The following is a 142,203-nucleotide window of genomic DNA, read 5'->3' as shown; positions in this document are numbered from 1 at the left end:
GCTATCCCTACCCTAGCCCCCTACGCCCTGACAGGCCCTGGTGTGTGATGTTCCCCTCCTTGTGTCCATGTGTTCTCATTGTTCGACTCCCACTTATGAGTGAGAACATGTGGTGTTTGGTTTTCTGTTCCTGTGTTAGTTTCCTGAGAATGATGATTGCCAGCTTCATCCATGTTCCTGCAAAGGACATGAATTCATCCATTTTTATGGATGCATAGTATTCCATGCTGTATATGTGCCACATTTTCTTTATCCAGTCTATCATTGATAGCCATTTGGGTTGGTTCCAAGTCTTTACTATTGTGAACAGTGCTGTAATAAACATACATGTGCATGTGTCCTTAAAGTAGAATGATTTGTAATCGTTTGGGTATATACCCAGTAATGGGATTGCTGGGTCAAATGGTATTTCTGATTCTAAATCCTTGAGGAATCGCCACACTGTCTTCCACAATGGTTGAACTAATTTACACTCCCATCAACAGTGTAAAAGTGTTTTTATTTCTCTACATCCTCCCCAGCATCTGTTGTTTCCTGACTTTTTAATGATCCCCACTCTAACTGGTGTGAGACGATATCTCATTGTGGTTTTGATTTGCATTTCTCTAATGACCAGTGATGATGAGCTTTTTTCCATGTGTTTGTTGGGTGCATAAATGTCTTCTTTTGAAAAGCGTCTGTTCATATCCTTGCCCACTTTTTGATGGGGTTGTTTGTTTTTTTCTTGTAAATTTGTTTAAGTTCTTTGTAGCTTCTGGATATTAGCCCTTTGTCAGATGGGTAGATTGTAAACATTTTCTCCTATTCTGTAGGTTGCCTGTTCACTCTGATGATAGCTCCTTTTGCTGTGCAGAAGCTCTTTAGTTTAATTAGATCCCATTTGTCAATTTTGGCTTTTGTTGCTATTGCTTTTGGTATTTTAGTCATGAGGTCTTTGCCCATGCCTATGTCCTGAATAGTATTGCCTAGATTTTCTCCTAGGGTTTTTATGGTTTTAGGTCTTATGTTTAAATCTTTAATCCATCTTTAGTTAATTTTTGTATGAGGTGTAAGGAAGGGGTCCAGTTTCAGTTTTCTGTATATGGTGCAAGTACTCCCTTCACCACTCTGGCTGGTATCTCAGTATGTTGTGTGCCCCTCTCAGTGCTCTGGCTGTGAGCCCAGGTCAGCACCAGGACTTACCTAGGAGTTACAGTCTTTGTGGCCTAGACTGCCTCTCAACGTCACTTAAGACCCCAGAGCACTCTTGCCTATGGTGACGAGGCTTGCAGGAACTCACACTCCAACCTCTAGAATGGGCAATTTCCCCCTAGCTAGGGCTAGTCCAAATGCTCCATCCATGGGTGGATGTCAGCTGAGTACAGCCTGGCTCTGCTTTCCACTGTGATAGGGTAGCACTGAGTTCAATGCAAAGCCTCACAGTCTCTGCACTCTCCCTCTCCCAAGTGCACAGAATCTCCATGCTTGGGAGATAGGTGGTGTTGGCACTTCAAGATTGTCTTTCCTGCCGTCTCCAATGTCTCTTTCAGTGATATGAAGTTAAACTAGGTACTGTGATTGCTCACCTCATTTTTGGTTTTCACGTTGGTGCTTTGGGGTGTAGTTAGTTGTTAATATTTGGTATTCCCATGGTGGGGACAGTGTAGGCTTCCATTTTGCCATCTTGCTCCACCCTCTCCAGAACATCCAATACAGTTTAGTATGTAAATTATACACTAATAATGTTCATGTAAGTTTATTAAAATATCAAAACATATATCAGCTATAATAATATCTCACTCTATTTTACAAAGTACTTTCAATGCAATCAGATACGAGAAATATTAGCAATCCTAATGTACAGGCACTGAGGACACGGCTATAAACAAGATAAACCTTGTGTCTGCTCTTCTAGAGTTCACTTTCTAGTTGGGAAGAGAATAAACAAATAAATATTACCAGTACGTTGAACAAGTACAATTCCAAAGAGTGAGATTCCAAAAGAAAACAACTGTGCTTCATTCCCTCACACCAACTATGTGGGCAAACCAACCATGTGGATCACTTGCCAACTCATTGGGTGAAATATTGGACAGACCACTCAGACAATAAATGTACTCTGGTCACCTTTTGTCCCAATAGTCGACTTAAGTAAATAAAATGACCAAAATTTTATAAAGGTCAATATTCTGAATTTCTTCCTTCTCCTAACCAGGGCCTTCCTGTAGTGGGATTTGAGAGACGTGTCTGCCTCTATTCTACTCCTCCACTCACTAGGATTGCCTCTATCTCCTTCAGACTTGGAGGTGGAAGGGAGATGGGTATGGAGGAATAAGTTAATGGACATAAAAGGACTTACTATGATTTGGCAGCACCTATGATTTGGCCAGTTTCCACTCTCAATGGCAAATATTTAATGCTAACTCCCTCTGGGCTTAGCAAATCCCAAACTAACACTATTCCTTGGGAAGCGTACATGGGGTCTCCACATAACTCCCCACCATCCACAGTATCTCACCTCCCTTCTTGCCATGCCTTTTCTGGCTGGCCTCTAATTATCACCTCCTAAGCCCCAGGGTTGGGGCCTCTACTCCTACTTAAGATGTGCTCTCAAAGATGATAAGGCGCCAATCTTGGACAAGTGAAGGGGAAAGTATTCCAGGAAGAAGAAACAGCAATTCAAAGAGTTTACCTTGTTTAAGAAAAAGAAAGGGAGCATATGTGGCTGGTCCTTAGTAATCAAGAGGTAAAACAGCACAAAATGAGCATGACCGGGTACACAGTAGCTACAACAAGTAGAGGTTGGTAGGCTTGGCCCTGTGCCCACAGGCATGGTGTTTTACATACACTTGGTGCAGACAGCTATATGTACAGTGCAACTTTAAAATAATAATAATAATTTAATTTTTCACCTGTAAATGGGCAGATATTTTATTTAAATAAGAATATTTAGCAATAGCTGAAAAGTGGCAGAGAAACATGTACACTGTACACAGCAGAGAGAAGTGTACACAAACAAAACTCTTCTGAAAAGCTGCCATTTGCTGAGCTCCTACTGTGTGTCAGGGGTTTTGATACATCGTATCTGATCCTCACAGCAAAGAATACTTGCACTAAAGCTGGTATTCTACTCAAATTACAGATGAAGATACTAATGCTTACAGACCTCAAATGCATTGTTAAAAGCCAGGCATCATGGCCAGTATGCACACCCAGGTCTTCCTATGTGCAAAGCATACACCCTTTCTGCTTTGTTGCCAGAGAGATAGATATGCAGATAGATGACAGACAGACAGATGATTGCTAGGTAGGTAAGGAGAAAGACAGAGAGAGAGAGACTCCACTAATTCTGAGGGCATACTTAATGCAATCGATTTCCAACACTCTTTCCTATAGAAAAAGATAAGAATACAGAAAACTAATTCTGTCTCTTAAAGTGTTATTTTTATTACTTTCTAAGAAAATTAAAATAGCCTAGATATCAAAGAAAAGGCAATAGATAAGAAAATTATAATAAATTTACACAATTGACAGCACATGTATCTTGCGGATACTACAGTGCCTAGTTGTTAGCAGATGATCAATAAATGTAAATTATTTTTCTCTTTATAAGAACCTTTAATAACATAGAAATTCTGTCATTATAATGTTAGATGGCCAAAGCAAAGTGAAAACATAAATTTGCAGAAACCATAATGCACTCAGCTATGTTAAAAGTTGAAGGAAAGGGGTGCAAAAGGGAATATATTAAAAGATTGAAGATGATTAATAACAGTATTTGTTGACTGTATTATGCATAGGCTTTTTAACTTCTATGTACTTCTCTATATTTCCCAGTTTTCCATAATCAGTATATATTACTTTATTTCAGTATTATTATTATTTCATAATCAGTATATATTACTTTATTTCAGAAACTTTATTTCCCAGTTTTCCATAATCAGTATATAGTACTTTACTTCATAATCAGTAGATATTACTTTATTTCAGATTATTCCATAATCAGTATATGTTACTTTATTTCAGTATATATTACTTTATTTTAGATTTTATTACTTTATAATCAGTATATATTACTTTATTTCAGTATATGTTTCTTTGTTACTTTATTTCAGAATATTGCTTTATTACTTTATTTCCTGACAGAAAGGGTTATTTATATATTACTTTATTTTTGACTTCCAAAAGTCAGAAAATGACTTTTGAAGTAAAAATGAAGAACAATGTGTGAGAAAGGTCATGCATGCTCATGGAAACTATAAGGGGTCTGGGAAGTGACAGGGGGCTTGGGAAGGCTTCCTGGAGGAGATGGAGCTTGTGCTGAGCCTTGAGAGTGGAAGAGGGCCAAGATAGGGCAGAGAGAACAAGAAGGACATTTTACTGAAGCAAAAACAAATGAAAGTGCAAAGACGTGAGACAGAAAATCATGGGCAGTCACCCAACCTGACCAGTAGTGTCATTTACATGAAGAGAAACAGAACACCCACTAGGCCTAAAAACGTGGGGCTGGATTGTTGGAAGTCTCCATTGTCAGCTTTAACTAGAGAGGAGTACAGGAGGTAATTACATCCTTTGAGCCACTGCCCACCCCTCTTACTGAGGCAGGAGACATTTAGGTTAAATTCAAGGCAAATAAAAAAACTGAAAAGATCCTGAGGGAAAAGGAAAGGAAAGGACCATGGGAAGTCTTCTGTGAGTTATTATATTATTCAAGTTGTCTTCACTATGCCCCAAACATAGTTTAAGATGCATTGAATGCTGGCCTTTTATCATGGACACCATATCTGCCATGCACATTTTCACATCAACATCTTTGTTCGAATGAACTCTCCTGGACTTTAATGGGAGCCTATCATGGTGAGATGAAGTCCCTGCACCTCCTCTGAAAAGCCCTCCCCACTTCTCCTACTGGTAATGCATGTCCCATCTTCGATCCTCACAGCACTCACTTGCCTTTCCTTGGTTGTTTACTGACTTGTGCCCTAAGTGCATTTTAAAGTAGTATTTTCCTTTGTTTTTAAGGAATTTAACATGCATTCTCAGATGGAATTTCCTTTGTTTTTAAGGAATTTAACATGCATTCTCAGATGGAATTTCCTTTGTTTTTAAGGAATTTAACATGCATTCTCAAACTTCTATGGTCAGGCCCTTTTATTGTGTTTTCTTTAACTCCAGTCCCAAACATCATGCTTCATAAAAAGCAACTGCTCAATAAAATAATAAACACTACTACTCAGGGAGTGCTCACCATGGAGCATGAGGCACTTTGGATCCATTCTTTCAGTCATTCATTCCACAAATCCATTTGCTGTCTGCTATGTACTAGGGAATGTTCTAGGCATTAGAGATACAGCAGTAAATGAAACAGAAGAAGAAGAAGAAGAAGAAGAAAGGACCAAAATCCTTACTCTCAATTAGCTTAGACTTTAATGAGAGACAAAATCATTTTCCTGATTATTTAAATAAGAAAAACAATGGAACCATTGATATGTTAGATAATGATAAATCCTAATGAGAAAGTAATAAGCAAGGAAGGGGCTAGGAATAGTGAGGGAAGAAGTTTGTATCTCAGAATCTCAGATAGCATGGCCAGAGGGACTTTCACTAAGAAGCTGACACTTAGGTAAATTTTCCAAAGGAAATAAGTAAAGTAGTCAAGAAGCAAGTAGTCTGAGGGAAAAGCATTCCGTGTATGAAGAAGAGCAAGCAAAGGCCGTGGGGTAGGAGCAGCACTGTTGTGACTGTGGAAACAGCAAGGAGGCCAGTGTGACTGGAGTAGAGTGATTTATCAGGAAAGGCGGCAATGAGGTCAGAGGGATCTGATGAAGTCAAGCAGCAGTTCTCACCGTGGATGATTATGCCTCCCACTGGGACATTTGGCAATGTCTGGAGCTGGTTTTGATTGTCACAATTGGAGAAGAGGCACTATTGTCACCTATGGGTAGAGCCCTGGGATGGTGCTAAACATCCTACAATGCATAGGACAGCACCCCCAAAAAGGATGATCCAGTCAAAATTGTCAGTAGTACTGAGGTGGAGAGCACTGATCGTTAGGTCTTGTGACTAGGCTTTTTCTTTCTTTCTGTAAGACAGAAACTGTTGGAAGATTTTGAGACAAGAAGTGGTATGATCCGAGTTGTGTTTTAAATGGGTTACTCTGGCTTCCATGTTGAGAATATACTAAAGGTTAAGGGAAGAACCAGAGGATTATTTCAATCATCCAAGCAAGAGGTGATGATTACAAGGACAGACCAGAGTGGTGGTCCTAACAGTGATAACAACTTGTCAGATTCACCACATATTTTTGCAGGTAGAGCCAATAGAATTTGTGGATAGATTATATGTGGGTGAGATGAAGAAGAGTCAGTATCACAAGATTTTTTCTGAGAAACTAGAAGAATGAATTTTCATTATAGGAGACAAGAAAGGCTACAGAAGAAGCACATTGTGGGGGAGAGGGTGGGTAGTAAGGAGTTCAGTTTATGGCATGTTAAACCTGAGATGTGTATTAGACACCAAAATGCTGCTGATGGGTAGACAATTGGACATAGGAATCTGAAGGTTAGGAGAAAAATCCAGGTTGGAAATATAAATTTAGGAGTCATCAGCATGTAGATGGTGTACGATGTCATAAGACTGGATGAGGGAAGTGCATACAAAAAAGGAAAGAGGACGGAACCCTGGGCACAGCAGGGAGAGGAGGAGAAACCAATAAAGGAGATTCAGAAGGAACAGCTGGAAGACTTTGGTGCTTTTGAAGCTGTCAGTCAGCTCAGACTGCCATAACAAAATACTATAAACTGGGTGGCTTGAACAACAGAAGTTTATTTTTCACAGTGCTGGAGGCTGGGAAGTTCAAGATCAAGATGTTGACTGATTTTGGTCCTGGTGATGGCTCTCCTCCTGGCTTGCAGACAACTCCCTACTTGCTGCCTCCTCACAAGGCCTTTCCCATGCTCTTACTCTCTTTCCTCCTATTTGTAAGGAAACTAATCCTATTAGGCCCTCACCTTTGTGACCTCATTTAACCTCATAATTACCTCCTAAAATGCCCATTTCAAATACCATCACATTGAGGATTAGATCTTCAACGTACGAATTTTGAGGGGGGACACAATTCAGTCCTTAGCAGAAGTGAAATGTATGTTCCAAAAAGGAAAGCTAAGTCCACTCTATTGAAAAGCTTCTAACTGGTCAAGTAACATGAGGACTGAAAACTACTATATCAATGTGGAGGTCGGTTTGTGACCTTCGATGAAAGATTTCCAGTGCAGAAGCCTTGTTGGAGCCAACCCAAAAGAGAATTCAAGGACCTGGGTGGTAGCTAGGGGGAAGAGAAGTCAAGAGAAGATTATTTTTTAATGAGTGAAATCAAAGTATGTTTATGTATGGATAGGGATGGTCCACTGGAAGGACAAATTTTACTACAGGAAAAAGGGTAAAGACTAGAGTAATATCCCTGAATAAGTGGAAAGGGATGGAATATAGTGGGCAAGTGGAGGTACTGACATCAGACAGATGCAAAATAGTATAATCCTAACAGTATCAGAAGAAAATGTAGAGTCCCATATGTGAGCACAGATGCAAGTAGGTGAACAGATGGGTTGGTAAGAACTTCTCTTTTGATTGCTTTACATTTTTTCAGTAAAAATGAAGTAAAATTTTTATCTGAGAAAGATGATATTATTTGAGAGAGAGGAGTATTGGGGATTTAAGGAGAGACCAGAAAGTATGCATGAGTTACATAGGAGAGGGGAAAGTGAGTGGACTAGGGAAATACGATTATCCATGACATTAGCCCCTTCCTCTTAAAGTAATGGTCATGAATGTAAAATGAAACCTCTCAGCGTGGCTATGGGCTTTTCTTCAGCCACAGTCAGCTGAACAAATATAGGGAGAGAGTAGGATTATAGTTGGATTTAAATAGGAAAGCAACTTAGCCATAAGAGTCTAACAAGTGAAAAGTGCAGGAACATTGAGAGTATGCAAAGGAGTAATAGTGATTGACCAGACAGTCTAAGCTTGACAGAGAAGTGAAGATACAAGGGACATGAGGGGCCATGATGAATTTGCAGACCTCTCACTGAGGAAGAAACTGAGAGGAGAGGATAGAAAGATAATCTATGAGGATACTGAATTCACCAAGAATCATCACAGTACTGGAGAGAGTGAGAGGGGATCAGGGACAAAAATCTTCAAGGACGAAGGAGGAGCACAGGGAACGAGAATGGTGACAGCCCAAGCCGGGAAGCGGGCTTTGGAGCAAAGCTGATGACACAACAGTCAAAGCTACACTCAAAACTGAAAATGACTTCAACAAATCTACAAAATTCCTGACAGAAACAGTTATTTTCCTTGTTTTACAGACGATGACACTGAGAATCACTGAAGTTAAACAATTAGTTTAAGGTCACTCCATCAGAGAACGAAATTCTAAACCAGTTCCAATTGAATAGTAGAAACGATAATGAGAGGGAATTGTGCTGCCTTTGGCCTTCATACACTGCCAGAGACACACTACCCTAAAGGGACTTTCCTTCCAGAATTTCCTCTTCCCCTCTCTTGAGGACTCCTCTCCGGACACCTTCATGCAAAGTACTAATGATGGGAGTGGGACATCGATTCCCCAGAGCTCCATCCTCTCTTCTAAATAACAGGGAACGTTGATTCCCCTGTTTCTTCTCTAGTGAGAGCACTCATCAGCATGCTTCCTCCTTCTCTCTAACTGTGTCCTTTAGATCCAGGAGGGATTTTGCTACCACCAGCAGCTAATGCTGATTTGCCACCAGCACAAGGCCCAGGTCCTTGTCTGGTCTGTACCCCATTACAAGGTTCTCCAGGAACAGACATCACCACCTCTGCCTAGATCCTGAAATTTCACAAACATAGGTTCTTTCTTACCCGTTCTTTTTATTCCTCTATTTACAAGCACGATGACACCCACCCCTTATCCTCTTCCTGAGATACCTGGCTCTGATCTCAGGCACCCATTCCAGAAATCAACATAGCCATGCAATTGTATCTTTTATTAAATCCTCCCAACTGCCATTTCAAATCCAGAGAATCCAGCCAAGGAGCAAGAGACCAACCTATCATCTGGAAGCTCAAGGTGTAAACATTAGTGCCAAAGATAAGTTATGAAGGTAAGTTGGGTATTACAGTGCCCTACAGCAAATTGTCTCGTGCCGAGAGATACATTCTGAAATACCAAGTGAAGTTTGATGACACATTATATTATATATTTCACAACAGATTTGTCTTCTAGATGTGTGAGGGAGATGATGGGTTTATGTTTACAGGTGCACACATGCCTGTGTTTTGGGGAATTTGTGCATACATGTAACAAGAATGTTATCTGTGCAATTTTATTATTGTGTGCCTGTTTTCATGGTGTGGCATATTTGAAGAGGAATGGTTTAGAGCTTGCCTGGCTAAACTGTTGAGTGTCTGTGTAATCACATTAAAGAATTTGACCTTTTGTAACTCAACATCTCTAGCCACCATAGGTCTGTAAGCCTGAATTCACCTCTCCTATTTTATTCATCTCTGATATGACCCCAAATTATAAAATTATCTCTAAATATAGGTCAGACTTTGCATGTCCTTTTATACTCCACAGTCTCTAGCACAGTGGAGCCTGGTTGATCAAACAGGGAAGGACCTTGAAGTTAGTCAAATATAAGTGGAAGACCTATTAAGCATTTACAAATGATGTGGCCTTGGGCAAGTAATTTAACTTCAATTACTCTCCTAACACACTCTATAAAATAAGGCTATTGCCTAATTTTCAAGTGAGTAAAGATTAGAGTTAATAAATGAAAACCGATGTAAATGTTCATAGCAGTTATATCATTGCCTAGCATAAGAACCCCTTAAAAACCTGTTTCTTAATTTGGGAAAAAGATAAGACAATAGTTAGCATTTATTAAAGGATGACAATAGTTAACAACTGCTATGTGCCAGGCATTGTTCTAACAGCTTTTCATATTTAGCCCCCTTAACATATTTCTATTTTCATATGAGGAAACTGAGGCAGAGAGAGGCTAAGTAACATGCCCAAGGTTGTTCAGCTAGAAAATGGCAGAGCCAGGACTCAAACCCAGGCAGTCTGGCTGCGAAGCCCTGGTTCTTAATCACAACATTAATGCTTGTTCTGCCCAGTGAGGATAAATGAGTGCAACATACAATCAAACAGGATGCTTTGGTAGGGAACAGTGTTTTTCCCCCTGAAAAATGAAAAATTAGGTTACTGTGCTTTTGTAATTAAGAGAAGTGAATATGATGTGTAAAATAAGTTATCTACACAACAATTTATGTCAGGAGTCATGCAGCAGAAAGATTTCTATCCATCACATAAACTTTCATCCATCACATAAACCATATGTTTCTGTACCATTAAGACGCTAGGTTCAACAAGACCCTTTGGAAAATGAGGTTCCTTTTGTTCCCTGGGGTTCTCTTTTTATTTTTTATTTTTTTGATCAATATTTGGTAGTAAAGTGAAGGAGTTCGGACAGGAAACTTAGATGTCATCTAGTTCAAACTCCTTGATTTACACATGAGAAAACTGAGACAAAGGGAAATGAAGATATCCCCATATCACATAACTGGCTAAAGGGAGTATGCTAGGTAAAACCAAGATGTCCTGACTTCTGGTCTACCAGAAAGTGTTCTTTTTTTCTACCCAACTGATTCCTGATTTAAAGGCTAGTATGTATGTGCTGATCTCCCCTCAGTGGGAGGGGCATGGACGTTGGGAGTGGTCTCTATTCACAACAAATTAAAAATCGGTAATCAGCAGTATAATGGGTTGTTAGAAAGTAAACTAAGGCCCAATAAAATATTTAAGAGTTTATTTGAGCAGTGATTCCTGAATTGGGCAGCTCCAAGCCAGAAGTGACTAGGGAGCTCCACTGATCTCTCTGTGGAGAAGCTTTCTAGGACATGAGGAGGAGGCTTTTTAGGAAAACAGGTAAAGCAAAGATAATATTTCATTGGTTACAGTTACACAGTTGCCTTATTTGGTCTATCCCATGAGGAAGTCCTAGTTATATAATTATGTTTTTGTTGGCTGCTTCTGATTGGTTGAGCTTAAGTTCTATGTCTCTTTAATATAGGCATTTACAAGAAATAGCACAAATAAAGTTTCAGACATGCTTGCGAATCAAGCAAGGTTAATGTTACTTAGGAGGCCCAACTGGCTCTGCCAGCTCAAGGATTATTCTGGCCTGGTCTCCATTTTATATGAACAGTTGCATAAATAAACACAGAGTACCTGAAACAACGGAGGTGATCATTCTGCCTACCGAATGTTGGCCAGGCCAAGCTTGGAGTGTTGCTCTTATTCTTAGGGGGATTATTATTAAGTAATCTCATCTGTAAACGGGATTACAATCCACAAACTAACCTTGTATATGCTTCCATTCCCTCGCCCAACCCAGCCCCACACTCCAAGGTTTTTCCTTTGCTTATAAGAGGGTAGTCACCCTTTTTTATTTCGACATTCCAAACATTCTGGGAGTTTTCCTCCTTTAGGCCAACTACAGCACAGAGGAGCGCTTCCTCCTGCTGGGTTTCTCCGACTGGCCCTCCCTGCAGCCGGTCCTCTTCGCCCTTGTCCTCCTCTGCTACCTCCTGACCTTGACCGGCAACTCGGTGCTGGTGCTGCTGACGGTGCGCGACCCGCGCCTGCACACGCCCATGTACTACTTCCTCTGCCACCTGGCCTTGGTGGACGCGGGCTTCACCACGAGCGTGGTGCCGCCCCTGCTGGCCAACCTGCGCGGACCAGCGCTCTGGCTGCCGCGCAGCCACTGCACGGCCCAGCTGTGCGCATCGCTGGCTCTGGGTTCCGCCGAGTGCGTCCTCCTGGCGGTGATGGCGCTGGACCGCGCGGCCGCAGTGTGCCGGCCGCTGCGCTACGCTGGGCTCGCCTCCCCGCGCCTATGCCGCGCGCTGGCCAGCTCCTCCTGGCTAGGCGGCCTCACCAACTCCGTTGCGCAAACAGCGCTCCTGGCTGAGCGGCCTCTGTGCGGGCCCCGCCTGCTGGACCACTTCATCTGTGAGCTGCCGGCGTTGCTCAAGCTGGCCTGCGGAGGCGACGGAGACACCACCGAGAACCAGATGTTCGCCGCCCGTGTGGTCATCCTGCTGCTGCCGTCTGGCGTCATCCTGGCCTCCTATGGTGCCGTGGCCCGAGCTGTCTGTTGCCTGCGGTCCAGCGGAGGCCGGAGAAGGGCGGTGGGCACGTGTGGGTCCCACCTGACAGCGGTCTGCCTGTTCTACGGCTCGGCCATCTACACCTACTTGCAGCCCGCGCAGCGCTACAACCAGGCACGGGGCAAGTTCGTATCGCTCTTCTACACCGTGGTCACACCCGCTCTCAACCCGCTCATCTACACCCTCAGGAATAAGGAAGTGAAGGGGGCGGCGAGGAGGCTGCTGTGGAGTCTGGGGAGAGGCCAGGCTGTACAGTGAGTAGGTTGGGGAGGGGAGAAAGTATTAAGCCAGAACCCAAGGATGGAAATACCCATTAGTGAGTCAGTTTAGACTTCAGACTCTTCATTTTTGTATGATAATCTGCAAGATTTGTCCTAAGGAGTCCAATGGGGGAAATGTTTTCCTCCCGTGTGGAAATGTTTAGTTCTTGAGGGAAAATTCCTAAATCCTCTATATACACAGGTTTAAGGAAGGAAAACCTACCCCTCACGACTCCACGTGCAGGTAAGATGATGGACGTGATGACTGCCTTTAGCTTCCTCCCTATCTGATGGAAGACCGTGGAAGACCTCTTGATCTCTGCCATCAGAAGTCTCAAGTTGACAAGAAAATCATAGTCCCTACTCTGCAGGAGAGGGTCATCCAGAAAAAGAGGCCATGGACTCTCTTCTCGGAAACCAGTCCAACCTAGTGCAGACCTTGCCAGGGGACCAGTGCCCTCCCCAGGGCATTTCACCCATAAGTGTGATGAGGAAAGCCCATAAGTGGTGGTGAATTTTGTTGAGTGGGGTTAAGATGGGAAACCCTCCTGCAGGAGTTGGTTCTTGAACAAGTTTTAAAGAAACAAGGAACTAGGACGAGTGTGGAAGAAGGTGGGCATGTCTCAGGCTGTGAAAAAAAACTCACAGGTGATCAATAGTGAGACATGAGAGAGAGAGAGAGCAAGAGTCAGAAAGAGGAGTAAATGGAGGGAGGAAGATGGAGGAAGTTCTCAAGACAGGAACAGGGATCTACTCATGAAAAAAAGCAGAGAGAAAAATGCTCAATCAGCAGAACCTGAGCAGAATATTGAGGTCAATCCAGAAGCCAGCTCCTCACCCACCCTCGCCCAGACCAGCACCCTTATCATACGGAAGACCTGCTAGACCCTATGGCAGGTAGGAGAGAGGGTGGTCCACAGTCCCCCAGCTTCAGAAAGTTTGTTCTCTCCCGGTGTCCATCTACCCCTAGGAACCCCCACTAGTTACACACAATCACTAGATCCCTGTGGAAAATACCTTTCCTTGCCCACCAACATCCCCATAAATAATAACTATTTTAGTTGGGTGTGGGACATAGAGAGTGGGAGGGGGCATGGTGCCAGACTTCATTTCATACCAAATAGCCTTAAAGGAGAAGAGGGGGAAAGGAGCTCAATTTAGTTTCTAAAATGTTTAGTAATTTGATTATGATCATGTCAGAGCAACTAATTCATTTTAAAATAAATCATTTCACTATGCTCTGTAAGTAGAAATTCATTTTGATTCAACCATTATTGAGTGATATAAATAAAGCACTGGGCTTAACAAACACAGAAATTCAGAAATCAGTAGAACATGGATCCCAACCTAAAACTCTCTTGTCAAAAAGGAAAGGAGATAGGAGTTTTTCCATAAATAACAAGGTATCAAGAAAGAATTAAATTGCAAGCTGGCTTTGAATGCTCTATTTTGCCTTAAAATTTTATTTACTAGTCTCAGTAATACATTATTAAAAATCCTGCCACTTAATTAATTGTGTTAGAATCAAAGAAACAGAGTTGGACAATATTCTTCATCCTACCCATCCCACCCAAATCTTACTCTACTCATCTCATTCTCACGTTGATTAAGAGATTAAAAGAAATAAGCTTTTTGGCCCTTGCCAACACCCCATCCCCAGGGTGGTCACCCTGCAATACAATAAGATGTCAGGAAGAGTAAGTTGCCCTTTCTGATTCCATAATCTGCCATCATCTTCCCATCTTCCAGTCTCTTTCCATTGCAATTCACAATCTGGGTCTCAGGGGTTACACCCGTCTTGGTCTCGATCATTGCTTTCACTTGTGCCACTGAGCTGGACCTTCGCACCTGGAGGAGGTGCCTCTGCCCCTCATCACGTGACTCCACAAGATACAAGGGCAGCTCCTCATCACTGGGCTTCACCACTTTCAGGGTAAGGTGGATGGTCTTCTCCTTGTCAATGCCATAAGATGAGAGCCTTCTCCGTGGCTTTAGGATCTTGGAGCCCAGCAAAAGAACCTGGTCCTGCACAGGAACCTTGGTCTTAGACCGGACGTGTTCATTGATTTTTTTCACGCTGTCCTCTGGGTTGGCATCAAAGGTCATTAAATCCCATTCCTCAGAAAGAACATGCACCTGGGAAGTGAAAGCCACAAGACAGTTGCCTAGGATGCCTGCCTCACTTTACATTTCTGCTCCCCACCACAATGGCTCCCACCCTTCCGCTATCTATCTGGTCTCCTAGCTCCTGTTCAGTAGCCAGTGTCCCTCTCTTTCTTGGAACTTCTCCTTTGGAATTACCAAGTTGCAACACAAATAAGAAAATTTGTCCCATTCCTTTATAATCACACCTTTTTTTCAATCTTGAGAATGAAAAATAAAATCCTGAGCCCCCAACCAATTGAACGGACCCTCTCTTGCTCAGAGGGACCCTAGAGAAATTTTAAGAACTTAGTCATTGGGCCAAGGGCAGTGGCTTATACCTGTAATCCAAGAACTTTGGGAAGCTGAGGCAAGCTGATCACTTGAGGCTGGGAGTTCGAGACCAGCCTGGCCAACTTGGTGAAACCTCATCTCTACTAAAAATACAAAAATTAACCAGGCGTGGTGGTGAGTCCCTGTAATCCCAGCTACTCGGGAGGCTGAGGCATGAGAATCATTTGAACCCAGAAGGCAGAGGTTGCAGTAAGTGGAGATGGCACCACTGCACTCCAGCTGGGGCAACAGAGTGAGACTCTGTCTCAAAAAGATAAATAAATAAAATACCTCAGTCATGATGAAACAGGAGGCTGGACATGCCTCATTATATCTTCTCCCTTTTGCAGTTTAGACACAACTGACTAGCAACGTTAGAGATTATAAGACTGAAAGAATGGATTATTGGTGGCAATAAGATTTTTGTAGCAAATTTTAAACAAGACCTAAGGCTATAATAGGCAAGAGTTAAGTCATGCATCCCTACACTTAAAGAATAAACTATGTTCTAACTGCCACAAAGTATTTTTCTTTTTTCTGTAGCAGCTAAACAAGCACTGGCCTCGAGAGGAACAATATTAAAACAATTACAGTTCATCCATAGGCTAACTGACCCCCTGTTCCTCAAGCCATAACTACAGTTTTAATTGGACAAATGACTGATTTCAGTAATTTTCTCCTGATAAGAGACCACTGACCATGGACTGGTTCTGGCTAGTCTACAGAAGCTGCACATTTGAATGCCTTTGTGTCCCTGCTTCGCCTTTTCATGTATAAGGCCTAACTGTAATGCAATTAAATGTTAAGTCTCCACCTCAGAGTGACCATGGGTGGTATATAACATGCAAGCTTATTCAACATGCATGCATTAGGACTCCCTTCATGAATATTCATTGCCTCTGCCATAACCTATTGGATATGTATACTTAGCAAACCCCTTCAGCATAAATTCCTGTGTCACTTTCCTCCTACAAAGCTTGCTTTTGGTTTTCAACCAGAAGCCGAGCTTCTCAGCTTGTTAGAATGGCTACCTTGCAGACTATAACCCTTCATAAGAAATGAAGTCTCCTTTCTAAATTTATAAATTGTGTGATTTTTTTTAGTTGACAATTTTTTATTTCGCTTTTCTGTGCATTTCAATAGATGTAAAAAACATACCTTTATTCATCTCGAGATGTAATTAAAGGTTTTCCACCTTATTTACCTGCCTCTCCTATCCAGATAAAGTTTGTCAAATGTCAAAAAAGTAAATACAGAGCTTCAAAAGATGTACACCAGACTCTAAAAACAACTGTCAAAGAGAATTTCTAAAATATGACAGCCTCATAAGATACAGCAATAGGATACCCTCTGTCAATACTTCAGAAGGAAATCCTGGGTAGGGCACATAATCACTGAACTGTTATTTTTTTTTCTAATCTCCCACTGCTTTACAATAATAACTTACATATTACAGTGACACTACGTTCAATGTTTCTTGTTAATTTATATTTCTTGTATTTTTATATCTATCTAATATAGAATACGATCTCCTTTGATTAGACCAAGGCCTCACTCACAGAAGGTAGGGACTATGTCTAAGTCTTACTTCAATAGCTGGAAAACCCTAAAAGACTGGAAAACTCACTCCTAATGGCCACTTGAAAGCCTGAGAAGACCTCCCTCATACTCCATTCAGAAATATTTTCCCAATCTAGATATTGCAGACATTTCTTCACTGGAGGATCTGTGTTAAGCATTGCCTTAATTCCAGGTTCTCTCCATAGTGCATACTTTCTTATATAATGTAATGTGTTAGATCATTAACAACTTCAGATAAATGAGTTTTGTGAAGCTCTCCTTTGAGAGGAAAGAGAAGATTAAGTTTAAGAACCCTAAAAAATGTTTCCATAATTTCAAATCTCACCAGCCCTGTGGAACACAAAGCTCACCCCCACTTTTTTTTTCTACCATTTATCCCTAAGAGTAGCTAGTCCAATGTTTGATTAAAAAAAGAACACAGAAGCCAGATAACCAGCTTCTCTTCAGACAATCCCTCTTCCCATTCTGCAAATGTCAATGCCAGCCTCTTCCCCTTAAGGATGCCTGCCCAGCCACCCAGAGCCCTGAGTACTGTCCATCCCCCGTTTCTAAGATCTCTCCCCAACTCTTGAAAGTGCTTTTCCTTTCCCCATCCCCTTTATCAAATCCCAACTTACAGAGAGGCAGGAAGCATTGGGAGCCATCTTTGCAGTCAAGGGGCCAGAAACCAGAGACAGAAAAAGGATTTTAACTCCAGCTTATATACCAGCGTTGAATTGGAAATCCCCTCCTGGATTGCTGTGTTTGTCCAGCTTTGCTGTGCCCTTTGTTCTTGCATGCTCCCATGAATTTTCTTTCACTTTTGCTGGGCAGGAGTTAATAAACAAAGAATGCTTTCTGATTACGTACTTCTCCCCTCAGGCAATCTATTTGCAATCCTCATTCCAAAAGGGATGGTCTTTCTGTGTTGAAAACTTTTCCCTGATTAAAAATCCACTCCTCCTCTCCCAGTTCTGACTTATTACTGTCCGTCCTGTGGCCTGGGCCCTCACTGGCGTGAAGACCTGTAATGCTTGCTGAACCTCTCATGCTGCCTTTAAGAGCACCCCATTACTCAGGGGCCGTCCTAAGAACGAGAGCACCCAGGCAGGATACGGCAGTCAGCATTGTGTGGAGTGCTGTGACTGTGAGCCTGACATGACTAGTCTGGCAGAAGGTGTAAAACATGCCTTAAGAAGACATAGGAGAAATAACCTCAGACTGAGAGGAGATACGAGTTAGAGTCCCAGGAGGGCCACTTGCTACATTACCTTGGGCAAATCCATTCATCTCCTTAGATGTTGGTTTCCCAGTCTATAAAATGAGATGACTGGAAAAGATTCCTAAGTGTCTTCCAGGCTCAGAAAACTTTGCTTGTAAAATTCCCTTTGCAAAATAACATTGGATTTCTGGGTCTTGAGCTCTCCAACATACGTCCTACCCTGTCCCAGAACCTGCAAACCAAATCCACTACTTGAGAACAATCCTAAGCCAACAATTAAATGCTGACTCCTCACTTCAACACACAAAGCAATCAACATCCACTCTCACACTGCGGGGCCTCTATTTCTCTACCTTTACTCCTGGATGCACCTCACCACTGTGATCTCAGACAAACCTAAAGGTGCCGCTCTCTCTCCCTCACCCTTGAGACTTAGATGGAGACAAGAAAGGTGTGCCTGTCCCGGGGAAGTTTACTCCATCACTCTGATCCTCCTCGTATCCCAAATTAACTACTGCCCCCTCCCAAACTCTCAGGGCATTGCTATGGAACCAGTTTTTAAAAGCTTTTTTTTTTTTTGAAATGGAGTCTCACTTTGTTGCCCAGGCTGGAGTGCAATGGTGCGATCTCAGCTCACTGCAAGCTCCGCCTCCAGACTTCAAGTGATTCTCCTGCCTCAGCTTCCCGAGTAGCTGGGATAATAGGCACCTGCTAATTTTTGTATTTTTAGTAGAGACATGGTTTCACCATGCTGTCCAAGCTGGTCTCGAACTCCTGATCTCAGGCAACCTGCCCGCCTTGGCCTCCCAAAGTGCTGGGATTACAGATGTGGGACAACGTGTCCAGCCTAAAAGTATGTTTTCAAGTGCTTCAAATCTTTTCAAAGTAGGAAGCTCTTTAAAATGCCAAGTTATCTTCTCTGTTTGCAGAGGCATTTACTGTACCTTCACTCACTGACAGATCGCAAATGACCCCATCTTATTCTAGGAGGTTCTGTCCTGGAGAATCGAATTTACAGAAGTACTGGATTGATGTAGAGTAATAAAATGCAACAGCTCATTTCTCTACTTCAAAAGCTTACTATAAATCATGTTCTTCTATATGAAGCTTTTATTAGATAGCTAATAAAATTGAAAACATTAATTATTATTTAAATGTATTTTGTGGAGTAGACATAATTTTTAATACACAGGCAGGATAATTAAAAAGCAGAAGAGTGCCTAATGGAATACATTAGGAACCACTGGCCTCTGCTATTCTCCTTTCAGATCTTTCTCCAGGTCCCTGTGACCCCTTTGTGTCTAGAAACTAATGTTCTGACCTTTGGCTGCTACACAGCAGATAAGGGCTGCCCCTCATCCGTTGTCCAGTGGGATTTGGAGATTCTGAAACATTACCAGTGGCCAATGTCAGATCAGGTTCAGGGTGATCAGGAAACAGAAAGCCCTGCGGGATGGCAGGGGTGGGGGAAGTACCTGGAAAAAGAGAAAGGAAAAGCTGTACAAACCCAGACTTCAGTAAACTGCTCTCGCTTTTCAAACTTTGTTTGCACTCACCACTTTCTTAGATCTTCATGTTATTTCCAGGGAGACAAGAGGAAGAGAAGATGGTTAAAAGCTGCTTAAAATTAGGTCACTCTCTTCTCATACCCTTTCCCGCTTTCCTTCTACCTCAGTACCTACACTATCTTGGTCCCAATGTCTGCACCAAGTATCAGGAGCAACAAGGAACCTTGGCCAGAGGCTGGCTCCAGGAGGAGAAGCCAGGATGACATTTCTCAGGAAAGATCTTTGTCTGTTGAAGCCACCCAGATCTATACCCACAGTCCCAACCTAAGCGCAGATCTATATGTCTAGCTGTGTCTGTGTCTATGGGGATTCTCGTTCCTTGAATTTCCTGCATATCCTTGAACACCCCAATCTCTCTGCCATCTCCATGCCACTGAGCATGCCTTTTCCTCCAACTCTATCCCCACCGCCATGAATGTATAAGAACACACGGTGTAAACAGCATCTTCGTCAAAAAGCCTTCCCTAACTCTCTTCTTCCCCATCCTGGGTTATGTGCCCATCTTCTGTCCTCTACGCTTCCTTCAAATGCCTCCCAGAGCGTGTTTCTTCAACAACAGCATCGTCTGCTTGTCTATAATTTTTTTTTTTTTTTTTTTTTTGAGATGGAGTCTCGCTCTGTCGCCCAGGCTGGAGTGCAGTGGCCGGATCTCAGCTCACTGCAAGCTCCGCCTCCCGGGTTCACGCCATTCACCAGCCTCAGCCTCCCGAGTAGCTGGGACTACAGGCGCCCGCCACCTCGCCCGGCTAGTTTTTTTTTTTTTTTTTTGGTATTTCTTAGTAGAGACGGGGTTTCTCTGTGTTAGCCAGGATAGTCTCAATCTCCTGACCTGGTGATCCACCCGTCTCGGCCTCCCAAAGTGCTGGGATTACAGGCTTGAGCCACCGTGCCCGGCCCTATTGTCTGTAATCTTTAGAAAACAGTAGGAATCTTGAGGGTCGTGATTGTGTCTTAATTAACTTGTATCTTTAGCACTGCTCCAGCATGCTGTCTGGCACAGGAAATAATTTATAAATGTTTACTAAATGAACAAATGAATTAATAAATGAATGAAAAGTACATAAATAACAAAAAAGGAAAAGTAATATTTAGTGAGTACTTAAATTTCAAGAACTGAACAATTTATTATTAAATATTACCTTATTTACTGTTTCAGCATTTTAATGAAGTAAGTACAGGTGCTCCTTAACTTATGATGGGGTTACATCCCAGTAAACCCATTGTACACTGAAAATATCCAAAATCAGAAATGCATTTAATACACTTAAACCACCAAACATCATAGCTTAACCTAACCTGCCTTAAACATGCTCAGAACACTTACATTAGCATACAGTTGGACAAAATTATCTAACAAAAAGCCTATTTTCTACTGAAGTGTGAAATATCTCATTTAAGTTATTAAATACTGTACTGAAAGTGAAAAGCAGACTGATTTATGGGAACTTGAAGTAGGTTTCTACTGAATATGTATTGCTTTGGCATCACTATTAAATAAAAAAATAGTAAGTGGAATCATTGTAAGTAAGGAACCACCTGTATTAGTATCCCCATCCACAATCATAGTAGTAGTAGCTGGTAAGCAAGGGTTCAAACGCTAATCTGTATTTCTATAGTCCTCGTATTCTTCCCATATTATTATATTCTTTCAGTGGGAAAAGGCGAGGAGAAAAGTGCTACTGGAGTTGGGTATTTCCAGCATGGGGTTACTGTGAGGGCAAATCTAATATACTCTCAGAAAAAACTAGTTCAGGGGATTTCCTACCCAGAGAGGACCTGGATTCCGGGAAATAGTGCCCTTTCAAGAAGACATATGAACAACAAATCTGAACTCTGACCTCTCTCTCTCTACTCTTCCCTTCCTATGAGAAATTCCCTCCCTGCCCAAAGCCAGGGCCAAGACTGTCCCAGACACCCTGGTGCCCCTTTGCTGACCACAGGCAGGATTTCTTCTTGGGACCTGGCCTCCTTGCTTCTTACCCAGTGTCAATCTGACTTTTTTCTCTCTCTCTATGTTACAATAAGTTCTTTCAGAGACAGATCTCTTTTAATTTGCTGTATTAGTCTGTTTTGCATACTATAAAGGAGTACTTGAGGCTGGGTAATTTATAAGGAAAAAAAGTTTAATTGGTTCATAGTTCCACCAACTGTACAAGAAGTATGGCACCAGCATCTGCTTCTGGTGAGGCCTCAAGAAGCTTCTACTCACGGTGGAAGGTGAAAGACAGCAGGCGTGTCATGTGGCGAGAGAGGGAGGTAAGAGACAGTGGGAAAAATGCCAGGCTCTTTTAAACAACCAACTCTCATGTGAGCTAATGGAGTGAGAACTCATTCATTACAATGATGACAGCCCCAAGCCATTCATGAGGGATCTGCCACCACAAGCCAAACACCTCCCAGTAGGTCCATTTCCAACACTGGGGGTCACATTTCAACATGAGATCTGGAGAGTACAAACATCCAAACTACATCATTTACCCCTCTGACAAGTTCAGAAAACCAGCTAAAGTGTCAGAGATGTTTGAACCAGAGCAACTCCATCTTGAATAGGGGCTGGGTAAAATAAGGCTGACACCTACTAGGCTGCATTCCCAGGAAGTTAGGCATTCTAAGTCACAGGATGAGAGAGGAGATCAGCACAAAGTACAGGTTATAAAGACCTTGCAAATAAAAGGAAGCAGTAAAGAAGCCAGCCAAAACCCACCAAAACCAAGATGGCAACGAAAGTGACCTCTGGTCATTTTCACTGCTCATTATATGCTAAATAAAACATTAACATGCTAAAAAATATTCCCACCAGGACATGACAGTTTACAGATGCCATGGCAATGTTCAGAAGTTACTCTGTATGGTCTGAAAAGAGGAGGAGCCCTCAGTTCCAGGAATTGCCCACGTTTTTCCTGGAAAACTCATGAATAAGCCATCCCTTGTTTAGTGTATAATCAAGAAATAACCATAAAAATAGTCAACCAGCAGCACTCAGGGTTGCTCTGCCTATAAAGTAGCCATTCTTTTTTTCCCTTTACTTTCTTAATATGCTTGCTTTCCATTTACTCTATGGATTCACCCTGAATTCTTTCTTGTGCAAGATCCAGTAACGCTTTCTTGGGGTCTGGATCAGGATCCCTTTCCAGTAACAAAACTAAAAGATGATGGTATGGAGATCTTGCCAAGTTATAAAACAATTGTTGCAGTTATCTACGAGTGTCCCAGTGTGGCCCTGGCTGACGGGACGCTCTTGGGCCTGTCACTGCCCCCATTGAGTTCTACTTGGAACAGAGGTCTCTTTCTAGTCTCTTTAATAACGTCCATGAAAGAGTTTCTAAACTGCTTTGAGATCTGGAATATCGCTTCAAAAATGCCAACCAAACTCAGTCAAAAAGTTACTGTGAATTCTCATTTATTGGTGATTGGGAAAAAAGTCTACACTCAAGAACAGTTTGAAAATATCTATCAAAATTTAAAATGGACATACCAAATCAAGACAACCAAATGCCTATCAGTGTTGGGGAAATAGGTAACCAAATTATAGAATATCATAAGCAGCATAAATAGAAGGATTATCCCTGTGAACAACAATGTGGATGAATGTGCTAGAACGCATTGAGTGAAAAAAGTTTTAGAAACAAATGCGTATTCCGCAGTGCTGCAAAGAAATAGCACTCAGACATAAATTTAATTTTCTCAGCAAGGAATTTTTACTTCTATAGAAGGGTGAGACTCGCAAATTGAGTAATGGCAAGAGCACACCTGGACAAGGGAGGGGAAGGAGTTCTTATTCCTGAGGCAGGTAGCCCCTACTGCTGTGTCGTTCCCCTATTGGCTAGGTTTGGACCGCACAATCTAAGCTAATTCCGATTGGCTATTTTAAAGAGTGCAGGGGTATGAGCCGGAGTGGCATGGTGGGTAGTTTGGCGGGAAGGGCGGTTACAGAACAGGTAACTCAGGATGATTCACGTCAAAGCAGGTGGCCAGGGGTGACTCACGATGGAGCAGGTGACCAGGGGAACAGATGTGAACTACTGATTAGAACTGACAGGAAAGTTGTTTACTGAAACTAGAGGCAAGAGGGTGAAGAGAACCCGGAAGTTCAACTTTAAAATCGAGAATCAAAGAGTAAAGAGCACCTTGGAGTTCACTATATCTAATAAAAGCAAGATGAATAAGACTACATAAAGTATGATACTCCCCATAAATCTCAAAAGCAAGCAAAACTACATAGTGAGACGAGAAAAAGAGGAACTACTTTGAAATTCAGGATATGTCTGCTTTTTAACAAAAATGAAGTCCAATCTAAATGCTGATACGAGCTACTTGAAGGAGATTTTCAACAGGAAGTAAGAGGGCATTAGAAGCCCTGATATTATTTTATCTTGCCATATTCAGAATCTGAAATTTAACCAAGAGAACTTAATGTTTGTTAAAGAAATGTATTACTTGACAGACATATTGTATATTCACTTTATTAAAGGTAAAGTAATATTATCTAAAACAAATGTTCCAAAGAAAAATAAACATAAGCAAAACTGAATATAGTATCTAAAACTACATATGTAAGCAATACGGCTGCTATAAAAATGTAAAAACCGTAAGTGTTCATTATGCTACTATTACGCTTTATAGTGTTACATTATATTATTCTATATGCATTATATTTATTTATCTGTGGTATCAAAGATTATAATAAAATATAATTTAAAACTTTTCATGTTCATATTCTCTAGCTCAGCAATTCTGCTTCTAGGAACTTATCCTATTAGTACAATTTTTTTTTTTTAGAAGGAGTTTCACTCTTGCCTCCCAGCCTGGAGTGCAATGGCACGATCTCGCCTCTCTGCAACCTCCACCTCCTGGGTTCAAGCGATTCTCCTCCCTCAGCCTTCTGAGTAACTGGGATTGCAGGCATGTGCCACCATGCCTGACTATAATTTATTATTTATTTATTATTTTTATTTTTAGTAGAGATGGGGTTTCAGCATGTTGGTCAGGCTAGTCTCGAACTCCTGACCTCAGGTGATCTGCCTGCCTCAGCCTCCCAAAGTGCTAGCATTACAGGTATGAGCCACCATGCCTGGCCCTATTAGTACACTTATGTATGTGTGGAATAAGCCATGTACGAGAATATTCATGTGAAATAACTACTGGCAATCGAAATAAATGGGAACAACACTTATCAATAGACAAATAAATGCTGGTGTATACGGTTGAATTAAATTTAAAAGCCAAGTTGCAAAATATATGTATAATATTTTGTTATTTAGAAAGGAAGAAAATATACACATATGCTAACATGTGCATACAACATCTCTGTGAGGAGACACTGACTCTGCAAAGAGTAACTGAGTTGCCTGAGGAACAGGAATGAGAGGCGGACTATTTATTATACTTCTTATCTTATTATTGCTGTTATTTTCTAGTTTTGCAACCGTGCTTGTTTTACACATTCAGATAGGCAGATAGTATGGGAAGGGATAGTATTTTTTTTATATAGTCATCAGCTCAGAATGGAGCTGGCTATAAGCTATACACCAATGGGAACCAGTTTCAGTGCTCATCACTAGTTGACAGGCAAAGGGCCATGAAAAGTTGGTGGCTATAGTAAGTTAACTATCGTGATTCTGTGCCTTCCCTACTCCCCAGAATTTAATTTCCACTAATATTTTACATACCGCAAAACTTGGAAACATTGATAATATAGCCCATAATATATCTGAAAGCAAAGAAATTTATAATTAGCTAAAATCAGAGACCAAACCTAACGGAAAAAAAAAAGTAATTCTGAGACAATTGCTGAGTCTGGTACTTGGGTCTGATGTCAATGTGCAAAAATTGTCTGACCTGACAAAGCAACTGGAATAACTAATGCAGTCATAGGTGCAGGATGATGTGTTGACCCATATCCACTTTGTAGCAGTCACGCCAACTTGGAGTGAATCCAGGCTCTGCCTCCTACTTCCCATGCAACTTATTTGGTACTTTCTTCTGTCAGCTGGGGATTTTGGATTTCACTTAGGATTAGGCTGTGCTACCATTAACAGAGACCTGAAAATAATGTGGCTTTAACTGAAACCCCAAAAGGACCAGATTTTAGAAATCAAAATCACAACCAAGGCTTAAGGAATTCACCCTAGAACCAAGGAAAAACTGCAATGATCCATTCCAGCAAAATGTAAAGCCAGTTTTTCAGAAGTTCAAAGTGATCAGTGGGTAATATATCTGCTTATTATACAAGATTCAATATGCTTCAGAGAAAGATAATAGAATACGAAATAGATAAAGATAATAGAATACGAAATCTCTGTAACATATTACATAATCAAGTGTAAAACAGGAAATTACCAATCATGTGAAGAAACAGAAATATTAGACAAATAGTTTTAAATCCTCAATAAAAACAAACCCAAACGCCACCCAAATGTTAGAATTATCAGATGGAGACTTTAAGATCACTATAGTATTTTAAAGAATCTACAGGGAAAGATTTATACAATGGGTAACAAAATGACGAATTTTAGGAGAGAGATGTAGAAACTGCCATTTTAAAAGCCAAACGGAAACGCTGGAACTGAAAAATACAATAGAGTTGACCCTTGAACAACAAGGGTTTGAACTGCATGGGTCCATTAAATGTAGATTTTTTTTTCAGTAAATATACTGGAAAATTTTTTGTACATTTGTGACAGTTTGAAAAAACTCACAAACTTCATAGCTTAGAAATATCAAAATAATTAAGAAACATTAGGTATATCATAAATGCATAAAATACATGTAGATACTGGCATACTTTATCATTTACTATAAAATATACACAAATCTATTATAAAAAGTTAAAATTTATTAAAACACACACAAATACTTATAAACAATCATAAAATGCAGTATTAAATCAAAACTGCATAAAATTAGTCATAGTACGTATTGTCCTACTATAATAATTGTGTAGCCAGCTCCTGTTACTAAGGGTGAGCTCAAGTGTTGGGAGTATGGGATTAAAATACCATGTAATACTAATCATTCCCATGTGAGTACTTCATCTTCTCTTTAGGAAAAAGTGATGTCTCACAGTTCTTGTGGTTGTTCTGTTTTTGTTTTGTTTGTTTGTTTGTTACAGAGTTTTGCTCTATCATCTAGGCTGGAGTGCAGTGGCACGATCTCGGCTCACTGCAACCTCTGCCTCCTGGGTTCAAGTGGTTATCCTGCCTCAGCCTCCCAAGTAGCTGGGATTAGAAGCATGCACCACCACGCCTGGCTAATTTTTGTATTTTTAGTAGAGACGGGGTTTCACCATGTTGGCCAGGCTGGTCTTGAACTCCTGACCTCAAGTGATCCACTCCCGTCGGCCTCCCAAAGTGCTGGGATTACAAGTGTGAGCCACCGCACCCAGGATCTTGTGTATTTTTAATTGTGTTTAGTGCAATTCCATAAAGCTTGAATAACACCATGAGACCCATATAGTGATGCTGGAAGTTCTCCCAGGAGACAAAGTCACAACATTACAGGAAAAAGTTGAATTGCTTGATATGTGCTATAGATTGAGGTCTGCTGCTGCAGTTTCCTGCCATTTCTGACTGATGATTCATCTTCTTAAGAGATGACACAAACTTACATAATTGATACAGTATTGTACTGTCAGTGTATTTTCTCTTCCTTATAATTTTCTTAATAACATTTTATTTTCTCTCTCACATTATTGTAAGAATACAGCATGTAATACATACAACATACAAAATATGTGTTAGTCAATTGTTTATATGATCAGTAAGGCTTCTGGTCAACAGTAGGTTATTAGTAGTTAAGGTTTACGTGAGTCAAAAGTTATTCATGGATTTCCAAATGTATGAGGGGGTCAGCACCTCTAACCCACACATTGTTCAAGGGTCGACTGTATATGATTTTCTGGTAAAAAGAACCAGGAGTCCTTGGAGAGATGGTTGATCCCAGAGAGAGGAAAGAGAACATACAAGATAACCCTGGAATACTGTATAGTGCTGGAAACTAAAGAAGTGATTTAAAAAAAAATGAGGACATATCAACAAATTCACAGTAATCAAGTTAAAGGATTTCCCCATAGCCAAATCTGGGAAAATTTAAGCAGCAAAGAAAATAATGAGAATACTGGAGAAAGAATAAAATAAATATCCAGGAGTCATTACTGGATATGAATAAAGAAAATAAACAGTAAACGAATAGGAGGAGAGGAACAGCTCTTACAGAATTCAAAATAACAAACATAGGAGAAATGATGAACGTTATCACTAGGCAAACAGCCCAATAGTAATTGTTACAGTCAAAACTCATTTGTGGATGCTAAAATTAGTAGGCAAAACTATAATGTGTAAAAGATACTTGCATAATCTCAAAGTATTACCATAAATACTTATTATATTACTTTATTATATTATTATAAGATATGACTACAGTTTTAATAGGACAAATAACACAGTTTAAAAAATGAAAAATAATTTGAATAAAAGACAGGTAAGGACCAATAAAGCACATGATAAGATGTTTAACACCATTAACCATCACAGAGCAAACTGAAACAACTTGAGGGAGTACCTCGCAGCCGACAGAATGCCTAAAACCAAGAGATTGACAATTCCAAGCATTACCAAGGATGTGGAACATCTGGAACTCTCATTGCTGTAGGGAGCGTAAATGGCACAATCACTCTGGAAAGCGGTTTAGCAGTTTCTTATAAAGATAAACAGACATCAAATGACTCAGAAATTCCAATTCTAGGTATTTACCCAAAATAAAGAGCACATGTGTTCACACAAAGATCAAAGAACTATATACAACACAACTAACTGCTCACTTCTTTTTTTTTTTTTGTGTGTGTGTGTGTGTGTGTGTGTGTGTGTGTGTGACCCAGGCTATTGTGCAGTGGCATGATCATGGCTCACTGTAGCCTCGACTTCCTGGGCTCAAGTGATCCTCCCATCTCAGCCCCACAAGTAGCTGAGACTACAGAATGCACCACCATGCCCGGTCAATATTCTGTATTTTTTTGTAGAGACAGGGTTTTATCATGTTTCCCAGGCTGGTCTCGAACTCCTGGGCTCAAGTGTCCTCCTACCTTGGCCTCCCAAAGTTCTGGGATTACAGGTGTGAGCCACCACACCAACAATTGTGGCTTCTTTCATAGCAGCCCCAAACTAGAAACAACCCAAATGCCCATCAATGAATGGATAAACTGTGGTATATTTACACAGTGAAATATTATTAGCAATAAAAAAGAGCAAATTACTAATATATGAAACACTATAATGAGTTTCCATAACAAGTTGGATAACAGAAGCCAGAAATAAAGCATGAAGGCCAGGCACAGTGGCTCATGCCTGTAATTCTAGCACTTTGGGAGTCCGAGGTGGGTGAATCACTTGAGCCCAAGAGTTCAAGACCAGTCCAGGCAACATAGTAAGACCCTGTCTCTACAAAAAGTACAAAAACTTAGCCATGTGTTGTGGCCTGCACCTGTAGTCCCAGCTACATGGGGGTTGAGTTGGGAAGATAATGAGCCCAGGAGGTTGAGCCTGCAGTGAACTGTGATCATGCCACTGCACTCTAGCCTGGGTGACAGAGTAAGACCTTGTCTCAAAAAACATAAAAAATGTAAACTTCATTGAAGTAAAAATTACAGGTAACAAAATGCACACATTTTAAGTATATCGTTCAACAAGTTTTGACAAGTGCATACACCTGGATAACCAATACCCCATTCAATATATAGAGCATGCATTTTTATTATTCTAGAAAGTTCTCCTATGCCCTGTCCCAGACAACCAGTTGTCTGATTTTTGTCTTGTTAGATTTGTTTTTCCTGTTGTAGGAAAGTTATGTCAATGAAATCAGCTGGCATGAACGTATGAATGCTTTGTTTGTTTCTTTCTTTCTTTTTTTTTTTTTTTTTTTTTGAGACAGGGTCTCACTCTGTCACCCAGGCTGGAGTGCAGTAGTGCAGTGGTGCAATCACGGCTCCCTACGGTCTTGGCCTCCTAAGTATACTGAACAATATACTTAAAATATGTGCATTTTATTACATGTGAATTGTACCTTAAAGAAGTTTATTTTATGTTTTTTTGAAACAAGGTCTCACTCTGTCACCCAGGCTAGAGTGCAGTGGCATGATCACAGCTCACTGCAGCCTCAACCTCCTGGGCTTAGATTATTTTCCCAACTCAGTTCCCCAAGGAGCTGGGACTATAGGTACAGGCCACCACACACAGCTACATTTTTGTACACTTTGTAGAGACAGGGTCTCGCTATGTTGCTCAGACTGGTCTCAAACTCCTGGCCTCAAGTGATCCACTCCTCTTGGCCTCTCAAAGTGCTGGGATTACAGATGTGAGCCACCATGCCCAGACTCAAGTTGATTTTAAAAGCAGAAATCAGCTATTGATACATGAAACAACGTTAATAAATTGCAGAAGAATTACTCCTAGTGAAAGAATTCTGACTCAAAGGAGTACATATTGTATTATTCCATTTGTATGAAGTCCTAGAAGAGCCAAAACTGGTGATAGCAATCTTAATAGCAGTTGGCCTTGGGCAAAAATGGCAGGTATCAAAGAAAGAGGCAAGGGGAAGGTTTGTAGGATGATGGAAATCTTCTGTTTCTTCATTGAAGTCATCAAAATTCATCAAAGTGTATATCTCAAATCTGTGCATTTTATTGCATGTAAATTATATACAAATTTCAACAAGTAGAGAAGAAACAAGAAATAACGAAGTCTTAGATGGGTTCAAATGAGGCTTGAGAGAAAAGAATGGGACACACTCAGGAGAGGTGGCAATGAGAAAACATGACCTTGTGCTCCTCAATGACACAGAGGAGCAGAAAGTGACCCTTTTACTTACCACAGGGAGCACCAATACTGGCACGTTTCCTCTGAATCATCTCCTTTCTTAATCATCATTAGCACCAGCGGCTAATTAACTGTCTGTGGGCTGTGAGGCTCTGGAGTCTTGAGAGAATTAACAAGCCATTTCTTCCCATGGGATGGGAGTCCTGGGATCCCCCCCTCCATCACTTCACCACGTTTCCTTTTCTATCTCCACTACCACTAAAAGAGAGGTTAAGTTACTGGACTGAAGAGGAGAGGTTGTGGGCATAGACCAACCTCCTGCCTCACGGGTCCAGAAGATGGATGGTGATGGGGTATAGTTTGTGCCTGACTCTAGAGCCAGCCCACCTGGGTTCAAGTCTCAGCTCTGGCTATATAATTTTGAGCTAATTATGTAACCTGTCTATGTTTTAGTTTCTTCATCTGAAAATAAAGATAGAATATAGAAATAATATCTGGGTCATACAAAGGTTGTGAAGTGCTCTGAAAGGTGTGGCAGCAGCACTAGCAGTCAACATTACTACCTAAGCCCTAATCCACCACCTTTTCAAAGGTCCCTGACACTCCTGACTTTGTTTATAGATTTCATTGTGAGGATTAAGTAGAGGCTTACTCAGTCCAGAAGCTCCTTGTCAGGGAGAAGCTCCAGCAGCAGGCAATGGGGAGATTCTGACATGATTGAGGAAAACTTATAAGTTTATTCTTCTCCTACTGCCCATTAATGTCCACATATCATCAATGGTAGAGCTACCCCATTAGCTCTACCCCATCAATGGTAAAGACTACCCCATACATAGTCTTTATCAGCTATGTAACCTTGGGCAAGCTACTTAACCTCTCTGCGACTGTTTCTTCTTCTGTAAAAGGAAGATGACACTAACTACCTCAAAGAGTTATGAGAACCAGGTATTCAGAAAATGTTTAGCACAGTGCCTGGTGTATAGGAAGTACACAACAGATGGTAGCTGCCGAAGTATTAACATGGTTTTCACTAATGAATTGGAGAAAAGAATTGATATTTCATTCCCTTGTAGCACCTAGTACACAACTAGGTCTTTGGTGATTAATAAAGAAATACATCCGTGAATATGAAATTAATAGGTAGAGAGTAAAGTTGTACTGGACTTTTGTCGGTGTCCAAGAAAACTAAAAAAGACCAGAAGGAAGAGAGTGAGAATAAAGACATGTTGCAAAATGCAGAACAAGAGAGAACAGAGAGTCAAAGAATTATGTAAATTGAAGAGACTGAAAAATGACATAGAGTTAAGCAATGAATTACCAAGAGTATAAGAGTGTAAAAGCAGGACGCAGAAAGCATATTAGAATGATGGTTGACAGATGAATAAGGAGCAGTTGGCTATTTTTTACCAACACAAAGGATGTAATGTTATAAGACAATATAGGAATGATTTTATAAAAATAATAATGGAAATAGTCATTGCCTCTTCAGGAGTAGGTAGTGGGTATGATTAGGGAAGGGCACACAGAAGGCTTTTAAGATTTAAATAATCTTTTGTTAAAATATTTAACAGTATTTTAAAGGAAAACTTTTTCTTAGAGTAAAAAGAATATAGGAGGAAGGAAAAGAAAAAAAGAGACAAATATAAACAGATTGAACAAATAAAAAGATGAGATGGGGCTTTTAAACACACAAAAAAGAGACACTGCAATGGGGAGACACTGCCAACCTATAGCCTTTCCAGCCACCTCCCCAACGACTTGCCCAGTTCCTGCCTCTCAGCTGCCACCATCCACCCACATCTGAGTTGGCCCTGTATGCTGAAACTCTCCTTCCCTTCTCAAAAGCACAGTCCCCTCCTCCAGGAAGCATTCCCTGATTCACTCAACCACCCTACTCATTTTCTTTACAGATCTGTTTCTCATCTCTACCCCGCTACCCCAATATTTTTGCCTTATTTGCCCGCAATGTTTCAAGATTTCTGCTGATGCTGAATGTACTAGCCAGGGTTTTTCAACCCTGGGGAAGAAAGAAAGACTACTCTTTCTTCCAGGCCATAAGCTCCTCAACCTTGAATGACCACATTGTTCAATAATTTGAAGTAGACTCCTTAGTTCAGTGACTTAGGATAGGCTACTAAAGAGAACAGTCAGACCTGACATCTAAGTACAATATGTGACTCTCAACTGGATCCTATGTGAAAAAAATAAATAAATACTACAAAGAATATTATTGGGACATAGAGAAAATAGGAATATGGAATGTATGTTACTGTATCAATATTAAGTTTATTGAATTTAATTGCTGAATAGTGTTAATTAAGATCATCTTGTAGAAAATGCATACTAAGACAATAAGGAGAAAGAGGCATGATGTCCACAAGTTATTCCCAAGTGACTCAGAGTAAAAATGATGATACATAAACATATTGAGCATAATGATAGTGAAAATGAGTAAAAATACTAAAAATTGATGCATTTGATAAAGGTTATGTAGAAGTTCTTGGAACTACACTTGCAACTTTTCTCTAAGTTTCGACTTATTTCAAAATCAAACGTTTTTAATTGCATGTGAATAAAATTAACCAAGCATTGTCAAAACAAAATTTTATTTACATGTCCCAAACTCAACATGGTATGTTTTTACTACTATATTTTATCTTACATGAAAAGGAGAGGATATTGAAATCTATTTCAGCTTTCTATCGCCAAACATCAGTTCTTCAGGATTTTTTTGCATTTATAGAACCAGAAAATAATCTTTCTGACTGACATTATATTTTTTCTTATTTTTACATATTACACATAATGGAACATTTAGGTAGGACGTTTCATTTGCAGAAGAAATGTTTGTTCTTAGTTTAATAAGTCGTCATTTTTTTGCAAGACCTAAATCACCAGACTGATCTTTCCAGCGGTTGAGTCATTTCACATACAGAAGAAATCTCCACAGTCCACATTTGTATCATTGCTCAAATCTCTTGCAAAAGTGTAAAGTAGATAGAATGTGAATGATTTGAGAAAATTTATGCCAACCACTAGAAAACATGATGAATTCTCTAGTAATGTTTACAATCAGGAAACTCACTGAACACACATTTCTTTGTATTTCCTTCCACACATAACAAAGGGAAAATTCAGTAGTAGCATAGTGATTAGAACATATAGGTGCTTAATAAATTTTTTCAAAATTAATGAAAACTAACTAGTTCGCTGATCTATGGTTTACATCAGCCGTTTTGCATTCAACCAGGAAGTCAGAGGCACCAGTGTGAGGCTCCATCCGTTGTCGAGCACATTCATGGTTTCCTCACTCCCACTAGACAATGTTTGATCAGAAGGAACAGGGGATGAGAAGGAGCTGCTGGATGGTGATGAGCCTGGGAAAGGAAGGCTGGGTGAGCAGAGACGGAAGAGAAACACCCACCTACTGTGACATCACAAACACTCAGGCTGAGTTTTAATAAGACCATCAGCATGTGGATGATTTTGTCTGTGAGGTCCCAGCTCTAATTCGACTGTCCTGTGAAGACACCTCCTACAATGGGATCCAGATGGCTGTTGCCAGTGTCTTCATCTTGGCTGTGCCTCAGCCTCATCCTTGTCTCTTATGGAGCCATTGCCTGGGCAGTGCTGAGGACTAACTCTGAAAAAGGGCGGAGGAAAGCTTTTGGGACCTACTCCTCCCATCTCACTGTGGTCACCCTCTTCTACAGCTCAGTCATTGCTGTTTACCTCCAGCCCAAAACTCCCTATGCCCAAGAGAGGGGCAAGTTCTTTGGTCTCTTCTATGCAGTGGGCACTCCGTCACTGAACCCTCTCATATACACCCTGAGGAACAAGGAGGTAACCAGGGCATTCAGGAGATTGCTGGGGAAGGAAATGCGGCCCACACAAAGCTGGGGGAGAGCTGCTTAATGTGCTTTCTAAATTAAGAAGAAATTATGTATCCTTTGGTGAACAAGTTTGAACTCCCAAGTATACTACCTTTCATACACCCATCAAAGCCTTTACAATGGGTCACAGTACATTAGTGTGTGTGAGAGAGAGAAAGAGACAGAGACAGACTAAGAGTCAGGTAAGAGGAGGTAGGTATCTTTAATTAACATCTAAAACTCAAAAAGATTATCATACTTGCCCATTTTAATATTTAATTTCTATATTTTTATTTTCTTTTCGATTTTTTACCTGTCTTCTCCATTACAGGTTCTCCAGATACACCACGCCTATTTCTGGTTATGTAACCTCTCTCTAATTCTTATATTATCATCATCACTTTACCATCACTTTTGATTTTTTTGGTTTTTTTGTTTTGTTTTGCTTTGTTTTTGAGACAGAGTCTCACTCTGTCACCCAGGCTGGAGTGCAGTGGCGTGATCTCGGCTCACTGCAACCTCCGCTTCCCAGGTTTAAGCAATTCTCCTGCCTCAGCTTCCTGAGTAGCTGGGACTACAGGCGTGCGCCACCACGCCCAGCTAATTTTTATTTCAAGTAGAGACGGGGTTTCACCATGTTGGCCAGGCTGTTCTCAAACTCCTGACCTCAGGTGATCCACCCGCCTCGGCCTCCCAAAGTGCTGGGATTACAGGAGTGAACCATGGTGCCCAGCCACTTCTGATTCTTACAATCTCATTTCCTTTGTCATCAGGATGGTTCATCTCCACTTGCTTGAGGTGGACTGACAGAAAGTTGAAGCTCAGAGAATGTAGTAATTTCACCCAAGAACACACAGCAGTTTGTTAGACCTAAATTGAGATGCATATCTGTTAACTTACCAAGTGCATGCAGTTGCTTTTACACCATTATAAATATACCAACATCATTAGGATTTATACCCAAATGGGTTATCAGGCAGAAAACTCTATTTTTCCAGTCCTAGTAGGTTTCCTGATTATCCAGCTTTCCAGGGATCACAACACTAATCTCCTGCCAAACCCTGAAAATGTGTTCCCATTTCTGGAGATGATTTTCCTTTACCTCTTCTCAACCTCTGTATAACAGTGACCATGAGGAGGTGTGAGTCTGCTCTGCAGTGGCTATACAGTGGTAACAGCTGTCCTGCACCCATTTCCTAGTGCGGTTCTGAAATTCTGACCAACCTCTACTGGCCAGGCACAAAAATGAAATCCAGTTGTAAGTAATAAAGTGCTGCAGTGGAGCCTGGATGGAGCAAAGGCCTCAGAAGAAAGGGAGCAGCAGTGTAAGCCCCAACTTCTATGAAATCTTATTTCCTTTTTCAAGTTGATCTACGTTCATTACTTTCTCAAAGCCTCACATGAATGGAATGGAGAGTGTGATGGAAAATCTGTTTAGAATGGAACCATTCTCTCCTCTTTCCTCTTCTCATTGCCTTTATCCCCTCAGTAGCCTACACCATCTTGATGCTAATGCCTCCTTCAGAAGGAAAGAGCAGAGAATCTTGACCTTCAGGTCAAGGAAGAGGAGTGCAGGAATGTGTTAATCTACTGATGCTTCTAATCTTCATCTGTAACCCAGCTCTCTTGAGTTGCACACTTGTAAGTCCAGCTGTCCACCGGACACCTCCACCTGAACTTCAAATCCAGAATGTTCCACATTAAAGTCAGCATCTTTCTCTACCTGAACCTGTTTCTTCTCCTGCATTTCAGTCACTTTATCTGGTCAATTTTATCTCAACAGCCCTCACATCTATCCATTCCCTCCATTCCCACTGCTTCTACCTTACCTGCAGTCCACGTGCTGCTTTTTATTGCAATAGCTGCATTTCAGGTGTACCAGTCAGTATATACCAGGTTATGCTGTGATAACAATACCAATCCTCAGTGACTTGAAACAGCATAGGTTTATTTCTTGCTGCTGCTGCATGCCCATTGTCATCCAACCAGAGGTTCTGCCTTGTCATCCTCACCCCAAGATGTGGACTGACAGAACACCCACCATCTCAAACACTCCTAGGTGCTGGGAAAGAAGGAAATAATAAGCATGACAAATAGCAAACTAGCACTTAGTTTCCGATCAGAAGTGGCATAACACTTTGACTCATTGGTCATCTGCCAAAGCAAATCTCATGGCTACATATAACTTCAAGGTGAGGGGAAATAAACCAATCATGTGGCAGGAAAGGGAACCAGAAATATCTGGTAGATGATAGGAATGACTACTAACTGCCTCTTTGCCTGCAGTCTTGACCGATTCAAATTGATTATCCATGTTGAATCAGAGTAATCATTCTAAAACACAAATTTGACTATGTTACTCCCTTAGCCAAAAATAATATATAGCTTCCCCCTGCAATAAAATGTGGAGCCCAAACTCCTAGATCGGGTTCCTGTTTTCCAGACTTTACCATCCCCACTTCCTAAGGCTCAACCGCCTAGAATCCTGCAAGTTCACAGAACTATCTGCAAGTGCAAGTGTTTGAGCCACACCAGGCTCTTTGCCACCTTTAGCCTTTGAACGTGCTCCTCCCTCTTTTTGGAAGACTCTCCCCTCCAGCTCCTCTCTACCACCAACAAAAAGCACTTCCCATGAAGTAACAAGATCTTTTTAATTGTCTACCTCTCAAAGCACACAGTAAGGAAAGTGAGGGCCAGGGTTTTGGCTCACTTATCCTTATACTCTTAGTGCCTGGCATAGTATCTGGCACAGTAGGCATTTAATGAACATTTATTACAGTCATCCCTCAGTATCCCCAGGGCAGATACCAAAATCTGCAGATGCTGAAGTTCCAAAGTTGACCTTGCAGAACTCACAGATACAAAAAGTCGGTTCTCACATCCATGAGTTCAGCATCCTGAGAATATTGTATTTTCAATTCATGTTTGCTTGTAGATGCAGAACCTGTGGGAATGGAGGATAGACTATATTTATAGAAAGAAATCCTAGGCCCTGAGTCCTCATGAAAGCATTGGCCTCTGGTGCAGACTGACAGCAGAGCAGGGCGGAGCTGGCTCATGGTTGCAGACCTCTGTGCCAGCCTTCCCTAGACAAGGTTGCCGTGTCGAGAAGAAGAAATCGGCCCAAGCTCTGGGCCCGCGATGCCTGCTCCTGCCAAAGACCGTGGCAGATTACACCAACTGGGATCCGGCAGTCGCGAGGTCTACAGGAGTCGAGAAAGCCATCACCAATGTCTTTCAGCAGGAAGTAAAATCTCTTTGTGTCTTGGAAGCCTCCCAGGTTCCTGCAGAAGAAGCTGTTTCTGGAGCTGGTGAGCCCTATGACATCATTGACAGCTGTAACTTGAAGAAGAACAGACATGGAAGAGAAATCTGCTTTTCACTTTATATTTTTGCCTGTCTTTTAAATGTTACAGCGGTGTGTGCTTTACATATTCAAAATAGTGTGTATGTGTGTGCGTGTGTGTAAATTTTAAGCAGCTAATAGACTCAAGACAGAAGTGGCTACAAGTTTATGCCCCAGTAGGAATCAGTTCCAGTGCTCTTCATTAATTGCCAGGCAAAATAGCTATAGTAATGTAGTAACTAGAATAAAATTTAAATTAGGTTAGTTATAAACACCCGATCCATTATCTACTCCCAAAGCTGCTTCATCCATGAATATTTAATATGCCACAAAACTATCAGAGATTGCTAATATATCCCATAATATAATATGAAACCAAAAGATTTTTCAAAAAGCTAAACATGGGAGAGAATCATAGCAAAATGACATGTAATTCTGAGATCATCATTGAGTATGGTACTTGAGTCTATAGCCACATGTGAAAACCATCTGAATATAATCCAAAAAGCTATTGCAGTCATGGGCTGCAGAATAATGTGGTGGCCAAGAGGCTGTGATATTGTGATATAATAAGAAATACATATTTGGCCTTTGATCCCAGTTCCTGGCACAGAGTTCCTAACGCCCTTGTAATTCCCTGAGCAATAGGAGTGCTAGGAGAGTCTTTTGTTCTAATATTTGGTCTTTGAGCAAATATGTCAGTTCCTAACATTGAGCTCTAATCCCTTGGAATTTCCTGGGTAACAGAAGCATCTTTTGTTCTAATGAGGTGACCCCTTGGTGGGCCCCTGAATGGGGACTCTGACTGGAAGGACCAAGCCATGATTAGAAGTTTGAAACTTTCAGCTCTACCCTCATCTTCCAGAAAATCGAGAGGGGCTAGACATTGAGTTAATAATCAACTATACCTATTTGAAGAAGCCTCCACAAAAATCCCTGAACTACGGAGCTCAGAGAACTTCCAGGTTGGTGAACACACAGAAGTGCTGAGAGGGCGGCATGCCCCAGAAGCTCTGTGCCCCTTCCCACATACCTTTTCCTGTGCATCTCTTCTATTTCATTGTTCATCTGTATCCTTTGGAATATCCTTTATAATAAACTGGTAAATTGAAGTAAAGAGCTTTCATGTATTCTGTGAACTGCTCTAATAAATGATCAAACCCAAGGAGGGGATTGTGGGAACCCCCAATAGGATTCCCAGTAGGTCAGAAGTTCCAGAAGCTTGGACTTGTGATTGGCATCTGAAGTGGGAAGCAGTCTTATGGGATCCTTTAATCTGTGCGATCGCACTCTATCTCCAGGTGAATAATATCAGAGGTGAATTGAATTGAACTATAGGACACCTAATTGGTATCCACTGGAGAATATATTGGTCAGTCTGGGAGAAAAACCAATATGTTGGCCAGGCGCGGTGGCTCAGCCTTGTAATCCCAGCACGTTAGGAGGCCAAAGCAGGCGGATCACGAAGTCAGGAAATCGAGAACATCCTGGCTAACAAGGTGAAACCCCGTCTCTACTAAAAATACAAAAAATTAGCAGGGTGTGGTGGCGGGCGCCTGTAGTCCCAGCTACTCGGGAGACTGAAGCAGGAGAATGGCGTGAACCTGGGAGGCAGAGCTTGCAGTGAGCCGAGATCGCGCCACTGCACTCCAGCCTAGGCAACAGAGCAAAACTCCCATCTCAAAAAAAAATAACAATAATAAAATAAAATAAAATAAAACCCAACATGTTTTGGTGACTAGAAGTGTCGAATGTTAAGGATATAGAAGAAAATGGTCAGTTTGGGGGTTTTCTGCAAATACCCGGAGCCCTTTCCCATTGTGCAGCATCAGATGGTCTGGATTCAAATCCATTTTGGAGAAGCTGCTTAGTGTGAACTGGCCTGTAGTCACTGTTTACTTGGTTGTTTAGAGCCCCTTCTATTGTGGATGCTCTCTAGTGGGCATTAGCATGCAAAACAAAGATATTCACAATTTTCCCATTTTCATAAATAAAAAAAGATTTCCCATTTTCATAAATCCATCCAAGTGCCTCTTCCTCAAATTTCATTGTTCTTCATCTTCTAAACCTCCTCCTTCCAAGCCCTTGACCAGCCAACCAAGCCATTTGCCACTGCCCATGTATTCACAATATTCTTCCATTAGGCCATTATTCTTTCCACACAAAATAGATAATCAGGTGCACTACGCAAAGCTTTGCCCATTGGGAGGATTTACAATTTCTATTGTCTTCCAGAACTACTCTTGAGTGCGGCTATAATGCAGCAGCTGTCCATTTTCAGCTCACACCAATGTGTTGAGCAGATACATCCATGAACCAAGGTCATCTTATTTTTCCTCCATTAGCCAATTATAAAGTACCCCTCACCCCATGACAGATTAAAGATGGCTACAAACTATCGGACAATCATCCCATCAGGAGGGCTATCTATTTCCCCTCCCCTTGAATCTGTGCTAGTCTATGACTGTTTTGACAAAAACAGTGTGGCAGAAGTGACACCATGCCGGCTCTGGGGCCAGCCTGTAGGAGAACTGGCTGTTCCTCATTGCTATCTTGGAGTCCTGAGTTTCCAAGTAAAAAGTTTGACTATCATGCTGGGCAGACTATGTAGAAAGGCCCTGAGATAGCATGAAGACAGAGAAGAGTCAAGATGAGCCCAAACTTACAGTGAACCCACCAAGGTGTCAGGCATGTGAGTGAAGCTGTCTTGGACCCTCTAGAGCAGTCCATCTGCCAGCTGAATACTTCCAAGGGATCCCAGCTCATACAACATGGAATATAAGAAAACCCAGCCAATTTCTTCCCAAATTCTTGGCCCACAACATGTGAGATACAAAGAAGTTTGTGTTCATTTAAGCCCATTAAATTTGGGGAGATTTTGTTATGCAGCAATAAATAACTAGAACACTCCCATGAGCTACTGGTATGAGCAAGTTGGGAAGTACCAAGGCCACAGTGTGCGGGACATGGGAACCTGGTCCCCCACTTCAGCACCTTGCATTTGCCCTCCAGTTCTGTCCACGATTGATCCAGGATATACTACTTCTCTCTTCCAATTGATGATGTTGTAACCACCAGACCTCATCATTTGATTGATTTGACAGGACCTAGCTCATGATGGACAGTCCTAGCCTCATGGCCATTTGATGTCTCATGATCAGGAGCTCTGTCTCTATTAAGGCCCAAGAGCAGGCTAGGACTTGTTTCCTAATGGAGTTCACTTTCCTGCAACAGACAGTATAGCTTTGATCAAGAACCCCGGGGATCTATGTTGTGATTTTCCTTTTGAGGCTTGCCCAAAATGCCACACTGTATCTTTTCCCACCACTGATACCTTTAGTGCTTATTAGGTCTATTAAGTCACATGGCCAAAGCAGTACCACATGGCTGATATGACAGCCTAGAACAACTGCAGACCCCATGTCTGCTCTGGGCTTCAGTCAGTCGCTAGTAAACTGTTCCATGTGGTATTCCCACGAGCGTGGAATATGCTTCCTCTAGAAACTAAATAGGACAGCCAAGCATTCTCTACCCTGGAGAAGAGGAGGGAGAAGACCAAGATTCACTAGTGGAAGAAGAAACAGCTCATGAGGCTACAGAAGCAGGCGGAAAAGAACGTGGAGAAGAAAATTGACAAATACACACAGGTCTCCCCGAGACCTATGGATTTCTGGTCTGAGCCTAATAAAGACTGTTTATTCCAAAACACACACAAACAAAAAACACTCCTGTATTATAAATTATTCTGTGTAATGGTGTGTTACTGTGTATCTCTTTCCAGTTCTGCATTAGTAGTGTTACATGTGAAATGCAATAATGTGTTCTTACTTTAGAGGGATATCCTGGCACGAAGTTTAAAAACTTCGAAGATGTGGAGGATGCTGAATCTTCACAGGGTATATCTCCCACTCTCTGGAGTGCATTTGTCTTACCAGTGTCGCCAATATGCTTGCCCTCATGGCTCATTCTGTTCGATTAATAAGATATTGTTGATACAGTGGAACAATGTGATGTTTTGCTGAATGTCCAGAAGGTCCAAGTTCAGTGGTGTGTTGCAGCTAGTTCATACTGCCTCATAGAGCCAACAGTTAAATTTTCAGAAATTGTGTAAATCAGTTGTTAAACATGACTATTATTTTAAGAAGTTATTTTAAGACATAGGTAACAAATCCCTAAGCTCTTCATTTTCTAGGTATTTATCTTACCATATTTTCTATACTATTCTGGTTATTTATATCTGTTATGTCTGTATAATAAAAATACTAAATAATGTTGTCTGTATAATAAAAATATTCTGGATCGGTGATGAGCACCAATCACCATCTTTCGTTTGAGTTTCACGGCCATGAGACCAACCCCATGCACTGCTGCTCTGAGACCTGCCAGCCACTCCCATTCCTTGAGTGCGGTCCTCCTGGCTCAGAAGTGATTTTCCATTAGGCTGTCTTTTCATTTAAACATGAACTCCGCTCTGCCCATCACTGTCTGGGTGCAGTCACAGGTAGAGGGAGAGCCTTCAGGTGGCACCCTTAGCACTTCCCAACCCTTTCCCTCCTTCTAGGCCAGAAGGTGGTGGTCGTGCGCTGCGAGAGCATCAACCTTTCTGGCAATTTCTACAGAAACAAGTTGAAGTACCTGGCCTTTCCGCAGGCCTTTCTCCGCAAGCAGATGAACATCAACCCTTCTCGAGGCCCTGCTATTTCTCGGCCCCAGAGGCATCTTCTGGTGGATGGTGCAAGGCCAGCTGCCCCAAAAGACCCAGCGAGGCCAGGCCACCCTGAACCACCTCAAGGTGTCTGATGGCATTCCGCCGCCCTATGACAAGAAAAAGCGATAGTGGTTCCTGCTCCCCTCAGGGCTGTGTGTCTGAAGCCTACGAGAAAGTTTGTCTGCCTAGACACCCGGCTCATGAGGTTAGCTGGAAGTACCAGGCAGTGACAGCCGCCCTGGAGAAGAGGAAGGAGAAGGCCAAGATCCGCTACCAGAAGAAGACACAGCTTACGAGGCTGCAGAAATAGGTGGAAAAGAACATGAAAAAGAAAACTGACAAATACACACAGGTCTCCTCAAGACCCAGGGACTTCTAGTCTGAGCCTAATAAAGACTGTTTGTTTATTCAAAAAAAAAAAAAAACCCTCTGTATTATAAATTCTTCTGCGTAATGGTGTGTTACCATACATTTCTCTACAACTCTGCATTTTCAGTAATCTCACATTGACAGTTTAAAATTGGCCATGGTGAGAATATTTACACTATAGAAATCAAGGCTTTTTTGCCGGAGTTGCAGCACATCCATGTCCCTATTATATGGACCCTATTATAATGGGAGAGTTTTAACATGGTACTGAAGCAAAAATGTAAATGTAAATGTACACTTATATTCATACCCTGTAAATTTAAACTGCCTTTGGTCTTTCTTCCTGATAGTATTTGAAAAGAACACATTCATCCAGGAGCAGTGGCTCACGTCTGTAATCCCAGCACTTTGGGAGGCTGAGGCAGGCAGATCACAAGGTCAGGAGTTAGACCAGCCTGACAATATGGTGAAACCCTCTACTAAAAATACAAAAATTAGCCGGGCGTGGTGGCGTTCGCCTGCAGTCCCAGCTACTCAGGAGGCTGAGGCAGGAGAATTGCTTGAACTCGGGAGGCAGAGGTTGCAGAGAGCCAAGATCGCGCCGTTGCACTCCAGCCTGGACAACAAAGTGAGATTCCATCTCAAAAAGAAAAGAAAAGAACACACTATTCAACAGATTAATAGCTATAAAACATGGACCTGAAACCGTGTTAATCAGGCACAACAGCTGCAATTACAGCTATTTCCTGGTTGGGTTTGTGCTAGTCTGGTCACCTTTCAAGATGCCTCTAATTTTTGTAGTGACCAGACAGGTGAATTAAATGTGAAATATGATAGGAATGAACCCTCACATCCATTAAAGGTGGCATCAATCAGCCATTTCCCTTGAATTGTGATATTGTTCTTGATTTACTGTCTTTGTGGTAAGAGGTGTAGATTCAGGTCTTCCACTTGAATCTGTAGTTCTTACTCCACAGATTAAAGAACTATGTGGGGATTCTGCCAACTGCCAAGCATGTGCATTCCAGTTACAGATTTAAAGGCCACAGAAATGACTACTGAGTAGATCCATGGACGTAGTACATGCCATTTATTAGCTGACCCCGTAGGCTTCCTTTCTAATGGAAGAGAAGCATAACAATTCAGTTATATGAAGCCTGGCTAAATGTCCTAAGTACTCTCCACATCCAGAGCTTTATAATTCTGTTACTACAATGTGATCCATCGCAGAAGAATTAAATAGAAAAGGAGGAAGCTGAGAACTTAAAAAACTGAGGTTCTGAATGGATGAATCATAAGCTTGAGAGGACTATCAGGATGCCCGGGACTCACTGGATGTGGTGGGGAAGAGAGACACTGTCCTTTTTCTTCCTATTGACAGAAAGAAGCAGTGAGGGACCTCTTTTACCTACCACAGTGATGACTATTGTTGGCATATTTCCTATAGATATTCCCCTGCCCCCTTTACCATAATTAGTGGCTAATGAATTGTCTATGGGCTATGGACCCTAGGGTCTCAGCAGAATTAATGAGCTCTTTCCCTCTGTGGGATCCCTCTCTCTACCACCATACCATGTCAACATTTCTACCTCCAATGCCACTAAAACACGGGCATACCTCTCCTTAGACGGAGGGGAAAAATTGTTGGCAAAGAACTCGATGTCAAAGAACTCAATGGCAAAGTTCTGACCTTGGCCTCATCCTCCCCGCAGAGATTTGGTGGGCTTTGGTTGATGCACACCCTCTACAGTTAGCAGATTTGGGTTCAACCATCAGCTCTGGTGCTTACTTACTGCCTTGGGAAAGTTATTTACATTTCTTTGTTTCAACTTCTTCATATTGGAAGGAAGAGAATAATATGTAGAGTTGTGAAGGACAATCAGCAGTGTAGGCTAAATGTTTAATAAATATCTTGGTTGGTGGCAGATGGGGAGAGCCCTAATTTGTAGTGTTTGCCAATTTTCATAGTGTAAATATTCCTGCCATGGCTGTCTCAAGCCACTGATGGTTTAATAACTGTCTCACAAAATTCCTAAATTTTACTAATCAAGAGATAGTCTCAGCCAGCTCCAGCTCATCACACACATGTGTGCTTAGAAAAGTGCCAGATGGCCAACATTAGCAATCCCTATTGTGACCAGAGATGCAGTTGCCCATTCAAGGATGCCCATTCCTCTTTCTTTATTTTTTTTTTTTTTGTTTCTTCCTGATGTACAAGTGGAGGCTGGGTGCTAATTAAGAGCTCTGTTATGGGTATTGCTGGTAGCAGAAGAGATTTTTATTTGATTGAAGGTAAGTAGAACCTTTGCTCTTTGGCTCTGAGATATCAGTTTCCACCTATCCTCAACACTGGAGCACCAGATTTGGAGTTAAATGTACTCTAAAATCCTAGTCCTAGCACTTATTGGCTAGGTAACCTTACATAAGTCTCTTATCTTGTCTGTGACTGTTCACTTTTTGGTAAAATTGGAATAATTATATGTCTTTGTAGGGTCACTGTGAGAACCAGATGTTCAGGGAGCTGTTTATCACCATGCTTGGCACACAGGAAGCACCTTACTAACAGCAAGGGTAGGTCATGGTCACTAGCCTATCATAAACCCCTTTCAAGGGACCTCCCAACTCCTTCCCCAGCTCCTAACACAATGCTGGCACTTTGGAGTTTGATAAATGAATAAATGCACAGACCAATGCATGAATATATCAGAAGGAAAAGGAGTAGGAGAAAAATAATGAGAGTAGAAAAGACAGAGATCAAAGAGGGAAAGGGAAACAAAGAGTCACTAAGAAAGGTGTAATCTAAAGAGATTCAGCAATATAGCAGAGAAAGGAAAGGAGTAAAATGCCAAGATAATGACAAAGTTAGAAATGTAGAAAATTAATTAGGATGGGCCGGGCGCGGTGGCTCAAGCCTGTAATCCCAGCACTTTGGGAGGCCGTCTCTACTAAAAATACAAAAAATTAGCCGGGCGCGGTGGCGGGCGCCTGTAGTCCCAGCTACTCAGGAGGCTGAGGCAGGAGAATGGCGGGAACCCGGGAGGCGGAGCTTGCAGTGAGCCGACATCGCGCCACTGCACTCCAGCCTGGGCAACAGCGTGAGACTCCGACTCAAAAAAAAAAAAAAAAGAAAAAGAAAATTAATTAGGATGACACATAATGGATGAATAAGAAACAGTTGGCTATTGTTTAAGGTTACATGCAAAGAATTTTATATTACAAAGGAAACAAAGGAGGGGGGTGGCAGCTAATGAGCATGAGGTTTCTTTTGGGGGTGATGAAATGTTCTGGAAGTAAATTATGTTGGTTGCACAACTTGTGAATATACTTTAAACCACTAAATTACACACTTCAAAAGGGCAAATTTTATGGTATGTGAAATACACCTTAAAAAATGAAAGTGAAGGCATAATTAAAATTTTAGAGGCCAGGCACGGTGGCTCATGTCTGTAATCCCAGCACTTTGGGCAGCTGATGCGGACAGATCACCTGAGGTCAGGAGTCTGAGACCAGCCTGACCAACACGGCAAAAACCCATCTCTACTAAAAATACAAAAATTAGCTGAGCATGGTCATGAGTGCCTGTAATCCCTGCTACTTGCAAGGCTGAGGCAGGAGAATAGCTTGAGCCCTGGAGGTGGAGGTTGCAGTGAGCAGAGATCACACCATTGCACTCCAGCCTGGGCTACAGAATGTGACTCCATCTAAAAAAAAAAAACAGAATAGTGGTGACGTCTTGAGGGGTGAGGAATTGAGAGAGCAGGGAGGGGCACACAGGAGCTTCTAAAATACTTGAAACATTTGCTCAGTTCCTTAATCTGCTTGATGGGCATACCAGGGGTTGACGTTCTTCTTCTTTTTTTTTTTTTTTTTTTTAGACAGAATTTTGCTCTCGCTGCCCAGGCTAGAGTGCAGTGGCGCAATCTCGGCTCACTGCAACCTCCGCCTTCCAGTTTCAAGATTCTCTTGCCTCAGCCTCCCAAGTAGCTGGGATTACAGGCACCCTCCACCATGCCCAGCTAATTTTTTTGTATTTTCAGTAGAGACAGGGTTTCACTATGTTGGTCAGGCTGGTCTTGAACTGTTGACCTCGTGATCCACCCGCCTCGGCCTCTCAAAGTGCTGGGATTACAGGCATGAGCCACCGCGCCCGGCCCTAACATTATTATTCTTTAAACTGCAATTTGCCTTACTCATACTTATGTTTAAATATGTAACAATATTTTAAAAATTAAAAATATATTTTAAGCAAGAAAAGAATAATGGGAGAAAGAGGAAGAAGAGACAATGGCAGAGAGTCCTGGCAAAAAGGGAGATGTGATAGAACTGAATACAAGATGGAGACCCTGTAAGAGGAAGACACTCCTGCCATCCTCTGAGCTCCATGGCACATTTGTGGGTGGCCCACCATCTCCTCTGCTCCCCTCATGGCCTTCCTAAGGTCCTGTAAGACCCTGAGTCCTTGTCTCTGACCTGCCAGAGTGGCTTCAGTCTCCCACCTCCAGCTCTCAGCTGACCTTCTATGCCCCAATACATCTCTATTTTAAGGAAAAAACCCAGCCACCTCCTCTAGGAAGCTTTCCCTGACATATCCGACCAAATAGGTCAGTCATCCTACAGAACCTTTACTCTCATTCACCCAGTACATTGCTGTTACTGGCCTTTAAAATTTGGATTCTTTTTTTGGTGGTGTCTGAAAGACTACAGGATTTAAGGAGAGTGACTCTTGGAGTCTTTCGATAATGTTCCTGTGAACTCCTGGTGATTTTAACATGCTTGTGGTCACTCTCGCCTCCTACTTGTAAGCTACTCATGGCAAGGACGAAGCACGTGGACCAATTTCCACCCCTCCCTTCAGGTCAGTTGGTTCAGCAACTTAGGTTGCTAAAAAGGCCGGGGCAACCAACCTGGTCTCTCTGCAAGTGGGGACATCTTAAAACAAAACAAAATCTCTCTTAGATAAAACACTGTCTCTGATAAGCTCACTTGCAAATGAAAAAATACAAAACAAATGGAATATACAGAGTTCTATAAAATTCATTCAACCAATAGAGCAATAATTGAGCCTACAGAGATCACTTATCAGAAAATTCATTCAATATACATTACGAGATCATCCAATAAATAAGAGACAACTCTAGAACAGCATTCAGAACATAGTGGCACTCAGTAAGTTTCCCTTGAATGAATGAATTAATTAATGCATATTTTAAATCAGCCTCCTCTGCCCTCACCCAGGAAGTCAGAGGCACCAGTGTGAGTCTCCATCCGCTGTCCAGTACATTCATGGTTTCCTCATTCTCACTAGGCAATGTTTGACCAGAAAGAACAGGGAACGAGAAGGAGCTGCTGGATGGTGATGAGCCTGGGAAATGGAGGCTGGGTGAGCAGAGACAGAAGAGAAACACCCACCTGCTGTGACCTCACAAACACCCAGGCTGAGTTTTGATAAGACAAGTTGAATCACACTGGGGCGACAGCCTCATCCTTCCAGGTACAAACAAGAACAGGCCATGGTTAACCAAAGCTCCCCCATGGGCTTCCTCCTTCTGGGCTTCTCTGAACACCCAGCACTGGAAAGGGCTCTCTTTGTGGTTGTCTTCACTTCCTACCTCCTAACCCTGGTGGCCAACACACTCATCATCCTGCTGTCTGTGCTGGACCCCAGGCTCCACTCTCCAATGTACTTTTTCCTCTCCAACCTCTCCTTCTTGGACCTCTGCTTCACCATGACTTGTGTCCCCCAGATGCTGGTTAACCTCTGGGGCCCAAAGAAGACCATCAGCTTCCTGGGCTGCTCTGTCCAGCTCTTCATCTTCCTGTCCCTGGGGACCACTGAGTGCATCCTCTTGACAGTGATGGCTTTTGATCGCTACGTGGCTGTCTGCCAGCCTCTCCATTATGCCACCATCATCCACCCCCGCCTGTGCTGGCAGCTGGCATCTGTGGCCTGGGTCATTGGGCTGGTGGAGTCAGTGGTCCAGACACCATCCACCCTGCGCCTGCCCTTCTGCCCCCATCGGCAAGTGGATGATTTTGTCTGTGAGGTCCCAGCTCTAATTCGACTCTCCTGTGGGGACACCTCCTACAATGAGATCCAGATGGCTGTTGCCAGTGTCTTCATCTTGGTTGTGCCTCTCAGCCTCATCCTTGTCTCTTATGGAGCCATTACCCGGGCAGTGCTGAGGATTAACTCTGCAAAAGGGCGGAGGAAAGCTTTTGGGACCTGCTCCTCCCATCTCGCTGTGGTCACCCTCTTCTACAGCTCAGTCATTGCTGTTTACCTCCAGCCCAAAACTCCCTATGCCCAAGAGAGGGGCAAGTTCTTTGCTCTCTTCTATGCAGTGGGCACTCCTTCACTGAACCCTCTCATATACACCCTGAGGAACAAGGAGGTAACCAGGGCATTCAGGAGATTGCTGGGGAAGGAAATGGGGCTCACACAAAGCTGAGGGAGAGCTGCTTAATGTGCTTTAAAAGAGAGGAGATTCCATGTGCTTTTATCAGAAAGTTTGAGTTCCCTGCCCCTCTGCCTTCCTCACACCCATTACATTGCGAGAATGGATGAAAGCCACATGTCTGTGTGTATGCGTGCAAGAGACAGCATCTGAAATGTAGTAAAGGCAGGTATCTTTATGTGAAAAATTATAGGCATTAAGTATAATATTTTATATTTTTCTATTTTGTCTTCACCTCCATAGTCATGTTCCTACCTTTATCATTTCCATTTTTAATTCCCCTCCCTTGCCGTATGCCCACTATTCCTTCACCTCCAATTCTAATTCCTACCATATCTTCTTTGCTTCTCCCTCATGTTTTTCCACTTCGTTATATGTCTGTTTTGCATTCTCATTCTATTTTATTCCTCAAATAACAGCAAAAGAGAAGGGGAAGCTGAAACTCAGTTAAGTTCAGAAACTCACCCAGGAACACACAGCGTCCACAGCATCAGAACTAAAATCCAGGCCCCATAATTTTCAGTCAGGCAACTCTCAAATACACACTGTTGCTTTCACACCATAATCAAATATCTCAGTATTTCAGGCTTGAGTCTTACAAAGGAAATTTGTAGATTAGCTTTAATAATGTAAATTAGCTTCTTTAGTCCTATTTCTTCTCTTACAATGCCCACAAATCGCAGATAAAGGATCAGCTAGAAAGACACAAAAATATCTTAATGTTTCGGCTGGCACAATTTCGACATTGTGGACCTTGGTGTCATCTACCGGCCAAATATGGTATTGCATGTGACATCCCAGACTTCTGCTCCAGGGTCATCCGAACTGTACTTTGCTCAAAGACATAGGTATTGTTATGATACTACAAAGCATTTATGTAATCGTTATGATAACCCAAGTAACACTTAAAGAACAGATGCTCCTTGACTTATGATGATGTTACCTCCCGATAAACCTATCATATACTGAAAATATTGTAAGTTGAATATGCATTTCATACACCTAACCTATCAACATCATAGCTTAGCCTCGCCTACCTTAAACATATTCAGAACACTTACATTAGCCTGCAGTTCAGCAAAATCCTCAACACAAAGTCTATTTTATAATAAAGTTTTGAATAGCTCATGTAATTTGCTGAATACTGTACTGAAAGTGAAAAACAGAATGGTTATATTGGTACTCAAAGTACGGTTTCCACTGAATGTACTTCTTTTGCATCATCATAAAGTCAAAAAATGGTCAAAGTCAGGAACCGCCTGTAATTTACACATATTGACTCATTTAATCCTTATAACAACACTATGAAACAGATAATATTATTATTCTTTTTCAGAGGTAAAAACTAAAACACAGAATTTATGTTACCAATTGAAAATGTGCAAGCCAGGATTTGAACCCAGGAAAACTGGCTCCAGACTCCATGCTCTTAACCTTGACTTTTGGTACAAATAATGCCTCCCGAGCCCAGGTGAAAAGCTTCAACTTCTCAACAAGCTTTGAGGAAATCATTTTAATCTAAAACTATATCTAAATGATCCCCCAGCCGAAGGGGTTTTGCTTCCTTAAAATAAGAGTTTTTCAAATACTTCAAAGCATAAGAAACAATAGAACAATAAAACTTTTGGAAAAAGTTGTGTTACAGTTCATTGTGTATGTGTTTCTGGCTTAGTTCACCCACTAGATTTCAGGCTCTCAGAAGGCAAGGACCAGAATTTTGCATAAAACTGGCACCCAGTTTTATAAATGTATGAATGAATGAATGAATGAATGAATGAATGAATGAATGAATGAATCCTACTCTCCAAAGAGAATATCTAAAAGGTTCTGGGGTTCTAATCCCACAGATGCTGTCTCCCAGCTTTTCCCTGGCAAGGGCAGCAATACCAAATTCCCTTTGAGTACACACTGATAAAATAAGAAAAAGGAAAATCTTAGTTTTATTTCTAGTTCCAACATAAAATGATTTTGATTCAACATTTAGCCTGGCATTGGCACAGAACAACAATATTAATTCTTTTATAATCCTAATCTTTATCCTAGCCATCCTTGTGTTAATCTTATTGTCTCCTTGACCTCATTAGAGCATATCCTAATCTTAATGTAGAGCCCCCATTTTATATTTAATAATCCTAATCAGCCAGGCACGGTGGCTCACGCCTATAATCCTATAAACTTTGGGAGGCCAAGGCAGGCAATCATAAGGTCTGGAGTTCGGGACCAGCCTGACCAACATGGTGAAACCCCGTCTCTACTGAAAATACAAAAAACAAAAACAAAAACAAAATAACCTAGCTGGGCGTGGTGGCACACGCCTGTAATCCCAGCTACTTAGGAGGCTGAGGCAGGAGAACCTGGGAGGCGGAGGTTGCAGTGAGCCGAGATCATGCCACTGAACTCCAGCCTGGGCGACACAGCAAGACTCCGTCTCAAATAATCATATCATAATCTCAGCCCGATAGGTAAGGCTAACCTTAATTCCACTTTTCAAATCACTGTAGTAAGACCTTTTTTTATGACCCCCTCTATCTTATTTCTCTTACTGGCACCTAGAAATGTCTATACTTTTCTCCTGTTTATCAGTTCCCTACAGCCAGAGGCTATAATGTTTGTGTATAGTAAAATCATTTCTAGACAGACTCTACAGAAAGTGCAACAGAGAATTAAATAAAGCAGTCTAAAAGAATCTGCTTTGTTGAATAAATGGTTTAACATAGGCCTTAAGACTAACATCTCTTATCCCAAATTCATTCAGTTTCCATGTAATAGTCATCTATTGGATACTCTGTGAGAAAATCCAATATAAGGTTACTCAGTCACAACCCCCACAATGTCCAATGAAAACAGGGATGGTCAGACACATAGTTCCAGCATGCATGACAGTTACACAACTGAATTGGAGCAAATAAGAGTCTACAGGAATACAGAATTGAAGAAAAAAGTGTGTGAGTGCTTGGAGCGGCAGTGATCATAGACATCTTCTTAGAGGTTTGAACCACAGAAGAGTAAACAAAATTAATAAAAAATATTTGCTGACTGTGTGGAAATGAGATGCAGAGACCCCCTTTTTAGGGGCCTGTGAACCCCCCCAAGCATGGAAATAAAGCAAAATCCTGAGTTTCTTCAAGGAAAATTCCAGGCACCTAGCTAGCTCTGAGAAATAAGTAGCAACTTGATAAGCAAGAAGGTAATAGCAGCCTAAGACAATAGCCAAGGAAGTTAAGCATTCGGAATAGGTTTGATTTCCTCATAGAAACTAAAGATAACATCTTAACATATGTCTCTGAGTTGTCTCAGAAACCCGGAACCCCACCAAATGGATCTGATGGCATAGACCTCAGAGGACAGGAAAATGACGACTGAACTTTAACCGTCATTCCTTGTTCTAAGTTTCTTCCTGAGGGGCTTGGAGAAAGTAACACCTCCTAGCCAGTTAACATTTTTCTACTGGACCCCAAATTTTTAAACAAAGCTTCTCTTCCTTAACCAGCTGCAAATTTTGGGACTTTTTTTGTTTTTGCTTTTTTGAGACAGGCTTTTGCTCCGTTACCCAAGCCGGAATGCAGTTGCAATCGTAGCTCACTGCAGCTCAACCTCCCAGGCTCAAGCAGTTCTCCTGCCTCAGCCTCTAATTTAAAAAAATTTTGTATGTGTAGATACAGGGTCTTGTTATGTTTCCCAGGCTGGTCTCAAACTCTTGGTCTTAAGGGATCCTCTCTCCTTGGCCTCCCAAAGCACTGGGATTACAGGCATGACCCACCATACCTGACCGGAAAAATCTCTGAATCTATCTATAACCTGTAAGCCCGATTCAAGATATCCCACCCTTTAGATCAAAACCAATGTGGAAGCTGGGCGCGGTGGCTCACGCCTGTAATCCCAGCACTTTGGGAGGTCGATGTGGGCAGATAATGAGGTCAGGAGATCAAGACCATCCTGGCTAACACAGTGAAATCCTGTCTCTACTAAAAATACAAAAAAAAAAAAAAAAAATTAACAGGGCCTGGTGGCGGGAGCCTGTAGTCCCAGCTACTCGGGAGGCTGAGGCAGGAGAATGGCCTGATCCTGGGAGGCAGAGCTTGCAGTGAGCCAAGATCGCACCACTGCACTCCAACCTGGGTGACAGAGTGAGACTCCATCTCAAAAAAAAAAAAATGTGGAACCTCCATGCATTGATTTACAATGTTCCTTGTAGCTTCTGCTTTTCTGAAGTTTACCCCTGCCTTTTGTTTTGTTTTGTTTTCTGTTTTTTGAGACAGGGTCTTGCCATGTTGTCCAGGTTGGAGTGCAGTGGCACAATCATGGCTCAGTGCAGCCTCGACCTCCTGGGCCCAAGGGATCCTCTCACCTCAGCCTTCTGAGTGGCTGGGAGTACAGGCATGTGCCACCATGTTTGGCTAATTTTTTGATTTCTTGTAGAGTTGCAGTCTCACTTTGTTGCCCAGGCTGTTCTTGAACTCCTGGGTTCAAGTGATCTTCCTGCCTCAGCCTCTCAAAGTGCTGGGATTACAGGTGTGAGCCACTGCACACTGCCTTACCCCTGCCTTTAAAAACCTGTGCTACAGTAGTTAGTCAGACATGAGCAGGGCAGGAAAGGGCCTCCTTCCCCACCAGGAATGACAGGCAACCATCAGGTGATAGGCGGTTGTTAAGCTGTCTCTAAAATAATAATTGGTCACAGCCCGTGCCAGGAAAAAACAGCCTCCCAATAAATAGAAAAACCTGAAACTGATAAGATCTCAGGAGTTGGGCAAGTGGGCTCATGCATGGAGACTAAGAGGGGAAATGGCAGCGTCAACTGGTTTATAACCTTATAATAAGACTCCCTGGTAAGGGAAGAATGCCTCAAGGGAGCATGCCTACAACTCCAGTAAACATACCATGCATGTGGCCCCTCCCAAGCACTAGCAGGCCACTGTCCATGCAGACAGCCCACCCCAAGGGAAGAATCAGGGAGAAGGGACCCTGGAAGCATGTCAACATATAAAACCCTAAGTCAAGGTCAAGCCATGCACTTGATCTCCCAAGATGCTCACTTCGCCCCCTTCCAAGTGGGCTTTACTTCCTTTTGTTCCTGCTGTAAAGCTTTTTAATAAACTTTTACTCCTGTTCTAAAATTTGCCTCCGTCTCTTACTCTGCCTTATGCCCCTCAGTCAGATTCTTTCTTCTGAGGAGGCAAAAACTGAGGTTGCTGCAGACCCATACAGATTCCCAGCTGCTAACATACTTTTTATGCCATGTAAGTCTGATACATTCTGCCACTAACACCCGTGCCTGCAAGACATCAGGGAGGCCAGGATTTGAGCATTTAGCTGCCTGGTCCTCCCTGCGTGGTGTCCTGCAATCAATGCCTTTCTTTCTGTTGGCGCAATCCTTGGTGTAGGTATCTGGTTTTATTGCACCAGGCAAGCAGACCCCAGCTTGGTTCTATAACAGAAAAGGCTAAAGACAGAAATAAGCGTGTTGTGCATTAAGATAGGGAGATGTAGGGGAAGGAGTTACACCAGGGAGCAAAATGATTAAGGAGGAAGGCAGAGATTATTTCAGAAAGATACAGAAACTACTGAACACAACTGTGTTCTAGTTGAACACAACTAGAAAAAAAAAAAAAAAAAGATCCCTTACAGACGTTTCAAACCTACATGATTTAAGTCTCCTGAGGGCAGGCACTTAACTATTCATTCCAACATGACATGTGAGTTGGAAACCTTAAAGGAACATTATTCAAGAACCTCATGTCTACTAAAAATATGAAGTGTCTAATAAAAATTTTTAAAACCTCTACTAAAAATACAAATAATAATAATAATAGCCAGGGCTGGTGGCAGGTGCCTGTATCCCCTTACTTGGGAGGCTGAGGTAGGAGAACCACTTGAACCCAGGAGGTGGAGGTTTCAGTGAACTGAGATCATGCCACTGCATTCTAGCCTGGGAGACAGAGTGAAACTCCATCTCAAAAAAAAAAAAAAAAAAAAAAAAAAACTCAAACGTCTGAAGGGCTCACTGAATCATGAATAGATACTTACCTGTAGGGCCCAACCCTGTCTTATCCCTCTTTCTCCCAGGGAAGGGGAAACCTTCTGGCTCCTCCTATGCAGAATTAATCGCTCACCCTTGAAGGGTACCAGGATATGCCACCTCAAACTATCTTTAGCATATGGATTATTTTGAGCTAACAATTGAAAATTATCAGACTAGGGAATACTGTAAAACAGGGTACAAGTTTTCCTTTTGTAAATAAATTTACATCTGTAAAGGTACAACTCTTACTAATGGAGAAGACATCAGTTTAAATATGCATAACAAACCTTACTAAACCACTTTGTTCCATATTTTCCTGGTCACTTTCCCATAACTTGCCTCCCCATCTATCACTCACCCAGAAGCCCCAAACTCCTTTTCCTTTACCTAGCCAAGATGGTATACAGTTGCTAAGAACAACATGAGTTTGAACTCCATGGATTCACTCACACATGACTTTTTTCAGTAAGTATATTGAAAAAGTTTTTGGAGATTTGTGACAATTTGAAAAAACAGACAAACCCCATAGCCTAGACACATTGGAAAAATTAACAGGCCAGGTGCTGTGGCACACTCCTGTAATCCCAGAACTTTGGGAGGCCAAGATGGATGCATTGCTTGAGCTCAGGAGTTGGAGACCAGCCTGGGTAACATGGGAAAACCTCATCTCTACAAAAAAAAAAAAATTAACTGGACATGGTGGCACGCACCTGTAGTCCCAGCTACTAGGAAGGCTGAGGTGGGAGGCTCTCTGGAGCCCAGGTGGTTGAGGCTGCAGTAAGCCGTGATTGTGCCACCTCACTCCAGCCTCAATTTAAATAAATAAATAAATAAATAAATAAATAAATAAATAAATAATAAATAAGAGAAAAGTATGTCATGTATAAACCAAAAATAAAATTCTCAGCTCCCCATCTGACAGGAAGAGAGGTAAGACATGCCAGTGATACCCTCCTTCCTTTGGAGTTTAGGGACAACTGACCAGCATAACATTAAAATAGAGATCATAAGACTGACAAAAGATTCTCTGTGGCAATAAAATAGTCAACTCCAACCTGACTCTGGTATAGCATCACATCACAGATAGCAGGCCCTGAAGAAAATCAAAGTATTTACCCCAAAATATATTTGACATATTTTGAAATGACTCTGCAAAGCCATCTCTTGTCGTGGGGATTTGCATTTTGCAGAGAATCCCCTTCCCCTTCCAGGTATTTTTCTGATCCGGAGAGATTTTACTAATAAGAGTCTGACATCTTTTAAGGTGCGATAAGAAACATTTATCATCTATTGTTTCTGAGGCCTGGAAGCTTCAACTACATAACAAGAATCTTTGCGTCCACAAACATCTCCCCCAACGCCACCTACATGCCCCCTTATCTTAACTCAAGCATTTCTTTCTGCTGACCTCAACTCTTTAGGTAGAGCTTAACTTTCTCAACCAATTGGCAGTCAGAAAATCTGAATAACCCCTATGACCTATGAGCTCCCTTGCTTTGAGATGTCCCGCCTTTCTGAGCTGAACCAATGTATACCTTACATGTATTGATTTATGTCTCTGTCAGCAACTTATGGCTCCCTAAAATGTACGAAACCAAGCTGTAACCCAACCATCTTGGGCACCTCTTCTCAGGATCTCCTCAGGCTGTGTCACAGGCCATGGTCACTCATAAATGGCTCAGAATAAACATCTTCAAATATTTTAAATATTTGGCTTTTTTCATCAACACATAAGTGTATAAAATATATGTAGATACTACCAAAAAATATACACAAATCTACTATAAAAAACAAAAATTTGGCCAGGCACTTTGGGAGGCTGAGGTGGGCAGATTGCTTGAATACAGGATCCATGACCAATCTGAGCAACATAGTAAAACCCCATCTCTACTAAAAATACAAAAAATTTGCTGGGCATGGTGGCATGTACCTACAGTCTCAGCTACCCAGGAGGCTGAGGTAGGAGGATCACCTGAGCCTGGGAGGTTGAGGCTGAAGTGAGCCAAGATCATGCCACTGCACTCTAGCATGGGGAACAGAGTGAGACCTTGTCTCAAAAAATAAATAGAATTTATCAAAACTTATGCACACACTTACAGACCACACATGAGCCATTCGAAGTCAAGAGAAAGCTTAACAAAAGATGCAGAATTAAATCATAATGGCAAAAAATTAACTGTAATGTATACTGTTCTACTGTAATTTGATAGCCACTTCCTCTTACTATTGCAATGAGCTCAATTGTTGCAAGTATCTGCCTAAAATGCCATGTGACACTAATCATCTCTGTATGAGCAGCTCATCTATCCAGTAAATTGTGTATAGCAGTAAAGAGTGATCGCTCAAGATTCTTGCATGTATTTCATCATGTCTAGAGCAATACCATAAACCTTAAATAACACCATAGGACCCAAATGAAGTGTCAATAGTGATGCTAGAAGTTCTCCCAAGAAGCAGAGAAGAGTCATGACTCTATAAAAAGTTGAATTGCTTGATATACACCATAGATTGAGGTCCACTGAGGTCCATTAGCTGGGGTTGCTGCCATTTCAGACAGACAATTCATCCTGTAAATGATGTAAACTTAAGGTATCAATAAACACAGTATAGTGCCCTGTATGTATTTTCCTTACGATTTTCTTGATAATATTTCCTTTTCTCTAGTTTACTTTATTGTAAGAATACATATATAAGACGTATAGCATACAAAATATGTGTTGATCAACTGTTTATGTTACTGGTAAGACTTTCAGTCAACAGTAAGCTATTAGACTTTCAAGTCCTCCCAGAACTGCCAAGTGGTTAAGGGCTCATGGCTGGGCGTGGTGGCACATGCCTGTAATGCCAGCACTTTGGGAAGCCAAAGCGGGGGATCACTTGAGGTCAGGAGTTTTAGACCAGCCTGGGCAACATGGTGAAACCTCGTCTCTACTAAAAATACAAAAATTAGCCGGTTGTGGAGGCAGGAGAATTGCTTGAATCCGGGAGGCAGAGGTTGCAGTGAGCAAAGATTGCGCCGTTGTACTCCAGCCTGGGTGACAAAACGAGACTCTGACTCAAAAAACAAAAAAAAAAAAAAAAAAAGGGAATTTGGAGCTCATACAGTTGCCCCTTGAACAACTTGGGGCTTAGGGTTGCCAACCCCACACACACACGAAAATCTGCACATAACTTTTGCCTACCTTACGGTAGCTTCATGTCAAGTGATAGATTCCCTCAAGGGCAAAGTCACAGAATTACCTGCTTCAAAAGCCTGAGTGGATAAACAAAATGTTGCCTATCCAGGGTATCCTAAAGTTACCAAGGACTGTGGGAGAAGCAATTGGCAGGACCATCTTCAACACTTCCCATTTTCTGCTGGGGTGAGATCACAGCTGGCCCCAAAGCATCCAGAGGAATCTAGGGCCTAGTAAGAGGCTGCATGACAGCAAATCTACAAGGCTAGGGTGTTCAGCTCAGAGGGCAGACAAAGAACGTGGTAAGATGAAGTGAACACTGGCTTTGTAGCAGGCAGACCAGATGCAGCAGATTGCTTTTACCAAAGCCTGCAACACACATTTGTCCAATTCCACATGTTCTCTTTACAGTGTGACTTACGCTCATCCCACTAAGAGGTGAAGTGTTTCCTCTCCTGAACCTAGGCATGGCCTTGCGACTGCCTGGACCAGTGGAATATCTCAGAAGTGATGCTATGTGACTTTCAAGGCTTTGTGAGGAAAAATAAATAAATAAATACAGCTTAAACCTGGCTGGCTCTCTACAACTGCCTCCATTTGCCTTTGGAACTGTCATTAGGTCATGAGGAATACGAGGCCACATGGAAAGGCCATGTGTAGGGGTTTCAGCTGACAGCCCTCGCTGAGGTCTCTGCCAACAGCCAACACCCCCATTAGACGCTGAGTGAAGGACCCTTTGGACAACAACAGCCCCCAGATTTCTGACCTTCCAGATGCTATGGAGCAGGGTGAACCCTCCCCACCGTACCCTATCTGAATTTCTAGCCCACAAAAACCATGATAATAAATGATTATTGTTGTCTGAAGCCATTTAGGGTAACAGGTTTTGTGGCAATAGATAATATATGCAGTTTGAATGCTTGCTTTGCTCCTTAGTAGCTCTGTGACCCCAGAAAATGACACACAATTCCCTCGCTTTTAGAGTTGTCCTTCACACCAGAGTTAATGGTTGTGAGATGCCTAACACTCCTGGTTGCTCTCTTAAGTGATCTCATTTATTTATTTACATGTCAAGAAGGTACAACCCTTGAAAGCCATCTTACTCCCCATTTTGCCTCAGTGCCAAGCAAAGCACCTGCCACAGCAACTCACCATCAACACTTGTTGAAGATAACCCAACTAATGTAGCAACCAAGTGCACACAAAATGCTCTCCACTGGTAGACAACCAACAGGAGGGCAGGGAGGCAACAGGCTAAGTCAGGGAAAAGCAGGGGACATGGAAGCCTGCAGGAAGTCTACATTCCAGGACATTCCAAAGTCAGAAAGTGATCTGAACCCTACCCTAAGGCAGGGCTGGAAACGCAAAGCGTGCCTCACAGAGCCCAGGGAGCAAGTCCTCCCAGAACTGCCAAGTGGTAGCCTCTCCACCTGGCAACACATCTCCTTTGCGCCTCTTGGGGTACAATTATACATTAATTAAATATCTTTGAGTGTGTGTGTGTGTGTGTGTGTGTGTATGTGTGTGTGTGTATATATCTCATTGTAATTATATATAATTAATACCTTAATAATTAGTATTAGTGCTAATCAATAGCACCTTTCTCCCTGAAAAGACACTTTCAAAAATGGATACATGAAGTCTGATTGTAGATGAGCATTGACAGATGTACACTTGCAACTGATCTTAATCATCAGGAACATTAACTGTGAACTCAAACAAGCAGTTATCTCAAAATTGTTTTTCTTATTAGTAGGAGGCCTGTATGAAAAACAGTGCTCAGTCATGTTTTAAATTTGGCCAGTAAAAATCTTACAAGTTCTCTTCTAAGTACCTTTATAATATCCTCAATCTCACTCCTTCCCATCCCTTTGCACTGGGCACTCTGCTAGTCCCACCATCTGGCTTGAGACTCCCGCACTCCTGCTAGCAGTGTCTGGCTCACCTTTGACCCCAGTAGAACTGTTCACCCTTTGTTTATAATTTATAGCCCACCTAAGTGCAATGCAAGTTTGAGATGATAATTTGGGTCTTTTAGGTTCTACCCATGGCTATTCTATAGGTTCTGCTACTGTTTCTTTTCTTTCTTTTTTTTTTTTTTTTTTTTGAGATGGAGTTTCACTCTGTCGCCCAGGCTGGAGTACAATGGCACAAACTCACTGCAACCTCTGTCTCCTGGGTTCAAGCAATTATCTGCCTCAGCCTCCGGAGCAGCTGGGATTACAGGCGCCCACCATCATGCCCAGCTAATTCCTGTATTTTTAGTAGAGACAGGGTTTCACCATCTCGGCCAGGCTGGTCTTGAACTCCTGACCTCGTGATCCACCCATCTCAGCCTCCCAAAGTGCTGGGATTACAGGCGTGAGCCACCACGCCCAGCCTCCTGCTGCTGTTCTGATGCCAACTATTCATTTTCCACACTGCAGGCTTATCTACTCCATTGGCTTCTTCTCTTTTCCTAGAGGATATTCCACTGTGGGAAGAAGAGAGACTCAAATTAAGTCCAACTGGTCCCAGGTGGATAATCACTGTGGAACGTTTTTCAAGTACTGGTCTAAGATTCACCACCTCATGCTTTAGTGGAAGTTCAGAAATTGGCACTTAACAGGTCAATGAATGACAGGGCCCATCCAACCCTTGCAGCTCTCTTACAAAAATCTGAGAATCATTTTAAAAATCAGTGCCAAAGTAAAAGAAAAGTTGAGCTTCAAAAAAGCACTCTCCAAGACGACACAAAAAAATGTTTAAAGTCTCAGGCAAGTGTTTCAGCCCTTGTCCATTCAAAATTTTTTTCATTTTGATAGCAAATTATTTCCAAAATGCTCAGAGTTCCTAGACAAAGATGTTTAAGGTTGGAAGCACTCAGTGGCCATCTCATCCATTACCTTCCAGCAGTCATCATTCTTTTACTGTTCTTAGTTCCTGGGAAGGAGCGTCCCTAGAGGGGACGCTTAGGCACTTGCTCCAGGCTCCCAATTCATGCCCACTACTGTCAAGGTACTCATTAAACAGCAGGGACAGAGGCTAACATTCACGCAACATATACCATGGCCCAAGGGCTATCCTAAGCACCTGAATGCACAATTTATATAGTCTTTGTACCCAACATATGGAGGAATGTATTATTATTGTTATTCTCACTTTTATAGATGAGGACATGGGGAATAGAGACTAAGAAAATGTTTGCATGTGGTTGGATCTGATGCCCTGGCAGTCTGACTCCAGAGCCCACACTTTTAACCAGTAGTGTCCTCACTCACTAATCTCAGACTTAATCATGTCCTGCTTTATTCCGCTAAGCCCTCAATGGATCAATAAAACACCTCTTTTCACCCTCTGCTTCAATGCCTTTTCATGAACTTGGAGTCCTCTGAGCCTTCCTTCTTGGATTGAAGCCCATTCTGTTCACAGGAAGAGTGCAAGGTGCCGAGTCACACTGTTCACTGGTTTATTGAGATTCGGGGAGATCCTTCCCCAAGAGACACCACAGTGTGAAAGGGACGCCACCTCCTGCCCCGTAGGTCCATCTGTCTATCCCAACAGTCAAGGGTGCCTTCCTTTAGTCAGGATTCTCATCAACTATCCACTGGAAGCAGCCCTCCAAACCTGCCCCCACTGATTTTTCCTTAATTCCCCTCAAAAAAAAACACAAAACAAAAGGGAGCAGTCTTGGGAGAAGATGACTGTGAGTGTAGACTGAGGGTGGTACATGAATGCAATGGAGATGGGGGGAGTCTGAGCAGAAATGGAGATTCTGCGATGAGGAGAGGGTGTGGATGGCCCCACCAGACATGAATTGGGGAAAAGTGCATAACAATGTGCAGGGTAGGGTGCATATGGCTCTGTTAGAAGAATACCATGATTTAAGGGAAGAAGGTACACAAGGTACATGGAGGGTACACAGGGAAAGTACATGGATGTGTGCAAACAGGAAAGACACGACTCAGCATGCTAGACAAATTGCACATGCCTACCCAAACACGCTCAAGGGCAGACCCATAACCGTGAGTGGGGCACACGTAGCTGTGAATGCAGGGCGCCTGAGAGCACATGTGACTGAACATGAAGAAAGCACATGGGAAAAACGCGGTGCACACGAGCATGTTCAGTGGGCACACGCAGGAGAGGGGAGGATGCATGTGTGCTGAGCATGAGTGCACAAAGAGCAGAGGCAAGGAGCATGTGAGCCTTGGTGAAAAGAATGAGCCCCCAAAGGAAGCAAAATTCAGGGGGAGACAAATGTGAGAAAGTGTGGAAGGGCAAGTAAGATAGAAAGAGATTATGACAGTGGAGAAAAGGAGAGGCCCCTTTGGGGTGGAAAGAGCACTTGTGGGGAGACCTCTGCTGGACAGGAACAGAGCACAAAGGCAGAGGAGCTGCAGGGGTTGCCATGGTAACTAGAAGAGGGTGTTGCATGGGAAGAGAAAGATGCAGTGAGGCTGCTGAGGAGGCAGCGCGTGAGCAGTGAGCAGCTTCAAGCCAGGTACGAACTAAATTGTGAAGAGGTGATACAAAATTACATGAAGCAGTAAGAGAGAAAAAGGTCTGTTTCCCAGAGGTATGAGAGACCCAAATCAGCCCAGGACTCACAGGGGGACATGTATTTACAAGAGATGAGATTGGATAGCATGTTCTTCCCAGCTGGGGATGGGGACCCCCTGCTTCCTGAGTCCCCTGCCCTTCCCCGTCTCCCTTTCCCGCCCCCTACTGGCCTGTTCTCCCTCACCCTGCCCTCACTTATAAAGCAAATGCACTCGACTCCCATCACAGCTAAGCCGGTCGGGGGGCTCAGGGGGTCCCCTGGGCAGGCCCCCAGAGGGGTCTGGGGGTGTCGGCGGGTGGCGCCGGGAGCGGAGCTGCTGCCGAGACTGGAGTTGATGGCGCAGTTCAGAGACACGCTCCTCTTTCTGGAGGAAGAAGCACAATTGGGAGAGTAGGGGAAGAAGAGGTAATGAAGGGGTGGGGAGGAGGGAAAGAGAGGAAGGGCATAGAAAAATGTAGGGGGGAGGACATAGGGTAAGTGGACAGAAGAAATTAAAAGGAGTAATCAAAATAGAACAAGAAAAGCCAGAGAACATAATGGGGATACCAATAAAAAAATGAGATCAGGAAAATAAGAGAGAATTTAAAAACAAAAGGAAAAAGTGCAGAAGGAGAGAAAAGTCAGTGCACAGAGCTTCCAATAAATCAGGGAGATTTGTGTCAACCCAGTTGGAACATCCTTCTCTTTGGCATTGCACCAGCCCCTAATGACAGCCTAGGGCACAGTGAACGCCTGCCCAGGTCCTTTATGCTGGGGCTGCATGCGACACCCAGCTGCTGTGAGTGTTGACTACTAGAGGCTCACTGCTGCCTCTCTTCAGTTGCCACCCACAGCCAACAGCCATCCTCTTGCCTTAAGGAGGCTGAGTCAACCACATAGCTCCCACTCCAGAGCCCCTCCACCTGTCAGGCCAACACTGGATTTTGCCTGAGACAGAATCTTGCTCAGCCCTTTCCCCTCCCCTATCCTGCTCCACTCACTCCTTACAGGTTGTTCTCCTAGGACCCTCCCCTCCATGAACCAAGAACATCTGACCCTGTACCTCAGGCTTGGCTTCAGACAACCCAAGCTAAGACACAAGCCTCCTGGACCCCACCACTCCAACACCCCACCCTGACACCCACCCCCGCACCTCAGCAATGATCTTTTCCAGTTCGCGGTTCTCCTTCTCCAACAGCCGGGACTTCTCCTCCTCGTTGTTGTTGGTCGATGACCCTGTCTTCATGGTGTCCTGCGCCTCCGACTGCCATTCCCCTCGGGTGATCAGCCTGCGCATCTGGGGGCAAATGTTTGGGTGTGGGGTGGCCCAGCAGTGACTGTACTAGTGAATGGCTGATGGAAAGTTGGAGGTGGAAAGAATGCTAAGAGAGTTGGGCCCAAACAAGGGGAGGAGTGAAAGGAGGGTGAATGGAAGGGCAGAGGAACTCAGTACTGTAGGAAGGAGGGAGGGAGGGAACATGGGACTAAAGAGGGTGAGAGAAAAAATAGAACCTCACCTTGGGCACAAATAGCACAACAAGAGTAATATAAGAGGAGAAAACTATGGCAAGAGAGGCAAAGGCAAAGGCTGCATCCTGCTGGCTGGACAGAATCATGGTGACAGGAGCGGTGATGAGGCACAGGACCTAGAGGGAAAGACACATTGAGGGAGTCTCAGGTCTGCAGGCTCAGACAAGATCCAGAATTTACTTCCCATGGGAGGGAGCCTATGCAGTTTCCTGGTGAACTTTCCCTTTGAAAAGGATCCAAATTCAGGATCATCCTGAAATACAGATTGAGAAAAATCTCAAACGGTCCCAAACCAGTTTTCACTCTTGGTTGACCATTCCCCTCAAGGCAGGAACTCCCAGGATCTCTATGCACACATTCCAGGTCCTCCAGAGTCGGTCCCTGGTAGGAAATGTCAACAGAGTCCAGTCCATCAACCACAGACAAGCAATTTAACTTCTCTGTGTTTTTGTTTTCTCACCTATAAAGTAGGGATACTAATATCTACTTCATTGGGTAGCTGTAAGATTAATGATACAATGTCTACAGTGAGCTTAGTAAACTGTAAAGTGCTTTGTAAACCTGAAGAATTAACAAACTTTTTAAGACTCCTAAGCAACCGATCCCAGATCTAGCATTGATTCTTCCTAGTCCATCACATCTGGGCTGTGGTGGTCAACCCACAGGGTCAATGCCAGGGGGTCAATGCTCACGGCCACATTGTAGATAGCCATGCCTACAGCCCGGTGGTCATTGATCTTCTCAGTGGACACACTCTTGGTCTCATAAGCAAGGAAGATTCCCAGCAGCAGCAGCAGTCCCTTGTAACCATAGAAAATGCCTAGAATGGCAGGAGAGAGTCACTTGAGCAACAAGGACCACAACGCTCCTCACTCAATCCCCGTCCCCTCTCTGCCCTTCACCTACTCTGCAATGGAAAGGGGGGCCTCCTCTCCAATCCAGCCCCTCTGACCTAGCAAACCTCACCCTGTATCCCCTACCCGCTATGTCCACCCAACTTGCCCAGACCTCATCACTTTTTCCTGGGATTCACACAGGAAGGCAATGGTGGCGAGCTGCTGTCAGTCAGGCAAGAGCTTGCTGAATATCTAGAAATAGGCCAGTCTGGGCCACACATGCCTCACCCTTACCCTCCAGTGGGGAAGGTGGTTTTCCAGGCAGAGGGTAGGTTTGCCATTTGTGACCATGAATCGAACAATGTTAATAAGGTCAAGGGGGATCTAGAAGATAACGTCGGGTCTGGCGGTGGATTACCCTCACTTGTCCCTCTGCTGAACACAAGTTCTTCATCTGTGCTTTGGGCCCTAAGCTCCTCATAGCAAAAGAGCAACTCTCCCCTATTCTCAGAAAAGATTAGTGCAATAATAAAGAGTAGGGTGTTCAAACTGGGTTGAGACGCTCTCTACCTCCTCTTCCAAAGACCCCTCTCCCTCCAAGCCCTCTGCCCTTGCCTTCCCTCCTGCCTTTGTGCATCCCTGCCCTCCTTTGCCCACATCCCACACACCAAGCCATGTATTCATCTTCCTGGAGCTGCAATGCTCCAGCTGGGGCAGAATAGAGACGTCGATATCTTCCTTTGGTTCTTCCTTGGCAAATGTCTAGGGGAGAAACAAGGTCACAAGAAAGATGGCTGCCAGCCTCCCCTCCTCTCCTCAATGCTTCTCTGGCTTCCAGCTGTTCTCCTATGAGACCCTCAATGCTGATGCCAAATCTCACTCCAGGCCTGAGAATGTTTTCCTGAACCCTTGCAGGTGCTTGTTCCCCACTTGCCCTGATGCCTTGAAGTTCTACACACCCTTCCCAGATCCCCACCCCTTCCTTTCTTCAGTTATCTGGAGGAATCTTTCTTTCTTCAGAATCTGGAGGCCTATGAGGGGCTCCTTCCAGGAAGGAAAGGAAGAGCTTCCAATATGAGGAAGGCACTCTCACCAAGTAGCTTCATCCCTCAAGACCACACACAACCCCGGGCCCTGATGGCCACTGAGTCCTGCTCATTCTCCTGACCACAGCACCTCCTCTCCAGCGGTACCTCAATGGTTCGATGCAAAGGGTCCACAATCTGCCAGATGGCAAGAGTGAGGACATCCATGCCCACCAGCAGGCCCACTGTGGCATACAGCTTCCAGGGTTCCAGAGTCTGGATAAATATGTGGAGAGAACAGGCACATCAGGCAAAAATGCTCTGTGCCCCAGGAGCCAAGGATCTGGGGGCTAAGTATTGGGCAGCAACTCACCTTTCTCCACTCCTTCTTTTCTTCCTTCTTTGTGAAGACCGTGTGGACCCACCAAATCTTGGTGAACATGGAGCCATAGCCCAGACTAAAGCCCAGGCCCAGGAGCCAGAGGCGGGCCTAGAAAAGAAGAGAGGGCACAGGCAGAATAGGGTAGGCTAGTAGCAGGGACTTCAGTAAGGATGGGCAGAACCCTAAGGGAGTGTGGGCAGGGAGCACATGGTGACACAGGGAGGATGGGAAAATGTTAACAGGACAGGGAGCAGCAGGGAGAGGGCAGTCTCCCCACCTTGAACAGTTCCTCCCATCCACCCTCTACTTCCACACCACCAAGGTGATCTTGCTAAAACCTCCTGGCTTTAGTGGCCAAAAACCTCCAACCACTCCCCAGTATCTATAAGTTACAGCCTGAACACTTCTGGATGTGACACAGACCCTTCACAACATGCTCCCACCAACCTGTCCAGCTAGGCTCATCTCCCAGCCCTGCATCTACCCCACGCTCCAGCCATGCTGAACTACCCACTTTCTCTTCATCTACTCTCTTTCAAGTATTTTCTAGCCACACAATGCTCCCTATGCCCCTGAAGTAGCCTTCCCCTATTTCTCTAGCTGATAAAATCCTATTTGTCCTTCAGTATTCAAATGCACCTCCTCACGGAGGTCCACCCAATCACACCAACAGTGAGCTGCATTCCCTTCTTTGCCCCCAAAGCACTCTGTGCAGATCTCTACTCTGGAACCTCTCCTACTGCACTGCAGCTAATTGTCTGCTTCTCCAGCTGCACTCTGGCCTCACTGGGAACAGAGGATTCCTGATGAACTGCATGTGCATGTGCATGGAAATGCCATGTGCACAGATGTATGATCAGGACAGCACAGAGCAGAGGAAAAAGAGAGAGCAAGGACAGGCAGGCAGATCAGGAGAAAAGAGTGGGTGTTTCCACCAGTGCAAAAGAGAACCAATCAACTACCACTGTTGAAGCTGGCCTCTCCCCACAGCACTAGAACCTTCCATGTACCAATAGTCCCAGAGCCCCTCCTCCCTGTGTGGCAGTGGTCCCTTCCCCCCAACTCTCTCTGCTGTCTGTTTTGATCTCTGCTTCCATCCTTCCAAACCCAACAGAGGCTCCCAAGGGAGGTCCACAGTTCTGATTCTCAGCCCCCACACCACAGACAAGCAACCATTGTTCAGGAGACCTTTGAGCAAATCCCCTTCCTTTGCCTTCAATGGCTCCCTCTTCTCTGCAAGGCCTGCCATGGCAACCTTGGAACTGACAAGTGAACTACAGAATGAAAATGGCCTGCAGGCACAGAAAGAAGGGACAGAGCCAAACAGAGACCAGAGGGGTGATGCTAGAAGGAAAGAACAGGGACAAGAGTCAGGGAAAGCTGAGGAGGAAAGGCAGAGAACCATAAATCATGGAAGGCGCTCCTGAGACGGGTGGGAGAGCCACATTCTGTGAGGAATTTGCCCACCACCTCCTCACCTGGCAGACGAAAGGGAACTGGTTCCTCCCAATGTGGTAACCATCCAGCCCCAGGGGGAAGACAGCAGCTAATGCCAGTGAGCAGCCCACAGCAGTCAGGTTGTTCAGGTTGGGCTGTGAGTTCTGGATATAACTAGGGCAGAGGTGGAGAGGGTGACAGGGAGAGATAATTACCCCTCTTCTCCAGGGAGGCTGAGCTCTCCGAATACCATGCAACGGCATGACCCTAATTTCAGGGCCAGGGGCTAAAGGAAGACAGGATTGGAGAAGACAGTGGAGCCTTGAGAGGCAAAGCAATGCAGTCATGGGGCTGAAGATGGAGTTGCAGAGGGCTTCTCAAGCACAGGCTCCCACTAGAATACAGGCTATCTATGTAGAGTCCAAGACTGTGAGACCTGGCCCCAAAGGTTGTTTTTTTCTCTTCTTTTCTTTTTCCTTCCAGTTAGCTACTTTGGAGTAGGAGTGGGGGTTATATCTGGTTTCCCTGTTTTCATTCTTAACAAGTCAGAATGAAAAACTCCATGATACATGGCTATGCGAGTTACACAGGTTTCATTCTCATCCTGTCCAGGAACATGATCAGTATCTCAGAGGCAGACAAGGAAAACGTCAGAAGAGAAACTTACCGGACATGTGAGTTGTAGATGTTAAAGGACAGACAGACAACAGCTAGGACAATGCCCAGGCTGGAGAGAACCGAGACGGAGATAAAGAGTTTCTGTGACAGGAAGCGGAATGTCTTGATGACCAGGGTCTGGTCAGCTGGGGGGGACCCTCCTGCATGGCACAGGGGAGGAGGAGGGGAAGGGAAAAGAGAAGGGAAGGAGGACAAAGGAATGAAGACGGGATAGGAGAAAAGGGCAAAGAACTAGATTGCTGACAGGCTTCAGTCATTGGCTGGGGACATGAGGCCCTAACTGCACTGAACAGAGGTTACCGCAGGCAGAATGCTCAGTGCCACTGGGGCCGTTAGGAAGCAACCAGAAACGAGATGAGAAGATGGAGTGAATGGTCTATCCATAGGTTGGGAAATGCTGAGGCATGTCACCAAAGTTGTAGTCTTTGTTTTTGTTTGTTCTTTAAGTTTTTCTGTCTTTCTTACAGCAAAGGAAAATGGGAAGAGAAAGAAGGGGATAACTAAAAAATGTTATAAGGTCTCTTATAACCCAAATCAAAGTTTCGAACGACAATTATTGAATCATAAAGCTAAAAAGGCCTTGAAGTATCTAGGGTGGACACCTAATCTTAAGACAAAAAAAAAAAGAAGGAAAACTAATCTGAAATTTTAATCCTGGCAGGGTGATATTCCCAAAGATGTTTTCCAGTTATTATTACGGGTTCAAATTTGTCAGAGTCCACCAAAAAAACTAATTGCAATTTGCTTAGTTTTTTTTTTTTTTTTTTTTTTAAGAATAATTTAGGCCATGCAGCATTTATAGCAACCCAGAACACTGTCCTAAATTCAAATTGTAAAAAAAAAAAAAGGGCAAAACTCCAGCAGTGCTGGGAATGACTAGATTTCCACTGGGCAGGGCAGATGGCAGCCGTCTTCAATGGCTGGGCCTCCCCTTCATTCTCAAGGAGCCTTTCTTTTATCAGTAGGTCCCTCCTTTTGTCCCCCTTCAGTTTCTCTCCCATGTCCTATCATTAAGGCCAAGTACACAAAGAATAACTGCTTACTTGCCCTCTTTAAAAAGTATATTTTGCGGGATGAAGTACTACCTATTAGGTACAATGTACACGATTTGGGTGACAGGCGCACTAAACGCCCAGACTTCACCACTATGCAATATATTCATGTAACACAACTGCATGTGTACCTCTAAAATTATATAAAAATAGGAAAATTTTTAAAAATGCATATAAAAATAACAAGCACATTTTGGCAGATGACAATTACATGAGGTTTTCCCTCCTCCTCCATAGTTTAAGCAACCGTTAAACTAAAGAGACAGACAAAGAGACAGCTCTGGGCTTGAAGTAGCTGGTTCAAATATATCAAGACACCAGGACATCTGGGAAACCCAAATGGAGTTTCCATTTCCCGCCCTCTGCCCACCCCCTGCCTCTAATCCCCAGTTACCCCAGCAATGTACTATTAAAAATAGTATAACCACCGCCTATTCCCTCTCCAAATACACCAGTCTCCCCTACCCACGCCTTAGGGGTTGTATTCACTCTCACTTAACCCTTTCTCCTAGCCCAGCTGCCAGCCACATACCAACCTAATAGTCTCCACCATTCCATCCTCACTCAAAGGCATGACTTTTTCCCTTGATTGTCCAGAGGGGCTGAAGGAAAATACAAACAAGATCCACTCACCAATCCACTTATCTGTTTTGGACCAGGAAAGATCATCCTTCGTGCTGTCATAGTAGCCAATCTTCTTGTAGCTGCCACCTGGGCAGACGACAATAAAAGGAGTGACCACAGGGAGCCAAAGAGCTGATCCTAGGCATTTTCAACTTCCCACTTCCCTAGCTTTGCATGGCTGTATCTGATTTTATTTTCACCTGAGGCCCTAAAGGATGCTTGGAAGGACCTACGAGTCGCTTGAATCAGCAACATGACTTAAAAGCAATATAAGGTGGTTCCCAAGGCAACTCAAATAAATAAGAATATCTATGTTTAAAAGTCTTCAGTGAGGAGGCTCCACAACATGTCTGCCACCTATTCCATTCCTCACACCTCTCTCGGCGAGATGTCTCTCACTTTGATTTTGGCTTCTAAAGCTTTACACATATTTCTGCTTATTTTTCCTCTCATGATGGGCAGGCTCTATTTTCCCAGTGGCTTTCATTTTAATTTTAGAACATTCTCTTCCGTTGGCTTAGGTTTTAATTCCTTGGATAAGTTATATCTGCCTCTTAAAGCGCCATTGAGTAAAATTTGGTCACTTCTAAGATTTCTGTTCTAGAACTGTTTCCGTTACCATAACTTTTCCTTCAAAAGCCAACTCACACTCCTTTCACCATGGCTGAAGTCCACTTCCTCTTGTCCTGGATACAAAGAGGAGCTGAGAGGATGTGGAGGTGGGGAGAAAGGAAGAAAGAAACTTTTCACAGGAGGCCAAGAAATAGCTCTCTTGGCCATGCCGTAAAAGACTGAGAGCTGGGTGGAGCAGAAAAATTAACTCCTAGAAGTTCTGCAAATACCTAAGTGTGCTAAGTTTCAAGAAAATACAATCTACAAAAGCCAAGCTATACACACTGAAGATAAATTAGAAATGATAGTTTACACAGCAAGGAAATTTGGCGTATTCCCTTAAAAAAAAGTAGCAGTTCTCCTAGATTCAGCTTTCTTGAGTCTAACTGACAAGTCATCAACCTCTCAACCCAAGCCACTCAAGGGGAAATTTGTGAAATGAATGGAAGCCACTGGGAAAGAGAGTAGCTGTTTTTAATTTACATGCCTCTTTTCTTTTCTTTTTTCTTTGAGACAGAGTCTCACTCTATCACCCAGGCCGGAGTGCAGTGACATGATCTCGGCTCACTACAACCTCTGCCTCCTGGGTTCAAATGATTCTCCTGCCTCAGTCTTCCAAGTAGCTGGGACTACAGGCGCCTGCCACCACACCCAGCTAATTTTTTTTTTTTTTTTTTTTTTTTTTGTATTTTTGGTAGAGACAGGGTTTCACCATGCTGGTCAGGTTGGTCTCAAACTCCTGACCTCATGATCTGCCCGCCTTGGCCTCCCAAAAGTGCTGGGATTACAGGAGTGAGCCACCACACCCAGCCTACACACCTCTTTTCGAGAGCAAAACCAGTGCAATTCAAAGACATCAATCTACTTGTAGCTAAGCTTTTTATTATTATTATTTACAAGCTTGATGAACAGGGTTAAAAGAGAAGGGCAGAAGTGGGGAGGTGCCAGGGCAATCTTGTGATGTCTGTGATATTCTTCCCCAGGTGGCATCCCAGCCCAGCCCCAGCTGGGCCCCCATGTCCAGTCCCCTCCTGCCCCAGTACTCACCCTGCAGCTGCTCGATAAGCGTCCATGCCATCCGAGAGCCACTGGCATCAAACACCACATGGCCCTGAGGGAAGGAACATGTGGAGGAAGGCAAAGGGGATAAAAGCAGGAGTGAAAGAGAACATCAGGGACTCTTTAAATCCTTCTGTTTTTGATGTAATTGAGCCTCTGAATGAATGCTATTTATGGCATTTGCCTGCATATAGGACATACCCCAGATGCCCATACCCTAGATTTTAGAAACATTATTCTTTGGAGAAGGAGCTTCACTCATGAGATTTGAATGGGAAAAAATCCCCAGACAGAACACCAGCAGGTTTCTGGTTGTGTGGCCTAAGCAAGTCAGCAAATCTCTCTGGAAACTAATCTTTCCATTTTAAAAGGAATAACAAGATGACCTTTCAGACTGTTTTGTCTTTCAAAATCCTACAATTCTCATCTGACTCATGAATACTCGGACTAGTTTGAAAAGAAATGAGGGGAGGGGTTTAAAAAAATGGAATACATCCTTTTTTTCCCTCTAGTCTTTGATGGGTTTTTCGAATTTGAAGATCCCTACTTCTCTGGTTGGAGACTGATTATTGCAAAGAAGTAACTAAGAGAAACAGAGAATGCATGTTTGTAGAAGGTGCTTCTAGGGAGTCTCTCTTGAGATTGGGAAGACAAGGGAGTATGAAGGAAGTTGTAACTCACAGAGACACCCTCAAAGGACGAGGAGTTCATTGCCCGGTAGATTTGGTCGGTAATGGTCTGGTTGTTGTAGTTGAAGTCCTCCAGGCGCACGCCAGAACGGCCGCCTCCTCCAGATGTCTTGTTCAGGGCCAATGCCAAGGCCCAGATGGCATCATAGGCCAGCGGTGCCTCCTGGAAACCTCCTGTCTCCTCAGGGTGTCTTTTCAGTCGCTTGGTTAGTTTCTCCACAAATTCCTGGGATGTCTTAGGAGGAAAAAATCATGAGGAAAGAACTGAAATGTGTGTGGGTGTGGGGGAAGGGGTGCAATCCAATTCTGGCTCAAACACTTCTACTTGAATGGATGGTTTGTGTTACTGTTGTCAGATTGGGCATATGTACATTCAAAATCTTTAACTATACCCATGTGTCTGCCTTAGATCGGAAGCTACTAGACTAGAGCAGGGATTAGCTGTGTCCGATGGTCTTAGTGTGTATAGTTGCTAGCTCAGAACTGCAAACAGAGAAGTTTGACAAATAAACACTCTGGATAATGAGTGGCAAAGGATGGAAGGTAGAGCTAGAGTAAAGGGGGAGACATGGATATTCCAATGAAGAGTTGTGACATTGATGTTCTCTGATCCTTCTGACTTTCTTCATAGAGTTAACCGAGGATCTAACAGCTCCTACAGTTCTGAAAGATTCTAGAAAAGGTGATAGCACAGTCTTCTCACTCTGCTTGCCAACCAGGAGGAATTTTCTTCAGCGTGCTAACTTCTTGCCATTCTTGTGTGCTTTCAGTTCACTTCCTCTTAGAGGGCTTTCGGAAGACTGAAAACTACAGAAATATCCTTCACATTTTTGAAGTCCATTACTCAATCCTACCCACACCCCTCCTAACACTCAACCTTCTTTTTCCAAGAAAGCTAAAAAGAATTATAGTTCCTTTAACTCTCTCATGAACTGGGTCAAGAGACCAGACTTCATATACCTTGCAGTAACCTTGTTTGGCTAAATAACTGTAGGTAAATTATTTAACCTCTTGGAACTACATTCTACATACTGGAAAAAATCACATCATTCCTTCCTTACCAGAAACCATACAAGGAAAAGCTTAGCAACTACTTCTTGGCAAACCACAAGTAACACACAGGGGACCATACAAATAATTGTTTGGGTTTGGAATGTATTAACACATACACTAATGAAAGAATAAATAGATGAATGAAGAACAAATAAATAACTTTGTTCCTCATGACTTGCTCACTTTTTCTCCAACTTTCTAGAGAGATGGAGAAGTGAGATATGCAAAGGGCACAGGCAGTGTAGAGCAGTGGCTACTACATTGGGATTTGAAGCAGCCTGGGCTTTGAAGATGCCTGGGTTCTACCCTTGGGTAGAAGGGGCCTGGGTTCTACCCTTGAGGACAAGATCAAATCCCATCCCTTTCTTAATCATCAGCATCTAGCACTGTGCCCAACCATAATGAAGTAACAATAAATGTCCATTGGATAAGGCCAGTGAAAATACTCTGTAAAGTATTTAACGGTACATATACACATCATTATACATTTGTCCAAACCCACAGAATATATAACACCAAGGGTGAACTCTAACGTAAACTATGGACTTTGGGTGATTATGATGTATCAATGTCGATTCATCAGTTGTAACAAATGTACCACTCTAGTGGAGGATGTTGATAATGTGGAAGGCTGAGTATGTGAGGAGTATATGGGAAGTCTCTGTACCTTCATCTCAATTCTGCTGTGAAACTAAAACTGCTCTTTAAAAAAAAAAAAAAAAAAATGCCAGGCACAGTGGCTCATGCCTGTAATCCTAGCACTTTGGGAGGCTGAGGTGGGCAGACTGCCTGAGCTCAGCAGTTCAAGACCAGCTGGGCAACATGATGAAACCCCATCTCTACCAAAATACAAAAAATTAGCTGGGTATGGTGGTGTGCACTTGTAGTCCCAACTACTCAGTAGGCTGAGGGCTGAGGAGAGAGAATCACTTCAATTCGGGAGGCGGAGGTTACAGTGGGCTGAGATGATGCCACCGCACTCCAGCCCGGGCAACAGAGCAAGGCTCTGTCTTTAAAAAAAAAAAAAAAAAAAAATTTTTTTTTTTTTAAAAGGCTTTATAAAAAACAAGTCAGGCTGGGCACAGTGGCTCGGTGGCTCATGCTTGTAATCCCAGCACTTTGGGCAGCTAAGGCAGGTGGATCACCTGAGGTCAGGAATTCCAGAGAGCCTGGCCAACCTGGTGAAACCTCATCTCTACTAAAAATACAAAAATTAGCTGGGTGTGTTGGTGGGCTCCCGTAATCCCAGCTACTTGGGAGGCTGAGGTAGGAGAATCGTTTGAACCCAAAAAGCAGAGGTTGCAGTGAGCGGAGATCATGCCAATTGCACTCCAGCCTGGGCAACAGAGCGAGACTCCATCTCAAAAAAAAAAAAAAATTAGCCGGACTTGGCTAGGTGCAGTGGCTCATGCCTGTAATCCCAGCACTTCAGGAGGCCGAGGAGAGAATCACGAGGTTAGGTGTTCAAGACCAACCTGACCAACATGGTGAAACCCCATCTTTACCAAAAATACAAAAAAAATTAGCTGGGCATGGTGGTATGCGCCTATAATCGCAGCTATTCAGAAGGCTGAGGCAGGGGAATCGCTTGAACCCAGGAGGCAGAGGTTGCAGTGAGCTGAGATTGCACCACTGCACTCCAGCCTAGGCAACAGAGCAAGACTCCATCTCAAGAAAAAAAAAAATTAGCCAGACTTGGTGGCATATACCAGTGATCCCAGCTTACTTAGGAGGGGCTGAGGCGGATGGATGGCTTGAGCCCAGGAGGTCAAGACTGCAGTGATTGCACCACTGCACTCCTGCCTGGGCAACAGAGGGATACTCTATCTCAAAAAAAATAAAAATAAAAGTCTGTTGGATAGATAAAGGGATGAATTCATATTCTAATCATTTTACCTGCTATGAAATCTCAAACAAGTTATTAAACCTCACTAGTTGGTTATTCAGCTTTAAAATGAGAATAATACTATCTAAAATAGTGTGAAATGAAATTAGAACATGTATAAAAATGCTGGGTATAAAATAAGTTGCATTTTTTCAATGTGAATTTCCTTGACTCTCAACCTCATCTTTGTTACTGATACTCAGTTCTATAATTTCAGCCAAATATTTCAATATTTCAAGTCCATATTTCTTTTCTTTTTTTTCTTCTTTCTTTCTTTTTTTTTTCTTTTTTTTTTTTTTGAGATGGAGTCTTGCTCTATTGCCAGGCTGGAGTGCAGTGGTGCAATCTTGGCTCACTGCAACCTCTTAGTTTCAAGAGATTATTGTGCCTTAGCCTCCCAAGTAGCTGGGATTACAGGCACGCAACACCACACCCAGCTGATTTGTGTATTTTTAGCAGATACAGGGTTTCACCATGTTAGCCGGGCTGGTCTTGAACTCCTGACCTTGTGATCCACCTGCGTCGGCCTCCCAAAGTACTGGGATTACAGGCGTGAGCCACTGCGCCTGGCCTCAAGTCCATATTTCTTTTTTTTTTTTTTTTTTTTGAGACGGAGTCTCGCTCTGCCGCCCAGGCTGGAGTGCAGTGGCCGGATCTCAGCTCACTGCAAGCTCCGCCTCCCGGGTTCACACCATTCTCCTGCCTCAGCCTCCCGAGTAGTTGGGACTACAGGCGCCCGCCACCGCGCCCGGCTAGTTTTTTGTATTTTTTAGTAGAGACGGGGTTTCACCGTGTTAGCCAGGATGGTCTCGATCTCCTGGCCTCGTGATCCGCCCGTCTCGGCCTCCCAAAGTGCTGGGATTACAGGCTTGAGCCACCGCGCCCGGCCTTCAAGTCCATATTTCTAACTGACTCTGAGGCATTTATAAATGTATGATGAATAATCTCAAAATCAAAATATCCAAGACAAAGCCATTTTTCCTTACTCCCAAACAGTTCCCAGTAAACGAGACTGAAGCCTTGGAATCACAATAGACCCTTTCAAATCACTGAGTCCTCTTAACTCTTTTGTTGAAATGCTTCATTGATATTGAACCCTCCTTACACAGGATGATGATGGTGATGGTGATGATGATGACGATGATGATGATGATGACGATGGCTAACATTTACGGTGCTTAGTATGTATCAAGCATTTTCCTAGGGAACCTATATCACCTTATTTAATCTTCAAACAATCCAATGAGGTGTTATTATCCCCATTTTAGAGATAAGAAAACTGAGGCAGAGAAGAGTTACATAACTTGCCTGAAAAAAATTATACTCCTAGTGAGTAGCAGAGCTAATCCATACTTTTACCAGCCACACTACACAGTCTCTGTACGTGAGACTGCCTCTCTCCAAGAGCACCTGCACAAATAGTGGCTAGGCTAATACTTTGAGCAGTCCTTAGTTTCAAATTGAAAGATTGGTCTATTCAATCTTCAGTTCAATGTAAATACGGCATAAAAAAAAAATCACCCAGATGGAAAGGGATTAATCTGCTCAGCATGATGCGGTCCCCTGCCCAGGTCGTCATACTCTGTACTCACGCCAGGTCACTACCACAAACACACCTAACCACTGGGGGCACCATTGCTCCTGCCACCCCAAGAGTAGAGAAGAGTAGAATGCTTCCCCCTTGAGTCAGTAAAGATACAGTTAGAATGCTTCCCCCTTGAGTCAGTAAAGATACAGTTATAGATTGTCAAACAGAAACTCTACTCTGCAGCTTAAGCAAATCTGAACAATAAAGACCCCTCGACCCATAGCAATTAGTTAACCAGCCAAGTGCAAATCCTTGTCTGGCTCTCAAGAATGAATGCTTGACAGTGGGCTAGAATGTGTATCTTGAGGTAGCTTTTTAGTTTGTATTGGTCCTAGGTCTGATGGGATCTCTACCCCAATAGGATTTCCTCACAATCTTATCTCCAGGATGCCACCTCCCACATTCCCGTCTATCCCACAGTTACATTTCTCTAAAACCACCCTAACCTACTCTCCAATTCCACATATGGCCCCTAAAGATGTTTTCTCTAAACTAGGGTTTCTCACTCTCTGCACTATTTATTAACATTTTGAGCAAGATAATTCTTTGTTGTCAGGGGCTGTGCTTTGTAGGATGTTTAGAATCATCTTTGGCTTCAACACATTAGATATCAGGAGCATGTATCCCTCCCCATCCCCTACCCTCAACTGTAACAACCAAAAATGCCTCCAGATAGTGTAGCCTCTGGTTGAAAACCACTACCCCAACTAATAGTTCTCAAGGTGTGATCCCCAGACCAGTAGCATCAGCATCCCCAGGAACTTGCTAGAAATATCAGTTCTCAGGCCCTAGCCCAGATCTACTGAATCAGAATTTCCAGGGGAAGGGCCTGGTAACCTGTATACTACCTTTCCAGATGGTTCTGACGGACGTTAAAGTTTGAGAACTGCTGATCTAAACGTAAGGCCATCCTCAGGGAATAAAAGCAACTCTGCTTCTTTTCTAAGTCTCCATGGCTCCGGCCCCCTAAGTCCAACCCTTGCTTTGATCCACTTCTGTTGGTGCTGTTTGATTCATCTATAATCTCTCCGGCCCCTAACCTGTTGTCAAGACTGCTTCTCTCCTCTTCAGAAAATATTGGCTTCCCCACTGGCATTTTAGGCTGGTCCTACTGGAAGCCCTACGGACTCTATCTTTCTCTAGAGACAAAAAGCCAGAAAGGGACCTTCCAAGTCTTCCTGCCCTAACGCTCAGGTGTCCCTCTGTGTTCCTAACCAACTCTCTGTTCTCTCTCTTTTTGTTTAGAGCTGGGGGTCTCACTATATCGCCCAGGCTGGTCTTGAACTCCTGGGCTCCAGTGATCTTTCTGCCTTGGCTTCCCAAGGTGCTGGGATTACAGGTGTGAGCCACCAGACCCAGCCAAATCCCTGTTTTCTGTCAGCCTCCTCTAGCTCCCTGCTATAAGACAGAATCAATGATCGGCGGGTCCTGGGCTCAGGGCACCAACAAGCCTTTCTGGCTTTGGTAGCCAGTTCCAATACTTTCCCAGGTTTTAGGGATGACTCACCTCTTGGGTACTCTATGGGAAAGTGATCTTCCAAAACTTTTTCATTGTATTTTTCAACTAACATACCTTAAAACATAGAGTCCACTTAGAATGTCCCAAAACAGTGTGTATGACCAGAGTCCATGTGGCAGCAGATCTTTCATCACAACGCACCACCAGAGTCAACTTCCTAAATCTTATTTCTCCTTTGCTCAGAAACTGCCAGTAGCTAAAAAGTGTTAGCAGATAAAAGTACAAACTTTTTAGTCAGGCTTTATAGTTTTCCATGCGAAGTGATGAGGCAGAGCAGTTTGGAGTCAGATTTAACTAGGATTCAACTCCAGCTGGACTGCTGAGTAGCTGCATGACCTGAGACAAGTTATTAAACCACTCTGAGTCTCATTTTCCTGGTCTACAAAATGTAAATAATAAGTCCATATCAGAGTATTGCTGTTAGGATCCCTGAAATCATGAATCTAAGCTCCACATAAATGCCACTGTTAGTAAAACTTTTTAAATTAAGCTATTTGGGGGCTTTACAACCATTAACTCACCCCTAGCATGTTCTCCAAAGCAGGTACACACTTGGTATAATAAGTAGACACATAGGTGGACATATCGAGCTTATCCCAAATTCCTGTACTCTTCACAATGTAGTGCTGAACGACAAAGAAGCCTCTTCCCCTACGCCCACGCCCACACTCACTTCTGCCCCTCAGCTGCAGGACTGCCCCAGCCCTCCCAAATCAGAGAATGCGCCTGCTCGCTCCAAGTCTGTCATTAACCAGCTGTCTGGGGCTAAATGATTTCAAAAGCCCCTTCTCCATATAAAATTCTAAAAAAAGAATCATTAAAAAAAGCAACAGGATCCAAGCTAATTGCATATCAATCATGAGTGAATATTAAGCAACTCTAAAGTACTAACGTAAATCACCAAGAAAATAAAATGCAATCCTGCCCAGACACAGCGCTCCTGTAAAGGTGTGCTTGCGTATACAGCATCCATATTATCTTAACGCCAGTTCCTCCTCTGACTTCTCACCAACTGCTCCTCGTCTCCATGGTAACAGCCCTTCCACTCATTAGGAACCTACTGAACATACAACTCTATTGTTTTTTTTTTTTTTTTTCTTTCTCCTACCCAAGGAAGTCAGAGCAAAGGTAGGATCCACAGGAAACATAATGCAGACAAGTCCAGGGTGGGCACAGTGCCCTCTTCTCCTTTATATCCAAATTCCACACCCTCTCCCTGGCCCCCTCTCCCCTGCAAGCCTCCCTCAGTCCCCTCCACCCTCCCAGATGCCAGCCTGCAAGTCCCCACACTCTCACCATGTTGGAAATGCTGCGGGTGTTGGCAGGATTCAGCATGACAATCTCAGTGGTGATGTGGCCCTCCACGGCCTCAGTCATCTCATCTACTGTGCAGTTGATAGAAGGGTCGTAGATCTTGAACCAATTGTCAGCATACCACCCAATGAGGAACCAGACGTACTTCTTCCCAAAGAGACGCTCCTTGTACACCTGAATACAGAGGAGGATGGCTGGGTTTTTGTTTGCTCATTTGTTTGTTTTTGTCTTATCTCACTTGACACTATTTAGCCTCTTGGGAATCAGGGAAGAGCAGCAGAACTACAAAGAGAAATCTGCAAGTATTGGGGATGGTAGGAAAGGCTGACAATTCCTCCTTCTAAGTTACTCCCCAGTCCCTGTAGTTCTGAGTGGCCTTTTCCAGTCAGTCAGGACAGATGGAATTCATAGGCTTCTCGGGAAACACAAAGCAGTAGAAAAACGAGATCTGAAGAACGTATCATGTGTGTGCAGACAAGGGATGCAGTCAGAGCCAACAGACAGAGACATCCTATGAATCGTCACCTCAGATCATATGCTATCAACTCAGGCACAGATGCCGAAAGGAGGCCCCACAAGAAAACCAAGGGGAATTCCCACCCAGTGCCCCTCCCTCTTCAGATCCAACTCCACCTCACAAAAAACTTTCCGGGCTTCAGTCTCATAGAAAAGTCCCACGATGATTCGGGCATCCTGGCGCTACAGAACAGAGAGAGAAACAGCTCCTGAGGGATGTCTGGGAATGCCTGAGGGGCTAAGCCAGGCATCTTCGCAGCTTTGATTTCCCATCCCAAAGTGCTTAGTGCAGGGTAACGCTCAATGCATAGTGGATAAACGTCAATTGGAAGATGGAGCTAAACTTCCCCAGGAGATGCTATTGCCTCAGAGAATCAAAACCTGCCCCCGCCTGGCTTTCCTCTCCAACCAGCCACTGTCCCCCAGCTTGGTCCCTCTGTAAACAGAGCCCACCACTTCCGGCCATCTGACCTTCAGGTTTTTGACAGGCACAGCCGGATCTGAGAAGAAACTCTGGCGGAAAGTAATCTCAATTCCAGCCTCCTTCACTCGTTCCTCCAGGTCGTCCAGAGTCTTGGGTGGGAATGACAAACAAGTTGGAAAAACACAGGTGCATGAGGGAATAAAGACCAGAGAGGTTAACTGGGGATTTCAGAGCAATACTCAGACAGAGCAAAGAAACAGCCATTCTGAACCTTCCTTCAACAGCTTCTGTCCCTGGAGTGAGGAGTTCAGGAAGGCCTCTGGTCTTAGGATATGACTTCCAAGTGGGAAGGTGAATGATGAGCCCCTGCTGAGGCTCTGTGTGGGGGAAGCCACTCCATTCACCCACTCCTACCACTGAAGGCAAAGATGGGGGAAGGAAACATAGAGGAACCAGGAAAAGACAAGGCGAGGACTAGGACAGACAGCATGATGTCAACCTCAAGAGGCAAGTGGGCAGACAGACAAAGAATGGTCTGAATCAGAGTGAAAGTGGGGGAGGATTAAAGGGCCACTGAACACAGTGGATAGAAGACCCAAAGAATAGAATAAAAGGAAGGGAGCAGACTGCCTTCTTCAGATGTAGAGCCTGTATTTCCTCTCTACCTCCCCAAATCTCCCTCTCCCCACTCAACCTTTCCTTGTCTGTTGGCTTCTCTCTCTTAGTGCCAACTACCAGACCGATGCAGCTGTCCGTCTGCCCCTCTCTCTCCTCTCCCCCATTCTCTTCTCTCTTCTCTCTCTCTCTCTCTCTCTCTCTCCTCTCCTCTCCCTCTCTCCCCTGTAATCCACTGGCTCCATCCCCTGTTCCCATTCGCACCCACCCACCACCCCCCTTGAGAGCCTCTGGAATCTGCTGCCTTCCTGGATTCCTATCTCATCTTCCCTCCCATCTCTTGCCTCCACTTTGGATTGAACCTACTTTAACAGAACTGAGTCATTCGGGGTCTGTCTGTCGGGAACAGGGCATTAAACAGGGGAAAAAAAATCATAAAATCATAAAGACAAAGAGGATCCCAAAAACTCAACTTATTCTTTCCCCTGGCTACAGAAAGAACATGCACTTAATCCACATGAAATGCATTCTCTTTTAATGAAGAATCAAGCTCTCGCCTCTAAAAGTGAATCTTGCATCACATCTCCCTGGGTTGGAATGTGAGCTTATGTCCCTTTAGCCCTTGCCCAACCCCTCCTCACCGAAGTGAAGACCTCAGTGGTCTGCTGGATGGTAGCAATCTTCTTCCAGCCCCACTTTTCAAAGAGTTTCACGCGGGTAGGGTTGTGGAGTGTGGCTGATGGGTGCGTTCGGAAGAAAGTGGGGAAACGCTGCCGGTTTGACAGGGCTGGTGAGCTGGAGCCATAGGAAAGCTGTGGGGCAGGGACAGTGAGTGCAACAGGGTCTGTTGACTGAGGACACCAAGAGTGGCTAAGAGTTCCTTTAACCCTCTTCCTGTCTTTCAGTTTCTCTACCTTACTCTCTCCAAACCTCCCCACCTCTGGTCTGCCTAAGGAAAAGTGATTCTCAAAGGCCCACGCACCCCTCATAATCGGGATGCTCTTTCACTGATCTAATTTCAATTCCTTCTGAAGAAGGAGGTCAGCTGCAGTACTGTCAGGCCACTGTTGCTAGGAGGCTGCCTAGCTCTGGTCTGCAGAGGACTCTGAATCTTAGAAGCAGGTCCCCCACAATCTTTTCAATACAAACCCGCAATCCCTTTAGTAGAGCTCAAAAGGGAATGACCCCATCTTTTGACCCCCATAGCCCTGCTTACCACAATGAGGTTCCACATCCTAGCAGCCTCAGCCACCAGCGTGGAGACAGAGCTGCAGCCAGGCATAAGGATGATCTTGATAGGGTCGTTGTAGAGCAGCTCATACAGGTACTTGGTGGCTTGGCCTGGATCACACTGAAAGACAAGAGAAGAGATGAGGGCAAGCTCTCCTGGGGCCCCTCCCCTGTCTACAATTCCTACTCTTACCTTTCTCGAACAAATTAGTTCCTTTCTCAATTACTCACTCTCATCATTAATTACCATTTTCTTCTCCTTTCTGGCATCTCTTCCTGTCAAGAGTCTTTTTTCTCCTCTTTCATTAAACTTCCTTCTCTGTCTTCCATTTGGAGCCTTACCCATCACCTCTCCTGCACACCCCTCCTTTGGTATTAATGAATATACTACCTTACCTCCTTTCAGCTCACCCTCAGACCCTTCCCTTTGTCACCAGGCCCTTTACCCCATGTTTCTATGCTCCAAACACCAGTGGGTAGAAAAGAGTCAGTAGGAATATGGTAAACTCTTTCCATGTCCCCAGGCAGCTTGCTCAAAGCCATATTATGAAAATTCCTTCCTCACCTCTGCAAACCCCTTCTCCCCACCTTCCATTTGTTTCCTCCCTCTTCTCTTTTCAGAGCTAGGGATAAGTAAAGAGAACAGGAACAAGACCAGTAGGGGGTCCTGCTCAGTGATCCATCCCTCCTGCTGGGCCCTGACATTTGACAGGTCCATTAGAAACAAAGACACTGGGGGGTGGAAGTGGGGAAGAATGTAGGATGAGGAAAGAACAGAGAGAATGAATAGAATGGAACTCTCAAGAAACCAGACAATTTGAGAGGTGCCTTAAAGAGAGGCTTGGAGCTAGGGAAAGTAAACAAGCAGAAAGCTGGAGAAGAAAGGAAGCCTGGGAGGAGGGGAAATGGGGGAGGAAGAGCCAGCCTTGGGTCTCCCACTGCCTGTTCCCCTCCTGCTGATATATGACATTTCAGAAGCTGCTGGAACCTCAGTGCCTGTGAAGACAAAATGGCAGCCAGTGGGGAGCCAGGGCAGAGGGGACACAGACAGGGGGCTCAGGGACTGAGGAGGGTGAAATGTTGCGGGGAGGAGAGGATAAGTAGAAAGGAAATAAAGAAAGCACTCTGGAGCCTGCTTACCTCCCACTGAGGCCTGACATTTGGGACACGGTAGGAAGTTGGAGAAGGGGGAAACAGGGGAAGCTGTTGGAATCTGAAGAACCAGCACTCACTGAGAACTCTGTTGCCCACCCTACCCTCACCCTGGCCAAGGGCAGTGTTCAACAACATTAGAAGGTTTTCTCTTTATGCCTCCCACTAAGGCAACTTTGTGAATATTTACCATTCTCAGGACCCACCTTCCTGCACTCTCCCCACATCTATTACTCCAGATCCTGCTCCCAGCTTCTCCCACAGCCCCTCGGTGCCCCTCCACTTCTCCTCTAAAGACAGGGTTAATAGGAATAATGAGGACATACAAGAACATGTAAGATACATATCAACAGGGCAATGCATGCCCCCCATTTTGTTTCCTGATTTCTTATCTACCTTTTCTTGCAACCCTTTCCCTCTTCCACACACTGTTCATCACTGCAGATTCTCTCCACCACGTGATTCTCTCCCCCTCCCCAATAGACTTCCTTAGTTCTCCTCCCTCTCTTTGCTCTTGCAATGATCTGGATTTGCAGGCAGGAAACCGACTCATTCCAGTTGACACATTCCGGTTCCTCTGCCTTCCCATCCAACCCGGCTTGCTGCCTCTGGTATGTTCTCCTCCAGTTCCCTTCTCCCAGTTCCCGCGTCTGCTCCCCACCACCTCCAAGGAATCACCTGTCATGGTGGATGAGTTTGAGCTCACAGCCAGGCCTCCCCTATCTCCTGTGATCCCCTATCATAAAGCCTGCACCCATCTCTCCCAGTAATTTTCTTCACACTCCACTCCCCATAGCCAGTGATCTCTCTGACCGAGTCTGACCCTCTACCAGATCTGATCCTCTATTTCTCTTCCTGCCTCCCGTCCCCTAATACCTAATTATTTTCCTGTACCCTCCTGCTCTTCCTACAGGCATTCTGGGGTTAGCTTACAGCTCAGGAATTCACCAAGACAGGATGTCTATTGGTAAAAATACAGATAAATACTTGGGATTCATCCCTGACCAAGGAGCTAAAATTTGTATTTTTAACAAACTCCTCTGGTGATTCTTATGTACACTGAAGGTTGAGAACCATGAGAAAGTAACAGTCAAAGGGGATTTGAAGTTCTCCAAGCTCCTGACAATTCTTGTGCTCTCAAGTACCCTACTTTCAACCTCACTTCTGTCCCCTCACACACCTATCACACACACACCTATTTCTAGGTGTATAGTGACATTCTAAAGAATGAATATAAACCCTTGGACCACCCCAAGGTTGATCTTTGGTAAGATCACCAAATTCTCACCTTCTGTACTCTCTTTCACCCTACCCCAATTCCTTAAGTCTCTGGGGCCCCATGTCAGTAAAGATAAATTTGAGGTCTTAAATCTCCTTCCCTGTGTCACATCCTTTCCCGCACCCCCAATTATTCATGTAGGAGAGAGGGGTGGGAAAGGAACCTCATTATAAGCTATCCCCTAATACCCCTGGACACAAATTTGCTTACCTTCTCTCTCCCTCAACTCACCTCCCTATTCCCTAAATCCCATTTCCCTTCTCACATCGTAGAGGCCACAATGCTATAAGGGAAGATTAAGGTCAGGACCCAAGTTCCATAGGGTGCCCCAAGATCTCTCATTATCCCTACCCTACCTCCTTGCCCCTCTTCCCCACTGCCATTCTTTTCTGTTCTCTTCTCCCTATATGCTGACTCTTCTCCATCCCCATGCTACTGTGGGGGCTCCCATGTGGATCCCCAATCCAAATCATTTTCCCAGTGCTTTTGCCCACCTCTTGATCATTAGCCTTCCCCAATCTCCATATGCCATCTATCCCACAGTCTGGGAATGCTCAACAGGGTTGGAAATAGAGAGATGAGAAGGAGTCAGGTAGGGCTCACCACTACCTTGCTGTTTGTTATGATAAATAAATTAGAGCTCTCAAGTCTCTCAAAATTTTCCTCATTCTGTCTCTATTCCTTTCAGCTCCAACCTACGCCAAGATTTTACCTTGTTACCATGGTAAATGTAAACCCCCAATCCAGCTCCCCACCTCTGACATTCCCTCCACCCCCAACCCATTCCAGGGTTAGTTTACTCCCTCAGAGGATCAGTGTCTCCCAATACCTTAAATCCACCACCAGTTTCCCGAAACCCCTACACTTCTGCGAGACTCCCGCAGCGGGGCAGAAGGGTCTGCCTTGCAGCATGCTTAACCATCTTGAACCCCTAGACCCTCATCTTGGACCTCCAGCCCCTGCGACTCTCCCCGAGCTCCTGCACCTCCAGCCCATCTCCTGCCAGTCACACAAGGGAGGGGTCTGCCTCGCAATCCCAGAGGCGACTCAGACAGATGGAGGCGCGTGCAGCTGGCTGGCCCCCTGCCCCGCAAGCCCCCACCTCCCACCCACCCCCATGTCCAGGGCTACCTTGCTGTCGTGGTGGATGAGCTTGAGCTCATAGTCCGGCAGGATGTCCCTGCGGCTATTCACGTCCTCCAGCGCCATCTCCACCGCGGGCTGGCAGGCCTGGCCCCCTGGCCAGCCCCCACTCATGGGAAACAGTGCCCCGATGTACACTGCGCGCCGTTCTGAGGAGGGGTGCGGGGGGACCCGTGGGTGAGGCCGCGGAAGATGGGGGGAGTGGGAGGCCCACACCGGAGCCACCCCTGCCGCCATCACAACCAAAAGCGGCAGTGGCCACCCCACCCGCGGAAAAGGGGCCCCTGGCCCCATGGCGTGGGGGGCAGGGGTAGCTGTTGGGGAGCGGAAGGAGCTCAGGGGGGACACTTTTCCCGGGGAGGGCTGCTGAGAGGGTGCCGGGGAGGCGCCTCCATCCCTGGTTTTGTGGGGAGGAGGGGGCGAGGGCCCCGGAGAAGCAGGGAAGGTTGGCTTCCTACAGCCCCCGCGGCTCTCGCCACCGTCGCCGCCACCGCGGACTCTCCTCGCGGACTGACTGACCGACGGAGGGGAGGAGGAGGAGGAGGAGGGAGATGTGGGGCTGGGAGGGGGCTCTGACGTCACGGACGGCGCGCGGCAGCGGGGGGTGGGGGGCGGGCGGGAGCTGGGGAGGCAAGAAGGGGGCGGGGAGGGAAGCGAGCGCCTTGGTGGGAGCGACAGTCGGAGGGGCGGGGAGGGGAGGGGAGGGGAGAGGAGGGGGGATGCAACCTCGAGGAGGAAAGGAACGAAAGAAGAAGGGAGGGATCTCACTTAAGGGGACCCGAGGGGAGGAGAAATGGGGACGGGGCGTGCCAGGCGGGCGGGGTGGGCGGAGGGAGCCGCGGGAGGCTGAAGCACGGAGGAACCAGAGGTAGGAAGGGAAGGATGCGAGTGGGACGGGAGAGAAACGGGGCTGGCGCCTGAGGTCTGAAGTGGGAGTATGAGTCGATACAGTGAAGCACTGAGGGTGTGGGGGGAGAGGAAACGGTTTTGGAGGGAACGAGTTGGGTGCGGAAGGGAGACTGGTTTGAGGGAGTGGTGGGGTCGTGGAAGGGAGCCTGGGGCTGGGTAGACAGAAACCTGAGAAAGGGAGACGGGACATGGAATTGAGAAAAGACAAGGGAAGGGGTCCACAGAAGGAAAGGATGTGGGGAAGAGCGGGAGAGGCCTGGCCAGGGTTGGGATGGGTGGGACGGGCTGAGGAAGTCCATTAGGTAAAATCCTAGGAGGCAGCAGGCTGGAAAAGGTTCCAGAGAAGGTCGCAAGAAACCCCACCGGGAAGACGTGGTGGAAGCTCAGGGTCTCCCAGCACCCTGCCGCCCTCTGCTGGGCTCTGCCTGACACCGGCGAGGCAGTCTGGGAGGAGGTGGAGCCCAGGGAAGTGTAGCCAAGCAGGGACACGGAGGGACCGCAGCCCCGTGGAAAACCGGGACTGGAGGCAGGAAACAGGTAGGAAGGGAAGGGGGTGGCCGCAAACTGGGGTGGGTTGGGGAAGGTGACAACGGAGGACGCCCCGTAGCCTCAAGGGCAGAATTTCAGGGGGTGGAGGGTGCAGAGTGAAGGGGAGGGCATTGCAGTGCACGCGGTAAGGGTTTCTCATCTCACCTGAGTGTGGCGTTCGATTCACTGGCAGCAGGAAAGACGGGGATCAGAGAAGAGTTACCACTGGCGCCCAGCTTCCCTGGCCTGATCCCCAGCCCCCTCCCACACCTGTCCATGCTGAAGACCGGGGAGGGCAGAAGCCTGCGTTTCTGAGGGGAGGGTGCCTGGGGATAAGAGCAAGGTGGGTCTGGGGATCAGGACTTATTTTCTTCTTCGAGTTTTTATAGGACAACAGAATTTGAGACAGGAATGCCAATAGCTAAGTTTGGGGCAGATCTTGGTTCTGTGGTGCCTGAATATTACAAAATTGGGAATCTTTAAGAAAAAAATTACACATACAATTGGCTTTAAGCAATTGCTGTTAAAATCTTATTTCTGCAATTTTTACAAAAGCCTATTACCATATGAACACATATCCATCGAGCCCTCTATATTATTACAGCACAGGAAGAGGGCCCTGTAGGTGAGAAACCTTGAAGCCTAAGTTTCAGTAGTGTCATAAGTCCACCCCCGGATGGGACTCTCAATTTCCAGAATAAAATGGTAAACTAGAAGCAGAATAACTGAGCTATGTGAGGAAAGTAAAGCCCAAGGATCTTGAAAGAATCTACCAGGGTAGAGGAAGTATGAGGCATAGGAATGGGATGACTGCACCCCAGGAGAGAAGATGGCAGAGAGTTCGGGTGCCTAGAAAAGGGAGAGTTTGTAGAATTACATGGCAAAAAAAAAAAAAGTAGACAGACACAACACTGATTCCCTTAGGGAATAATGGAGGTTGTCTGGGAGGTAGAGAAAGGACTGTCTTCTTCCCACCCCATCCCTGAGTTGTTCTTCATCTTCTGATAGTGCTGCCTCCAATTTTAAGTCTTTTACCCTAATATGTTTTGACCCCCAGAGCTCTCCTTCTCAATTTTTCTCAGTACAATGTTTGATTTATTTCTGAGACTTTACAATAAATAAATTATATAAGGAATGCTGAGGGATCAATTCTAGAAGAGGGTGATGCAATGGAAAGTTCTAAGTTTAGAGAAAGGGAAAATTGGAGTATTTAAACCTTAAGGTGAGAGAGGTGAGATTCATAAAGGAAAAGAGAAAACGTGAGGCTTTAAGACTTGGGAGCAGGAAGAAGATTTTTTTAAAAGGTAAAAGAAGGAAGCCCACAACCTACAGAGGATACCCGGGACTGCAAGAGGAAGTTTGAGGCAAGTGATGGAGGAAAAAGGGACTTTCATCTCCCCCTTTCCAATGTCCTCCCCCACATTTTTATAGCTCCCCATTCTTTCCCATTATCCATTCCCACCCCACTCCCATCCTCACACAAGCGTCCTCATCAGCTGCATGCAGGCAGCTGTTCCCCTCACCCTGGCAGTGGGGCTTGGGGGTGCTCCACTGGCCCTGACTACAGATGCTCCGGGAGCTGCCCACCAGATGGAAGTCGGGGTCACACCGGAAATCCACCCGGGCTCCGTCCAGAGCTGGGAGGTCCCCACCCGTCAGGAAAACCTTCCCATTTTCCAGGGTCAAATAAGACTTGGAGCAGATTCGGACTGTGGAGAGACAGGAAAATAAGAAGAGAGGCGAGTTGGAGAAGGCTTTTTCCCTTTAAAGAGCAGGGGACTCAGGTGTGGGTTTGGGTCCACAAGCATCCTGCTCTAAAGAAAATCGCATGTGAAAAGGATTTGCCTACCTATCTTCCAATCCTCCCTTACCTCTGCAAGCGTCCACACATTCCCGAAAGAAAAAAAAAAAAATTATCATTGTAGGAACCCAAGATGGGGCTATAAGCACACAAAATGGGATCTCTTCAAAGTCAGCTACAGTGGGCGGTTCTCTGGCTTTGAAATATGTAGATGTATATAACTTTGGATGCACAATCAGATTTTCTTATTATAGTTGGCTTCTATTAATATTAAACTGGCTTTTGTTTCTTGGGCATATGGTCTCTGGGTTGGTGACAGAGGTATTCAAAAATGTGATGAAATCATTTTAGAATTTTTTTGTCATCATCTGCCACTAATGATCCTCAAAGAGAATAATTCACAAGATGAATTATCAATGTTATAGGCCAATGATCAGTGGCCTAATGAAGGGAGGATGAAATGAACTGTGCAGGCTGCTAGCTCTACTACCTCCAACCGCACAGGCAAAACTGCTCTTATGTAGTAGTCTTTCAATAAATGTATTTGTGGATTTTGGTATACTGGATTTAAAGTGCTGACTTGCAAGCAGTAATGGTAAGTTTGCGGCAGGAAAAGGAATGGTCTTGAAGAGGGGAGGGGCTTCCGAGGCTACTCACCACAGCGGCTGGGTGTGTCCATATCTGTCCAGGAGCCGTTGGCCAGGCACTTGCGGACCTTGGGCCCCACCACCTCGCGCTCCCCCCGGCACACATACTCAATCTCATAGTCCACCGGCAGGAAGTTGATAGCCTTCACCTGGTCCCGAGTCAGGCCCCGGTACCTGATGCCCCCTTCCCAGGGCGGGTGTATGATCTGGCAACCTAAGGGGTGAGTGGGGAGGCATACAGAGAGGAATGGTGGGAAAGAGGAAAAGGCAGGCTCCCCAGTGGGAGGCAGGGGAGGGTAGGGCGTGGTCTGTGGGCAAGCTGGGGACAGAGGAAGACGGATGGGGCACTAGAGGGTGGGAGTGGGGACAGGTACAGATCCCCTGGCTAAAGGACCGAGAGTAAAGGGCCAGGGTTAAAGCTGATGAGAGAACCCACAAGTGGGGAGGGAAGGGTGCTGGGTGGAGGTAAGGAAGAAAAGTAAAGAAATCATGAAGGGTATGATATGTGGGTGGAGCTTTTATTTTAAAAAAAATAAAGGCTAAATGAGGATATTTGAGTTGAATTAGGATGGGAGGATAAAGGGGGCCTTATAAGATCATCTGGACAGCAAAGTGGGACCAAGAAAAGGGAGTAGTTGAGGTAGTAATGAGGGGCTGGGAAAGGGATTGAGACGGAGAAAATAATGCATAAAAAGGTGGTATAGTGTAGTAATGCGGGCAGAGAAAAGGGGTGCTGGATAGTAACGTGGGGTGACAGAAAGAGGTCAGCAGTAGTAAAGTGGAGCCGAGCAGAAGGGGTTGCCAGACCGGAATGATATGTGAGACTGACGGGATCGTGATGAGGACCAGAAATGAGGAGATGCAGGGAAAGGGAAGTGGGGCGAAGGAGGGCCCGAGGTCGTCGAAGAAGGATGCACCTTCCGAGGTGGCGTTGGGGGTCTGCGCCCCGCCCGCGCCCGGGGGGCGGAGGAAGAGTGGCGCCAGTAGCAGCAGCAGCAGCAGCATCTAAGTGAGAGGCGGCCATGAGGACCGGACCGAGCCCCGCCGGCGCGGCCCGTACTCGGAGACTACTCGACCTCTTGCCGGTTGCCTCGCAGGCTCCGACTGGGCTCAGCCCAGGGACCAAGAGAGCGCCCCGCGGAGGAGGCGGGGGCGGAGCCCCGCGCGGGGTGGGGGGAGAGGAGGAGAGAAAGCCTGTCCCCACCCTCCTCCTGCCTCCCTCGGCCCCCAACCCTCCCGGGACTCCACCTCTCACCACCTCCTCTCCCCCGGCCCCCGCGGCTCACAGGAGCCTGGCTTACCCACGCTCCCGGGATCGGCCGCCTCAGCGCTCCCCGATTCCATCCCCGCGGTTCCTCCTCTCCCCCAGCCCCGATTCCCCCAGCTGGGCCCTGCGCCCACTGCCCCCTCCCCCACCACGCCGCGCGCCCCTCTCCGAGTCCTGCTAACCCGGGGCCCTGGCTCTTACCTCGGCGCGCCGGCCCGGTTCCCCGGCTCTCCCCGGGCCTCAAGGCCCCAGGCCCGGCCGCTCCTCCCCGCTCCCCCCCTCCTTTCTCCTCCACCTTTCTCCTCCTCCCGTCCCTCCTCCCCTCGAATCCAGGCTCCAGCCTGGCCAGGGTCTCTCCCCTCCTCTCTCGCTTCCCCCAAACCCCACCCCTGTCTCTTCTTCCCCGGGGCGGCGGCAGCCACGGGAGCGGGGAGCCGGGAGGGAAGGAGGCGGCGCCGGGGACCGGTGAGAGCTCCCGGGCGGAGGGAAGAAGGAGGGTGCAGGGGAAGGCAGGGCGGGGGGAAGAGAGGGGAAGACCGGGGAGCGGGCGCCTCCCACAACCCGAGCCCCGGGAGCCGCCCCGGATCCCAGCCCCGCCCTGGACCGCCCACAGCGCGGTGGGGCGGGCGGCGGAGAGGCGCGCGGCTGAGAGGTGGGAGAGAGGGAGGTGCGCTGGTGCACACGCACTCGCCGGCGGGCACTGGTCACTACCGGGGGACCTGCGGGCAAGACTACTGGAAGCTGGGGTCGGGATGAGGGAACTCGAGCCAAAGGCAGAGGAGCTGGCGCTGAGACAGGGAGTCTGGGATGAAGGTGGAGAAGGACGGCTGCACAAAGAGAAGGCAGCCCTGGATCCGGGTGACAGGAGAGAAGCAGAGGCCCAGGAGAGAACTGCGACCGGAGGGCAAGAAAGAAGAAACCTGGGTCAGAAGGAGGTGGGGGAGGGGGGCTGAGGGCCACTTAAGCGCGAGAAGTGTTGGGTATAGAAAAGATTTCTGGGAGACTAGAGCAGCTCCATGGTCCAGCAGCATTGCTACTCGCCTGCTCTGCAGGGAACGCGCAGAACGGGTTGGAGGCAAAAAAAAAAAAAAAAAAAAAAAAGGGAGGGGGGACATCAAGGAGAGAAATTAAGGTACGAAGGGAGTAAAAGGACAAGAGAAAGAAGAACCTCCAGGTGGTTAGAAGCCAACATTATCTAATGTACTCCAGCAGGGCCTAGCAAACAGTATTTCTTGACCAAGGGCAAACTGGAAGCTCTGAAGACAGCAGGTACAGACCTTTCTGACAGCTCCAGAAGCTCTTGGCTATACCTTGAAGTGGAGGGGTGTGTGTGTGGTGTGGTGTTGTTGTTCGTAGGCCTGAGTTTGGGCTGGGAGAGGAAACAGTGGGCTCCTTCTTGCAGAGGGACAAAAAAAAAAAAAAAAAAAAAAAAAAAAAAAAAAAAAAAAAAAAAAAAAAAGCTTCTTTCTGACTGGTCCTAGGGGGAAAAAATGGTAGGAAGAAACCAAACACTGAGAGACTGACTAGAATTGAGGCTCTCAACCTTCAACTCTTTTTTACAATAAATATTTTGTAATGACACTTTTACTGTCCTAAATTGAGATTCATAGATGAGGCTCACGCCTGTAATCCCAGGACTTTGGGAGGCCAAGGCGGACCAATCACTTGAGCTCAGGAGTTTGAGACCAGCATGGCGAAATCCCATCTCTACTAAAAATAGAAAAATTAGTCTGGCGTGGTGGTGTGTGCCTGTAATCCCAGCTGAGACACCAGAATCACTTGAATCCAGGAAGCAGAGGTTGCAGTGAGCCAAGATCGCGCCACTGCACTCCAATCTGGGTGACAGAGCGAGACTCCATCTCAAAAAAGAGAAAGAAAGGGAGGGAGGGAGAGAAAGTCATAGATGATATAACCTACCTACATACACACACACACACACACACACAAAAGCAAAATGCTTCCCTTTCTGTAATGTAAAGGGGAAATGAAAGAAAAGTAACTTGCAATAAAATAATATAAACAGTATTTTAATGTGTGAGTGCCGAGGCCCAACTACCCTAGAAGTCTTGATGGAGTAAGCAGATGCTTCCACCTATTCACAGAACCACGGGGATGGAACTGCTACCAACACAGGCTGATCCGGGTGCTGAGTTGGTGACTCAACTACCTCCAGCATGTTGCCATCAATGAAGTGATTTAACAAAATGTTGAACAACTCTTGGTAGCAAAGTTAATTTTCCCTAAATTTACACCGAACTATAATTGCATTCCTAGAAAGTTCATTGTATATTTAAAAAAAATTTTTTTAAACTGTATTAAGTTCTAGGCTCAGATAATTAAACACAGGTTTTCACTACATGAATGTCCTAGGGGACTTTTGAGAATCTGGGTGAGGAACAATTCTTCAACATGTAGGTAGTGCTTTGAAGAATATCTTACACCTCTGCCCCACCCATAAATGTCAATAGTGCCCTTTCCCTTATCACCTGAGGTCCGGAGTTCAAGACTAGCCTGACCAATGTGGAGAATCTCTACTAAAAATACAAAATTAGCCAGGCATGGTGGTGCATGCCTGTAATCCCAGCTACTCAGGAGGCTGAGGCAGAAGAATCACTTGAACCCAGGAGGCAGAGGTTGCAGTGAGCCAAGATCATGCCATTGCACTCCAGCCTGGGCAACAAGAGTGAAACTTAACAAAACAAAACAAAACAAAACAAAAAAACAGCTAAAAGATGCATCAAAATGTTAACAAGAATTGCCTCTGGGCCATTAATTTTTGCATATTTTTCTTTTTTACTTTTTTTTTTTTAGATGGCGTTTCACTCTTGTCAGCCAGGCTGGAGTGCAATGGTGTGATCTCGGCTCATTCAAGCGATTCTCCTGCCTCAGCCTCCCAAGTAGCTGAGACTACAGGTTCACACCACCATGCCTGGCTAAATTTTGTATTTTTAGTAGAGATGGAGTTTCACAATATTGATCAGGCTGGTCTCGAACTCCTGACCTCAGGTGATCCACCTGACTTAGCCTCCCAAAGTGCTGGGGTTACAGGTGTGAGTCACTGCACAGGGCCTGTACACTTTTCTTTTGTCATATTTGTTGTTCAACTTTTGTTCAAATGTTTTACAAGTGTCTCCTCTATAAATCATTTCTAATTGATTTATAAAGGTTTAAAAGAAAACCTTCCTATGCAAGTTGAATCAGTATAGCTAAAATCTGTTATTTGTTTGGGAGGCAGAGGCATTTGAGGGTACAGACAGGGGCTCCAATTATATTCACTATACAAACCACTTACCTTTTTCCACCAGTAGCTGCAACTTCCCCCTTTCACATATTTTCATACTCCAATGTCACTGCCAGGATTCCTGGCCATATTTTTCAGGGTATTTATAAAGGTCCTTCCAGAACCACTACTTGAGCATCCTAATTTCATCCTCCCCACAGTCTACTTCCTTCTTTTCCTTTTACATCATCTTTTCCTTTTACATCAAGTACACAACTTATTTCCTCTGGAAAGCTCCCCGGGCTTGATCCCATCGTTCTCTCACTTCTGTAAAATTTGTACCTTTGGCAATGTCATCTCCTTTTGCAGTTGTTGACTGTTTTTCATGGAGACAGTGGAGTTCCTACTCAGATTACTGGAAAATGACAAATCTTATTCATTTTAGTTCCCATACTTTTTTAAAATTATTTTTATTTTTATTTTATTTATTTATTTGAGACAGAGTCTCACACTGTCATCCAGGCTGGAGTGCAGTGGTGCGAGCTCACTCACTGCAGCCTCTGCCTTCTGGGTTCAAGCAATTATCTTGCCTCAGTCTCCTGAGTAGCTGGGATTACAGGCGCCCACCACCACTCCCAGCTAATTTTTTGTATTTTTAGTGGAGACGGGGTTTCACCATGTTGGCCAGGCTGGTCTCAAACTCCTGACCTCATGATCCGCCTGCCTTGGCCTCCCAAAGTGCTGGGATTACAGGTGTGAGCCACCGGGCCCAGCCTCCCATACTTTCTTTCTACCTCCTTTCCTCTCTTCTGCCTCATCTTCCATCCATCCCTGAGAACATATAGCCCAGAATTTAACACACTGGGAGCCCTGAAAACATATTAACCAATGTAGTTCAATTTACTGATGATCATGTAGATGCTAGGTGCATTTTGTGGGTATCTCATTAAATTCTCACCTAACCACACAGAGTGGTTATTCATGTTCTATACTGAGCCTAGTAAACTACCATTTAAAGAAAGTAAGAAGCAAATCAGAGGTCACACAGCTATAAAGCTGACAGAGCCAAAATTTGCACTTAAGTTCACTGCACTATTCCCAAATTCTTTCTATTGCATTGAGAGGCTTAGTTTTGAGGCGCTTCTCTCACCCAACTCCCACTCCAAGGCATTTTCTATCAAAGGTCAACTGCAGTTCTGTTCTCTCATCTGAAGTAGTGGTGATCACTGGGTGAATGGAAGATGTTCCTGTCCTCTTGGATTAGGATGAAAGACCTGTCTTCTGGGAGAGTTTTCTGTCCTGTAACAGCTCTTGCTGTTTAGAAAAATGTATAGAGCAAAGGTTCATTATTCAAATGTGAAGTTATTTAAACTCTGGGATTCACTCTGGCTTTTTAATGAGGTTTTGAACTCTTTCCATCATATTTAATATCACTAAAATAGGATATTTTTTGTGAAACTGTTTGATCCTGCCCCTCAGTTTCCATTTGTATGTTCTCTTTCTTCCCATCTTGATAGGCACAGGCACTCAGAATCACTGAGCCAGAAAGAGAGTAAGGGAAAATCTTTCTTTAATAAACCCTCTCTATTGCTCCCCACACACAATTCTAGTTTGGTTGCTGTCTTTGTCTATTTGGGCTGCTATAACAAAATCTCTTATACTGGGTAACTTATGAACAAGAAAAATGTATTTCTGACAGTTCTGGAGACTGGGAAATCCAAGATTAAGTTACTGGCAGATTCAGTGTCTGGTGAGGGCTGGCTTCCTCATAGACTGCCATCTGCCATCTGCCATCTAGCTGTGTCTTCACATGGTAGAAAGGGCAAACAAGCTCCCTGGGGCCTCTTGTAGAAGGGCACTAATCTCATTCACACAAGTCCCCACCACTTAATACCACATCACATTGGGGATTAGGTTTCAGAACATGAATTTTGGGGGAACACAAACATTCAGACCATAGCAGTTGTACATTCTTGGCATTTCTGGCCTTAGTTCTTCGTGCCAATAAAAGGACATAGGAAGCTCATGAAGCTATTTCTATCATGTCTTTACAGGCATGTACAGGTGAGCCCAGTTTGGGAATCATAAAACTTCAGTGAAATTAAAAAGCCACATTATGAATACCTGCGCTAACACTTAACCACCCTCACCCACAAGAAGCCCTGAGGTAGTGGGGATCCTACCCCTGTGTCAGGAGTACCCAGAGCCCATAACCAGATTACAACGTTGACACTGTGAAGTTGCCTCTAGAAATAATTTCTCAATAAGTACACCTTTATATAATAAGTGAATGAACACAATGTAATTAAATCTGATTAACCTAAGAAACAAAAAGGAAAATAGAAAGCTTCTTTGTCCATTCATCTACAGGATTATGAGGTCATGTTAACAGACCTAGAAAAGGTTCAGTTCTCCGGCCAGGCGCCGTTGTTCACGCCTGTGATCCCAGCACTTTGGGAGGCCTAGGTGGGCGGATCACCTGAGATCAGGAGTTCAAGACCAGCCTAACCAACATGGAGAAACCACATCTCTACTAAAAATACAAAATTAGTCGGCCGTGGTGATGCATGCCTGTAATCCCAGCTACTTGGGAGGCTGAGGCAGGAGAATTGCTTGAACCCAGGAGCTGGAGGTTGCAGTGAGCCGAGATTGTGCCATTGCAACAAGCAAAAGTATCTCAAAAAAAAAAAAAAAAGAAAAAAGAAAGGCTCAGTTCTCATAAACACAAATTTAGTAAGCATTTTAAAGATCTCAAAATAAGTATTATATTTAATTAAACATGTGTAATTAAGTATATACTGGTATGAATATCTACAATTAATTATTCATACTAATCTGAAAAACATATGCATCATAATGTGTGTATGTAATTGGTTGCTAGGGGTTTTGTTTGTTCATTTTGCTGCAATAGATTTCTTTCTCTCGTCATATTCTGTTCAAATACTAAAATGATTGTTCGCTTATTCAAAGCATACTAATCAAATAATACTCAGAGTAAAAGGATATATCACCCAGATTTTTCTATTAGAAGCTACACAGTACTCAAAAATCTATCATTTAATATGTGTATGCAGATCTAAAGTCCATATTAAGCACAAATATATTTTCACGTTAAATGTATGGCTATTTACGCTAGGTGAGGTATAGAAAGACTATAAATAGCTTCACATCTCGTTTTGTCACAGAATGAATGCAAGTCAGGCCAGGCTTCGCCACCAAATGACTTACAAAATTTTGGTTTTCAGAGTATTGTGAATTTTGGAATTGCAGAAAAGGATATGTGAAACTGTTTATAAACATGAGAAGATATTTACAGATAAATGTTTTAGGAGTCAAATGAACAAATCTGAGGCAACAGACTAGAAATTCTATTCATGGAAATATGGTAAAAATGCCAGGAAAAGGGCTGGGCGCGGTGGCTCACGCCTATAATCCTAGCACTTTGGGAGGCTGAGGCGGGTGGATCGCTTGAACTGGAGTCCGAGACCAGTCTGGGCAACATGGCAAAACCCCGTCTCTACCAAAAATGCAAAACGCTGTCTCTACCAAAAATACAAAAGATTAGTTGGGTATGGTAGCAGGTGCCTGTAATCCCAGCTACAGGGGAGGCTGAGGAAGGAGAATTGCTTGAACCTGGGAGGCAGAGGTTGCGGTGAGCCGAGATCCCACCACTGCATTCCAGCCTGGGTGACAGAGCAAGACTCCCTCTCAAAATAAAATAAACTAAAATAATTTTTTAAATGCCAGTAAGGATCCCCATAAAGGCCACGGATGAAAACCTGATCATGTCACATCCATGACCCTATTACAGCAGGTCAGATGAATCTTACCCTAGTCCAGAGAACCATAGGAACCACTGAGTCCCAGTGGAGGGAAAGCCTGGAACAGATGTGAAGCAAGCTTGACTTTTAGCAATTGAGAGTAAACAAACACCTGCTGAGTTTACTCTTCCTTGCCTGTCTTTCTAAGCCATCACTCTGAAGACCTAAAAAGCAGACATGACTCATACACACCTTCAGATGCTTTCAGTATTTGTTACACTTAGATCTGCACAGAAACTGAATACCTTACTGGTGCATAATTTACAAAGAATTCTCACATTAGCTCTCCTAATTCTTTCAGTTGTTTCTATAAGATAATATCTCCATTTGTCAGATAGGAAAACCGAAGCTCAGAAAGTTTGAATGAACTTCGTAAGATCACACAGCCAATAAATACCACAGGTTGGCCTCAAAGTCAAGTCTCAGGTCCTTCTCCCCCTCACTCACAGTGCTCCAGCCATGGTAGTCTAATTGCTGTTCTTTTAACTTCCTTAACTTTCAACTCAGAAACCAAACACACCCAGCTCCCTCTGCCTGGGCGTGGTGCCCTTTTCAACCTCCTCACCCCACACCATTTTCATGCTACTAACAGTTTTAACGGCGCCTCCTCAGTAAAGCCTCCCCTGAATTCCCCAGACTTAGAACCCTGTTTCCCCAATCCCACTAGCCACTGTCATATATGGCATATGGTAGTCATTGTTTTGAAAGAAACAAGAAGAAAAGAAAAGAGGCCAGGTGTGGTGGCTCACGCCCCTCCACCCGTGATCCCAGCACTTTGGGAGGCCGAGGCAGGGAGATAGCTGAAGTCTGGAGTCCCAGACCAGCCTGACCAACATGGTGAAAGCCCATCTCTACTAAAAATACACAAATTAGCCGGGCATGGTGGTGCATGCCTGTAATCTCAGCTACTCAGGAGGCTGAGGCGGGAGAATCGCCTGAACCTGGGAGGTGGAGATTGCAGTGAGCTGAGATCATGCCACTGCATTCCAGCCTGGGCGACAGAGGGAGACCCTGAGAAAGAAAAGAAGAGAAGAGAAGAGACAAGACGAGACGAGACGAGAAGAGAAGAGGGGAGGGGAGGGGACAGGAGGGGAGGGGAGGAAGGGAAGAGGGGAGGGGAGGGGAGGAAGGGAAGAGGGGAGGGGAGGGGAGGAAGGGAAGAGGGGAGGGAGGGAGGGAGGGAGGGAAGGAAAGAAGGAAGGAAGGAAAGAAGGAAGGAAGGAAGGAAGGAAGGAAGGAAGGAAGGAAGGAAGGAAGGAAGGAAAGAGAGAGAGAGAGAAAGAAAGAAAGAGAGAGAGAGAGAAAGAAAGAAAGAAAGAAAGAAAGAAAGAAAGAAAGAAAGAAAGAAAGAAAGAAAGAAAGAAAGAAAGAAAGAAAGAAAGAAAGAAAGAAAGAAGGAACTTAGTCTGGGTAACATGGGAAATATTAGCCGAGTGTAGTGGCATGAGCCTATAGTCCCAGCTACTTGGGAGGCTGAGGCAGGAGGATCACTTCAGCTAGGAAGTCAAGGTCAGTAAGCTACAGTCACGCCAGTGCACTCCAGCCTGGGTGACAGAGAGAGACCTTGTCTCAAAATAAAAATAAAAACACAAAACTTATCTCAGTGGTAATTAAGGTAACTATGGAATTGTGTATTTACATTTGACTTCCTTACCAGACCATAAACTCCAGGAGGGCAGGGATTATGACTATGTGACTCATTTTATCCCACTAAAAGAGCTACATATTTTCTGACTCAGAGATGAGTTTCATTCCATTGTACAGAATGATCACACCAGTTTCCAAGTCTATTAATCTAGTGGTCTTTGTTGTTTGTTGAAGACCTACTAGGTATTGGTAAAATGGGATGCTTTGTTCCATGGGCCATAACAGTGACACATTGTAAACACATTTAAGTCATGCCACGCTATAAGTTACAGGATAATAATAATAATAGAATTTATTTTACTATAACCAGTTTTGGGCTGTGTGTTTTACTTGGATTGTCTCACTTGCTCATTATAGCATTCTCTGATATAGATATTATTCTTCCCATTTGCAAAATGGGAAAAATGAAACTCAGACATGTTTAATAATCTGCACAGTGTCTCACAAAGACCCTGTGCAGCCCAATGACAAGATGTGGAAAGCATCCTCACGGCACCCAGGGGTCTCTCTCCCTGAGAGTCCTCTGCATATCAGCAATGCTGCTATGGATGAAACCACTGGGGTTATCACTACATGGGTAAGATTTCTGTTAGCAGAAGATTCGGAAGATTCACCCTGCCATAGAGCAGGGGGCCTTGGCTGAGCCATAGGCAGAATCCCTCTCCAAAAAGACTTAGCAGTGTTTATCTGAATATTTTCTTTTAGCAATAGCTTTACTTACTTGCCTTATTTTTAGGTGCTGCCGTTTTGCTGTCCATGATGCTACTATGTTCAGTACCCTTACTGTACTGCCCAGTAGCCCTTACCATTAGCAAACTAAAGCTTCCTTACCAGCATTAGACCTGGCAGGACCTCTGTGCATCCCCCACCACCCATGAGTATTTTGATAGCATTGCAAGTATAATCTCTGGTGCATGCACAAATTCTGCTCCACATAGTGGCATTAATGGTGGCCCACATCGGGAACAGGAGTAGAGCAAGATGTTACCAGGAAGAGGGCCTTACTTCTCTTCTCGCTGCCTTTTTTTTTTTTTTTTTTTTTGATGGAGTCTTGCTCCGTTGCCCAGGCTGGAGTGTAGTGGTGCAGTCTCAGCTCACTGCAACCTCCGCCTCCTAGGTTCAAGCTATTCTCCTGTCTCAGTCTCCTGAGTAGCTGGGACTACAGGCGCCTGCCAACACGCCCGGCTAGTTTTTGCATTTTTAGTAGAGATGGGGTTTCACATTGTTGGTCGGGCTAGTCTCAAACTCCTGACCTCAGATGGATCCACATGCCTTGGCCTCTCAAAGTGCTGGGATTATAAGCATGAGCCACCATGTTCGGCCATTCGCTGCTCTTAAGAAAGTACTTTTCCAAGGATCATTCTCCTTGGTCTTATCTCAAGATCCTGCTGTGAACTAGGGATACAGGTGGAAAATTTTCACTTGTACCTGCAGCAAACTTTCATTCTGTCTGAACAGGAAAGGAGAGGGGAGGGGGAGGGGAGGGGGAGGGGAGGGAAGGGAAGGGAAAGGAAGGGAAGAGGGGAGGGAGAGAGGGAGGGAAGGAAGGAAGGAAGGAAGGAAGGAAGGAAGGAAGGAAGGAAGGAAGGAAGGAAGGAAGGAAGGAAGGGGGAGGGGAGAAGAAAAAGAAAGGGACCATGATCTGAAGAACCTTAACTGTTCCCATGTTATCCCTGGTTACTGTCAAGCAGCTAGCGGGCTAGGCTACATGGGGTATCTTCTTTAATTCTACTCCTGCATTAGCTGTTCTAAATCCTAGAACTTATGCCCTGTTTGAAATTTCTTTCCCTATGCTGAACTCAAGTGATGCCATTCTATTTTCTATTTTCCACTATGGGAAAAATGGAAAACAGCAGGATAAATGTATTAAGAAAGCATTCCTGAATTTGAGTTTCACTTTTTTTTTTTTTTTTTAAAGTCTTGTTCTGTCACCCAGGCTGGAGTGTAGTGGTGCAAGCTTGGCTCACTGCAATTTCTGCCTCCAAGGTTTAAGCAATTCTTGTGCCTTGGCTACCTGAGTAGTTGGGATTATGGGCGTGCACCACCACACCTGGCTAATTTTGTTCTTTTAGTGGAGATGGGGTTTCACCATGTTGGCCAGGCTGGTCTAGAACTCCTGACCTCAAGTGATCCTCCCACCTCAGCCTCCCAAAGTGCTGGGATTACAGGCATAAGCCACCACCCCCGGCCTGAATTTGTTAACTTCTTACCAACATTTTACAAAGAAGATTGAAGGTAATGTGGGTTCTAAGACTGAAGAGTAAAAGGTAAGCTGGTGGTTAATGGGGAGGAGGGATGATGGATGAACTGGTCAGGGAAGAGGATGAAATGGCTCAAAATAGAGGCACAAATAGAATGGGCTGGGCTCCTCCAACCATTCCTCGTGATTTTGTTTTTACTTTTTTTTTTTTTTTTGGTAGAGTTTCACTCTTGTTGCCCAGGCAGCAATGGTGCGACCTCAGCTGTCTGCAACCGCTACCTCCTGGGTTCAAGTGATTCTCCTGCCTCAGCCTTCTGAGTAGCTGGGACTGCAGGGCGTGCACCACCACACACGGCTAATTTTTTGTATTTTTAGTAGAGATGGGGATTCATCATGTTGCCCAGGCTGGTCTCGAGCTCCTGACCTCAGGTGATCCGCCCACCTCAAAACTCCCAAAGTACTGGGTTTACAGGTGTGAGCCACCACGCCTGGCCTATTTTTACTTTTTTAAAAGACAGGTCTCACTCTATTGCCCAGGCTGCTCTTGAACTCCTGGCCTCAACCAATTCTCCCTGCTCAGCCTCCTGAGTAGTTGGGACTACAGCACTCACAACTGTGCCTGACCCTTCTCTTAATTTTAACTCCTGAGTGATTTTCTTCTCTGGGCCCCAAGGGGTCACGATATTTCTAAATTTTATCTTGAAGTTATTTCAGCTTTAGAAAATAAAAAGTTTTAGGCCTGGCTCAGTGGCTGACACCTGTAATCCCACTACTTTGGGAGGCTGAGGCAGGCAGATTGCTTGAGCCTAGGAGTTTGAGGCCAACATGGCAAAAACCTGTCTCTATTTTAAAAAAGAAGGAGGAGGACGACGACGAGGACGAGGAGGAAGAAGAGGACGAGGAGGAAGAAGAGGACGAGGAGGAAGAAGAAGAGGATGAGGAGGGGAGGAGGAGAAGGAGAAGAGAAAAAAGGCTGGGTGCGGTGACTCACACCTGTAATCCCAGCACTTTGGGAGGCTAAGGTGGGCAGATCACCAAGTCAGGAGTTTGAGACCAGCCTGACCAACATAGTGAAACCCCATCTCTATTAAAAATACCAAAATTAGCCAGGTGTGGTAGTGGACACCTGTCATCCCAACTACTCAGGAGGCTGAGGCAGGAGAATCGCTTGAACCACAGAGTTGGAGGTTGCAGTGAGCCGAGTTCACGCCATTGCTCTCCAGCCTAGGCGACAGAGCAAGACGCCATCTTGAGAAAAAAAAAAAAAAGAGTCCGGGCGCGGTGGCTCAAGCCTGTAATCCCAGCACTTTGGGAGGCCGAGACGGGTGGATCACGAGGTCAGGAGATCGAGACCATCCTGGCTAACACGGTGAAACCCCGTCTCTACTAAAAAATACAAAATATTAGCTGGGCGAGGTGGCGGGCGCCTGTAGTCCCAGCTACTCGGTAGGGTGAGGTAGGAGAATGGCGTAAACCCGGGAGGCGGAGCTTGCAGTGAGCTGAGATCCGGCCACTGCACTCCAGCCTGGGCGACAGAGTGAGACTTCCGTCTCAAAAAAATAAAAAATACCTTGGAGGCCGGGCATGGTGGCTCACACCTGTAATCCCATCACTTTGGGAGGCCGAGGGGAGTGGATCACGAGGTCAGGAGATCAAGACCATCCTGGCTAACATGGTGAAACTCCGTCTCTACTAAAAATACAAAAAAATTAGCTGGGCGTGGTGGCGGGCGTCTGTAGTCCCAGTTACTCGGAAGGCTGAGGCAGAAGAATGGCGTGAACCCAGGAGGCGGAGCTTGCAGTGAGTCGAGATCACGCCACTGCACTCCAGCCTGGCCCACAGAGCGAGACTCCATCTCAAAAACAAAAACAAAAACAAAACAAACAACAACAACAAAAATCTTGGAATGCTTTTTTTCTCCCTGTGTATTGATATTATTCTTAAGGGGCTCATAAGAAAAATAAATATATATATTTACATATATATACATATATCACCCAGGTTGGAGTGCACTGGTGCGATCTCAGCTCACTGCAATATCTGCCTCCAGGGTTCAAGTAATTCTTGTGCCTCAGCCTTCCCAGTAGCTAGGATTATAGGCGTGCACCACCATGCCTGGCTAAGTTTTGTATTTGAAGTAGAGACGGGGTTTCCCCATGTTGGCAAGGCTGGTTTTGAACTCTGGACCTCAAGTGACCCTCCCGCCTAAAATACTGGGATTACAGGGGTGAGCCACCATGCCTGGTCCAGAAAATATTATTGTTATTTAGTATCACCTTCCATAACTACCATTAAAAATATTACAGGTGTGCAATAGAAACTGATCTGGCTGTAAGATTTCTCATTTAGTCAATAAATATTTATGGTAAGGAAGGAGACCATTACTACTCCTGCTGCCCTCCTCCCCCCACCTTGCCTAGTTCTCAAGACAGGAGGAAAGTGAGAAAGAAACAAAAGTAAGATAAATAGCCAGACAACCTTGGCACCACCACCCAGTCCTAGGAGTTAAACAAAGTAATAATAATATCAATCCCTGGCCTAAACTACTTGTGTTATCTGTAAATTCCAGACACTGTATGAAAAAAGCATTGTAAAACTTTTTGTTCTGTTAGCTGATGCACGTAGCCCCCAGTCACGTTTCCCACGCTTGCTCGATTTATCACGACCCCTTCACGTGGACCCGTTAAAGTTGTAAGCCTTTAAAACGGCCAAGTATTTCTTTCTCGGAGAGCTCGGCTCTTAAGACGCGAGTCTGCGGACGCTCCCGGCCGAATAAAAAACCTCTTCCTTCTTTAATCCGGTGTCTGAGGAGTTTTGTCTGTGGCTCGTCCTGCTACAATGGAATAGGGCAGCTCCTACAGTGTGGTATGGTGATTTTTTTTTCTTTTTTCTTTCTTTCTTTCTTTTTTTTGAGATGGGGGGTCTCACTCTGTCAACCAGGCTCAAGCAATCCTTCCATCTCAGCCTCCCAAGGAGCTGGAACAACAGGTGCATGTCACCATGCCCAGCTTTTTTTGTATTTTTGATAGAAACAGAGTTTTGCCATGTTGGCCAGGCTGATCTCAAACTCCTGGCCTCAAGTGATCCGCCTGCCTCAGCCTCCCGGAGTCCTGGGATTACAGGCATGAGCCACTGCCCCCAGCCAATGATTTTAAAACTGGAATACAGAAACAGAATAAGATAGTCATGCTCCATCTTTATTATTTAAAAATCAGAAGAGATACACATATTTGTTGTGAGCACTAATTAAAATATCCTTAAAGTTTCCTTACCTTGAAGTGGAATTATTTGCATATGTATACACATGATACTGACTTTAGAAGAAAAGTTACAAGTTAAAACATGTTTGACTAATAAAAGAAAAAGGAACAAATTATACATAAATTTAGCTTAGTTGCTGAAAATCACCTCTCCAAACATAGAGTTCAGGTTGGGGCAAATAAAAAATTGTATAAAACAAAAAGGCTAAGAAATGGCACAAAAAACTCAGCGAACCACTACTTCATGTTTCCCAATAAAGCATCTCTTTTATATTTATAAAAGTTAAGCCTGCATATCTCTGCCCCCAACTGCAGCAGAAACACCTGAAAAAGAATGCCAGTCTGGTCTTGCCCTGACAACGGTTACCTGACTGACCTTGATTGAGCCTGTCACAACCCGTCTGGCCTCAATTTCATCATCTGTAAAATAGGAATAAAACTATTTGATCTCCTTAACTCACATACTATTGTGAGAAATAAATACAATCATAGACAGATGTTTTTGGAATGTGAAAATGCTATAGAACACACTTTTTCTCCAGTGACTGGCATTAAAGTGTTGGTATGCTATACCACCAAGTCATTAGATGTGAGTTAATTTCTGGATTACTGTGTCAGTAAGAATAAACTCTACACAACTTCAGCAAGTGATGTTGGTATGTCATCCACAAAATTCTATCACCCTATTCCATAGCATACCCCTGTTGAACTTTCCACATCTGTCTTCCCTTAGCTTCCTGTGTCCAACCTCAGCGCAATAGCTCAGTTTGACCACTAGATGGTACTAGTTACAAGGCAAATTTAGGTTCAGAAAGAGCATTTCTAAAAAGCAAGTATTTTTTCAGGTTTGTTTGTAGCTTAAACAACAAAAAATCATTATTATAAAGGGCATATGCTCACTGTGAAAATATATCAGGTGGTGTATGCAATAAAAAGTAAATTATCGGCCGGGCGCGGTGGCTCACGCTTGTAATGCCAGCACATTGGGAGGCCAAGGTGGGCAGATCACGAGTTCAGAAGTTGGAGACAAGCCTGGCCAACACAGTGAAACCCCGTCTCTACTAAAAATACAAAAATTAGCTGGACGTGGTGGCGGGCGTCTGTAATCCCAGCTACTCGGGAGGCTGAGGCAGGAGAATTGCTGGAACCCAGGAGGCGGAGGTTTCAGTGAGCCGAGATCCTGCCGCTGCACTCCAGCCTGGGCGACAGAGCTAGACTCCGTCTCAAAAAATAAAAATAAATAAATAAATAAAATAAAAATGATCCGTTTTGGGTAAACCTTGAGGCAGTTTCCTTGCCCTGATTTGAATGCAATAATGTATGGTCCTGGCTAACTCTGGTCAGGCAGAAAGCTGTGCTGGGCTAGTTGAAATCCCTTTCATGTCTCAAGGCCACCCCAGAAGGCTAACCATAACCAGCTCAAAACCACCACACCCACGTCTACCCCCCCCCACCCCCCACCCCCGCAGACACACACATATCCACATTCAAGCCCACTCACAAATTTTAAAGACCCAGTCTCTTTATGGTTTACTAGCTCCTTACCAAGTCCTCCTCCTTCTCTGAGAGAATAGCATTAACAGACTAATAACTGAGCTAGTTCAGCTTTTGTGGTGTTAGTAAGTCAGTAACTGAACCGACAGTTTCAAGAAGCATACTAAAAATCTTCCGGCCGGGCGCGGTGGCTCACGACTGTAATCCCAGCACTTTGGGAGGCCGAGGTGGGTGGATCACGAGGTCAAGAGATCGAGACCATACTGGCTAACACGGTGAAACAACGCCTCTACTAAAAATACAAAAAGTCAGCCGGGCGTGCTGGCAGGCGTCTGTAGTTCCAGCTACTCGGGAGGCTGAGGCAGGAGAATGGCGTAAACCCGGGAGGCGGAGCTTGCAGTGAGCCGAGATCGCGCCACTGCACTCCAGCCTGGGAGACAGAGCGAAACTCCGTCTCAAAACAAAAAACAAATAAACAAAAATCTTCCAGGCCGGTCGCCGTGGCTCGCGCCTGTAATCCGAGCACTTTGGGAGGCTGAGGCGGGCAGATCACGAGGCCAGGAGTTCGAGAACAGCCTGACCAACATGGAGAAACGCCGTCTCTACTAAAAATACAAAAATTAGCCAGGTGTGGTGGTGGGCGCCTGTAATCCCAGCTACTCAGGAGGCTGAGGCAGGAGAATCGCTTGAACCTGGAAGGTAGAGGTTGCAGTGAGCCAAGATCAGGCCACTGCACTCCAAGAGTGAAACCATGTCTCCAAAAAAAAAAAAAAGTAAAAAATACTAATCAAAATCCTAATCTCTTAGTTAACAGGTTGCTGTGACCTAGAGCAAGTAAAAATGTAATTATCAGCCTAGAGGGGTTAGAGTGGCAAGAAGATGCCTGAGGGAGAGCCCACAGCCTAAAAGAGAATAGACTACAAAGGCTGAAGACCTACAGGCGGGGATTCTTTGTCATTCATTCTTTCAGCAAACTTATTCTATTACGTATCCCTCACTATTCAATGCCCAGGAGGGCACAGGGAAAATAAGACAAAGTCCTGCCCTCACTGGCTAACATTCTGCCCACAAGTGCTGCACAAGAGGTGTTATGTTTTTTGGGGGAACCAGACACAGGCCTAAGCACTTTATGTACCTTGTCTCATTTAATCCTTACATCAGCGCCATGAGGTGAGTGACAGAATTATCATTTTACAGTTAAATAGAGATTTCTTTAAGGTCTTTGCCCAGGGTCACAGGTCTTTCCACAGGACCACAGACTGGAGTCAGATGTGTTCCTCAATCAGTTAGGAAAGGGTGGCGCTGGGATTTGCATCTGAGTATTCCAAGTTTCTATATTCCCATATTCTGGAATGAGGATATTATGAGTCCTGAAACAACTCTAGAAATTCTAGGCTACATAATTATCCCTCCATAAAGTGTCCTCTGCCAGAACAAAAAAAAAATACTGTGGTGGCCAGACCCCACGATGACTGGGGAAGTAAGTTGCCCAGTTCCAAAATGGCCACCACCGCGCTTTCCTGGCGTCGGAGCGACTACGTAGTGACAGAAGGACCATCACCAGGTGGGTGCTCACAGGGCCTGAGCCAGTTGCCAAACTGGCCACCTGGGCCTTTCTTCTCCTGAGCAACAGCCAAGCAACATTATAGGCTTCAGGCCTACCTAGCCCAGGCTGGGTTAAAGCAGATAAACGAAGCAGGCAGCGGAGAAAAAGCACGTAACCAAGGGCAGTGTGTCTGATGCGAAAGGCAAGAAAGACTCTGCGCGTAGGAACCGGGTGTCACTGGGCCGCTCGCATACACCTCTCTTTGATTTATTTGTAATCGGCGCCTTATTCTCCGCCCCCAAAGGCTCCTGGCAACCAATTCTCGGTGGTGAAGCCGTGACGTCAGCTGTTGCGGGTCAGATTGGGAGAGCTTCCTGACCCTTACCCCGCAATATCCCGCAGCTAGGTGGCGAAAAGCGAAGGAGCCAAAGAAATGGCAAGGAGGCGAGGAAAAGCAGGAGAAGATGGGGAAGGAAAATTTATATTCTTGTATCATCCTACAGCTAGGCAAAAATATTGGGATAATGTGGCCTAACCTCCAGTTCTTGGTTGGCTGGAAAATCCAGGAATGGGAAGCTCACTCCCGCAGCTCCCACTCATTCCCACCACGGTTGGACAGCTCTGAAGGAGGGAAAATTCTTTCTTTTGAGCTGAAATCTGCCTTCAGAGTCTCGCATCCAACTGTTCTACCCCACGGGGACCTACAGAACAGCCCAAAGCCTCTTCCACAGGACAACCCATAGCATTTTGGTTAAAATCAGCGCAGACCCATTCCCATTTGGTGACGGAGTGAGGGGGGTGAGGGGGAGGGGCAAGTCTCAGCGCCTGACTCACTTGACTCATAAGAAGCTGAATGTTTTCCCTTTTGAAAGATAAAAATAGGCCAGGCGCGGTGGCTCAAGCCTGTAATCCCAGCACTTTGGGAGGCCGAGGCGGGCGGATCACAAGGTCAGGAGATCGAGACCACAGTGAAACCCCGTCTCTACTAAAAATACAAAAAATTAGCCGGGCGCGGTGGCGGGCGCCTGTAGTCCTAGCTACTCAGGAGGCTGAGGCAGGAGAATGGCGTGAACCCAGGAGGCGGAGCTTGCAGTGAGCCGAGATCGCGCCACTGCACTCCAGCCTGGGCAACAGCGTGAGACTCCGTCTCAAAAAAAAAAAAAAAAAAAAGAAAGATAAAAATATTGGTGAATCTCAGATTAATAATAGGGAATACACAAAAATGGAAAAAAATGTTGATAGATAAAATTTAAACCTTTGGCCCAACATCATTAGTCTTTTGTTGTCTACATTTTTCCATATCGTTTCCAATTTTTCTACACTGTATGTGTTACTTAAAGAAATAAACCAGTATGGCCGAGCACGGTGGCTCACGCCTGCAATCCCAGCATTTTGTGAGGACGACGCAGGTGGATCACGACATCAGGAGATCGAGACCATCCTGACCAATATGGTGAAACACTATCTCTACTAAAATACAAAAAATTAGCTAGGCATGGTGGCCGGTGCCTGTAGTCCCAGCTACTAAGGAGAGTGAGGCAGGAGAATCCCTTGAACCCGGGAGGCGGAGGTTGCAGTGAGCCAAGATGGTGCCATTGCACTCCAGCCTGGGCAACATGAGCGAAACTCAGTCTCATAAAAAGAAAAGAAAAGAAAAAGAAAAAAAAAAGAGAAAGAAATAAACCGGTATGAAAGAGCAGCCCCTGGCTTCATTCACCACAGCACCAGTGCTCACACATGCTACAAGCGCTTACTTGCTGGGAGCTGCCTCACATTGATTCGGATCAGTGTTCTCATTTCTCCGACCTACCTAGGAAGCATCTGGCTAAATGGATGTAAATTAGACATTTTATAGTCTATCAGTCATTGAGCCTCAGTGGAATATCTAGACCAATTTAAACACACAAATATGGGAAATAACCGCCACAAAAGTAGAAAAGAAAAAATGAATTCCTCTTTATATTTATGCCACTAGAGGGAGTTCCAGGAAAAAAAATCACTGCATGTAAGAGCTAATGACTGCATTTACTGAGTGGTTACTGTGTACCATTCACAGTTAACAGGGACTCATTCATGGAATTCTCATGATAACCCTGGTGAGGTGGATGATATTATTCCCTCACTCACTAAGGAGAAAGCCAGGGTACAGTGAAGTGTACAACTTTGTGTAGGGCAATTTATCAATATTTATTGAAATTGCCAAAAAATATGCTCTCTGAACAAACTATTCTGTGTATAAAGCAGAGTAAACTTCATGGGTGAGTGACCAGGGCAGTCACACAAGGGCCCCATACTTAGAAGGGAATACTGTGTTTGGGTTCTAAAGCTCTGTGGTTCCTGTCTTGAAATTCTTAATAATTTTATCTTTCAATTTGTGTCTTATAATGAGGTCCGATGAGAAAGCAGAACATGGGCTAGAGACTCATGGAGCCTTAGCCCAAACGAGGTCCTGCTCCCCATGCCTCCCAAGCTTCCCAGCACTGGTTTTCAGCTGCCGGCTCCACCACCTTCTGTGTAGGCTCGCTCCCAGCAGGGGCCTGGGCACAGCGGAAATGATGGGGGAGGTCAGGCATACACACCTCCCTTGCCAAATGGATAGGCACTTGTGAAGATCTGCACTTCCCCCTAGGTACTCCTGTGCTTGAAGGAGTGTGACATTAAATAAAAAAGAAAAAAAAAAAAAAAAGGCCACGCGCGTTGGCTCACGCCTGTAATCCCAGCACTTTGGGAGTCCGAGGTCGGCGGATCATGAGGTCAGGAGATCGAGACCATCCTGGCTAACACAGTGAAACCCCGTCTCTACTAAAAATACAAAAAAAAAAAAAAAATTAGCCGGGCATGGTGGCGGGCGCCTGTAGTCCCAGCTACTCCAGAGGCTGAGGCAGGAGAATGGCTTGAACCCAGAGGCGGAGCTTGCAGTGCGCCGAGATTGCGCCACTGCACTCCAACCTGGACAACAGAAGACTCCGTCTCAAAAAAAAAAAAAAAAAAAAAAAAAAGAAAAGAAAAGAAAAGAAAAGAAAGAAAGAAAGAAAGAAAAAAAGAAAGAAACCCCACATAATAGGTTGACAGTGGAACCACAGAAAAAAGAGAAAAAAAAAGAAAAGAAAAGGCTTTTTTTTCCTGCTTTTTATTTTCTATTTTATTATATTTTAATAGATTTATTTAATTAGAGATGGGGTCTCACTATCTTGTCCAGGCTGTACTCGAGCTTCTGGGTTCAAGTGATCCTCCAACCTGGTCCTCCCAAAGTGATGGGATTACAGGCATGAGACACTGCACCTGGCCTTTTCCTGCTATTAAACAAGGAGCTCCATAGTTTCATTTTGCCCCTCAAAATATATAGCTGGCCTTAGTAGACTGATATTCACTGACAAATTTTTTTTTTTTTTTTTTTTTGAGACGGAGTCTCGCTCTGTCGCCCAGGCTGGAGTGCAGTGGCCAGATCTCAGCTCACTGCAAGCTCCGCCTCCCGGGTTTACGCCATTCTCCTGCCTCAGCCTCCCGAGTAGCTGGGACTACAGGCGCCCGCCACCTCGCCCGGCTACACTGACAAATTATATGTAAGAACAAAAAGGTTGAAAATGATGGCCTGACATGTATCTATTTGTGCCTTTAGGTAACATATAACTGGAATATAACTGCAGTACAACTGGAATATAAGTCATGAAGGCAAGAATCTTGTCTGTCTTGCTTAAACTCTTATAATCAGGGCCTAATATAAAGTATGACACATAGCACTTGCTTTTAAATATGTATTGATTTAAGTTAATTGAGTACATTTTTGCTTCAACCTAGTAAAAATAGATATTTAAAAAACTGAAACAGCCTAAATGTCTTGGGAAGCTACTTAAATAACTATATTATATTCATCCAATAAAATATTGTAAGCTGTATAAAAATAACAAGGATGTTCTTTAGGTACTGATAAGGAAAGAGCTTCAAGATAAATTGTTACCATTTATGTAAAACAGGTGGGAGGAGGGAGACGGAGGGATGTGTGAGCGCTACTTTCAGCCCTCACAGGTCAGTGACTTTCATGGAGCGCCCTCTAGTGGCATATATGCAAATATGGAAGAATTTAGAGAAAATACAGATTGGCTTTGGATGGCTGAGATTTTCAAAGTATGTTACTTTACAAGAATCAATTTTTACTTTTTTAATGTTTTTGAGATAGGGTCTCACTCTGTCGCACAGGCTGGAGTGCAGCAGCATGATCAGTGCTCACTGCAGCCTCTCTCTCATGGGCTCAACAAGTGCATGTCACCATGCCTGGCTTAGAATCAATTTTCAAAAGTACAAAAAAGCTATATTATATATTTATTAACGTGGAATTATGAATTAAGTGGACAACAAGAATCAAAACAGTGTGTCTATTATCACTTCTGATAACAGATAAATAATGTAAAGATATATATTTTACAGATTATCTGGAAAACCTTATACAGTACTGTTGCTGGGTATTTAATGTAGGAAAGTTATCATTTATTGAGTGCTTACTATTTCACATATGGACAGGATACAGCATGTTAAAAAAAATTACCACACACATTTATTGTATTCAGTGTGTCACTCTGAATATATTACTGTGTACATGGTCTGTCATTGGACATGGTGAGAAATGCAGATTAAGCTAAAATTACTGAGGACAGCAACACTGGAAGAAAATTGAGCTGGGTGTGGTGGCTCAGGCTGTAATCCCAACACTTTAGAAGGTTGAGGCAGGAGTTTGAGACCAGCCTGTGCAACATAGCAAGACCCCATCTCTAGAAAGAAAGAAAGAAAGAAAGAAAGAAAGAAAGAAAGAAAGAAAGAGAAAGGAAAGAAGGAAAGAAGTTTCCATTTAGCCAGGCATGGTGGCATATACCTGTAGTTTCAGCTACTCGGGAGGTTGAGGCATAAGGATCGCTTAAACTTGAGAGGTCAAGGCTGCAGTGGGCCCTGATCACGCCACTGTTCTCCAGCCTGTGTGACAGAGAGACCCTGTCTCAAAAAAAAAAAAAAAGAGGCAACTCAAGAATGCTTGCAGGATCTCATAACATATGCTATACAAAATCAATTAAAATAACATTTAAATGCTGAAAGAAATGAGCAGCTCCCAGGGTGACACAGGGTAGTTTCACTTCTTGGACACATCTACACCAAGCTCTATTCCTGGCAATACCTGGTGTTCCTATACCCCAGATTTCTTTATTTTATTTTATTTTATTTTATTTTGAGACTGAGTTTCGCTTTTGTTGCCCAGGCTGGAGTGCAATGGCGCAATCTCGGCTCACTGCAATCTCCGCCTCCGGGTTCAAAGGATTCTCCTGCCTCAGCCTCCCAAGTAGCTGGGATTACAGGTGCATGCCAGCACGCCTGGCTAATTTTTGTATTTTTAGTAGAGATAGGGTTGCTCCATGTTGGTCAGGCTGGTCTCGAACTCCCGATCTCAGGTAATCTGCCTGCCTTGGCCTCCCAAAGTGCTGGCATTACAGGCATGAGCCACTGCGCCCGGCCCCTACACCCCAGATTTCTGCAAGTGGCAACAGCACTGGCTTCATTTTGCTGGTGGCCCCTCTCTACTTCCCTTGTATATATCACCTTTGCCCAAAGACCACATCAGCCAAGGGACTGCTCTCACAGCTCCAGGAATCCTCCCCTTTCAGGAGATTTGAGGCAGTTGAGGGCATGAAAGTAAATAAGCTGAGCTCTTCAGAGGTCTTGTATTGTGGTGGTTAAAAGAGCCAGTTCTAGGACTAGAAAGCCTGGCTTGAAATCCCAGCTCTTCCACTCCCTAGTGGTGTGACTTTAGCAAGTTCCTTTACCTCTTTTGTACCTCCCTTTTCTCCCCTGTAAGATATGGGTGATAATAGTTCAATATTTGTTTTGTTGTTGTGAGGACTAAAGGTGTTAATGCAAGTAAACCACTTAGAACCACAGCACATAGAAGATCTCAGTAAGGTGGTTAGTTTTTTGTTGCTGTTGTTTTCAGAGATGCTGTGATTTCTCCAAAGTGGCTGCGATGGCTCAGCAGGCTCCTGACCCTCCCTGCTCCCACATGCCTCCACCCTCATCCTGATCTCCCATCCAGCTTTTGACAGCTTGCTTAGTGCTGGACACTTGCATACATCCTACTGCCCCCAAACCCTGCCCAGAAACATCTTGTGCATAACTCTCCTACCTGAATATGCATCAGGGAGAAAGAGCGTCCCAGGACATTTTAGGTTTTTGAAGGAGAAAATCCCCACTTAGTAAAAAGCCAGGGATCCACAGCGGCCACTTTTTCCATGGGATCCACCCGTGCAATCTTGACTTTCAACCACACAGCACCAGAGTAGCCAAGCATTGCTTGTGCCCAAATGCCAGCTGCCTTGCAGGGTGAAAGAATAAGCAGTTCCCAGATTCAACTGACCATAATCTGTCCTTCTAGCTCCTTACACCCATCTCGGACAAAAGCAGAAATGTATGTCTCAGTTGTGTTTCCACCCCTTGCTGCCCAATATAAATTTTTGTGTTCCCTAATATAATTTTTTGTGACGATGTAAATGTTCTGCATTTGTGTTGTCTGATGAGATAACCACTAACTGTAGTGCTATTGAGCATTTGAAACATGGCTAGTGTAATCAAGAAACCAAATTTTTTTTTTTTTTTTTTTTGAGACGGAGTCTTGCTCTGTCACCCAGGCTGGAGTGCAGTGGCCGGATCTCAGCTCACTGCAAGCTCCGCCTCCCGGGTTTACGCCATTCTCCTGCCTCAGCCTCCTGAGTAGCTGGGACTACAGGCGCCCGCCACCTCGCCCGGCTATTTTTTTGTATTTTTTAGTAGAGACGGGGTTTCACCGTGTTAGCCGGGATCGTCTCTCGATCTCCTGACCTCGTGATCCGCCCATCTCGGCCTCCCAAAGTGCTGGGATTACAGGCTTGAGCCACCGCGCCCGGCCTAAGAAACCAAATTTTTAATGTATTTAATTGTAATTAATTTTAAGTGGCCACTTGCAGGCAGTGATTGCTGCACTGGAAGGCACGGCTCTAAATTGAGCTTTTTTCCTTATTTGAGGAGGCATACTTGCCTTAAGATTGGGAAGTCTATTTTTGGAACCTGGTACCAATGCTGGTCTCACCCTTGCAATTCTCAGCTGAGCCCAGAGGTGAGAGAAAGGCTTCCATTCCAGATCTCACTCTCCCCTGTGACACTGAGGAAACTGGCAAGTGATGTGAAGGCTGGAGAGCATGTCCTGTATGCTGGCTCTGTCCCTGCTGCCTGTGTTGACTGACACAGTTAGTTGCTGCCCTTGCTGGTCTCCCTTCCTCCAACCTTGCCTCTCTGAGCACTCCTGACGTTCATCTCATGACTTCCCTAAAAACATTCTTTGGGGACAAGAAACTAACAAATCCCAAGTGACCTATCACATATACAAACATACAAAACAGAGTTTGGATTCGTGGTAGAAGAAAGGGAGGTTAGACATCAAGAAGAATGGTCTGGTGATGATAGTTGTGAGATAATAGAAATAGGAAAAAAAAATCTAAGTTTTCTTTCTTTTTTGAAGAACCAATCATACTTTCTCTCTTTTGACTAATTGGTAGGGCTGGGGTGGATTGGAGGAACCTTACGTATTCCATAAACGAGCCTCTCCCTGAGGTCCTGTAAGTGATCCTTCCCCACCAATTAGCCCCTGCAAGACCCTTCAAGGGTTGGATCTCCAGGAGGGCGTGGGGGAGGAAAGCCCAGTACCAGGCAGCCTCTGCTCCATTGCTCTGGGGGGGTGGGGAAGGCAAACCCTGGTCATCCCCTCAGTCTGTAGACCTTTTGTGTGAATGCCTGGCAAGGGTGACGTGGGGCTGTTTCTGCGGGCACAGCTGCAGCACTTACTGGAGTGGAGGCAGGGCCCAGGCAGCACTGCCCTCCCAGATCTTCCCTCTGGCTTTTCAGCAGTAAGGGGACATGCACCCCGAGGCCCTCCACTTGGCCTGACCCTGCTGTGGGGGCTTTCTGTCCCCAGGAACGGTGGACATGGCAAGCTTATCAAGACCCTCTCTGCCCAGCTGCCTCTGCTCCTTCCTCCTCTTCCTGCTCCTCCAAGTGTCTTCCAGCTACGCAGGTAAGACATGTTTTTTTTCCTGCCCTGGGGAGACCCTGAAAACAGAAAGGCTAGTTTCCTGGGTCTTAGCTCCTTCAATCATCCTCAAGTTGCTATATTATCTTTCTGAGACATAGACCTGCTGACATGCTTCCCTTCCTCAGAAACCTTCCGTGGGTGGTTCTTACAGCCTTCAAGATGGAGTCCAGACTCTTTTTTTTTTTTTTTTTTTTTTTTGAGACAGAGTCTCCCTCTGTTGCTCAGGCTGGAGTGCAGTGGCATGATCTCGGCTCACTGCAACCTCAGCCTCCCTGGTTCAAGCGATTCTCCAGCCTTGGCCTCCCGAGTAGCTGAGACTACAGGCGCCTGCCACCAAGCCCAGTTAATTTTTTTTTCTGTTTTTGTATTTTAGTAGAGACAGGGTTTCACAAATTGGCCAGGATGGTCTCAATCTCCTGACCTGCTGATCCGGCCACCTCAGCTTCCCAAAGTACTGGGATTGCAGGTGTGAGCCACTGCACCCAGCCTAATTTTTTTTATTTTTAGTAGAGACGTGGTTTCACCATGTTGGCCAGGCCGTTCTTGAACTCCTGACCTCAAGTAATCTGCCCTCCTCAACCTCCCAAAGTGCTGGGATTATAGGCATGAGCCACTGCACCCGGCCCAGACTCCTTAATGTGACTAACTCAAGGCTTTCCTTGAACTAGTTCTTACTTGTCTTTTCACCTCTCAAATTGAGATAAAATCATAGCAACTTCTTGGAGTACCCATCAGGATTACATGAGATTACATGCTTAGCAGTGTCTGTCCATAGTAAATCTCAATAAATGTTTGTGGAATTATCATATCTTGTCATGTTTGAGACTTTGCTCTGCATAATCACGCACCGGTAAGTTTTTTAAAGGAACCCGGCTGTCACATGCAGAGGGGAAATCAACAGAAAGATTCCCATCCTCAGGGAGCCACCTGACTGAGAGAGGTACAGTGCATCCACTCTCCAGGTCTAGGGGAGAAAGCAGCTTTATTTCCTAGTAGCTCAGAGTCTGACTCGAGAAACACACCCACATAGAAAAAAACATGGAACTTGTTTGGGTCAGGGTCGAGGAGCCACAGTGAGGTGGAAGATACAGAAGAAGGAAGAGTGAAATAGAGCCATCCCCAGGGTGGAAGATCTCAGAGGAGAATTTGGGAAACAGGGTATGAACAAGGATTGAATAGTGAGAAGTGGTGGAGAGACAGTTAAAGTGGATGGAGTGACAAAAGCAAAACCTCTAAGGGTAGAATAAGCAGCAGTTTGGCCAAGTCCTAACAGGGAGGCCCATGGGAAGATTCAACCTCAAGATGCTGCATCACATTCCAAGAGGGAAACTTAAAGCCTGGACTGAAGAGTCAGAGATGGCTACAGTTGGCAAAAAGATGGGCAGATGCTGAGATGAGATGATTGCTAGAATGTTCTGTCCAGGATATTCACAATATCTCTATAACCAGAGACTTTTTTGTTGTTGTTGTTCTCAAGAAGGAAACTTGGGGCCGGGTGTGGTGGCTTACGCCTATCATCCCAGCGCTTTGGAGCCAAGGAAGGCAGATCACCTGAGGTCAGGAGCACGAGACCAGCCTGGCCAACAGTGTGAAACCTCATCTTTACTAAAAATACAAAAATTAGCTGGGCGTGGTGGCAGGTACCTGTAATCCCAGCTACTCAGGAGGTTGAGGCAGGAGAATCGCTTGAATGAAATAGTGGAGGTACAGTCAAAAGGTGACATCTCCTTCTTTCTATAATTATATTTAGACATTTGCTTTACTTGCTTATTCACTAGGACCATGCGCATGCGTGTGTGTGTGTGTGTGTGTGTGTGTGTGTGTGTGTGTGTGTGTTTGCAGGGAGGCAGAAGTTGCAGGGAGGTGGAGGTTGCAGTGAGCCAAGATCGCACCACTGCACTCCAGCCTGGGCGACAGTGAGTAAGACTCAGTCTCAACAGTCTCAGAAAAAAAAAAAAAAAAAAAAAAAAGAAAGAAGAAGAAAAAAATTGCATTCCTTCCTGGATCTAGAATTTCATTTAAAATTCAAGTGTCCTCTTCCTTCCCTGTTTTGAAGCAGCCCTTCCCATGACAGGCTTACTTGCCAAGGTTCCCTCTGACCTTCAGTCTCTTCCTTTTGGTGTCTTCGACAGGACAGTTCAGAGTGATAGGACCAAGACAACCTATCCGGGCTCTGGTCGGTGATGAAGTGGAATTGCCATGTCGCATATCTCCTGGGAAGAACGCTACAGGCATGGAAGTGGGATGGTACCGGCCCCCCTTCTCTAGGGTGGTTCATCTCTACAGAAATGGCAGGGACCAAGATGGAGAGCAAGCACCTGAATATCGGGGCCGGACAGAGCTGCTGAAAGACGCTATTGGTGAGGGAAAGGTGACTCTCAGGATCCGGAATGTAAGGTTCTCAGATGAAGGAGGTTTCACCTGCTTCTTCCGAGATCATTCTTACCAAGAGGAGGCAGCAATAGAATTGAAAGTGGAAGGTGAGTAGTGCCGTATAATATTAGGTATTAACTGTTGGGTGGCCAGGAACAATCATTCTCTCAATTAAGATGAGATCCCTCAACCCAAACATCTCACGCCTAGGAATGAATTCCATACAAACGTACACATCAATAAGCAGAAACTCATATGCTTAGGGATGTCTGCTGCATCATTATTCAGAGTAGCGAGGAAATTGGGATCAAAGTCAATGCCTTTGAGTAGGTCAGTGACTGAATAAACAATGGTAGCCATACTGTGAATATTATGCAGGCATTAAAAAGATTATTTTAGCACTATGCCAGATGGTTTGCAGGCCTGCTATAAGGTATTGTTGAGTGATAAGAGCAAGCTGCAAAATGTAGGATACAAAAACAAAACCCTAGGGCATAGTGGTTTGCCTCGCAGCTACTCAGGACGCTGAGGTGGGAGACTGGCTTGAGCCCAGGGGTTTGCAGATACAGTGAGCTATGATTGCACCACTGCACTCCAGCCTGGGTGACAGAGCAAAGACCCTTCGCCCCCACTCCCTACCCCTGTGTCAAAAAAAAAAAACAAAAACAAAAAACAAAACCCTGTATTTGTGAGCACACACACACACACACATACACACATGCCTGTGCGTGGTCCTAGTGAATAAGCAAGTAAAGCAAATGTCTAAATATAATTATAGAAAGAAGATATCACCTTTTGGCTGTACCTCCACTATTTCATTCTGCAGAATTTGTTTGTTTGTTTGTTTTGGCAGGGGTCGAAGTCTTGCTCTGTTGCCCAAGCTGGAGTGCAATGGTGCCCTCCTCCTGGGTTCAAGTGATTCTCCTGCCTCAGCCTCCTGAGTAGCTGGGATTACAGGTGCCCACCACCACGCCCAGCTAATTTTTGTATTTTTAGTAGAGACAGGGTTTCACCAGGTTGGCAAGGCTGATCTTGAACTCCTAACCTCAGGTGATCCACTCGCCTCAGCCTCCCAAAGTGCTGGAATTACAGGCGTGAGCCACAGTGCCCGGCCTCAGAATTTCATTTTCAACATGTTCTGCGTGATGGGTGATTTTGGAGATTATTTTTTGCTCTATCTCAGGATGATTAAGATGTGGACAAGGTGAAGAGAATGGAGGTGGAGCTTTGAAAGTTAATTGCTATTTAATTGAAGAACTAAACTGCTTTGAGGGCCTTAGTGTCAGATCCTTTCCCTTTTCCTCCTCCCCAACTGCAGTGCAAACATCAGACAATTGATCACTATTGTATCTTGGGGGTGTGAGTGACCATTGCACTGCTGGGACCAGAAGACGGCATTGTATGTGGAACAACAAAGCATTATTTCTAGAGACTGCCTGCAGGGATATGGAAATAGCTTTGTGTGTCTCATAATGTTCTTCATACAGCTGTTTTCATTGGGGAAATTCTACTTGTCAAAAAGTTTGATAGAGAGAACCTCTCCAGTTTGCAGATTTTTCTCCTTGCTGCTCAACAACTTCCTAGCTCAGTAACTGCCTCTCCCAACAATCTGCCTCAGTTTTACCACACCAAAAAAGGAAGACAAGCCGGGTGCAGTGGCTCAAGCCTGTAATCCTAGCACTTTGGGAGGCCGAGGTGTGTGGATCACCTGAGGCTGGGAGTTCAAGACCAGCCTGACCAACATGGAGAAACCCTGTCTCTACTAAAAATACAAAATTAGCTTGGCGCATTCCTGTAATCCCAGCTACTTGGGAGGCTGAGGCAGGAGAATCGCTTGAACCCGGGAGGTGGAGGTTGCAGTGAGCCAAGATCGCGCCATTGCACTCCAGCCTGGGCAAGAGAAGCGGAACTCCCTCTAAAAAAAAAAAAAAAAAAAAAAGGAAGACAAAAAGAAAAGCATCTAAAGATCTAAAGACTTTGCCTCAGGGGAGAAAATTGTCTTTTGGGTTGCTATCCACATTCCAACCTCCTGTTCCCACCTCTTAGTCTGCATGCCTAAGAATCTAAAAAGAAACTGTTTTACAAGTAAACAAGGGACACTTTGCCTAGGCTTGGGAGCCAGGAAGTTGAGACAAATTTAGGAATGAGATGAAGTAATGGTATTATTGCAAGTCTCAGGTGTAACTACCTCTGCTCTTTCTCTGAAGAGTTTCTAATCTCTCTTTTTTACTTATTTTTTCTTGTCATTTTTGTGATTTTATTACTAGTTGTCTCTAATCCTTTCTTTAAAGTCTTCAACAAATGCCAGTCACGGCGGCTCACGCCTGTAATCCCAGCACTTTGGGAGGCAGAGGCAGGCTGATCACCTGAGATCGGGGTTCGAGACCAGCCTGATCAACATGGAGAAACCCCGTCTCTACTAAAAACTACAAAATTAGCCAGGTGTGGTGGCGCATGCCAGTAATCCCAGCTACTCGAGAGGCTGAGGCAGGAGAATCGCTTGAACCCAGGAGGCAGAGGTTGCAGTGAGCCAAGATTGTGCCATTGCACTCCAGCCTGGGCAACAAAGAGCAAAACTCCGTCTAAAAAAAAAAAAAAGAAAAAACATACAAAACAGAGAGAACATTATAATGAGCCTCCAAGTGCCTACCACCTTGCTGCAGCACTTGTCAATCCAGGGACCACCCACTTCACCAGCTCCCCACTCATTACCACCCTCCCCTACTCAATTACTGAGGTAAATCCTAGGCAGCATGATCATTTCTCTTTTTTCTTTTTATTTTGAGACAGGATCTGTCTCTGTCACCCAGGCTGGAGTGTAGTGGCATGATCTCTGCTCACTGCAGCCTCTGCCTCCCAGGCAGAAGCCATCCTCCCACCTCAGCCTTCATAGTAGCTGGGACCACAGGCAAACAGCACCACACGCTGCTAATGTTTTGTAATTTTTGTAGAGACTGAGTTTTGCCATGTTGCTCAGGCTGGTCTCAAACTCCTAGGCACAAGCAATCCTCTCACCTTGGCCTCCCAAAGTGCTAGAATTACAGGCGTGAGCCACTGCACCCAGCAAAGAACACTTTTTAAACAATAAATAGGCCGGGCACGAGGGCTCATGCCTGCAATCCCAGTACTTTGGGAGGCTGAGGAGGGCGAATCACGAAGTCAAGAGATGGAGACCATCCTAGCTAATGTGGTGAAACCCTGTTTCTACTAAAAATACAAAAACAAAATTAGCCGGGCGTGGTGGCAGGCGCCTGTAGTCCCAGTCACTCAGAAGGCTGAGGTAGGAGAATGGAGTGAACCCGGGAGGCAGAGTTTGCAGTGAGCTGAGATCGCATCACCACACTCCAGCCTGGGCAACAGAGTGAGACTCCATCTCAAAAAAAAAAAAAAAAAAAAACACAAAATAATAAAAACAAATACATAAATAACTACAATACTATTATCACATCTTAAAAACTCAACAAAAATTTCTTAATATCGTCAAATACCCAGTTTGTGTTCAAATTTTCCTGATTGTTTCATAAATACACTCTTACAGTTGATTTCTTTTAGTGAGATTCAAACAAGACCCACCTGTTGACCTTTGCCCTTAGGGTTTCCCACTGTCTGAATTTTGTTGACAACATTCCCATGTTGCTACATAATACGGTCCTCCATGCCCTGTGTTTTTCTGTAAACTGATAGATGTGGAAGTGCAATGACATTCGTGTTTGATTTACTTTGGCAAGTATAGTTCATCAGTGATACTCTATACTTCTTGTTGATTTACATCCAAAGGCTAATAATGTCTGCTTTTCTCTCTTTTCTAATTATTTGCGAAAGTAAAAATATGGGGGTTTGGGAGAAAGTATGTATGTACTCACTTAAGTATGTACTCACTAAATCACATTGCTATAGGTAACTTCCATTAAGAACTTGAAAGTAAAGTTTGCTGCATTTTCCTCTAGGGAACACAATAATAGACAGGAGCCTTAGTCTACAGCTTAAAGGATTGCAATTATACCTGAGCCACCTTCCTGGACCAGTTTAACATTATTGGCTGTGATGTTTCCCCACCTTCGATGTCAATATCCTTACTTAGCTCCCTTAAAGCAGAGATCAAGATGAAAAGGGCTTCAGCTGCGGCATGGCACATGGAGATTAGAGCGGGGCTTTTGGATGCTGAGGAGCAGACCTAGAATGGGAAATAGATGGGAGCCACAAAAGTGAAGGCCCCCCTCCCTCATTGCTCAACCTACTCCATGTCTGCACATCTGGTCAGTTACCAAATCCTGTGTAAGCTACCTTCCTTTTCTTTCTTTCTTCTTTTTTTTGAGACGGAATTTTGCTCTTGTTGCCCAGGTTGGAGTACAATAGTGTGATCTTGGCTCACTGCAAACTCCAACTCCCAGTTCGTGCAATTCTCCTCCCTCAGTTTCCCAAGTAGCTGGGATTACAGGTGTGCACAACCATGCCTGGCTAATTTTTGTATTATCAGTAGAGACAGGGTTTTACCATGTTGGCCAGGCCAGTCTCGAACTCCTGACCTCAGGTGATCCACCCACCTTGGCCTCCCAAAATGTTGGGATTACAGGCGTGAGCCACCGCGCCCGCTGTAAACTACCTTCTTAAAAGCTCTAGAAGAGGGCTCTTAACCTTTTGTTGTGTGTTATGCACCTTTGGCAAGCTGATGAAGTTGATAGACCCCATCTCAGAATTTTTTTTTTTTTTTTTTCGAGTCAGGGTCTCACTCTGTCACCCAGAATGGGTTGCAGTGGCACGATCATGGCTCATGGCAGCCTCTACCTCCCAGGCTCAAGTGATCCTTCTGGCTCAGCCTCTTGAATAGCTGAGACCACAGGCTTGTGCCACCATGCCCGGCTAATTTTTAATTTTTTTTCGTAGAGGCAGGGTCTCACACTATGTTGCCCAGTCTGGTCTCGAGAACTCCTGGGCTCAAGCAATCTTCTTGCCTTGGCCTCCCAAAGTGGTAGGATTACAGGGGAGAGCCACCACACCTAGCCAGAAGAATGTTTTAAATATACCAAATAAAACATTTATACCAAAATACAGTCATCAAAATATTAAATTAACAAGAGTTAGTGTTGCCCTAGTAATTAGTGTAATTTCAAAATAGTAATGTATTTGTAGTAATGTAAAATCAAAAATAGATAAGTGATAGTTTGAGATTTCTGTGACTTTTCTAATGTGATATGAAAATATTTGTGATTTTTTTTTTTTTTTTTTTTTTTTTTTTTGAGACGGAGTTTCGCTCTTGTTGCCCTGGATGGAGTGCAATGGCATGATCTCAGCTCACCGCAACCTCCGCCTCCCGGGTTCAAGTGATTCTCCTGCCTCAGCCTCTCGAGTAGCTGGGATTACAGGCATGCGCCACCATGCCCAGCTAATTTTGTATTTTTAGTGGAGACGGGGTTTCTCCATGTTAATCAGGCTGGTCTCGAACTCCCGACCTCAGGTGATCCACCCGCCTCGGCCTCCCAAAGTGCTGGCATTACAGGTGTGAGCTACTGCGCCCAGCCAATGTTTGTGATTTTTACTGATGACAAAGTCAAAGGTTCTGTTCAAATTATTGTGGTGTATTGCCTACAGGCATAATCAAAGTAAACACTAAATTTCAGTTCAATGGTTACTGAAAATATGTATTTTTCATTCCGTATTTAAGCTTTGAATCCCCTGACTTCCTATACCATTACCACTGTCCTAGTTCAGGCTCATGTTGTTTTTTACTTTGTTATCACAGTCTCTTAACATTTCTCCCTATCTTCTCCAGTCCTGTAGGTGCTAAATCTGATGTGGTCACTTCTCTGTTTGGAATCCTTCAGTGCACCCCCACGGCCTTGAGGATCAGATCTAAGTCCCTTAGCTGCTCCTTAAAACTCCCCCAGCCTGACCCAATACACAATCTTGACTTTAAACTACTTGTCATTCTAAATCAATAGCATTTCCTGGAAAAAAACATTTTTCCATCAAGGCTAAGCTCAGGGACCAATTCTGTGTCACCTTCTTTGAATCCTGATGATATTCATGTCTTTATTTGACCTGATTTATTGGGCCCCAGGCACCGTGCTGAGTGTTGAGAATTCAGCTCTAGGCAATGTGTCCTGCCTTTCAGATCCCTTCTACTGGGTCAGCCCTGCAGTGCTGGTTCTCCTCGCGGTGCTGCCTGTGCTCCTTCTGCAGATCACTGTCGGCCTCGTCTTCCTCTGCCTGCAGTATAGACTGAGAGGTACAAGGCGGAGGGTGGGTGGATCAGGATCCTTCCTTTAAATGAGCTGGCTTCTTGGAGTTACACCACTAAACATGTATTTGTGAGTGACTTCCGGGTTCAGAACTTCTTCTCACTACTGAATGATAAAGAAAAAAAATAACTCCATGATGAAAGAGTTTTACATCTCACGGAATGCTTTCATATGAATAAGCGGACCCAGCTTTCCCTATGAGCTAACTATGGCATAGAGTAACCCCATTTTACAGAGGATACAACTGAGGCCAGGAGTAGTTCAGTGACTTACTCAGACCAATATAACCTGTAAGTGGTAGAGCTGAGGCCTCTGGCTCATACCTAGCAGCTCCATGCAACTTGGGAGAGTGTGAGCTTCAAAGTCAGACAGGTCTAGGCTATTAGGAGTTTTGAAGAGATACTGAAGTGAAAGTCTGTGCTACACAGTAGGCATTCAAACATTGTTTCCTTCTCCATTCAACACTGAGGACTCAGGTTCAGCTGCTGATGACGCTCCTCTTTTGTGCCTAGAGCTTTCATCTTGAGCCTTCTCCCCCTACCAAGTGTCTCCCCAATGCTGGAGCAGGAAGAGTCTTCACTCCTCCCCATGCCCCACCTCTCATTTGTTACTAAGAGGAGAGGAGAAAGTAGCAAGGAGGGTATGGGGAATGTTTTGGGGGAATGGGTGTTGGTGGGATCAACAACAAAGTCCTTTCTGTCACCTTGAATTCAGCCCAGATGCCTGCTTGTCTACTTTTCCCACATGAAAAAGGCCTTCAGCCCACATGGCTGAGCAGAAAGAATCTGAATGTTAGAGTCAGGCAGCCTGGGTTTGAATTCCATCTCAGGTACTGAACTATATAGCAAAATTCTTAGATTCTCCAAGCCTCAATTGCCTTGTCTGTCAAATAGAGAAAACATCCTCCCTCCTACATTGTAGGGAGGATAAAAGTCATGCAAAGTGCCTACTACAAATCCAGTCACAGAGTAGCTAGCTGCTCACTAAATGCTCAGCTCCTCCTTCCTCATTCAGATGGGAAGTGGCAACGCAGTGGGCTGGAGCAGCACTATGAACTGAGAATCCAAGAAAAGGGGCGAAGAGCAGCTGGGAGGTAGTAGATCCTTGTGCTGGTTTGGGGCATTGCTCACATTCTTTATTCGCTATTGTATCTAGACTATAGCTAGAGAAAGAGCCACAACCCTTGGCTTTCAATCCAGTGCTCTTCCTACTCTCCTAAGGTTGTTTCTGGGCTGCAGAGAAATAGCCTGCACAAGGGGCCCAGGCGCTGGGTGTAGGAGGGTCCCCACCGGGAGTCAGAGCATGCAGGAACTAAAATGTTGCCTTTTTCTATTTTAGGAAAACTTCGAGCAGAGATAGGTGAGTTACAGTCGTCCTTTCTCTCAATTCTTGCCTTTCAGTGTTTTGGCATAATGGAAATGGTCGTGTTCTCGGACCATCTGTCCCTCTCAATACCCTGTTTTTCCCTTAGTTTCCCTTTCTCTATGGTGGGTGTGTCGTGCCTAGAACAAGTTTTAAGTAATTAAATAACAAAGACTCAGGATAAAGGATCCTTTTTGAGTGCCCTACTAAATCTATTTCCATTTGTTTCTCTTTCAGAGAATCTCCACCGGACTTTTGGTAAGTTCTGGTATATCCAGGCCCTACCCAGGTCAACTTGGCATTTCACTGTAGTTCCAGTCACCTGGGGAAACAAGGACCCCTGGCTCCTGGTTGGGTCCCTTCCTCTCTTTTCTTTCTTTAAATTAGAAGTCATTTGCATTTAGGATTGGTAAAATCATAATAAAAATACTCATATACTATTTTTATGTGCCAGACACTATTCTAACTGCTTTACAAAAACGTTATCTTATTCTGCTTAACTCCTTATGCACATGATTTCTCTTTTCAGGAATATAGATCGTTTACACATAAACCTGATGTCTGGTTGGGGAGGTGAAACGAACAGAAAAACAAGACACAACTGTATCACCTGTACTTATATTTCAGGATGTTTCCATGAGTACAGAACATGACTAATCAGAGAAGACCTCATGGACAAATAGAAAAGCCACCAAGCCCCACTAGGAATTGACCCCCCAAGGACATGGTTTCTAGCCTTTTTGTTCACTGCAGATCGCCCAATGCCTAAAGACAATGCCAACAGAAGAGCACCCAAATATCTGTTAGATAAATGTTGCAGAAACTAGAAGGTGTCAGTAGGGCACAGATAGTACCTTCTCTGAGCAAACTTCCTTCACAGCCCTTCCTCCCAAGCCTGTAGGTGACTCTACTTTTGTCACCTGGCACACAGAGTTCTAACCTACGATTTATAAAATTAGACTAGTTTGTGGAACATGCACACACACACACACACACGCCTTGACACACCCAAAGAGGAGGAATAGTATCTTTGTTTTGGAGGACTTGACTATTAAAGGTCTTAACTCCTTTTCGTACCATGAATCTCTCTGGCACTCCAGTAAAGTCTAAAGGACCCCTTTGCAGAATAATGTTTTTAAATATACACATAAAATAGAACACATAAGATTGTAAAAACAATCATTGTATTGAAATATAGCTATCAACCGATAATCACATTTGTGATATAGCAACATAAATGTTTCTTTCTTTTTCTTTTCTTTTTTTTTTTGAAGCGAAGTTTTGCTCTTGTCGCCCAGGCTGGAGTGCAATGGCACGATCTAGGCGCTCTGAAACCTCTGCCTCCTGGGTTCAAGCGATTCTCAGCCTCCCGAGTAGCTGGGATTACAGGTGCCCGCCACCACACCCAGATAATTTTTGTATTTTTAGTAGAGACTAGGTTTCACCAGGTTGGCCAGGCTGGCCTCAAACTCCTGACTTCAGGTGATCTACCCACCTTGGCCTCCCAAAGTGCTGGGATTACAGGCATGAGCCACCATGCCCAATCATAAATGTTTCTTTAGCAAAAGTAATACATTAAGTAATGTAGCAGCAAGTCTAGTAACCTGTAATTTCTTTCTTTCTTTCTTTCTTTTTTTTTTTTTTTTTTTTTTGAGATGGAGTTTTGTTCTTGTAGCCCAGGCTGGAGTGCAATGGCACGATCTCAGCTCACTGCAACCTCTGCCTCCTGGGTTCAAGCAATTCTCCTGCCTCAACCTCCCAAGTTGCTGGAACTACAGGCCCAGCTAATTTTTGTATTTTTAGTAGAGACGGGGTCTTACCATGTTGGCCAGGTTGGCATTGAACCCCTGACCTCAGGTGATCTGCCTGCCTCAGCCTTCTAAAGTGCTGGGATTACAGGTGTGAGCCACCAGGCCTGGCCCAATAACCTTTAATTTCAAAATACTAATAAACATAAACAGTATTTCAAGATTTCTGCAATAACTCTAATGGGAATGAAAACATATATGGCTTCCATTGGTAATTAAGTCACAGGTACTGCTGATATTGTGGTTAGTTGTAACATGTTTTGCTTTGTTTTGTTTTTTCCAAGAGAGAGTCTTGTTCTGTCTCCCACGCTGGAGTGCAGTGGCAGGATCTCGGCTCACTGCAACCTCCGCCTCCCAGGTTCAAGCGATTCTCCTGCCTCAGCCTCCCAAGTAGCTGGGATTACAGGCATGCGCCACCATGCCAGGCTAATTTTTATACTCTTAGTAGAGACAGGGTTTCACCATGTTGGCCTGGCTGCTCTTGAACTCTTGGCCTCGTGATCTGCCCGCCTCAGACTCCCAAAGTGCTGGGATTACAGGTGTGAGCCACCACGCCTGGCAGTTGTTATTTTTTTTGTTTTGTTTTGAGATGGTGTCTTGCTCTGTCGCCCAGGTTGGAGTGCAGCGGCACGAACTTGGCTTACTGCAAGTTCTGCCTCCCAGTTCACACCATTCTCCTGCCTCAGCCTCCAGAGTACCTGAGACTACAGGTGCCCGCTACCATGCCTGGCTACTTTTTTCTATTTTTTAGTAGAGACAGGATTTCACCATGTTAGCCAGGATGGTCTTGATCTCCTGACCTCGTAATCTGCTTGCCTCGGCCTCCCAAAGTGCTGGGATTACAGGTGTGAACCACCGTGCCTGGCCAGTTGTTACATTTTTAATGAAAGAAAATGTTAAATCCAGTTAATGAAAATAAGGAGGCAGTACTTTTCTCATCCAAATTCATGGACTCTCTGAATTCTGTCCCCAGAATCCTTTGGTGTTCTAGGATCCCAGGTTAAGGAACCAAAAAAGAAAGGTGGGTGGGGCATGAGGGGGAACACATGTTAACCCTGTTTGTTCTGGTGAACAATTCAGATCCCCACTTTCTGAGGGTGCCCTGCTGGAAGATAACCCTGTTTGTAATTGTGCCGGTTCTTGGACCCCTGGTTGCCTTGATCATCTGCTACAACTGGCTACATCGAAGACTAGCAGGTGCAGTGGCTGGGCAGCAGGCAAGACCACCAAATAGTGGGGAACCAAGCCAGCTTTGAATGGGAAGCTGAAAGAGAATAGAACCAGGGCTCAAGATTAGGGGAGCTGGGATTTCCCTATTCCTCTGTCCCCATGCCGAACCCCAGGCTCTTCTGAGAAACTGTGAAGAGAACCACTTACTGGATCTGTGGGGTCCCCCAGTGGAAAGGGCAGTGTGGGTCACTCCAAATATCCACAGGGAGGATGTGGGGAAGGTGCTATTCATCTTCCACTGATCATGTATTTGTTTCTTTTTGTTTTCAGGGCAATTCCTTGAAGAGCTAAGTAAGTTATCTTCTCTCTCTTATAAGCAGAATAAAAAGCGAGGAAAGGGAGACAGAAGCAACAAGAGGAAGAGGGGGGCTATTGAGAGATCACAGTCCCAGAGGAAAGGAGGAGCTGGAGAGCCTGGGTGGAGGGAAGACTCCTCCTGGGAGGGACAGGGGCAAGAGGCCAGCTGTTAGACACATTTACAGGTGGCAGAGAAGCTGGAGGCATTCCCATCTGCTGCCTGACCCATTCCTCCTTCACTGCCCCTAAGCAGGAACCCCACCCTAGCTGGTCTCATTGCCCATTCCACAGCAACTGCCCAGTGCCTTGCCTCTCAGACCAACCACTGAGGCAGGCATGGAGACAAGATGACCCCAAGGGCTTTTCTTCTCCCTAGTTCAATGGTTTTATGATACAAACTACCGACATAGATTTTTCAAGTTATTTTTTCCTTCTTCTAGGAAACCCTTTCTGAGTGATGTCACATCTTGGCAGGGGTGGAGGAGAGCCTGGTTGCCCAGGGATTGGTCCTTGGGGACATCTCATCCATCAAGTTGCATACTCACTGGCATCTTTGCTATGGGGACATTCCAATTTGCACTTTCAGGAACACTCTGAATTCCAAGTAGAATTGATTTCCCTTCTTCTGTCATCTACCTTTTCTCTTCCTTCATTTTCCCATTTTTATTATCCTTCTTTCCATTTCTCTCTCCAGTCTTCCACTTGGAAACCCTTCCTGGCTAAGGACAGGCAGGTGCCCCTCTCTCCATCAGAGGACACCTGTGCTGGAGAGCAACACAGATAGGATGGTCTCTGCCATGAACTGGAGGCCAGGAACCTCCTCACTGAAAATTACAGTATGATAACTTTGCAAATGGTGGTTGTTTCTTCCAAGACTCTAGCCCTGATTGCGCAGAACTGAGAGGCATGTGAAGGGAAGGAAGAGGAAGAGTGTGAAACATTGAAGAGAGAGCTGAGTGAACTGAAGAGTGAGGATATGGGTAGCCCTAACCCAAACCTGGAGATGGGGAGAAACCTACAGAATACTAGCCAGAGCTCCACCTTGTCTTGGCAGCCTACTAGGGAACTGGGGAAGCAAGAAATGAAAGCTGGGCAACATGCCTGCTTTAGAATGTCTTCCTTCTACTTACACATCTTCCACAGGTCTCAGAATTTCCTTCCTCTCATCCTTTTTCTCCTGTCTTCATATCTACCAGAGTATCCACTGTTTATTCAACAACTACTACTTGATGGTCAGATACAAACAAACAAGCTAGGTGCTAATTAATAATGATAAGAGTTTTGGTTGAGCACGGTGGCTCACACCTGTAATCCCAGCACTTTGGGAGGCTGAGGCAGGTGGATCACGAGGTCAGGAGTTCGAGACCAGTCTGGCCAACATGGTGAAACCCCGTCTTTACTAAAAATATAAACAATTAGCTGGGCATAGTGGTGGGTGCCTGTAATCCCAGCTACTCAGGAGGCTGAGGCAGGAGAATCGCTTGAACCCAGGAGGCGGAGGTTACAGTGAGCTGAGATCATGTCACTGCATTCTAGCTGGGGTGACAGAGTAAGACTCTGTCTCGAAAAAATAAATAAATAAATAAATAAATAAATAAATAAATAATACGAGTTTTCATATGCACACTTCTAACCCCTTTTCTTTTATATATTTCCTTCCTTATCCACTCACCTGTCTCCCTCTACTCCAGCCTCCTTACCCCAGAGGTCAGTCCTCAGGAAACCAAACACAAAGAAAGACCTCAGTCAGAAAGGCCATTTATTTATGTTTCAAGATGCTCACTGCCTCCTTTGTTTTGTCTCCTTTGCAGGCCTTCTCTCTTAGGCCTCTTCTCCTGAGGGTATGGATCCTGGGGGGAGATTAGTCACCTCCATGCTTCCATTCCTCCGCAGCCATAGTGGGGGCATCATGAGAGAAGCCAAGCCACTGGCCCAGGATCACCCGGCATTTATGGTGGCTGCTCTGGCACAGCTCCTTGCCTTTATAGCCCCTCCAGTGATCCAGAAGGCCCTCTTTCTCCCCAAAGGAGAGGTCGCATATAGGGCAATGGTAGCTCTTCTGCTTCCAGTGGGTCTGCTGGTGTCTGACCAGCCTGGAAAATGAACTGAAAGACTTGCTGCAATGGAAGCAGTAGTTGGGCGGCTCTGTGAGGTGGGCCTTCTGGTGTCTGGAGAGATAGGATTTCTTGCTAAAAGTCAAAGGACAATGCGAGCAAGAGAAGACATTGAGTCTCGAGGGCTTCACTGGATGAGAGTTGGATCTGGCATCCTGACAGGGGGTTCCAATGATGGGTGCCTTGGTCCTGGTCACAGATGCTTGGTTCTTAAGTACAGATGGCTGGTTCTGGGCCATAGGACCCTCAGTTCTAAATATGGTTTCCTGAGACCTGGCCACTGGTGCATGGTTCACATCCACAAGCCCCTGGATGGACCTCTGGCTTCTGGGGATAGGTGTCTGTAATTCAGCAGGGGTGCCTGGGATCCTCAAAGTACACTCTTGGTTTCCATCCACTGGCTCCTGGTTTTGGTGTATCTTCTGGTGGCGTTTGAGCTCAGACTGGTCCCGGAAGCTCTTCCCACACACGGAGCATGAATGGGGCCGGTAACCCAGATGGACACGGCGGTGACGACTTAGTCCAGAAGCATCACAGTAGGTCTTGTCACAGAGCGTGCAACAGAAGGGCCTCTCCCCAAGATGCATGCGCCTGTGATAGCTGAGGGACTTGGGGCTCCGAAACAACTTCCCACACTGGCTGCAGCTGTTAGTCAGCTTGGGATTGTGAACAAACTGGTGGCTATAGAGGTAGGAGCGCCTGCTGAAACACTTGCCACAGATGCGGCAAAAAAAGGGTGGCCCAGCCTGGGATGCTTGAAGCACCTGGGTCCTGTCCATAGACCCAGCTGGGGCAGAGAGGGGGCACTGGCCGGCCCCTCTGCATGCAAGGAAGACCTTGTCATCACTAGTCCCCTCATCTCTCAGACTGGGATGTTGTTCTCGAAGCTCTTTCTTCTTACCTTCTGTAGTGAATGAGGAAGAATAACACAAAATTCCACTATAAGAACTCCAACAGAGGCCGGGCATGGTGGCTGACAATTGTAATCCCAGCACTTTGGGAGGCTGAGGCCAGCGGATCACCTGAGGTCAGGAGTTCGAAACCAGCCTGACCAATATCGTGAATCCCTGTCTCTACCACAAATACAAAAATTAGTTGGGTATCATGGCATCTGCCTGTAATCCCAGCTACTAGGGAGACTGGCGCAGGAGAATTGCTTGAACCCAGGAGGCAGAGGTTGCAGTGAGCTGAGATGGCACCATTGCACTCCTGCCCGGGCAACCAGAGTGAAACTCCGTCTCAAAAAAAAAAGAAAAAAGAAGAAGAACTACAACACAGCTCTCCATTCAGCCCAAGACACTTCTTGTCTCTGCCCTTGCTCTCCCACCCAACACATTCATCCTCGCCCTTGGGCCTTATAGGCTAGAAATAAGAAAAAATAAATTTGGCATTTCAAATTAAAAGCAAATAAAAATTTAACTGGAGTCTTTCAACACTGTCAGAAATGTAAATTTTAACTTACAACAACACTTCTTGAAATCTATCTTATCTCATTCTCATTATTGCTCAAATTCCCATAGACACTCCACAGACACCCGCATAATAACGCATCATGAACATTGGGCCACTTGCAGGTGACAAGAGGTGTTATTAATAATCAAGCTAGGATGAGAAGTATAAACCAGTACCATCCTGGCAAACCAAGAAGTGTAGTCAGCCTAGCTTGATATCTCTCTCAACTATTTACTACCAGGGGCAAGCCTCTCTTACTCCAACGCAGCATGAAGCCTATCTCCTTTGCTTCTCTTTTCTCTTGGACAGAACATTTTAATCAGAACAGTGTCATGGACATAAGCAACCTTCATGTCATCTCTCAATCTCTAGAAACTGAAGACATTTACTTCTCCTGAAAGACTTAGATCTTCAGCCCACCAGGCACGGTGGTTCACACCTGTAATCCTAGCACTTTGGGAGGCCAAGGTGGGTGAATCACTTGAGGTCAAGAGATCGAGATCATCCTGGCCAACATGGTGAAACTCCCATCTCTACTAAAAATACAAAAATTATCTGGGCATGGTGGCACATGCCTGTAGTCCCAGCTACTTGGGAGGCTGAGGCAGGAGAATCGCTTGAACCCAGGAGGCGGAGGTTGCAGTAAGCCAGGATTGTGCCACTGTACTCCAGCCTGGCAACAGAGCAAGATTGTCTCAAAAAAAAAAAAAAAAAAAAAAAAAGAGACCTAGATCTTCAACTTGAAGTCGAGGGACTTGAGCCTATGATCTTAAGCTCTCTTTCAACTCCAAGTCTGACCAGGCTGGACAGAGGTTCACTAGGAGAGCATCTGTAGAGCATTCATCCTCCCCATCAGCTCTCCATCCTTTCAGGGGTTATTCTGGGACCTTTTTACCTTCCTCCCTGCTTGGCAATTCTTACCTGAAAGGCCTTCTGTGTTTGGGAGATGGACAAACTCTCTCCATTGTTCCTCTTCTTGCTCAAGCTTGGTGATTAGCTCTGGCTTATGCAGAAAGATTCTGGCTGATGTGTGGGAATGAGAAAGAGTTGAGTTGGTCCCAGGTGTGGCCCCTTCACATCTGATGGGGACAACAGGTTACCTCCTGTAGCCTTTGTTTAAGAACCATAACCTGGGACATGTAGATGCAGAAAGGAGACATTCAAAAGGTCAGCTGCTAGCAAAGTATCTGGTTCTCAGGAGTGACTTAGTAAATATTTGTTTGATGAATGGAAAAATTTGCATATTTTGAGAACACTGTCATCATGTTACAAGTGTTATCTTTGCCTTCATGCAGGCTATCATTTCTTCTCTTTACCACTGAGCTTAGTGACTCAGATCTTTCACACCTGGAAAGCATAGAACCAGGGGTCAGTGAAACTAACTGTAAGCTGATCTACCTGTCCAGGGAAACCAGATGTTCCAGGGCCCTTATGACAGGGGGCTTGCTGAGGGAAGCCCAGCCTCTTACCCACAGATGCTAGGTTCTTAAAGATTTCCGACATAACATCCTGGTAAAGGACCCTCTGGCTGGCATCTAGACAGTCCCACTCTTCCTGGGTGAAATTCACTGCCACATCCTCAAAGGTGACTGGCTTCTGGAAGAACAGAAGAGACTCAAAAAGTTTACATAAATATATGTAGGCATGTATATGTGTGCGTGTGTGTGTGTGTGTGTGTGTGTGTATGTGTGTACAAGATTAACATCCAGTCTCAAGATTCAGAGAATTAAAACCTAAGAGAAAGATAAAACCATGGAAGGAAGAGAGAAATATTAAAAGAGAGACACAAGGCCAGCAACTGTTAAGTATAGAAAGGAAAGGAGGCCGGATGTGGTGGCTCATGCCTGTAATCCCAGCACTTTGTGAGGCTGAGGCAGGCAGATCATGAGGTCAGGAGTTCGAGACCAGCCTGACCAACATGGTGAAACCAGGTATCTACTAAAAATACAAAAATTAGCTGGGTGTGGTGAGGCATGCCTGTAATCCCAGCTACTCAGGAGGCCGAGGCAGGAGAATTACTTGAGCCTGGGAGGCAGAGGTTGCAGTGAGCCAAGATCACGCCACTGCACTCTAGCCTAGGTGACAGAGTAAGACTCTGTCTCAAAAAAAAAAAAGGAAACGAAAGATAAAGAGAAAGGGAGAAAGATAAGATGTGGGGGAGAGGAAAGAGGATATGCAGAATATAAATAGGAAAGCAAAGCAAAAGAAAAAATGCTGCCACTCTAACAAATTTTAGGAAGTACCACATGAAGGATGCCAGGGTGGTGCGGGAGATGAAGAAAGGTTTTGCAGCTCCTTTTTCTGGATGTCGTTCAGTCTGGAACAATCTGAGATTTCATTTGACCTGCAGGCAGGAGCATGCATGAAAGAGCTCCTGGAGTCTAGGACCTGGACCCCACCTCTCTCTAGCTTAGTCTCCTCACCTTCTTCACCCATGCCTCCCTCCAGCAATCTCTCTTCATGGCTTCCTGCAGGGTGGCAGCTACCTTCCCCACCCATGGGAACATCTTCTGTACAGGTTCGATTGGCTTCAGCTGTTCAAACATCTTCTCTTCTGTGGTGTCTCTTTCTAGCTTTATCCACTCCTGACCTGGCGCCCAGGGCTGACTGGATTCCTTCCTGGGGCTATCTACCTCCCAGTAACTGGGCAGATGGAGAGTCTCAGCAAAGGCCCCAGGGTTTGATGTGGCTTCCTGTGACAAATGTATCTGCTCCAAGAGGCTGTCTTCCTTTTTTGTTCTGCTGTCCAAATTCTCCTCTTCCACAATCGAGAACAACTTTGTTTCCCTCAAAGCCTGGGCCACAGAGTTCAGGGCCCTGGTCACCCTTGGCTCACCAGCTGCCATTGTTTAGTAACACCAGGCTGGGCTAGGTGTCTGCCCTCTGTTCTACCCTGCTTCTATATACCTGAAGTCAGAGAAAAACAAAACATATCAGCAAGAGGGAGGGTAAGAAACAGCTTCCTTATTTGGTCAGGGAATGCCATTAGTTATTAAACCCCTGCTGTGTGCCATTGGATGCTCTCAGCAATGAGGTAACAATTACTGGCCCTGTCTTAAGGACCTAATGCAGAGATACTAAATAATTTTCCAAGGACAAGTGGACATTCTTGATCTACAAAAGTTAATGTTTAAACCTAACGTTAATGTTAGACTCAGTACCATTGGAAATCATGTAGCTGGGGTAACCAGGCTAGGATCTGTCACAGATCACCTTGAGTGAGTCTCTTTATTCTTTCTGACTTAGTTTCATCAGAAATGTGAGAATAAAGGAGACACTCTCTAAGATCTCTTCCATGACGAAAATTACACACACACACACACACACACACAAAATTCTGTGATCTGGATTTTCAATACATGTAGTAGTTCCCCCTTATCATGGTTTTGCCTTCCAATGCTTCAGTTACCCATGGTCAACCGTGGTTCAAAAATATTAAATGAAAAAATCCAGAGGACAGGCACAGTAGCTCATGCCTGTAATCCCAGCATTTTGGGAGGCTGACGTAGGCAGATCATCTGAGGTCAAGAGTTCAAGACCAGCCTGGTCAACATGGTGAAACCCTGTCTCTACTAAAAATACAAAAAGAAAATAGCTGGGTATAGTGGCACACATCTGTAATCCCAGCAACTCGAGAGGCTGAGGCAGGAGAATCACTTGAACCCTGGAGGCGGAGGTTACAGTGAGCCAAGATTGCGCCACTGCATTCCAGCCTGGGAGATAGAGTGAGACTCCGTCCAAAAAAAAAAAATCCAGAGATAAACAATTCCTAAGTTTTAAATTGCTTGACATTGAGTAGCATGATAGCATGATGAAATCTTGTACCTTTTCTCTCTGGCCTGCCCAGGATGTGAATCATCCATTTGTCTAGCATATCCACACTGCAGACAATACCTGCCCATTAGTTCCTTAGTAGCTAGCCATCTCAGTTATCAGGTTGACTACTGCAGTATAGCAGTTGCCTGTGCTCAAGAACCGCTTATTTTACTTAATCATGGCCCTAAAGCACAAGAGTAGAGATGCTGGAAATTCAGATATGCAAAGAGAAGCCATAAAATGAAAAGGTAAAATTCTTGTTTTAAGGAAAGAAAAAAAAATCATATGCTGAGGTTGCTAAGATTTACAATATACATTATTTTTTATTTTTTATTTTTTGAGACGGAGTCTCGCTCTGTCGCCCACGCTGGAGAGCAGGAGCGTGATCTCGGCTCACTGTAAGCTCCGCCTCCCAGGTTCATGCCATTCTCCTGCCTCAGCCTCCTGAGTAGCTGGAACTACAGTCGCCCGCCACCACGCTGGGCCAATTTTTTGTATTGTTAGTAGAGACCTGGTTAGCCAGGATGGTCTTGATCTCCTGACCTCGTGATCCACCCGCCTCAGCCTCCCAAAGTGCTGGGATTACAGGAGTGAGCCACCACGCCCGGCAATATAAATTATTTTGAGAGAGAGAGATACCATATTCACACAACTTTTATTACAATATACTGCTGTAATTGTTCTATCTTATTACTAGTTATTGTTGTCAATCTCTTACCATGCCTAATTTATAAATCAAACTTTGTCATTAGTATGTATGTACAGAAAAAAAAACAAAAAACCATAGTATATACAGAGTTTGGTACTGTCCGTGGTTTCAAAGTATCCACTGGGGTGGGGCGCGGTGGATCACTTGAGGTCAGGAATTTGAGATCACCCTGGTCAACATGGTGAAATCCCGTCTTTATTGAAAATACAAAAATTAGCTGGGCATGGTGGCACGTGCCTGTAGTCCCAGCTGCTCAGGATGCTGAGGCAGCAGAATTACTTGAACCCGTGAGGTGGAGATTGCAGTGAGCCAAGATTGTGCCACTGCACTCCAGCCTGGGTGACAGAGTGAGATTCTGCCTCAAACAACAACAAAAACAAAATATCCACTAGGGGTCTTGGAACTTATCACCTGTGGATAAGGGGAACCACTGTATACACAGATCTTTGTAAAGAATACTGCTAACAACCCAAGAGCAATCCCTTATTTAGGGCTCACAATGAGCCCAGCACTGGAGTTCCTTGCTCATCCTTGAAAATTTCCTGCTCAGATGCAAAACATAGCTGAATCTTTTCCTGCTGACAGCCACTCACCCACATCTCCCTTACTTGAGATAGAAAGAAAAGAATAAAGACCAAAAAACCCTGTTGGCTATTTTTTCCTTTCACTTTTTGAGAAGTGTTAATAGAAGTGAAAATACCAGCAAGGAAAAACACCCTCGAGGAATAGAGTTAATTGGATCTCCAAAATATTGTCATGAAAGCTGCATTCCTGGGATATGAATTTGATTTCCTTCCTTTCTTCCTCTTTCTTCTCTCTCCCTTTCCTTTCCTATCTTTCAAAACCATTCACACTCCTTTTATGAGGCATGCAGATCTTGGATTATTCTTCCACTTTCCAGCCAACCGCACTTCAAAACAGCCTTAATAAGGCCGGGCTCGGTGGCTCAGCCTGTAATCCCAACACTTTGTGAGGCCAAGGCGGGCGGATCACCTGAGGTCCGGAGTTTGAGACCAGCCTGACCAACATGGAGAAACCCCTCTCTACTAAAATTACAAAATTAGCCGGGCGTGGTGGCGCATGCCTGTAATCCCAGCTACTCGGGAGGCTGAGGCAGGAGAATCGCTTGAACCCGGGAGGCTGAGGTTGCAGTGAGCCGAGATCGCGCCACTGCATTCCAGCCAGGGCAACAAGAGCGAAACTCCGTCTCAAAAACAACAACAACAAAAACAGCCTTAGTAACAATGCCCTCAAGAACCTGGTCTTCCAGTTATCTGGCAGAGAAGACCTACTGCTGCCGCTAGTCCTCAAGATGGCCATTTGCTGGAGGCGGTAGGAAGAGGCCCGAAGTGTGACTCTAACCCCTGTGGGGACTGAATCTCTGCAGCTGTTGCTTGCCCAGGTACGTTTGCCTCCCATGAACTTCCTTCGTCCACGGGGCCCCAGACCTCAGGCCGGCGGGAGGAGGAAGGCGACTGGGCATAACTCATCATACTTTCGACTGTAAGAGCTGGAGGCCGCCTGCAGGCTTATCTGTACCTGGGCCTGGCCCCACCCTTCCAGAATGTAAATCCTCTGAGAGAATGTGTCGTCGCCATCTTTCAGTCCTTTGAGTGCACCCAATCTCTCTCCAACCCAAAACCCTCTATCCACACCACAGCAATTCTGAGAATGAGAATCCCCCTCACCCCTCACACCCCAAACAGCTTCAAGGCTTAGTGGGATTCGCCCTTGTCGTCACCAACCCTGCTACTCTAGCCACGTGAATTTTCCACCTGTCAGTCAAGCAAAATGGCCTTCCTGCAGTCGTGCGGCCCTTGGGTCTCTGCTCAGGGCTTCAAGGACCCTTTCCAGCCATTGCCCTGCCCCTACCCACCAGATCGCGGCCCTGGTGGGCGCTCCTGTTCCGGTCCTCGGCGCTTAGTTTGCCATTGCGCGCCCAGCTCCGGAACCCCAGCCTTGAAGCTTCCGGCGGCCAGGAACAAAGCCGGTTTTGCTAGCTGTTGCCCGGCAAAGCAGGCGCTTGTTAGCACCCATTGAATAGGCTTACGTGCTCAGAAACGGGCCCGTTGGTTGGGATTGCCTTCCCCGATGCGCATCTGCCCAGAATCTTCCTTCTGGGATGCCGACTTTTTCAACACGTGCCAGGAGCCCTTCCTGGGCCCGGAATCCCCAGCGTGCCCACAGTGGAGAGGGCACCTGGCTACACCGCAGACTAACCCACGTTTCCCCGGAGGACCCCAGAGGTTGAAAGCCCCTCCAAGATTAGGGGCGCGGTGCTCCCCTGGCCTGCCGAAGAGTCAGAGGAGTGGGGACAACATCCACCATCAGCCTCTACCACCGCCAACGCGACTCCCAGCCGCCGCGCTACTCACCTGACCCCCGCAGTGGACCGCGATTTAGGGGCGCAGGGTCTCCCGGGAACCAGCGGCTGGAGCGCTCCAGCTCAGCACTCGCAGCCCCGGCGCCGCGGCCCCGCGGCCCCGCCCAGGCCCCGCCCAGGCCCCGCCCGGTTCTCCTCCCTCCCAGTCCTCAGGCCACCGAGAACCTGCCCCTTGACTCAGCTAAAAGGGTGGGAGATAATTTGACTTCCTGTTTTCCAATTTGGATGCCTTTCATATGTTTGTCTTGCCTGATTGCTCTGGCTAGGACTTTCAGTACTACAATTAGTAAGAATGATGAACGTGGGACTCCTTGTCTTGTTCCAGTGGAGGAATACTTACAACTTTTCTCCATTTAGCATGATGTTGGCTGTGGGTTCATCACAGATCGTTTTTATTATTTTGAGGTAAATTTCTTCTTTGCCTTGTTTCTTGAATTTTTTTTTTTTTTTTTTTTTTTTTTTTTTTAGACAGAGTTTTGCTCTTTTTTACCCAGGCTGGAGTGCAATGGCGTGATCTTGGCTCACTGCAACCTCCACCTCCTGGGTTCAAGTGATTCTCCTGCCTCAGCCTCCTGAGAAGCTGGGATTACAGGCATGTGGCACCATGTCTGGCTACTTTTGTATTTTTAGTAGAGATGGGTTTTCACTATGTCGGCCAGGCTGGTCTTGAACTCCTGACCTCAAGTGATCTGCCCGCCTTGGTCTCCCAAAGTGCTGGGGTTACAGGCCTGAGCCACCATACCCGGCCTGAAAGTTGTTTTTTCTTTTTCTTTTTTTTTTTTTTCTTTTTCACTCTTGTCACCCAGGCCGGAGTGCAGTGGCATGATCTCAGCTTACTGCAACCTCCACCTCCCAGGTTCAAGGGATTCTCCTGCCTCAGCCTCCTGAGGAGCTGGGATTACAGGTACCTGCCACCATGCCCGGCTAATTTTTACACTTTTAGTAGAGACAGGGTTTCACCATGTTGGCCAGGTTGGTCTTGAACTCTTGACCTCAGGTGATCCACCCACCTCAGCCTCCCAAAGTGCTGGGATAGCAGGTGTGAGCCACCACGCCTGATGGAAAGTTTTTTGTTTTTATCATAAAAGGATGCTGAAATTTATCAAATACTTTTTCTGCCCCCATTGAAATGTTCATTTGGTTTTTGTTTTAAAGTCATTTCATGTGGTAAACCACATTTATTGATTTGTATATGTTGAATCATCTTTGCATCCTGGACTAAAACCTATTTGCTCCTGGTGTATCTTTACTGGGCTGTTGGATTCATTTTGCTGGTATTTTGTAAAACATTGCATCAACGTTCATTGGGTATATTGGTCTGTAGTTTTATTTTTGTTTTTCTCATGTTCTTGCCTGGCTTTGGTAACTGGGTGATACTGGCTTTGTAGAATGAGCTAGAAAGGAATCCCTCCTTGTTGACTTTTTTTTTTTTTTTTTTTTTTTTTTTTTTTGAGACAGAGTCTCACTCTGTAACCCAGGCTGGAGTGCAGTGGCACGATCTCGGCTCACTGCAACCTCCATCGCCCAGGCTCAAGCAATTGTCCTGCCTCAGCCTCCCGAGTAGCTGGGATTACAGGTGTGCACCACCACGCCCGGCTGATTTTTGTATTTTTAGTAGAGACAGGCTTTCACCATGTTGACCAGGCTGGCCTCATTGACTTTTTGAAACAGTTTTGGTAAGATTGGTACCAGTGCTTCTTTGTCCATCTGACAGACTTGGGCTGTGAACCCATGTGGTCCTGAGCTTGTTGTTGTTTTTCTTGTTGTTGTTGTTGT

At 44.8% G+C, this 142,203-nt stretch overlaps 6 protein-coding genes, 1 long non-coding RNA gene, 1 other non-coding gene and 1 pseudogene across 66 annotated transcripts; 6 read left to right on the top strand and 3 right to left on the bottom strand.

Moving 5' to 3' along the window:
- The first annotated feature begins 6,277 nt into the window (after nt 1-6,277).
- On the top strand, nt 6,278-13,701 carry OR2I1 (olfactory receptor family 2 subfamily I member 1). Its single transcript, XM_078000724.1, has 2 exons — nt 6,278-11,152; nt 11,526-13,701. Exons 1-2 carry the CDS (start codon nt 11,133-11,135, stop codon nt 12,454-12,456), a joined length of 951 nt encoding a protein of 316 aa, XP_077856850.1. The 5' UTR covers nt 6,278-11,132; the 3' UTR covers nt 12,457-13,701.
- A 191-nt stretch (nt 13,702-13,892) lies between these two features.
- Nucleotides 13,893-17,524, bottom strand: UBD (ubiquitin D). The gene is made up of 2 exons (XM_001102785.5): nt 17,132-17,524; nt 13,893-14,594 (listed from the first exon to the last, which is right to left on the bottom strand). Exons 1-2 carry the CDS (start codon nt 17,156-17,158, stop codon nt 14,124-14,126), a joined length of 498 nt encoding a protein of 165 aa, XP_001102785.3. The 5' UTR covers nt 17,159-17,524; the 3' UTR covers nt 13,893-14,123.
- A 24,080-nt stretch (nt 17,525-41,604) lies between these two features.
- LOC114677861 (small nucleolar RNA Z195/SNORD33/SNORD32 family) lies at nt 41,605-41,691 on the top strand. The gene has a single exon (XR_003729290.2). It is a non-coding gene; the product is annotated as a small nucleolar RNA Z195/SNORD33/SNORD32 family (small nucleolar RNA).
- A 286-nt stretch (nt 41,692-41,977) lies between these two features.
- Nucleotides 41,978-42,401, top strand: LOC708877 (large ribosomal subunit protein uL13 pseudogene; annotated as a pseudogene).
- Nucleotides 42,402-47,865: 5,464 nt separating this feature from the next.
- On the top strand, nt 47,866-48,920 carry OR2H2 (olfactory receptor family 2 subfamily H member 2). The gene is given in 1 exon segment (NM_001194222.2): nt 47,866-48,920. A coding segment is annotated over 1 exon segment (939 nt). The 5' UTR covers nt 47,866-47,896; the 3' UTR covers nt 48,836-48,920.
- Nucleotides 48,921-61,465: 12,545 nt separating this feature from the next.
- GABBR1 (gamma-aminobutyric acid type B receptor subunit 1) lies at nt 61,466-91,829 on the bottom strand. Of its 14 annotated transcripts, none has more exons than XM_015135646.3 (23): nt 91,557-91,829; nt 91,006-91,093; nt 90,099-90,302; nt 89,164-89,349; nt 87,806-87,826; nt 86,192-86,352; nt 82,616-82,750; nt 82,041-82,211; nt 80,832-80,933; nt 80,478-80,543; nt 79,827-80,018; nt 72,478-72,720; nt 71,785-71,848; nt 70,135-70,212; nt 68,439-68,589; nt 67,813-67,945; nt 66,326-66,442; nt 66,121-66,228; nt 65,596-65,689; nt 64,784-64,911; nt 64,079-64,207; nt 63,715-63,858; nt 61,474-62,946 (listed from the first exon to the last, which is right to left on the bottom strand). In XM_015135646.3, the coding sequence occupies exons 2-23, from the start codon at nt 91,091-91,093 to the stop codon at nt 62,773-62,775; spliced, it is 2,889 nt and encodes a 962-aa protein (XP_014991132.1). In that variant the 5' UTR covers nt 91,557-91,829; the 3' UTR covers nt 61,474-62,772.
- LOC144340536 (uncharacterized) lies at nt 73,343-79,701 on the top strand. The gene is made up of 2 exons (XR_013416742.1): nt 73,343-75,999; nt 76,319-79,701. It is a non-coding gene; the product is annotated as an uncharacterized LOC144340536 (long non-coding RNA).
- A 24,436-nt stretch (nt 91,830-116,265) lies between the features above and the next one.
- Nucleotides 116,266-131,579, top strand: MOG (myelin oligodendrocyte glycoprotein). 44 transcript variants are annotated; one of them, XM_077998676.1, is made up of 9 exons: nt 116,381-116,626; nt 118,777-119,124; nt 125,130-125,243; nt 126,595-126,615; nt 126,856-126,876; nt 129,400-129,447; nt 129,507-129,623; nt 129,927-129,947; nt 130,648-131,556. In XM_077998676.1, the coding sequence occupies exons 1-9, from the start codon at nt 116,539-116,541 to the stop codon at nt 130,674-130,676; spliced, it is 807 nt and encodes a 268-aa protein (XP_077854802.1). In that variant the 5' UTR covers nt 116,381-116,538; the 3' UTR covers nt 130,677-131,556.
- Nucleotides 131,580-131,695: 116 nt separating this feature from the next.
- On the bottom strand, nt 131,696-140,862 carry ZFP57 (ZFP57 zinc finger protein). 3 transcript variants are annotated; one of them, XM_078000630.1, is made up of 5 exons: nt 140,420-140,533; nt 135,943-136,426; nt 134,989-135,115; nt 134,441-134,542; nt 131,696-132,971 (listed from the first exon to the last, which is right to left on the bottom strand). In XM_078000630.1, the coding sequence occupies exons 2-5, from the start codon at nt 136,363-136,365 to the stop codon at nt 131,815-131,817; spliced, it is 1,809 nt and encodes a 602-aa protein (XP_077856756.1). In that variant the 5' UTR covers nt 136,366-136,426; nt 140,420-140,533; the 3' UTR covers nt 131,696-131,814. The 3 variants fall into 3 exon arrangements, with proteins under 3 accessions (XP_077856756.1, XP_077856757.1, XP_028703577.1); XM_078000631.1 differs by lacking the exon at nt 140,420-140,533 and adding an exon at nt 139,921-140,397; XM_028847744.2 differs by lacking the exon at nt 135,943-136,426 and having other exon boundaries at nt 140,420-140,862.
- Nucleotides 140,863-142,203: the final 1,341 nt, after the last annotated feature.

This window comes from Macaca mulatta, chromosome 4 (genome assembly GCF_049350105.2).
Source record: "Macaca mulatta isolate MMU2019108-1 chromosome 4, T2T-MMU8v2.0, whole genome shotgun sequence".
In the NCBI taxonomy this organism is placed as follows: domain Eukaryota; kingdom Metazoa; phylum Chordata; class Mammalia; order Primates; family Cercopithecidae; genus Macaca; species Macaca mulatta.
This window is presented reverse-complemented; position numbering and strand designations above follow the sequence as displayed.

Bases quoted from the DNA above. Each gene is read 5' to 3' on its own strand.
- OR2I1 (XM_078000724.1), top strand. From the start codon at position 11,133: ATGCTTGCGAATCAAGCAAG. The intron at 11,153-11,525 runs GTTAATGTTACT...GGCCAACTACAG, and splicing joins ATGCTTGCGAATCAAGCAAG to CACAGAGGAGCGCTTCCTCC.
- UBD (XM_001102785.5), bottom strand. From the start codon at position 17,158: ATGGCTCCCAATGCTTCCTGCCTCTCT. The intron at 14,595-17,131 runs GTAAGTTGGGAT...TTCACTTCCCAG, and splicing joins CCAATGCTTCCTGCCTCTCT to GTGCATGTTCTTTCTGAGGA.
- GABBR1 (XM_015135646.3), bottom strand. From the start codon at position 91,093: ATGCTGCTGCTGCTGCTGCTACTGGCGCCACTCTTCCTCCGCCCCCCG. The intron at 89,350-90,098 runs GTGAGTAGCCTC...GTCTCTCCACAG, and splicing joins GGACACACCCAGCCGCTGTG to TCCGAATCTGCTCCAAGTCT. The intron at 67,946-68,438 runs GTAAGTTTCTCT...CCTCTGCCCTAG, and splicing joins ATCTACAACTCACATGTCCG to TTATATCCAGAACTCACAGC.
- MOG (XM_077998671.1), top strand. From the start codon at position 116,539: ATGGCAAGCTTATCAAGACCCTCTCTGCCCAGCTGCCTCTGCTCCTTC. The intron at 116,627-118,776 runs GTAAGACATGTT...TGTCTTCGACAG, and splicing joins AGTGTCTTCCAGCTACGCAG to GACAGTTCAGAGTGATAGGA. The intron at 126,616-126,855 runs GTGAGTTACAGT...TTTCTCTTTCAG, and splicing joins AAAACTTCGAGCAGAGATAG to AGAATCTCCACCGGACTTTT.
- ZFP57 (XM_078000630.1), bottom strand. From the start codon at position 136,365: ATGGCAGCTGGTGAGCCAAGGGTGACCAGGGCCCTGAACTCTGTGGCC. The intron at 134,543-134,988 runs GTAAGAGGCTGG...CCCACACATCAG, and splicing joins TAAGAACCTAGCATCTGTGG to CCAGAATCTTTCTGCATAAG. The intron at 132,972-134,440 runs GTAAGAATTGCC...CATTCACTACAG, and splicing joins AAACACAGAAGGCCTTTCAG to AAGGTAAGAAGAAAGAGCTT.